This window comes from Lepidochelys kempii, chromosome 2, assembly GCF_965140285.1.
Source record: "Lepidochelys kempii isolate rLepKem1 chromosome 2, rLepKem1.hap1, whole genome shotgun sequence".
NCBI lineage: Eukaryota > Metazoa > Chordata > Testudines > Cheloniidae > Lepidochelys > Lepidochelys kempii.
The window spans coordinates 264,534,289-264,658,470 of record NC_136381.1 but is presented as its reverse complement, the minus strand read 5'-3'; the positions used below and the strand labels follow the sequence as shown (position 1 = coordinate 264,658,470).

At 46.1% G+C, this 124,182-nt stretch overlaps 3 protein-coding genes across 12 annotated transcripts; 2 read left to right on the top strand and 1 right to left on the bottom strand.

The window, feature by feature from the left end:
* The first annotated feature begins 3,976 nt into the window (after positions 1-3,976).
* Positions 3,977-67,063, top strand: ALS2CL (ALS2 C-terminal like). 5 transcript variants are annotated; one of them, XM_073334845.2, is made up of 26 exons: positions 3,977-4,056; positions 28,860-28,968; positions 30,186-30,378; positions 32,018-32,083; positions 34,552-34,717; positions 35,619-35,747; positions 37,067-37,186; positions 38,245-38,321; positions 40,091-40,160; positions 41,546-41,742; positions 44,534-44,599; positions 45,286-45,384; positions 47,603-47,761; positions 49,721-49,832; positions 51,280-51,357; positions 52,822-52,949; positions 54,539-54,712; positions 55,337-55,430; positions 56,726-56,883; positions 58,886-58,954; positions 59,556-59,729; positions 60,394-60,436; positions 61,508-61,569; positions 61,984-62,133; positions 64,873-64,969; positions 65,572-67,063. In XM_073334845.2, the coding sequence occupies exons 2-26, from the start codon at positions 28,863-28,865 to the stop codon at positions 65,644-65,646; spliced, it is 2,862 nt and encodes a 953-aa protein (XP_073190946.1). In that variant the 5' UTR covers positions 3,977-4,056; positions 28,860-28,862; the 3' UTR covers positions 65,647-67,063. The 5 variants fall into 5 exon arrangements, with proteins under 5 accessions (XP_073190946.1, XP_073190944.1, XP_073190943.1 ...); XM_073334843.2 differs by lacking the exon at positions 3,977-4,056 and adding an exon at positions 16,050-16,153 and having other exon boundaries at positions 40,094-40,160; XM_073334842.2 differs by lacking the exon at positions 3,977-4,056 and adding an exon at positions 16,055-16,153.
* A 3,465-nt stretch (positions 67,064-70,528) lies between these two features.
* On the bottom strand, positions 70,529-84,295 carry JMJD4 (jumonji domain containing 4). 4 transcript variants are annotated; one of them, XM_073334841.2, is made up of 8 exons: positions 84,239-84,295; positions 83,002-83,299; positions 82,606-82,730; positions 81,335-81,500; positions 78,981-79,106; positions 74,718-74,985; positions 72,725-72,871; positions 70,529-72,035 (listed from the first exon to the last, which is right to left on the bottom strand). In XM_073334841.2, exons 2-8 carry the CDS (start codon positions 83,079-83,081, stop codon positions 71,724-71,726), a joined length of 1,224 nt encoding a protein of 407 aa, XP_073190942.1. In that variant the 5' UTR covers positions 83,082-83,299; positions 84,239-84,295; the 3' UTR covers positions 70,529-71,723. The 4 variants fall into 4 exon arrangements, with proteins under 4 accessions (XP_073190942.1, XP_073190940.1, XP_073190941.1 ...); XM_073334839.2 differs by having other exon boundaries at positions 84,228-84,274; XM_073334840.2 differs by lacking the exon at positions 84,239-84,295 and adding an exon at positions 83,714-84,198.
* Positions 84,296-84,384: 89 nt separating this feature from the next.
* Positions 84,385-119,726, top strand: SNAP47 (synaptosome associated protein 47). 3 transcript variants are annotated; one of them, XM_073334837.1, is made up of 5 exons: positions 84,385-84,545; positions 92,174-92,720; positions 101,797-102,281; positions 107,464-107,588; positions 116,734-119,726. In XM_073334837.1, the coding sequence occupies exons 2-5, from the start codon at positions 92,221-92,223 to the stop codon at positions 116,878-116,880; spliced, it is 1,257 nt and encodes a 418-aa protein (XP_073190938.1). In that variant the 5' UTR covers positions 84,385-84,545; positions 92,174-92,220; the 3' UTR covers positions 116,881-119,726. The 3 variants fall into 3 exon arrangements, with proteins under 3 accessions (XP_073190938.1, XP_073190937.1, XP_073190936.1); XM_073334836.1 differs by having other exon boundaries at positions 92,171-92,720; XM_073334835.2 differs by lacking the exon at positions 84,385-84,545 and adding an exon at positions 84,880-86,736 and having other exon boundaries at positions 92,171-92,720.
* Positions 119,727-124,182: the final 4,456 nt, after the last annotated feature.

Here is a 124,182-nt window from a genome sequence, read left to right as displayed (position 1 = left end):
AAACTAAACAGCTAGCAATTTTGCTAGTACCACGCAGGGAACTGTATGCTGGGTAGGGTGATCAGATGTCCCGATTTTATAGGGACAGTCTTGATTTTTGGGCTTCTTTCTTATATAGGTTCCTATTACTCCCCACCCCTGCCCTGTCCCGATTTTTCACACTTGCTGTCTGGTCACCCTAATGCTGGGAGTGTACGAGTGCAAGAATGGGGGTAGGAAATCCTCTGCTGGTATATTTTCCTACCTTACCCAGAGAAGACGTAAGGTGGCAATGGTGAGGCAGGAAATAATACAGAAGCTGTGGCCAAAGGCTCAGTCTCTTCGCTTGGTCCATTTTCCAGATTCCAAATGGTGTTTATGAACCCTTGGGGTAGAAGGAGACTAAACTAGTCTTAATTGTCTCTTTAAAAAAAAAACCTACTCCTCTCAGCTAGACTCCTAATCTGCTAGAATAACAATAAAATGGACCTACTGTATCTTTATCGTAGAATCATAGAATATCAGGGTTGGAAGGGACCTCGGGAGGTCATCTAGTCCAACCCCCTGCTCAAAGCAGGACCCATCCCCAACTAAATCATCCCAGCCAGGGCTTTGTCAAGCCTGACCTTAAAAACTCCTAAGGAAGGAGATTCCACCACCTCCCTAGGTAACGCATTCCAGTGTTTCATCACCCTCGTAGCGAAAAAGTTTTTCCTAATATCCAACCTAAACCTCCCCCACTGCAACTTGAGACCATTACTCCTCGTTCTGTCATCTGCTACCACTAAGAACAGTCTAGATCCATCCATCAAACTGAACATGTTCTACTACACCCAGGTAAGATGCAATAGACACATACTAGTGTCTTGTTTATGGCACGAAGAGCTGCTATTTTCAGCACAGTTCATATTTTTTTCCAGCAATGGGCTCACAAAATAATTAAAAAACCCAAAAACCCAATTTCCAAATTGAACGGAGTGTGGGATTGATTTGCTGGGGTCTCAGGGAGTCATCCCTTCCTTGGGTACTGTTAAATTAGCCCTGCCACCAGAGAACATATCCTCAGGACCCCTAAAAATACTTCTGGAAAAGCAACTTCAAGTGTGCTAGGTGCTGTACAAACTTTGTAAGAGATGGCTTACTCCTGAAAAGTTTGATGAATGGCAGCTATCTTCAAATTTCCTGGGGCGCATACTCCGTAGTTGAGATCTTACCCACCACAACTACAGCTGTGGTGGGTATCAGTACACTGGTATAGTTTTCAGGGCCCAAACTACAGACCTTTGCAGCAAATGCACTTGGACGCTTGTTTACCAAGGGATGCTTTTGGCTGTGGTTATTGAAAAGAGGTATTGCCATTTCCAAGTATTCCAAAATAACAAGCTAGGGCCCCCCAAATGAGAGTTAAAAAAAAAAAGTTTGAGTTCTCTTTTTTGCCTTTTGACTTCCGAGTCTTTAGAGGGTTCATGATTCTCAAGCTTTTCTATACCGCCATGAGGGCTAGAAACTCCTTGCCTCACTGAGAGCTGATTCTCATGGCATCCCCTGACTCCAGGAGCTGAGGCTTTGGGGAATATTGCAGGACTTGTGAGTTCATAGGTGCTGGAACTAGGGGTGCTGGAGGTGCTGCAGCACCTCCTGGCTTTAAGTGGTTTCCATTATATACAGGGTTTAGTTTCGTTAAGTGGCCCTCAGCACCCCCACTATACAAATTGTTCCAGCACCCCTGTGTGAGTTTGGAGAAAGTGACTTTATGTAAATAAGGCAAACAAAGGTATAGATCTCCCACTCATTCAGCCCTCTTTGACTGGGATTTATCACAGGCCAATGGGAACTCTTCTGGGAGCCCTCATTAAGATGGGCAGCATGTTGTTTTTGTGAAACCACAGGGGCTACTCCACTTGCTCTTGTATCTTGAATTTTTGGGAACCCCTTGAAAAAATAAAGAACATGTCCTTCATCTTGCCAAACAAATATATTGCCTGGGCACTGTGCAGAGAAAGGGGATGATCAGAATCTTCTGTGAGAGAGATTTCCAAAGTTGGGTTGGGGGAGGGATAGCTCAGTGGTTTGAGCATTGGCCTGCTAAACCCAGGGTTGTGAGTTCAATCCTTGGGGGGGGCCATTTAGGGATCTGGAGCAAAAATTGGGGATTGATCCTGGTTTGAGCAGGGGGTTGGACTTGGTGACCTCCTGAGGTCCCTTCCAATTCTATGAATGTGGTTCTGAATAAAACCCAGATCTTGAAATTTGCCATGAAAGGGACTGGAGCCTCAGCTCTGGGGTAGTTCACCTGGTGGGCTCCCACAGAGCTGTGGATGCTGGGAATCAGGGCTGCCATGGGGTCTGAGCACCCAGGCTCCAGCCTGCTGATCTGATGGGGACGAGGAGGGGCTCTGGGGGGGTGAAAGCTTGGCAGTGCACAGGCGAGTAGAGGAGGAGCCTGGGAGGAGAACCCAGAAGTCCTGTCAGCCTCCCAAGTGGACTGCTGAGGAGCTGGGCATGTGAGCTAGCCAAGTTGGCAGACTGTGTGTGATGTTTTGTTTTCTGACACTTTTATTCTCTGATGGAAAAAATGTTTGTTTCTTTGGCGATCTTCCAACCAGCTCTACCTGAAAAAATATATCCACTGAAGAGGATAGAAATGTAATGATCAGCAAAGTAAGAAAAATGCTGCGGGGGACTTATTAGTTTGATGTAAGAATATTTACTTGGTATATTTTGACATGCGATGACGACATTGTGTTGTAACGGCTAGAAAGCTTTAACTTTGAATGTCAGCATCTACTGTCATGAGTTATTGTCTGACCCCCTCGTAATTAGGGGTCTATTTAAATCTCCGCGAAATCACACATTTTTCGCGGGTTGGTCAGGGCATCGATAGCAGATTTCGCGGCCGTGTCCGTACGGTTGTATATTCCAGGCCTCCCTCACTTCTGCGCTGCTGCTGGCAGCAACGCTGCCTTCAGAGCTCGGCACCCGGCCAGTGGCCACCGCTCTCTTGCAACCCGGCGCGGAAGGCAGCGCGGAAGTAAGGTTGGCAATACCACGATGCCTCCCTCACAATAGGCTTGCAACCCCCTTTTGGGTCAAGACTCCCAGTTTGAAAAACGCTGTGTATTTTTACCCTATTGTATAGGGTAAAAGTACACAAAAGACCAGCTGTCGTGGTCCATTACTTGTGTTTCACAGCTGCAAATGTGGTAAACCCCCTACTCATCATATCTTGCAACTGTGAAATTTTAAATTGATAGATTATTTTAAGCATTTTCTTCAAACATTGATATTTAATTGAAATAATAAACACGTTTTGCCAAGCCTAGCTAAATGTGCGACCTAGGGCAAGTCACTTAGCCTGTTTGTGCCTCAGTTTCCCATCTGAGTAGTGGGGATAATAGCATTGCTTTGTCTCACGGGTGCCGTGAGAATAAAGGCAGAGGAGCTCAGGTACTGGGGTGGCGGCAGAAAAGTATGCTATCTAGACCGACAGAAATAAATGGCAATTACAACATTTAAAATGCATCAGGAAGAGTAGTGGCAAATGAAGGCAGGATGTGCCTGAGTGATGGATTCAACCTGAAATGTGCCTGCTGGAGGAGCACTATAGCAATTGTACATAGCATTGCTAGTCTTCCTTAGGCAAATTATGAGCCTGCTAAGCTCTATATACTTTACCACAGCGACCATTTCCTTCTCTGACTATCCACAGAAGTATGATAACATCTGTGTCAGTACAGAATCACTTCCCTGTCTATTTATACAGCAATCCCAAATACTCTGTGTCCCATAAATACACTTTCCTTTTAAATTCCCTAAAAGCAACTCGAGTGTCAAATTACTTGTTTAAACATTAATGTGGAGTCCTGCCAAGCTCAGGCTGCCTGCCAGCGGTTTCCATGTTGACAAAGAATGTTTTGCAGTGCACCTTGGGATAAGACCGTTATTACGTGGTTATTTTTTTTTTTTAAAAAAAGCTAGTAAATCAAGTAGCTGAAAAGTCAAAGCAGGCCGCTCCTGTCAATAGCTTCTCTCTCCGCGCCATGGAGCTGCGTGGTCAGGTTGATAACACGCACCCTGGTAAGGAATGCGTCTCGCTCCATTTCGGCTAGCCTGGCTCTTATTTAGGACAAAATCTAGCTAGCCGGCTAGTCAAGTGATATTTTGGGAAACTGAGTGGATTGTCCCAGGAGGGAGCTACGTTTTTCGAAAGGGTTGGGTCGCTCCTGTGGCCAAATCTCTCCTTACAGCTGTGTGGGAGAGGGGTGCTGAAAGGTATTCTAAGTTCAGCGCTCTGTCTTGCAAGGCAGGTGAAGGAGGGATCCTGCATAAGGCACAAGACAAGGAGTCAGGGATAGAACCTGCTCTGTCAGCCAGGCTGCGGCCTTGAGGAAACTCTCATCTCTCTACCTTTATTTGCCAAATGTAAAATGAGTGCCCTGCTAATTTCATGGGGGTGTGGAGGTGAAATCCACTCATGTTCCAAAAGCCTTCAGAATCCTAGGAGGGCAATAACATAATTTATAATAATCTTGTCAAATAACACAATTTTTCTCTTGCATTGCCTCTCTGTGTACTTGTAAAAATTCAGCACCTCCCAGTCACTAATGCCTTCTATCCTCACAGTTCCCTGGGAGATAGGGGAGTGCTATGCCCATTTTACAGATGGTGGGTGTGTGTGTAAGGGGAAACTGAGTCACAGTGACCCAGTTCACCCAGGAAGACCGTGGCCAAGCCAGGAACAGACCACACCTCTCCTAAGCCCCAGTCTAGTCTTTTATCCACTAGTCCATCCAGCCCATCCTCCCAATAAATACCAGTAACTAACCCTCTCCTTCTGCACAAGTCGGTGACCTATTGATTTCTGCCTGACGAAAGGTATAGGAACCAGCAGTAGGAGAGAAGCAGGGAGATGCATGTAACATTGACTTGTGCCAGGGGGAGATGTGGACCAGGCTTTGTGCCTTCTGCGAGTCCTGACCCACCTCCCTTCTGCCTCTGCGGCCCACCAGTTACCTAGTCCCTCATATTCCATGCTTTCTCCCATGCTGCCAGTATGTGTGTGTACGTGAACTCCTTAAATGGACCCCTCTAATCTCTCAAGACTCTCACCTCTGCTGAGATGCCTGCAAACCTGGCTAACTACCCAGGTGAGATTCCTGCTTACTGTCCAAAGCTTGTGTGTATCACTGATCTCATACCTCTCCCGTTTGCCTCAGACATCTAGATTGTAATGTCTATGGGGCAGAGACCGTCTTGGTCCTGCATGTGTGTGCAATGCGGCCCTGGGCTCCCATGGGAGCCACTAGGCAGAAAACGGTGAACGGCATTCCGTGGCCCGAAGGTTCTGTCCTCCCTGCCACAGCACCCCCTAGTGGCAGCAACAGACTCCTGGCAGTATACCCAAGGACCTTGTTGATTTTTTTTCAAAGGATTAATGTTAATTCAGTTTAGAAAACCCTTTCCTCATAGGTCAGGTTAAAGGGGGGGGGGGGACCTGGGCATGTCTTCTTTTTTCAAGACTAAAAGGTGGGGTGACCTGATACATTTTTCAAATATGTTAAGCGCTTGTATAAAGAGGACGGGGATCAATTGTTCTCCGTGTCCACTGAAGGGTAGGACAAGAAGTAATTAATGTTAGTTAGAATATTTCCTAATATCTATAAGGGCAGGTAAGCTCTGGAACAGGCTTCCAAGGGAGATTGTGGAATCCCCATCATTAGGGGGTTCTAAGAACAGGTTGTACAAACACCTGTCAGGGATGGTCTAGGTTTACTTGGTCCTGCCTCGGTGTCGGTGTGTGGGGTGGGGGTGGACTTGACGACGTCTCAAGGTCCCTTCCAGCCAGACACTTCTAGGATTCTATGATAATTCCCTTAGATCGAGGGGATAAACAGTCTTTATCCAAAAGCCAGAATTTGCAGCTGCCAGGAGAAAACACGGGATATTTCTGGATTCCTTGCTCTGTCTGTATCTATTACAACCACAACAAACACTAGCAAAGTGCTGTGCATCCCTCACACCTTTAGTGGCTGGTCCACTAGAGGATAAATACTTACTACTGCTGTTGACTAAAGAAGCTGCTCCTTTTAACTTCACTAGTATCGTCCTGGCCAGAAGATCTAATAATCTAGTGCAGTAGCACCTAGAGGTCATGATGATTCTGAGAGTCTAGGCTTTGAATGGTGTAGACTATTTATGCAAGAGGTCATTGTTGCTTGATAGTTTGACATACTTGATCTCTGGAGCTGGCTGGGAAACTGTTTCCCTGTCCCATTAAGAATTTTTACAGTCTCTTCTCTTCTTCCCCCCACCCCCCCCACAAAAGAACCACCCTGTCCCAAACTGGGATGGAAAGTCAAAATCTCAAACTTTTCATTAACTGAAAAAACACTTGTCTCAGGACAACTGAAACCTCTTGTTGAGATTTTAACTTTTTTGTTACTATAAACTACCTTAAATATCCAAGTAGAAGTTGATTTTACACAGAAAATGGAACTGCTAGTTTTGAAACCGTCAATGGGAAGTTTTGACGACTTGTCAGAACCAGCCCTTTCTGCGAACAGTTTTGGCTTTGACAAATTGGCATCTCTGGCATGGAAAATGTCTTGTCCAAAAAATCCAAACCAAACCTCTTGATGAGCTCCCTGGATCTCTACCCCTATCAGTCAGTCTGGCCAGATACCCTAGGGAAAGTTTCTTGACAGCATTATAGGGATCATCATATGGGGCTGATCTACAGAGGGCTTCAAGTGACTGCCCAGAGCTAGGAAAATCACTGCTTTGTACGCATTGTTCTTTTGTACTCCCCTACCCCCTCTTCTAACTGGTCTTGCATCATACGCCAATTGGATCTTTCAGAGAGAGAGCCTCTATTATACTTGTAAGAGGGTTGGGAAGGGCTGGATTGCGAAGTAGGCCTAAACGTTGCTTTTGTCTATGCTAGTGGGGTAACCACTATTTATAGAATTATACCTAGCTCCCTGTCTCGTGCACAACTGTCTGACTTGCTCACACAAATACTGAGTTCCTGGACTCAACAGGTGCATGGGCAAAACATGTCCAACTCTGACTTGGGCCCCTCAGGGCAGCTGAATGGGTGAGAACAGTCCAGCTTGCTGCCCCATCTTGGTGGCACACTAGCGCCAGATCCTCAGCTGGTGTGAACAAGCATCGCTCCGTTGAGGTCAACGCAGCTGAGGCTCACACCCGCTGAGATCTGTCCCTCTGTACCAAGGAGACTTCTCAGGAAGCCCTGGAGCACCAATTGAGTTGCTGGCCATGCTGTGTCCATCATGCTGACTACCTATAAAGTGGCAGATTGGCTCGATGCGTGGAATACCCTTAAGGGTTGGCCCTGGTGATGTTTCAAGCTGTGTAGTGACTGGTGTTGGTCCCCTAACTACCTGCTGTGTAAGGTTTCCACCATCGCATCTGAAGTCCCCATACAATTACACTGCCACAGCAGCAGGCTGAAGAGTGTTGAAGTCATGTCCCCTGAGCGCAATCTCATTCTGTTCCCATTTGATTTCTGAAAGCTGCTTTCAAGGTTTCAAGGATCAGAAAACCTGCCTTCTTATGCTTATGCTTTTTATGCTTAAGCTTATGCTCAAATAAATTTTAGTCTCTAAGGTGCCACAAGTACTCCTTTTCTTTTTGAGCTCCTTGAGTCCATCACTAGAAGGCAATCTACTCAGTTTAACAAAGAGGAGGTTAAGGGGTGACTTGATTAGTCTATAAGTATCTACATGGCGAACAACTATTTAATAATGGGCTCTTCAGTCTAGCAGAGAAAGGTTTAACGTGATCCAGTGGCTGGAAATTGAAGCTAGACAAATTCAGACTAGATATAAGGTGTAGTTTTTAACAGTGAGCGTAATTAACCATTGGAACAATTTACCAAAGGTTGTCGAAGTAGATTCCCCATCACTGACCATTTTTAAATCAAGACTGGATGTTTTTCTAAATGATGGGCTCTAGGAACTGTTTGGGGGAAGTTCTCTGTCCAGCATTATACAGGGGGTCAGACTAGATGATCACAATGGTCCTTCTGGTCTTGGGATCTATAGATCTGTTGTTGATTTAATTTACCTATGCTTTAGATTATATTTCACCAGGCTAGCAATTCCAGCCCTGCAAAACTCTGCTGTTTCAGTTCACTGGAGTCCGTCCTACCTTCTCACCCCAAATCTCATGAAAGCTGCATTTGAATGAATTGAAAATAATCCTCTAAACCTAATGAAAACTACCAAATTTTGCTGCCTCATTAGGACCAAACTCATCAAATTCTGTCAAGATCCTAGAATGTGACTTGACTTGTGCAAATGCAACCCCCAGTTGACTGACGTTTTGATGAGCTTTTCAGCATTCTTGGCTCATGACCAGTTCCACACTTAAGCTTTGCTTGGCTTCAGGTTGTGTTAGGAAGTTTCACAGCACATCCCTTTATAGAATCATAGAACTAGAAGGGATCTCGAGAGGTTATCTAGTCCAGTCCCCTGCACTCAAGGAAGTATTATCTAGATTATCCCTGACAGGTGTTTGTCCAACCTGCTCTTAAAAATCCCCAAAGATGGAGATTCTACAACCTCCCTAGGCAATTTATTCCAGTGCTTAACCACTCTGACAGTTAGGAAGTTTTTCCTAATGTCCAACCTAAGCCGCCCTTGCTGCAATTTAAGCCCATAACCTTGAAGCATAGGACAAGAAGTAAAGAAGAGCAATTTTTCTCCCTCTTCCTTGTAACAACCTTTTATGTCCTTGAAAACTGTTATCATGTCCCCCCTCAGTCTTCTCTTCTCCAGACTAGACAAAACCAATGTTTTTCAATGTTCCCTCATAGGTCATGTTTTCTAGACCTTTAATCATTTTGTTGCTCTTCTCTGGGCTTTCTCCAATTTGTCCACATCTTTCCTGAAATGTGGTGCCCAGAACTGGACACTATATGCCTGTTGAGGCCTAATCAGCGTGGAGTAGAGCGGAAGAATTACTTCTTTGTCAAGGGCTGGACAGAGAGGTTTGCATAAAACAGGAATCAAGTAAAGAACTTTGGGGCTTTGATAATTCCCCTTTCCTTTGCATACATTTCTGAGATCTCATTCTATTTGTGAAGGAGGAGGTCTGGCTTGGGATCTCAAGTCCCGTGAGAACTGGTGTCTTCAAAGCCACATCATTCTGGGGCTGCTTTGAATGAGATATGAACCAGAATGCATTGGCTGATAAAAACCAAAGGGAAGCACTGGGACTTAGCCTAACCCCCTGAGATACATTTCAGCAATTTTAGGAGGTAGCTCATTTGGAAAAAAGATTTGGACCAAGATGTGGGTTAGTTTTCCTTGAATGAGATCACCCTTGTCGTCTTAGGTAGAGCATTTTTGAAATGTGGTGTACACTAGGGCTCTGCTAATGTAACAATGCACCTGCCAGGTCCTCTCTGGGAACTGAATGTGGGACACCTGGATCTAAAAGCAAGCTCCATTCGCTTGGAAGCAGTAGCATAAGAATAACCAGATTGGATCAGACCAATGGTCCATCTAGCCCAGTATCCTGTCTTCAACAGTAGCCGGTGCCAGGTGCTTCAGAGGGAATGAACAGAACATGGCAATTATCGAGTGATCTGTCCCCTGTCATCCAGTCCCAGCATCTGGCAGTCAGAGGCTTAGGGACACCCAGGGTATGGGGTTGCATCTCTGACCATCTCGGCTAACAGCTATTCATAGATCTATCCTTCATGAACTTACCTAGGTTTTTTGAACCCACTATACGTTTGGCCTTCACAACATTCCCTGGCAAGGAGTTGCACAGGTTGACTGTGCAGTGTGTAAACTAGTACTGCCTTTTGTTTGTTTTAAACCTGCTGCCTATTCATTTAATTGGGTGACCCCTGGTCCTTGTATTTTGAGAAGGGTAAATAACACTTTTTCCACACCAGTCATGATTTTATGAGATGGGGACTGCATGCAATATTCGAAGTGTGGGCATACCATGGATTTATACAGTGGCGATATGATATTTACTGTCTTTATCTGTCCCTTTCCTAATGGTTCCTAACATTGTTTGTTTGCTTTTTTTTGACTGCTGCTGCACATTGAGCCGATATTTTCAGAGAAACTATCCACACTGACTCCAAGATCTTTCTTGAGTGGTAACAGCTCATTTAGACCCCATCATTCTGTATGTATAGTTGGGACTGTTTTTTCCAATGTGCATTACTTTGCACAAGCCTCTGATCTAGCTGTTGCAGGGGACAAAAAGAGCCCCACACACTCTTGGCGTGGGTTATAACACTAACCGTGCAGCGCTCATAATCTGACATGGGAATGACATCTCTCTTCTCTTCCCCACCCCTACCCCCGCATTCTTCAGAAGCCTTCTGGCAGGAAGGGTGGACGATGCAATGCTACTTATAGTGAGATGAGGCAAGGCTTCTCAATTTTGTGTCCTGAGCAGGGCTGAGGCTTTGTGACTGCGCTGAATTAATTCCAAGTGTGAGCTGCTGGGGATGGTTCTGTCCAGCTCCAGGCTTCAGTGGTGCCTTCAGCTGAAGCAGTGATTCATTGTCTCAAGGTAAAGTTATTCCTGGAAGCCTATAAATCACCCTGAACTAAAACTTAAATAACCAATAGTTCCTGTAAGCTGAGCTGGTACTGTCCCTGGATTGTCTGCAAACCACGCCCTCCGGTGCTTACTCAGCACAGCATCACCAGCCATCCTGACACCTCTTTTCCCCCCTCCCCCTGCCTCCGGGGCAGGGAAGAATGTGTTTCTACACTCAAACAGAAGAGAGGAACTTGAGCTATAAACCAACTTCCTTAAAGCCCCAACTGGGGGTGTGTGTGGGGGGGAAATCTCCGTTCTTACCGAAAACCCTCTTCGGGGACGTAGGGCCACATCCTGAGCTGATGCAAATCGTGAACGTGTGGCAGTAGGATGAGATTTTTCCATTACCTGCTGTCAGCACTCAGACCATCCCATGCTTCTAGACCTGTAAATGCTTTTGTGACTCAGGGACCTCCTTGATGCCAGCTGGCGGGGGGCATATGGGTTACAGGGATCCAAAGGGGGCAGGGGGTTGTTTTAGCTCACCAAAGAGTGTCACATAGGTTTTTAGCACACCGGTCAGCATAAACTTTGCAAAATGTATGTATGGAGAATGCCAAAGATGTGGGTGGGAAATGTATATGCTGAAGGCCTTGTAGTTAAAGATACCATGACTTGAGACCGACTTCTCCAGACCGGAGGTGGGAGACCCCCATCTCCCTGGCGGAATGTTGTGTATTGTGTGTCCTACAATAGAAGTCTCTTCGCATAGGAAGTCAAATGCTAATTTACAGCTTGTGGGGATTTCAGAAGGAAAACTAAGGTAAACAGCTGGAGGGCCAAAGGGAGGAGAGCAAAGCTCTCCGCTGATACCTCTGAGGGTGCAGAAAGATACCTGGGCAATGGGCCTCTGTCAGGAAGAAGCAAGCTGCCGGTGGGCTTGGCCTCAGGAAAGCAGGGTCTTAGCCATCCTGGGTGAAAGACGCTGTGAAGAAGGACTTCGGGGTAAGCAGTGCCTTATTAGACAGCCGTGCGTCTTGTTAGCGGAGTTTGGGCTCTAGCCCGTGTTGTGATTAGGTTCTTACAAACCCGTCCTTTGTTCTGAGTATTTGTTTGCGATCATATGAATCTGTTCTTTGTTGAATAAGCAAGAGGAAGTTTTCTCTATAAACAGCTCGAAGCGCTATGCGCGGAGCTGTGTGCTCAGGGGTGGGCAAACTTTTTGGCCTGAGGGCTGCATTGGGTTTCCGAAATTGCATGAAGGGCCAGTTAGGGGAGGCTGTGCCTCCTGAGACAGCCAGTCGCCTGGCCCCTGCCCCCATCCGACCCCCCACCTTCTCCCCGCTTCTCACCCCCTGACTGCCCCTAGACCCCCCAACCCTGACTGCCCACCCCTGCGGCCCCATCCAATGCCTCCTCTCATTCCTGACTGCCCCCCCCGGACCCTTGCTCCATCCAACTACCCCTTCTCCCTGAACGCCCTGGGAACCCCCACCCCTCACTGCCCCCATTCAATCCCCCTGTCCCCCTGCCCTCTACCCAACCCCCCCGCATGCTGCCTGGAGCACTGGTGGCTGGCGACGCTACAGCCGTACTGCCCAGAGCACCAGCAGAGGCGGCCACGCCACCGTGCAGCACAGAGCACCGGATCGGAGCACAGAGCGCCAGATCGGGCCGGACTCTGCAGCTGCACTGCCTGGCAAGACCTCCCCGCCCTGCCGCCCAGAGCCTTGCACCCACGGCGCAGTGAGCGCGGGAGGGGGAACAGCAGGGGAGGGGCCAGGGGCGAGCCTCCTGGGCCAGGAGCTCAGGGGCCGGGCAGGAGGGTCCCGCGGGCTGGATGTGGTCTGCGGGCCGTAGTTTGCCCACCTCTGGTGGAGGCTGTGGTGCCCTGTTCCTTGAGGAACCGCAAGCCTGATAATTCTGTGCCCAGTGGCTAAGGGGCTGGACGCTGCAGGGGGATGCTTGGAGGATGCTGGCACGCTCCAACTCCTGTCTGTGGCCTTCCTGGGGGACAGCGGAGTCTGCTAGACTGAGTGAGGGGGTGCTCGTGCCTCAGGAGGCTGAGAGAACCAGGGAGCTGAGCCCTGGCAGGTACGGGCAACCCTTCCCTGTGCTAAAGGCAGGTGCAAGCCAGGTGCCTTAAAGGCTGGGTACCCCAGGGTGCCCTTTGATAGACCGGGGATGCTCCATGCAAATGTGCTTCTCCAAAGAGCTTGATAGAAAAGGATTCGGAACTAGGCAGCTTTTCAATACGGATGTCGGATCTCCCTGTTCTCCTGCACTCCCATCCGGCTGGGCGAGGCGAGGAGGTTGGTAGTTACTTGTATTACCACTTGAGACTGCAGGGCTCCTTTGTGCTCGGAAATGAATGTACGTAGAGCAGGAGACACTGAAGAGAATCTAGCTAGAAAAGATGGGAGGGGAAACCGAGGCAGAGAGATTAAGGGACTTTGTCAAGGTGACACAGCAGGCTAGTGGCAGAACGAGAGTAGGCCACAGGCCAGGGCCTTATCCACTTATGTACAGGCTCGGAGTGTGTACATAATTAAATCCATCATCCCGGAATCTTTAAATCCAAGAATGGCTGAAGACCTTGGAGGATGGGTGGGTGCAATGGTTGTGTAATCCTGGCATGGTGTTAGGTGGGGAGTGAGTGGTAGAGGAGTGAAGCCAGGCCTGAGGAAGAAGGAGGTGGACAGTGGGAGTAAAGGAACCACTGAGAACTAGTGGGAGGGTACTAGGAATTAGTGTTGTGTCGTGGTGGTGACTGTCTGCCACGGCCAGTCATACAAGGTGGATGGTCGGTCTCATGGCTGAAGGACAGGACAAGGTCAAATCAGAAGGCCTGGGGTCTATTTTTGGCTGTGCCATCAACTTCCTGCATGAGCTGGTCAGGAATGATGAACATCTGTATGTTGCTGAACATGTGTTTTCTTGTCTTCCATTTGGAACATCAAAATGAAGCATTCATTTTGGATGCAGTGTTGTAGCCGTGCTGGTCCCGGATCAAGAGTGGCAGAGCCTTTCCAAAAGTGTGTGTGGGGGGGGCAAGGGCCCCCTCCTCATCCCTCGGAGGCCCCCATCCCCTGCCCTAGGTGGGAGGGGTGTGTGTGCATGCGTGCAAGAGCAGCCCCCATCTGTGTCTCTGCCCCCCCCCCAGGCCCACTGACCAAGGCAGGTGGAGGGACCCAGGCTCCTCACAGCTGCCCACATGGCTCTTACCCCGACCCAGCTCCGGCCAGAGGGTGGTGCCTCAGAGCTGTAGCCTGGCCACAGTAAGAGCCAAGCGGGCAGCTATGGAGAGCGACGACGCAGACCCTCCATGCGCCCTGGGTGGCGGGGCCACGGGCCGGGAGCTGCTCTCAGGCCCCCCACGCTATGGGCAGGTGGAGGGTCCGCATGGCTCCCATAACTGCCCGGGCTCCCTGGCCCGGCTCCACCAGCTGCTGGCCTGGCTGGGGAGGGGGTGGGGGGAAGAAGAGGGGAAGGGAGCGGGGTCCACCATGGTGAAAAATAGATGGGCCTTTCAAAAAGGGGGAGGGCCATGGCTCCCTGACCCTCCCGTTCCGGCACCACTGTCCCAGATGTTAGAGACCAGCTGGGTGAGGGAATATCTTTTATTGGACCAACTTCTGTTGCTGTGAGAGATGCTCACACAGGTCTTCTTCAGGCCTGAGAAAATGTACTCTGCAGAGTAGACATACCCTCGACTAGTCACCCATGGGTGGCCTGTGCCAGCTGGCTTGGGATAGGGGGCTGTTTAATTGTGGTGTTGACGTTCAGGCTCGGGCAGGAGTTTGGGCTCTAGTATCCTGCGAGGTGAGAGAGTCACAGAGCTCAGGCTACTACCCCAGCCCAAATGTCTTTGTCTACACTGCAATTAAACCGCCCCTTAGCCTGAGTCAGCTGGCACTGGGGTGACCAGATAGCAAGTGTGAAAAATCGGGACAGAGTGGGGGTGGGTGAGTAATAGGCACCTATATTAGAAAAAGCCCTGAATATCGGGACTGTCCCTATAAAACCAGGACATCTGGTCACCCTAGCTGGCTCCAGCCAGCGGCAGGTGCCTAATTGCAGTGTAGACCTACTCAGAGCATCACAGCTCAATACAAGGTGGAACAGATTCTTTAGCATAAGTAGTTAACCCATTTCAAGGGGAAGTGGCCCGTTAATACCCTTTCCAGTGATAAGGGTAGGAGGGGAAGGCAGCTTGGTGGGGAGGGGCTGTTAGTGGGTTTTAGATTGTTTGTAATAAGCCATAAATCAGTAACTCTATTCAGTCCATGATTTTTAGTGTCTAGCAGAGTTATGAATTTAAGCTCCAAGGCTCTTCTTTTGAAGGTGTTGTGCAGGTTCCCTTTGAAAATGAGAACTGGTTGTTTTTGGAAGTGTGCACCAGACAAGTGCATAGTGATTGTCTGGTTGCGCCCATGTGTTTACTGAGGCACTTAGTGCACTGGATGATTCCTACACTCCAAACCCCTCGACCCCAGCCCAGAGCCCACACTCCCTCCTGCCCCTCAACCCCCTGCCCCAGCCCAGTGAAAATGAGTGAGGGTGGAGGAGAGTGAGTGAAGGGGTCTGGAGTGAGAAGAGGCGGGGCCTCAGAAGGGGCGGGGCCTTGGGGAAGGGAGCTGGGCAAGGGTGTTCGGGTTTGTGCCATTAGACATTAGTGGTGGGGCTTTGAGATTCTCTGATTAAAAGTACCAGCTGGCTCTGCTATTAGAAGTTCAGATTGGTTTCTGTTGGGTTCAGATCCCCGCCCAGCCCTGCCTGAGAGAAATGTGTTCATACATGGAGCCTGGAACGCAACAGCCCTGTAAATAAAGCAACCCCTTGCGCTGTGCTCCAGAAAGATGACTTCTGCTTGGAGGTGTACCACCAGGGAAAGTGACGTCTCTTCAAGCCGCGGACCAAGCATGTCAACTGGATCTTTCAAAAGCAGCTCCTAAGAGTTAGTCCAAGGCAAATATAGCTCCCTACACTCCACCCTTGGACTTCCTAAGAGGGCAAAAAGAGGAAGCAAGTTTTCCTTTAAGAAGGGCCATGCTGCTTGTGATACCCTGCCGTCTCATTGCACCGCAGAGCAAAATCTCTTCACACACCTTTTAGTTAGGAGTATTCTCTCCATTTTACAGAGGGGGAAAACTGAGGCACAGATGTAAGCTTGGTCAAGTCACTTAACAGGAAACATATGGCAGAGCCAAGCATAAGACCTAGATTTCTTGGTTTGGAGCCCTGCATTTAACCACAAACCCCTTCATCTTGCCATAAGTTTTTATGGATCGAATCTGAGTCTGACATTAAGGACCTAACAGGCTGGAAAAGAAGAGGGACCGATCTTGCGGTATAGGATTGTTCCCTGCTGTGTGTATATACCTGCATGCCTTATATGGACTGGCTTGCTGCACAGCTGAGCTGGGCAAGTCACCCTTGCTGAAGTGGACAGTGAATTATGGTGCATGTCCCATGCTGAAAAGGGCCGTGGAGTTCCGGGGGAGCAGGGAGGAAGTCCACCGTGATAAAACAATCACTCTCAACAAAGGCTCACCCAGCCTGGACACCTCTCCACTCTCCTTTGTGCAGTGGGCATCCTCTGAGTGATGGACTGATGAGCCCCAGACTGTCTGTGTTAGTAAGTTCCTGCGGCGTGTAAAGCTCCTTGAAATCATCCAGCTGGGGAGGAAAGCCAGTAAATTGTAGCGTCAGAGCATCTGGGGAATCGGAGAATGGGGCTTTGTTCCTGCTCTCCAGCGTTCCCTGAAGCAGGCTGGGACAGTGCGGGGCTTTGTTTAGCGGCTCTCATGTGGTATGCTTGCTGCCTGGTGAAGGATTGCAGGGATTTGTCAATTATGGCTGGATTAGAAAAGCTGAAGGGCTTTTGGGCAGAGGGCTCTGGTAGGTTGAAGGGCAACTGGAGGTGGGTGGGGAGGGGTAAGGAGGTGTGGTTAAAAAAGATCTTCCCTTGCTGGTGACAGTATGAAGGTGTAGTGGTTTGTGTGCTGCCGTGGGGAATGCACGGTGCACACGTCTCATGCAGTCTGTTGCAGACTAAACCTGCTACGTGCCCAGTGCACTTTGAATAGTGATGGCTCTCCTTTTCCCCAGTGCTTTGATCGGACTCTCATGCTGTTCTTAACAGCAGAAGCCAAGCAAGGGTGAAAATTGCCGAGCAAGGTAAATGATGCAAGGAACCCAGCTGGGGAAGGCTCATGGAACCCACCGAAATACAGAAAAGGAGGGGGCAATACATTGCCTGGGGCTGGGGAGATATTGGGCGTGGTGATCCAGGGGATGTAACCTAGTGGAGAGGAATTCATTCCATGACTTTCCCTTTAAATCATACGTCTATTTTACATGCCTCTAACATACATATAACAGTAATTGACACATCGGATTGAAGCGACAGGGGTTTTTGTTTCTAAGCAACTGGAGAACAAAGGTAACGAGCAGCCAATGCCTAGTTTCCCTTTACCAGGGTTCGGTAATTCTATCTCAGGGCCCTGTGTGTGTCTCTCGCCCAGTACACAGGCCTGGATCTGTGTTTCAGCAAAGTAGGCAACTTGCTGTGGGAGGGAGGAAGGGAGCTGTGGGTGTGGTGATCGGAGACTCTGGTAGTTCAGCGCTCAGAAGCCCAGAGGAACTGAAGCTGCAGGGGCCCAAGGAAAACATGATTGTTCGTCTTATGTAAAGTAAGTTATTTTAGCCACCAGGGTGCACGTTAAAGCTGGCTTCGCTTGATCTTAAATGGCCAAATTGCATGAGGGAGCGTTTAAGGTTACTCTCCCCAGATTAAATAGACAAGGTAAAATGCAGTTGAAATCTTTTTGAACACGGAGAGCCCTTTAATTGGGCCAGTGGTGGTAGAATTCAGTGCATTCCCTGGGAGTGTCTGCCACAGGCAGGGTCTATTGGCATTCTGCTTTCTTACCAAGGGCAGGGAGGGTTCAAGGTGCCTTAATTGTGTGTGGGGGGGAATGGGGTGGATATTGGTGTTACTGGTGAATGTAAGATACAGAAGCACTGGGAGAGAATTGAGTCCTTAGCAGTGTCACCAGGTTAAAATAGGAGTCTTGAGATCTTTTACGAGAAACGCAAGATGACCCTGGCAAAAGGAGGGGGGAGAATCTAGTTGGAGCCACCTTTCCTAAGCAGACCGATTGGAGCCTGTTTGTGTGGGAAATTGTTCCTGTATCGGATGAGACAGACCTGGACGAGGCAGAAAGCACCAATTTTACCTGGGATCAGTAGCTTGGTGAAGCCAGATTCAGAACCCTGTGTTCAGCTCAGGATTGGAGCCTCCCTGGCTGAGCAAAAACAAATACCAAGCTTATTAGTCACGGTGGAAGAGCGTGCCCGGGTGCTCTGCAAATGGCACAATTGCTGTCATTCTCCCAACAAGTTTACTGCAAAGTTTTAGACTAGCCTGGTGTGATTTTTCGGAATGCAGGTGAACTTTGGTATCTTAAAAGCCTCTCCAAACACTGACTGCAGGTAAACGCTGGTATGTCCTGCCAGGTTGCATTGACTTTATTTGTAGTCTAGTAGCTCCGAGGTCTCCTCAAAACCCCAAAGTGGCTTGTTGCTGTAGGTGCTGTACAGACACCCGGTGAGCTCTCGTTCCAAATGGAGGGTCGTCTAATCCTTCTCTGGACAAGAAAGGGATCAGTGTTAATAGTCCTGCACTACGTGGCCCATTTCTGGGCTGATGAGTTTAGAGATCTGACACGTTGCAGAAAGTGGATGGTCCAGTGGTTGAGACACTAGCCTAGGACTTGGATTCAGGTTCATGCCACAGGCTTCCTCCAGGACCTTGGGCAGACTGCTTATTCTTGGGGCCCGTCTGTAAAATGGGCACTGCCCTGTCTTAAAGGGGCGTTGTGAGGATAAATACGTGAACGGTAAGAAGCACCTGGATGCAATGGTGATGGGTGCCATATAAGTGTCTTAGGTAGCACAGTTCTGTTTCATGGACTCTTTCGTGCCAGCTCCCACGATGCTCTGGGCGTATAGCATAGTGATGGCCAAACGTACTGACCCACCGAGACACACATGACAATCTTCAGAAGTTCGAGAGAGCCAGGGTGCACCTGCCGGGGCTTGGGGCTTCAGCCCCACTCCTGCTGAAGCCCCAGGCCCTGGAACGTGTGCCCCGCTGGGCAGAAGCCCCTACCCCACCACCCCACTGCAAGGCAGAGGTCCTGAGCTACCCCCCCCGCCCCACATTTTGGTAGGCGGAGAATAGGGGAGTGTGTGTGGCGGGGAGTGGCACTTACTGTAAAAGAGCCACATGTGGAACTAACAGCTGAGAGATGAGATTGAGCTGCAGGAAGAAGGCAGTTTGGGGTAGGGGAGTTTGAGGGTGGATTAGCAGCCCCCCCAGTGGGTTGCTGGTGGGGTTTAATGGGCATCAGAGAGCACTGCCTCACAGATTGCTGGCACCTGACTGCCACTTGCTGCTGCTAAGGTTGGCGCTCATATTACCTGCCTTCCTTTTAAGGACAGGAGGGAACTCAAGGTGCAGCGTGAGGAGCAGGAGAGAAGTGGCCCTGTTGTAATAATGCCTAACTGCTCTGAATTGTTTTCCCTGACACTGAGGGGAAGTTCTCGCCCATCTGCAATTCACAGGCTTCATTCTTTGGAGAGAAGTCACTTAGGGCCTGATCCAAAGCACGTTGTTTATGGAAAGACTTTCACCCACTTCCGCGGGCTCTGGCTCTGGCCCGGACGCTCTGCCTTTCTCCAGTCTTTGAGAACAGATGTGGCTTTCAAAGGCTACGCCGAGATCCTAGCGCTCTCAGCAAGAGCCGCGCAGGCAAACTTCGTGTGGGGAGCGGGCCTGGCTCGAGGGGGGTTGGAATCCTCTCCTTCCACTGTCCAGCACAAAGTCTGGATCCTGGTATTCGGGTAGGTGGGCTGCAGGCTATAGGGTTGTCAACAGTCCTGTATTACCAGCGATGTTGCTTATTTAAATGGAAAATTGCCTGTCCTGTACTAAATCCTTACCGGACGCCTTTTATCCTGTATTTCAACATATTAAAACTATTCTCCTGATGTAAGGTCAGTTTCATTATGACATTAGCTTCCAAGGATATAAAGTTTGTACAATTAGACAGTGTAGTAATGCAGAATCGGTCCCATGAACCAATGTACCTATAGGACAGAGGTTCCCAAACTATGGGGCACCCCCCCCCCGGGGGGGTCGTGTAGTAAGGTTATTGCGGGGGGCATGAAGGGCCATGATGGGCCATGCTGAAAGGTTGGAGTCAGGAGCGGGCTCTGTCCGGCAGGGGAAATGGACAGGGCTCTGTGCTGGTGGTCTCGGCTGTCAGGACTAGGCTCCCTGCCCTGCCCACCATGTTCCCTGACTGCTACAGCAGCTACCAGCCAGCAGTTATGCTCCTCTACTGGGGATGTTGGTGGGCACTCTGCCAGTGGGGAACAGAAGGCAACACCCCAGGAGTATTGACCTCTTCCCCCACCCATGCCAGACAGCCCCTTCCTGAGCGCAGCTCCAGGGCACAAAGCCCCATCCACTGACTCTGCCAGACAGAGCTGGTGCAGGGAAAGCAGAACGGGCCATGCTCAAGGGCTATAGTCAGGAGGGGGCCCTGTCCAGCAGGGGGTCAGTACTCACGGGTGCATCTTTCCACTCCCCTCCCGACCCTGGGCCCTGTTCACCTCCCCTGCACAGGTGGGGAGCCAGATGGGCAGGGAGGTGGGTCCCGGCAGCCAAGACTGCCTGACTGCTGCGGGGAGTGGCAGGTTTCCTCAATTTCCATATGGCTAGTACTCCCCACGCCCTGTGGTACTGGGCACTCCACCCCAGCACTATTAGGTAGGTACAGGGTACTCCTCTCCCATAAGGGTGCTAAGAAAAAAGACCTGTATTTTTGAAATAAAATGTTGACAACCCCAGATGTAGTCAATTAGCAATTATGGCAGTTGCTATGATCCCCTCCTGCTCCTCTGACCTGCCCACAACTTCCCGGCTCCTGGGGAGTGTCAGAGTTTTGTGGTCCATGCAGTGAACCCGTAGGAGTTGTGTACTGGGGTTCAGTGCAGCCTGGGAAGATTTCACCCAATAACGCCATAATTAGAAACTTCAGGCTTCTGTTGTCACCTTGCGTCGCTTAGCACTGTGCAAAGCGAGAGAGGCTGCCAACTCGGACTGGTTGTACTTCCCCCACACACTCTGTATGTGTCAATGACACATGTGCAGGGCACTGGGGGGTTTAAACCTCTGACTAAGCACCATATAGTCCTGCTGACTTACCGCTCTTGACCCTCTTCCTCCTGCCCCCAGGATCTATAACTTCCTCATTAGACTCCTAGGGCCCAGGATTCTGCCCTTTTAAGACCATAGGAGTTTTGTCAGTGGGCCCAGGATTCCTTTCCTATATTAAAGGGGACAGAAGTAGTTCAGTCATCATAATGTTGCCCCCCCAAGGTTATTTTTGAAGGAAGCCCGTGCAAATAGTACAAATGCTCCCGCAGAAAACATTTGGGTTTTTCAAAACTTTTTTTTTTTTGTCAGATCAAAATAAACACATGGTCTTTGTGGCTTCCCTCTTTCTCCCCCGCTTCTGGTGGCGTTGGGGAGGACAAATCTGAAAATGGAACATCTCTCCGGGATTTGATGCATCGCACTTAAAAAAAAAAAGTGCTTTTGACACTGCAGAAAATACTGCCTGCTCTTGGGACCAGCTCTAGGCAATGCTAACATCTCTCTAGATCCTAGATTTACCAAACTTGATAGGTCAATAGGGTGACCAGATGGCAAGTGTGAAAAATCAGGACGGGAGTGGGGGGTAATAGGCACCTATTTAAGACAAAGCCCCGAATATCAGGACTGTCCCTATAAAATTGGAACATCTGGTCACCCTATAGGTCAAGATCATGAAAACTGTTGGCAACCTGACCTTTAATTCTCCTTAATTAATGCTAGGTCCATAGTAGTACTTACTTGATCCTCCTGAGTTCATATTACTTCAGCACTTTTATCTTCTCACTTTTAGATTAACCTAAAGCCCTAGCAGCCTTAGTCACAGAGCAGGACCCCACTGTGCTAGGCACTGTGAAAACATAGATCAAAAAGACAGTCCCTGCCCCAAAGAGTTTATAATCTAAAATGAGACAACACACAGATACGGACAAATGGGGGAGCACAAGGAAACAGTGGGACAATGTGGGTCAGCAGAACTGTTGTCATGCTTTTTGTAGGCCTTTCTTTCCCTACGACCTCCCCCTCTATTAGAACAAACTCCAAGAGCAGACCTTCAACTGGCTTTCAGTCTCCTATTGGAGTCTCCTTTTATAATACAATAAAAACCGATTCAGATAGATGACAGAGCAAAATCTTTTGCAAGTTCCCTTCTTGTAGATCAAGATTGGCTTGGGTTTTCTTTCATTTTCTCTTTCCTCTCTTTATTTTCAATGTTCACCTTTACGGTGTTCCCATCTGCTTCTCTGGCATTAAATCCGTTGTACACGAACACACTATGCTGTGTGAAAGTCTGGTGTGAAGAGCTTGCTTCAGAGTGTCTATTGGCCAAAATATGGCTTGGACCTATTTTTTTTCCTCATGAAATGAAAGATCTCTGTTGTGACACTGATCTGAATGTAGAAACCGCAGCATAATACAGCGGTGGAATGTGGCTTATCAAAGTTGCATGGACTAGAAACTTGGCTTAATGTTTAAGGAAGAAAGAACAATGGGCTGGTTTAGATCAAATCAGAGCCTTTCCCCGGACTCCTAGAATTGGCTCTCTGGACCTGTCTTAAATACATCTGTGGAAGAACTCAGAAGATGCGGTGACTAGAAGAGACCATCTCAGAACTCATTATTGGAAAGTTCTATTATGGTGCAGATGTGGTCGCCCCATCTCAAAAAAGATACATTGGTATTAGAAAAGGTTCAGAAAAGGGCAACAAAAATTATTAGGAGTAAGAAACAGCTTCCATATGAGGAGAGATGAATAAGACGGGGATTTTTCAGCTTGGAAAAGAGACAACTAAGGGGGGGGGGTATAATAGAGGTCGATAAAATGATGACTGGTGTGGAGAAAATAAATAAAGAAGTGTTGTTTACTCCTTCTCATAACACAAGAACTAGGGGTCACCAAATGAAATTAATAGGCAGCAGATTTAAAACAAAAAAAGGAAGTGTTTTTTCACACAATGCGCAGTCAGTTTGTGGAACTCTTTGCCAGAGGATGTTGTGAAGGCCAAGGCTATAACAGAGTTCAAAAAAGAACTAGATATGTTCATGGAGGTTAGGTCCATCAATGGCTATTAGCCAGGATGGGTAGGAATGGCGTCCCTAGTCTGTTTGCTAGAAGCTGGGAATGAGTGACAGGGGATGGATCGCTTGATGATGACCTGTTCTGTTCATTCCCTCTGGGGCACTTGGCATTGGCCACTGTTGGAAGACAGGATACTGGGCTAGATGGACCTTTGGTCTGACCCAGTCTGGCTCTTCTTATGGTTCAAACTTGTATCCATCCAATCACCAGTGGTACTTGTAGGGCTGCTTTAAGTCGCTTAATAACCAGACTTTTCTGAAATGCTGATCTTGAGATTTTTATGCCACTCATCGCTGTGTTACCCAAGATACTGCATCGTGGCATTCAGCTTGCTAGAAATGCTGTACTAGCCAGAGCAGCCTGAAGATTGCCCTTGAAATGCCTTGATTCCACAGCACCACAAGTGCAAAAGCAACTTGCTTTTCCAAAGTGCACCACTGTGTTTGAGAACGTTTTATAGGGTTGCCAACATTATATTTAAAAAAATAAGGGACTGTTTTCTTAGAGTCCCTGCACCTCCCCTTCTCCCAATAGTATTATGAATAATAAAAAGTGGGACTCACCTACGTTCACCAGGGGTATTTCTTGCTGCTTTTTGCAGCACTCAGCAACTCCCGATTGTGTTGTACAGAGATGCGGGGCCGGGGAAAGGGATGTCACTGTTAATAAGAGACTGTTGGCAACCCTATGTGATACTAAACTGAGCTCCTGTCTCTCCTGCCTGGATGCTAAAGACTTCATGGACCTGAAAATTAAGGTCAGTCCCAATGCTCTTGTCAAAACTCTTCTGTCTCCCTTGACTTTTGATGGCATATTTGCAGCTGCCTCTGGAGAGGAGCGTGCTAGAGATGAAATGATGGAGCCCCATGATAAATCATTGGGATGAAAGGCACCAAAAGTATTTGGAAGAGGAATTGGTCTGCAGCCCAACCCTTAGCTCTATGAGGCAACTTGTTTGTACAACTTTACATATAGACACACAGTTGCCCAACTGGGAAGAACTAAGGCATGAACAAAACCATGTCAAGTATGTTGTGACCCTGTTTGGGGTAGGGAGCATCTTCTTTGTGTCTGCAAAGTGTCTAGCTCAATGGGAAACTGATCGTTGAGTGAGGCTCCCCTAAGAAAAAGAACCTCTTGGTTTGGTTGCAGTAGTGCCTGACGTGCTGTAGGTACATCCCAAACACAGAAGGGCTCCGTTCCTGCCCTGGAAAGTGCAGAATCTAAAAAGGCAAAGGCAGCGTGGGGGGAAGGCATTCCTAAGTTCAGAAATTTTAGGCATGTGCTTACCAATATCCTTATTAGGGGTGTCTTCACTGCAAAGTTAGCTTGGGTTAGACTAGCCTGGGTCTGAGTAGCCCCACTGGAAAGCCCTCCCTGAACTATCATTTCCTCACTGATGCTGTGCTCCCTTGTGTGTTGCTAGGACTTCTGGGGGCACCTCTTTTGTCCAGCAGTAAGCTGAATGGCTCTCGTATTCTTTCTTTCCCAGTGAATTCTGGGAGAACTTGTTGGTCCTTCTAGGCCCACAGGGGAATTGTGGGAAGGCACTGGGGGACTGTCAGCACTTGAGTGACTTAGCCTGCATCCTCACTGCAGAGTGGGTGGGTTACTAAGCTGAGTGAAAGAAAAAACTAGGCTCTAAGCCAGCATCTCCTGCTGGGAATTAATAGTCATGTTAAAGGTTCCATTACCTTCTCATTTGCAATGGATTTCGAAAACTGTCCATGATCTAACCCACTCTTCTGTAGGAAGTGGTGAGTCATGCCTAATCTCTAAGGACCTCTTCCATCAATGGTCATTCTGATGAAATAAAAGTGAGTGTAAGGTATAAGACTGCAAGTTCAAATTGGGTTTTGCTCCCACTTGGGTTGGACATTTGACCAGTCCAAAAATAAGTGGACAAATTATTTTAAAGCACTAACTTACAAGAAGAGTAACCAAAAATGAATAAGACTGTATGGCCTCCAAAAGGCTTAGCCTTAGATACTTATGTGCAACTACAAAATAAAAACCCCAAGTTCCTTAACTGAGTGAACGGAGGAAAAATATGAAACAGTGACCTTCTAGAAAATGAAAGAATGGCACCATGAGGTCATCAGAAAGATAGGCTTCCACCTATTTCAGACCATTCTTGCTTAAATATTAGACCGTATTTGATTGTGGGCACACTGAATTTTATTTGACCAGACAATTGGCTGGCTTGCCAAGCTGAATTCCCAGCTCTGCCACTGGACAGGTCAACTAACCCGTGTGTGTGTGTGTGTTCCTATCCCCCAATGGGTATAATGCTTTCTCATTTCTTAAAGACGTGCCTAGGGCCATGCATTTTGTGGAGTGCTTATTTGGCAGCTCTATTATGCCTTGGAAAGCTTATGCTCAAATAAATTGGTTAGTCTCTAAGATGCCACAAGTACTCCTTTTCTTTTTGCGAATACAGACTAACACGGCTGTTACTCTGAAACCTGGATAGGCCTTGTTACCACAGATAACCCATCCACTCAGCTGGGATTAAAGATGGCTCTCATCTAATGGATGTTTGGCTCTTGTGAGATGAGTTCGGAGCGAGGAGATCTTGGATCTGGCTTCCACATTTCACTTATCACCAGGCTTTGGGCTGCTTGGTGGAGGGTCGGATCTTGGTGGGGCCCCGGAGACAATTACTCCGTTACCCTAAAGCAGTGTTTCTCAATCTTTTTGATACCAGGGACTGGCTTGCCACTTTCCTGAACTGTCTCAGGGAGATCTTGGGGACTGCCCAAGAGGACATTCCACTACCTCTGAAACTGGATGTGAAGCATGCTGGAAGGGCAGCATGTGGGAAGCTTGTCCTATTGCTGTCCTCTAGATCAGCAGAGCACTTCATTCCCCAAGGCAGCCTGTTTGACTCCTCTCGCACCCGGTGCTAAATCCACACAGCTTTTAAAGCCAGAGCTTATGGTTACATGCAAATTAACAAGTTAACTTGTACATAATGTCAGATCTCCACAGAACTTGGCAGCTCTGATTTTTAAAGTGTCTTGATCCAGGGGTGCCAAAGATCAGTGTGTGCATAGGGTCAGTATTAAGAGTGGGAGCAGACTTCTCCAGAGTGGGTAGATCGTACCTGTGTTGTTTTTATGGATCCTACAAACTTACATGGAAAAAACAACGAAGTCTTGTGAAACGGCTGTCTGGGGGGCCATGTGACTACTGGTAAAGTTCAGTCCACCCACACTACTGCTGTACTGCAGTTTTCATTCAGTTCCTCACATGAGCGTGCCCAGTGACCTGTGCTTGCCCTTGCCTGTTGGTTATTTAAAGTCTGCAGCCCTGAATCAGCATCAACCTTGTTCAATAGGCGATGGATTTTACCTCTCCTTAGCGCCAACAGACTCTGGGCGTATATATACACACGCTATTCAAATAACTGTCTGGGTAAAGGGCTTGAGTCCAAAGAGCAGGGAAAATTGAGTTGGAAATTCTGCCTTTGCCCCATTATGCCTCCTTAGAGCATGTGCTTTAGCAAACTCATATGTCATGGATGTTGTATCAAATGCTATTTTAAAAGTGTGAGTGCGTGATTACTTAATAAGTGACATCAACCCATGGCTGCAATTTTGAGAACTAGAGCTAGTAGGCAGCCTTCCAGTGAAAGCAAAGACAGACTGCAAAAGCTTTTAGCAATGTGGTGTTTCTTTGGATCTCCTTTCTCAATGCAGTGTGCGGTGTAGGGGTTGAGAGAGAGAGAACTGGATTAGAGAAGTCCTTCATCCTGTCTCTAGTGGCCTATTCGTGATGGTTCAGAAGAAGGCATTCCTAATGCAAACTGCATGGATCAGAAGTGAGTAGGTGATTAGGAATGCGGGAAGGAGCCCGGGGTGGGAATCCGTGAAGAGCAAAGAGTAGTAAAACTGGCTGAAAGCGTGACATTTCAGCAAACTCCCCCCGCCCCCAAAATGAAAATTTCCATCAATTTCAAAATGTCAGATTTCAGCCTGATCTAACTCTGTGTTCTCTGTGGATCTAGTAGGTCTGACTGCTTTCTTCAGCCATACCAAATTACAAGGCAAAGCTAGCTGTCATGCTCCAGCTAGCTTTCACACTAACCCTGATGAAGCAAAACACTTCTTCCTAAAGCTAGGGAACATGCTTACGTGCTAATGATTCAGTGATTAGGTTGCAAGGTTGGGATTTTGGAGCTCTCGGGTTCAATTCCATGCTCTGCCAAAGACTTCTTGTGACCTTGGCCAAGTCCGTTTAGATCATAGAATCATAGAATCATAGAATATCAGGGTTGGAAGGGACCCCAGAAGGTCATCTAGTCCAACCCCCTGCTCAAAGCAGGACCAATTCCCAGTTAAATAATCCCAGCCAGGGCTTTGTCAAGCCTGACCTTAAAAACCTCTAAGGAAGGAGATTCTACCACCTCCCTAGGTAACTCATTCCAGTGTTTCACCACCCTCTTAGTGAAAAAGTTTTTCCTAATATCCAATCTAAACCTCCCCCACTGCAACTTGATGCCTAATACCTTTGAAAATCTAGTCTTAAGATAATGGTGGATGCCTACTGGGATTTTTCAGTTGCACTTAGCTGGGAATTAAACTCATTTAGGTGCTTTTGAAAATGTCCCTAGGTGCCTATAGCATCGTTAGGTTCCTAATACCTTTGGATCTATGGCTCTCAGTTTCTCTGTGCCTCATTTGCCAATCTGTAAGATAGGGATGATATTTCCATAGTTCATGGAGGTGTTGTATTTATCCTCGCATTAAATTGTAAGGTGTTCATATCCCAGTATTAGGGGCCATGTCAGAGCGTAAGAGATCTATGTGAGGAGAAATTTCATCTTCATGTCTACAGGCAGTAGAAAAAATGCACCTAAAACCAAAACTGTTTAGATGACTACTGTCTTTTTGACTCTTTTTTCACTTCTGCTTTCTGGTTCATTAGTCCCCCGCACTCGTGCAGTCTGGAACTCGGAAGGTGAGTGAGGTTAAGACGCCTGTCTTGTCTCGATTTTATTATCATGTACAGGCATTTTCTGTCCCAGTCGAACCACCAGTGTTCTTGTAAAAACCAGCTTTTTAAGTCCTGTGCACTGTTCCAACGATACGGAATTTCATAACCCTGTAATTTGGGGAAGTTAAGTGCCCAGGGCTATCTCAGAGAGCCTCAAAAAAAAAAAAAGTCTTGTTTTGTAATCTTAGTTACAGTGGCACGTTTTCTATTAGCGGTATCTCCAAACCGCATTCATCCTGCCCTTGATTTTCTTCACTGGTTGGGTTCTTTCCATTGTGGCTCTCCATGACGTTTGCTAGCACCACTTGGGTTAGTATTTTTCTCTTTTTAAAGAGGAAGCAATAGGAATTTGTTGGTTGGCCCATGGACACAAACAGTGTTACTCAAGCACTTCCGTTGTATACAGCAGTGAGGACAGATGTAACTGGACAGCCAGGGCACTCAGACTTTCTGCTCCCTTGGGGTGGATGTGGTCAGAGCAGCTGTTGTGGTGGATAGCTTGGTGGCAGCATACAACACATTTTGCTGCCAATGGAGGTGAGTTGAGGCTCAGTGGCACACAGCTAATGACGGGGGAAGTTTGAACTAACCCTGTCCTTGCCGTACGTGCTTTGGGCATAAACGGGTTTCCCTCAGGAGAGCAAGTCCAGCTCTTGGGGGATTAATTCCGTGGTAGAAAAGCTCAAGGCCTTCTTTTGAAAGCTCTGATGCTTGTTGAAGTCTTGCAAGGAGGCAGCTTGGCCCATTGACAAGGGCAGTGGTCTGAGAATTTGTGTTTGGGGGAGGGAAACTGGGCTTTGTTCCCAGCTCTGCCACTGACCTTGCTGTGTGACCTTGGGCAAGTCACTTCACCTCTCTGTGCCTCTAGTTGCCCTCCCAACTTTCTCTCTTTAGATTGCTCTTTTGGGCTGGAAGCGTCTCTCTCTGTGTGTGCAGTGCCAAGCACCAGGAGGGCCCAATTTGGGGGCCCGGAGCCCTGCTGTGAGACGAGTTGTAGGGTTCTTTATAGTGAACGGCTTTAACTCTGTTTGCAACTAGAACATGTGCACCACTGAAGCGGCGGAGACGCTCCTACGAACAGAAGAAACCTTCTCTGCATGTCTAGCGCGTATCAACACCATCGTTCTCAAGCCCTTGCTCCAGGCAGGTAAGCCCACAGAGGAGAATGTAGCCATCTGCTCATGAAGCTCTGCTTCCCGGCATCTGATCGATGCAGTCCTTAGGCTTCAGTGGTAACCGGTGTCATCTGGCACAGAGCTGACTGAGGCAGGTGTATTGGAAGGTGTTCTAACCTGGGGAAATGGAATCTAAACCCAGTTCAGCTTAATCAGAGCTCTAAGGCTACGTCTACACTACACAGTACCAGAAGTGGTGTGTAGCGATGTGTAGCCACGCGCTGCAGTGAAAAACAAGCTGCGTCCACACTGTGATATGTAGATACATGTGTCAGTGAAAAGCTCCGGTGAGGGAGGCAGCAGGGAAAGGCACCTTTCCTCGCAGAGGGGGAAGGGCACCAGCAGCTGGGAGATGGCAGAACACTACATGGCAAAAATAGCAATGTAAACGGGGAAGGCAAGGCTTGGGTGAGTAGGGAGTCGTGTAGGGTCTGTATTCAGGGGCATAACCACACCCTTCAGGTGTGTCTATGCTTTACTTGCCTAAGCTATGCCTTGTGGTCTACACTGCTACTTAAACCCATGCAAAGGGTGCTGCCCTAGTACATACTCCACAAGGTTGCATGTGACCTCTGGTCCAAGACACAGGCTTGGATCGTTGAGGGCTGTTTCCTTGCTCTTACTGGAGTAAATCCAGATTCCCACTCGTGTGAGAATAGAGTCACACCCATAGTAGATCTAAACTGGTGATACTTTCCATTCAGGTCCTTGGTGTTGAAAACCACACCCCCAATCTTGCATCCACTTGCAAGTTTGTTTCAGCACAGAGGAGTGAAGTTCTAACTGTTCTCACTTCCTTGCTTAGTCCCCTAAACCGCTGTGCCCCTTCTGCCTTATCATCTTGATAGGGATGACCACCTAGCTCTGCGCAAATAGTACGTATACAGCCAGATCCTCAGCTGGGGTATATTAGTGTCACTTCAAACACCAGTACACGCAAGCTGAGGATGTGATCCACACAACTTCTTAAGGTAGAGGGTGCCGACACATGCTAGCCATCAGCTCTTCTCTCTGGAGAATCTCAGCTGCCCTGTTCGTGTGTCTCCCAGGAGATGACTTGGGCCTCATCACCAAGTCCTGCCTTGAGTGCAGGAGACTGGACTAGAAGACCTCTCAAGGTCCCTGCCGGTCCAATGCGTCTATCGTTCTATGACTTCGTAGTATCCTCTCTTCTTGGTCTCTTTCAAAGAGCCTTCTGAGCAAAAAGGAAAGGATAATTTGAAATTATTGCTGCTTTTGAACGACCGCTTCCACGCTCTCTGGGACCTGACAGAGGAAAACCACCGGACGCTGAAACAGAAGTTCAGCATCTCCGAGTCGCTCTGCCTCCAAGACCTCTACATCCTGTGGAAGGGAGACCTGTTTCTCAGTATCTACATCCAGTAAGTACAAAGACACTATTATGTCAATTACTGAAGCAAACCTATAGACTAGAGGATCAGGATGAAATCTTTGTCTATCTCAACAGTTCTCAAGCTGTGGGTCGGGACCCCCAAGTGGGTCATGAGCCCATTTGAATGAGGTCGCCAGGGCTGACTTAGACTTGCTCGGGCTTGGGGCTGAAGCCAAAGCCCGAGGGCTTCAGCCCTGGGTAGTGGAGCTCAGGTTACAGGCCCCCTGCCTGGGGCTGAAGCTCTTAGGCTTCAGTTTTGGCCCCCTCGCCTGGAGCATTGGGGCTTGGGCTTTGGCCTCTCCACCTGGGACAGTGGGGCTCGGGTAGGCTCAAGCTTCAGTCCCCCCTTCTGGGGGCATATAGTAATTTGTGTTGTCAAAGGGGGGTCATGGTGCAATGAAGTTTGAGAACCCCTGGTATTTAGTTGGTATCCTTTCTCTAGCTGTGGCTGTGATTTTCCTCTAAAGAGGTTTAAGATGAACACTTGCCTTCTGGTGCACACTGATATTTAGAAGCTTTAAAAGGGTGGAGGGTGGGGATATATGACATGACTGAGTTATATGCAAACAGAGTTCGTGTTGTGATCAGGATGAGAGGACTTGTGTCTAGATCGGGGTGGGGTGCAGGGCTGCAAGCAGACCTCACTGGGACACGGAGTGGAAAAAGTAACATGTCACAGTCATTAGAATCTATTAAAGCCCAACCGCCGAGGAGACTGCTCCTATTCATAAGTGTTTTCAGGATTGGGCTCTGGTGTGCTATAAATGCCATTAAAATCTGGGTTGACCGGCAGATTATCATTGCACCGCCGTTCGTTAGAAACGCAATCATCCCAAACTCAGGATTCTGGATATCATGCCATGCTCCCTGTATAGGCTGGGCTCCGCGTGGGTGTCGGGGGCCCGTGCTAGCAGATCGGATTGCTTATGCATCCTGCTTATGCATCCAATCCTGCAATGTCCCATGCTTAGCATGCAGGGTGATCTGATTCTGCGGGCACACGCTGGTGCGTTAATGGTGGGAGAGAGCTTCGGTAAGAATGTATCTGTCTCCCTCTCATGCTTCTGGGGAGCAGCACCATGTGGGTGGTGAGGCAGGGGGATAGATTTTACAGATGCTAGAACAGCCCGCCTGCAGCAGAACACCTGGTGGTTTTAAGTAATTAGACAAAATGGAGCTGAACACATGCTGACAGTGTGGCTGTCTGCTTCTAGTGGCGAGACCATGTATACTGGGTTTAGTCTAGCAGACCTGGTTCTGTGCCTCAATAGAAGCCCATAGGTTTCGATCACAGGCCTTGGATTCAGTCCCTGCAGACTAACTCTCCAGGGTGGTTGTTGCCTGAGTAAAGTCGATCTTAAGGTACTTTCCTGGTAATCAGTCTAGTGGAGAATGTTCCCCATTAATAATCCCCCAAGGGAAGTTTATACAGGGCATTGGAGAGCATACTGTAGGGGACATATATGGAGGGAATAGTCTGTGGGCTTAGTCTCCATCTCTGACGCCCTGGGCAAAAAGGCAACAGACACGATGGGCTTCCAAACGAGCCACAAGATTCTCCCAGTGCCTCTTCAACCTGGTAGCTACTACTTGACCCAAGCTCGGCCTCTCTTTCTCTTTCCCTACAGGTACTTTGTCACCTTTGCAAACTGTGTTGTAGTCCAGGGCTTTGACCAGGCGGCAAAGAATAAAAGGTTAGTGGCTTCAGACCCTCCAGCCTCCTGTTCAGCCTGAGGGAATAATCCTGCCTGCATGAGGGAAAGCTAAAAGAGTGAGACTTCAAGCAGGTCCTAGAGTCCCCTGGCTTATGGGCGCTGGCCCTGCTACAATGATATACTGGCTAGAAAATGGCTCATTGCTACAGTAATCCAGCCAGTGTGTTAATGGGACGACACTGAGTAATCTCTTCTTCATGGCTATGGCCTCCACCTACAATGCAGACTGCTCCCAGCTTCAGTGGAGGCCACGATGCCAGGTTGCACCCTAACCACTAGGCTAAACGTTATATGGGGAGGTACCACCACCACCTCCACGGACGTTGAATTTGGCCCTTTAAAAAGGCCAGGAAACACCTGCGTTGGGTCAAACCACTTGGTCAAACCACTTTTTAAATAAGTGGTTTGACGCAAAGCATGTGTTTCCTGGCCTTTTTAAAGGGCCAGATTCAAACGCTTTGGGTCAAACCACTTATTTAAATCAAGCATGTGTGTTGGGTGGAACTGCTGCTGAAATGTCTCAACTTTTGAATTTGAACCGAAAAATCCGTGATTTGCTCAGCCCTGTTAGCGACAGAACGGAGTGTTTAGATCCTCAGCAGGAAGGAGAGCAAAAAGCCTGCGCTGCTTAATGGGTCACAGCATGTAAACCGAAGAGGGCAGCTGCTTTTTAAGGTAGGTCCACACTGAAGTCAGGAGGGGTGATGGCAGCATGTGTAAACCTAGCTGACCTAGCTCGAGTCCTAATGGCCATGAAGCTGCAGTTGTATGCACTGTGTGTGGGCTGTACAAGTCTTCCTGGAACCTTGGAACTGCCCCCAGGGCTAAGCTGTGGCAGTACACTTCAGCACAGCTTCGCTGCTCCAGTACCCAAGCTATCTGAGCTGCAATTGCACACTGACTTCGGGCTAGGTAGTCTCCTAGAGCCAGAGCTGCTGCTCCTCTCTTTCACTGTCTTGATGGATTCTGAGATGGTCCTTAGCTCAAAATCAGGAGGGATCCCCTGTGATTTGCTCTCCCAGCTCCTTCCAGCAGATCTTGCTGGGAAACAATGAGGGGAGAGAGCCTCTGAGGTAAAGAGAGGCAAGCAATGAAAAGGTCAAAGACCTCGGTATCCAGCAGAAGCTCCATTTCGGGTCCACTGAATCACATCTTGTGCAATTTTTCAGGTGCGTCGTGGACACCGACCATGCAAACTGCCATTTGAATAAAAAATTCAAAAGCCTGCTCATAATTAGGCACGAGTAACTGCGGCAGAATTGCAAAATCGCTCAGGTAGAGAGCAGATAAAATCAGAACTGCTGGAGGATTTGTCCTGTTAGAAGTGTTCAGAGACTTATTTAACTTCCAGTCAGAACTGGGAGGCCTGGAAATTTGCACATACTATAAACAATGTTTTCTCTGCTATTTGAAAGATTTTTGTAGACTTGCCAAGGACAATAGCAGAGCTGCTGGCTGTGCTGTCAACTTGCTCCTTCCAGATCAGTGGCTTTCAACCTGTGGTCTGCGGACCCTGGGGGTCTGCAGACTGCCTAAGATTTCCAAAGGGATCCACACCTCCATTTAAAATTTTTAGGGGTTCTCAAATGAAAAGGGTTGAAAACCACTGGCCTAGATGCTGCAAAAGTAACTTCCCCCTTCCCTTAATTCCTGATCAGTTTCACTCGGTGAGTTATGACGTGTAACAGATCTATAGTCAAATGACTGCATTTCAACGCTGTACGGTTTTGGTTGGCAGCCAGCATATAATGGTGCTAATCAAAAATATAAAGATAGAGTTGGGGGTGAGGGCTGTGTGCATTAGCGGTAGGGGAACCTTACATGGTTAAGGTAAATATTCAAACTTTGCGGTTTTCATTCAAATTTTGGGTCTGTTAAACTGAGCCAGGAACTTCATTACAGTAGCTTTTCTTGCACTATGTTTATTGCCGGTCCGTACCGTAATGAGTCCTGTGGAAAAGGATATTGAACAGACAAGCGAGCTGCACTTCAGTAGTTTGGGGCTTTTATCTGAATCAGTCCACTAGTGTATTTGTGCCTAGTGTGGAGCACCGTCAGCGTGACTATAACTCCATACTCCTTGTATGTACTTTACAAAAAGAGTAAGTGATTTTTGCCCAAGGTCACATAGCAGGCCAGCGGCAGGTGTGGAATAGAGCTCTGGCATACAGTCTCCCAGTCCAGTGACTGCCATACTAGGCTACACTTCTGCATGCTTGCTGTGTGCGCTACATTGGCCATAGTTACCGACATCCCTGCTTGGGAGTCACCTGTGCCCTGTCAGCAGAGTTGCTGGGTAGCATGGGTGTGACTGAATGTTTGTTTGGCTGAGCAGGTGGGTGGTAGTGAAAGGCTGCCTCATTAAGAGAAGCAGGTTAGACACGACTAAGTGTGGGGGACGCATGCCTGGTAATGAACTGGTGTCTTGTTGACTGGAAACTTTGCAGTGAATTCTGGAAGACGCACAAGACAGCGCTGAAGCAATTCCTTGCAGACTTCACCTCTGAGACATCCATACCAGTGGCCCTGCATACAGTACTCCATAAACCTCTCCGGGATCATGTGCAGCAATATGCCCTCATCCTTACCAGGCTCAGCGAGGCCATTGGCAAGGTAAGCGACTATCCATACTGGTATTCGACAACCAGTCTCAGTATTTCATACACAGAGCTCTGGAGTATTGGGATACTGTAACCACCATATGCTGTAAGGAAAATGTATTTAACAGGATGGTAGGGAGCTGTGTTGGTGAAGATTCCTTCATCTAAGGTCCTAAAACACTTTACTGTACAATCATTAGGCATTGCCTAAACTTTCTCCCAGCTCTAGTTACAAATAGTTTGCAAAAAAAGTGCTTTTGGTCTACCTGAAAGTGTTGAGTTTGCCAAATAGTTTAAACTGAACCAAAAAAATTAAAACGTTTTGGAAATGTCCAAATGAAATACTTGTTTTGACCTGACTCGAAGTTATTTTGACTTTCCGATGCACCAAAAATCTCAATTTGATTTTTGGTTTGACCTGACGTGAAACTTACGTTTTTTGTTTGTTTTTTTTGGAATTGCCAATGTATAGAAAAATCCACTATTTGCCCAACTTAAATAGCAACATAACGCAGGCCACTCATAATACAGCCAGGCATACAGAAGTAACTGGCCCAAGTTCACCCAGTAAGCAGAGGTGGCAGAACTGGGAATAGATCCCAGAGGCTTGATGCTGTAATTTGCTTTAACCAGTAGACAATACTGCCTGCCAATAGAATGACCGATTCGAAGGTCAAAAGGGATGGTAGTGATCACCTAGTCTGACCTCTTGTATAACACAGGCCAGAGAACTCCCCCAAAATAATTTCTAGAGTAGAGCTTTTAATAATCAGCAGTTCACAAGCTAGTAATAAGGGTCAGCTCAATGAATTCAGAGGTGCCAAGGCTGTCCTACAGCTGTAATGTAGTAAGAGATGGAGATCTAGTACAGTTCTAGCTGAAACGTTCCTAACGGCGCATTCTCTTGTTGACAGAGCCGTGACAGAGAACTCGTCACCAGTGCGGCCAAGCAATATGCCAAGCTGCAGTCTTTCATCAGCCAGGTCCTGGATGAAGCCTGCCTGACCAAAGCCCTGTGGAAGTCCTTGGGGCACAAACTCACAGTGAGTCAGAAACAGCATCTCAGTGGCCCTCCAGTCTGTGGTCCTTCATGGTCATGCTGATGGTTCGGGACAAGAGATTCCAGAGCATGCATTGAACTGGGAACTAGACAGGCCCTCATGAAGGGAGTCCTTTATTGCACCCGCTTTACCAAAGGGGTGGCCATTCTAATACCTTCCCCGTGGTTCTGGAGAGCCATACGGTAGGCCCTAGGTCTTGTATTCTCAGGTTAGGTTCCATAATGGGTTCATTCACGGAGGCTGTTCAACATCCCCTTCACCAAAGAAGGGTGACCCCCAAAATATTCAGCTGTCAGTTTGGCTTAATTGACTAGCAAAATCTCCAAACCCGCCTCAAATGGTACAAAACCCCCATTCCTGCCTCAGACCTCCACACAACTGCCCCGATCAGATCCCCAAATGCTCCCTTTTCAGTCTGTACAAATCCCCACCGCCCTTCCGTCCCAGGAGGCCTGTGTTCTGCCTATCTGGGGGTGGCACTCCAACCTCTGAGCAGGAGCCCTGCTGCCTGCTATTCCTTCAGCATCCTTTCTCCTTAAAAGGTGCAAGTAATAGCGGCCAAGCTCCTGCTGGTGTCTTGAAGCCTACAAAATATACATGGCCTCCCTAATCCTCTACTTGGGGGTGACCAACCGTCCTGCTCCCCTACCCTGGGACTTGCAGGGGTCTGTCTCATGTTCCTTTACCTGGGAGCAGCAGCAGGCTCTGGCTGTAACTCCTCTTCCATGGCACTTCCAGCAAGTGCTTGTCCCCACCAGAAGTGAGAGAACGTTTATCCAAAGACCTCAACTGCAGTGTCTTCAGTTTTTTGTTCCAAAACTAGGCAAGAGTTCAGGAGGCTTCCTATGTTATCTGCTTCCTTCCACCCCTCTCTTCCTGGGGAGGCAAAGTTAGTATTGCTCCCACGTTTTAGTCTTCTCTAGGGCTGTGTGACTGGTTCAGACGTGACTATAAGCTTGCTTGAACCAGGCCCCGTTCAAGCGTATGGAACCCAAATGTTCTTGGGGACAAAGACTGATGTAGACTCAATGAAGACTTATCTAGGTCTCCTGCTTCCAGGGTGCACCCTTGGAGGTTTCCAAGGGTTCTCCATCACTGGAAACCTTGCATGGTTGAAGCTCTAGTTTGAGGAAACTCTTCTGTTTGGCTGTTTCTGCCCCCATAGCTCTCTAACATTGGCAGTCAGCAAGTCTCTCTGAGGTGATCAGAGTGAGATACCCTGTACCTAGTCCTATAGATGCTTCTCTTTGCGAGTCCATGAGCTCTTTCTCCATCACATACTTTCTTGGTTCCCTTGGCAGGACTTGCTCTGTGTTCCTGAGCGCAGGCTGCTGGAAGACAGCAAAAACCTTCCTGTCTTTGCCAGCGTGGGCCGAACCGACCGGGTTCTGCTCTTTGATGACATCCTAGTGCTGATTCAGGTGAGTCGGCCCTGGGAGAAGGATAAAGAGCTAACATAGTCATCGTGAAAGGCTCAATGCTGCTAAAAGTGACACCACTTCAGTTCAGATACCATAGCGGAGTCTGGCTGTAGTTTGAAATGCTCCAGCTCAGATCCATGTATGTTTTGATTCTCAATGGAGATCAAGAAAGCTGGGTGGGGTGGGAGAAGAACACCACTAGCATAATTTTCTTGTGCCATCATAACAAACTCATGCTACTTAATGTCCATGTTTGGAAGTGTACTTGGCTCTTTTTTTCCATGAGAAAGACTTGAACTGAAGAGATTAGTCTATAAAGCCTCAATCTGCCAATACTTACGCACGTTGTTACATGCTTGCAGGGCTGAATAGACTCGGGATGGGAAGAAGGGGTTCAAAATAAAAGCAAAGTCTTTAGAAAATTTTAAGTAATAAAGCATAGAACAACTTTTGAGCCAGAATTATTGCACCTTTCAAATGTGTTTCATTTCTCTGCTTCCCCTGCTGCTACCCTCTACCCCACATCAGTGCAGGGAGCTTGGAATCGTATTGGGATGGGCCGCATGCACTGCTGACAGATGCTACTAGAGTTGTGTGAATACCTGTGTTTTTGGAGTTGCTGGCAATTCTGGGGTGGGGGAAATATTGGGCTGAGTGAAACATTTTGTTTGACTTTTGAGCAATTTAAGGGATTTTGAATTTTTAAAATTGGAAGGAAACGTTAAAACGGTCCATTTAAAACTGGAAAATCAAAACGCTTGGTTTAGAAAGTGCCAACCCCCCCCCCCATTTTTAGACCTCTTTTTTGAATCTTTTGTTATGACACAAATAACTTGGTGACACTGACGCACGTTCTCAAAGTTATGGCATTACTGAATCTGCCTTGCTTTCTTCTCTCTTCTCTCCCTCTCCCCGCACCCCACCCCCAAATTCAGCCAAAATATTCATCCGGCTCTACACACGAAAGTCTGTCCCCTGGATCACCAGACCAGTGCTAATATCTGGGTATGCAGTATCCGCTCTTTTCAAATGGCTCATCTTTCTCTCTGCTTCTTTAGGGGAACAACTGCCAGAGTTTTGATCTGAAGCTGGTGTGGGTCGATGGATCCGGCAGTGAAAAGCCAGGCTCAGAGAAGTAAGTGAAATACTTTTGCTTTGAAAACTGGTTCAACGCCACGTATTTCAAACCATTCGCTTTGGGACCAGTCTCCTTCCCCATGCTGGTGGCTGCATGAGCAGGAATTGGCTATGGGCTATGCATGGTCCTATCTTAGACCCTCTCTCAGGAAGTTTAAATGTGCACTGCTGATTTTACTGATAGTTTGAGAATCATCAATAATAAAATGTCTTCATGACAGATTTAAGGAGTTCAATCTCATTAGCTTCTCAAAAGCCAAAACTCAGATATAGGGTGTAAATACCATCCTGGGGAGAAAATACCAGACATTAAAGGGCTCTCCAGTGTAATGGAGAGAGGTATAGTAGGAACTTATGGATGGAAACTGAAGCCAGACAAATTCACATTTAAAAACAAGGAACAGACTTCTAATGTGAGGGTGATTTAACCACTGGAACACGCTACCCAGAGAAGTGATGGATTCTCCATCTCTTGATGTCCTTGGACCAAGACTGGTGGCTTTTTTTGGAAAAGATGTTTGAGCCAAATCCAGTGGTGAGATGGAGCCAGTTCGCACCGGTTCGCATGAACTGGTTGTTAAATTTTGAAGTCGGTTTAGAACCAGTTGTTAAAGGGGTGGGGAAGCTCAGGCGGGACGGGCAGGATGTGGCCCACGGAACCGTCCTGTCCGTCATGCCTGAGCTCTCGGCTGGGGAGGTTCCCATGTGAATTTTTACTGACCTGGTGGCATTCCAAGCCTTCGGTGGCACTTCGGCAGTGGGTCCTTCACTCGCTCCGGGTCTTCGGCGGCATTTCAGCGGCGAGTCCTTCAGTGCCGCCGAAGACCCAGAGGGACTGAAGGACATGCCGCCGAAGTGCTGCCGAAGACCCGGAGTGAGAGAAGGAACCGGTTCTTGAGCTTCTGGCAGCTCATCACTGGCCAAATCTAAGTTATTGGGTTCAATCCAGGGGTAAGTGGCTGGAGTTCTCTGGCCTATGTTGTTCAGGAGGTCAGGCTAGATGGTCATAACGGTCCCTTCTGGTCTTAAAAATCTTTGAATCCAAGTGGCAATTACTTGGCTGCTGGGTCAGTCTCTGGAATATGTTCATAGAGTTGAAGGCCAGAAGGGCCTATCAGATCTTCATCTGACCTCCTGTCTGTCACAGACCACCACACCAATGCCTTCCAGCATCCCCACACCAAACCCAACAACCCAAGTATTGTAGGCTACGGGAGACTGGACATGTACCACCAGCAGAGAATAGGAAGGACTGAGGTGCACCAGTGCCCGACGCCCAGATAATCCTGGCAAGTGACTTGCACCCCCACGCTCCGAGAGAGGCAACACTCCCCCCCTCCCCCACCAAGGTCACTGCCAATCTGACCTGGGGGACCATTCATTCATTCCCACCCCACGTATGGTGTTCAGTTACTCCCTGAGGATGTGAGCAAGAACCAACCAGCCAAGCACCAGAGAAAGAACGCTCCGAGAACGCCAGAGCCCTGGCCCACCTGCCCAGTGTCCCATCTCCAATTGTGGCTACCCTGATCCTTCTGGGCGGTTTTATCTCCTTCCTCTGAATATATCGAGGGGAGGAAGAGAGGGAAATCCCTTTCTGACCCTTGCAGGTGGTTAGCAGATGCCCTAAAGTATGAGGTTTTTAGGCACATAAACCAGAAGTTGAGTACAAAGTAGTCAGAAAAGGGCAGTAAAGTCTTGCTGTGGACTGCCTGTAGAGAGAGCTCTTGCCTTTCCCCACCTCCCTAATATTGCCTTTCTGCTTAGCAGGCATACGGTTCATATTGTCACACCAGAAGAAGGGTTCTTCCTCTCTACCAAAGAGCCACGGATAAAGGTGAGTTGAAGGGACAGAAGTGTGCTGTAGATTCACTGTGTGCAATACCAGGGCCGTCCTGGCTGTTTGAATAAGGAGAAGACATCAAAGCTTGAAATGCTTACCATGGGTATAAGTTTCAGAGTAGCAGCCGTGTTAGTCTGTATTCGCAAAAAGAAAAGGAGTACTTGTGGCACCTTAGAGACTAACCAATTTATTTGAGCATGAGCTTTCGTGAGCTACAGCTCACTTCATCGGATGCATTCAGTGGAAAATACAATGGGAGATTTATATACACAGAGAACATGAAACAATGGGTGTTACCATACACACTGTAAGGAGAGTGATCACTTATTATGAGCTATTACCAGAAGGAGAGCGGGGGGGTGGGGGTGGGGGTGGGGGTGGGGGAGGTATTCAACAGAACAGTATACACGCCTTCTCCAACTTGGCTGTTTTCCCCAAACAATATATGTTGTCAGAAGTTGCAGCAGCTGCCTGTTCTCTTGAACAACATCCAATTGATCTGAATATTTAGGCGGTGACGTGGTCATCCTGGTTAACCAGGCCTGTAGGCGTACAGGCTCAACACAGGCCAACTGGGCCAAGAAATCACATAGTTGCAACAGACTGGGGTTAAGGCTCTTCTCAGTCAACTGGAAGAGTTTGGTGAAGAATTTCAGAACACTGTTACAGAATTTAGCGGAGAGATTTTCATTGGCTGTTGCCATTGTGATCGAGACCAGTTCTCCACTCTCTGAGAAGAATTCCTCCATGGCTTTCTGGGCCTGGCTGCTCTCCAGCTCCTTCTCCAGATCCTGCAAACACTCCTCCAAAATAGACTCATCTAGGCCACTATCAGGGTCTGAGTGATTAGCAAGTATGTTATAACATCCTTTGATTAACTTCTCATAAACATCAGCCAGGAATTCATCAGACTCCGCAGGGCCCAGGATCCTTTCTAGGGAGTTGCTGCTGATCTCTGCCACACTCTCCATACTGGTCTCCAACAGAAGGGGCAACAGGGTACGAATAAGTGCAGTTTTTAGCTTTTGTTCGTAGGCTGATTCTTGGGATGTCCAGTCCTTGCTCATGTCCTGATTAGAAGTATAAGGTGGCCGCGTATCTGCCTAAATCCAGAGTGGGATGCTCCAGTGTGGTTATTGGATGTTCTGTCTTCAACTTGAAAACTGAGCTCCCAGATGAGTAACTGGCAGGAATTTCCTAGTGTGGGAGCAGTGATCCAACATGATTACGTGGCGGTGGGTAGATAAATGAGTAATATTGGACCTGGCTGGGGGCCGCGTGCCTGGTTCCCTGGAATGTAGCTTGTCAGGAGCCATTTGTTCTTTAATTCTCCCATTCCCACCTCCAACCTGAATCCTCTGGTCTCTTTGTTCCCCCAGGCAGTCTGGCAGTGGAAGCTGAATCAAGCCGTGCGCCAGGCGCTGAATGGGAAGAGGGATTTCCCCTTGTGGGGCGAGGCCGGGGAGGGAAATGAGCCTCCCGTCCATCGCTTCTTCACGTACGCGTTCCGAGCAGAGGGCAGATTCAAGAACGCCGTGTATGAAGGTGAATGGTCCTGGGGCAAACCACATGGCAAGTAAGGACCTCCGCTTGTGTTTCCAATTCTGTATGTAAACTTTGAGGCCACCTATCGCTCTCATGGAGTGAGACTGGCTGGGACCAGGCCGGCAATATGTCTGCTTCCCTCCATCTGGCTTTGCCAGTCTGTCCTGCCGTGTGACCCTTCCTTGGCCTCTTCACTAGGTACTACTTAGTAGTACTGGCTTGTGCTGTAAACTGCCGGGTACTGAGCTAGGGACGTGGCTCAGGGCTGTTGAAAGCGTCATATGGAGTCGCACTTAAACGTGGTCATGGTTCTAAAGACACATGTCTGACCGAGCCTTGAGAGCTCACCAGACCCGAACTCTACCAGCAAATAAGTCATCTGGGTAACAAGAAAATATTCTACATGCTGGCCAGACCTGACCCACCCTGGCCAAGTGGGTGAGTAGAATCGCCCACGGCTAGTAATGTCCTCTCCACTTTCAGGCCCTTTTTGTTACAAGCCCCAACCACTGCCACGGTTTTGTGTCTACACATAGGAGGGACATAGGCGCCGACTCCATGGGTGCTCCGGGACTGGAGCACCCATGGGGAAAAATTGGTGGGTGCTCTGCACCCACCGGCAGCTTCCCCGCCCCAGCTCGCCTCTGCTCCGCCTCTTTCCCTGAGCACGCCGCTGGGTCCTGCTTCTTCCCCCCCCCTCCCTCCCAGGCTTGCAGCATAAAACAGGTGTTTCACGCGGCAAGCCTGGGAGGGAAGGGGGAGGAGTGGGAAAGCAGCGAGATTGGGGGAGGAGGCGGGGCTGGGGCGGGGATTTGGGGAGGGATCCAATGGGGCAGGGAGGGGCGGAATTGGGGCAGGGGGTCGCGAGCACCCACCGGCGCTGACAAAAGTTGGCACCTGGGAGGAGGGATGACCCTTCTAGCAATTCATAGAGTCCCAGGCTAGAAGGGACTGCATGATGACACAAGCCGTGAAACTTGCACTGGAAAACGGGGACTGTACTGCCAATGATCATAGAATGGGGTGGACTAAGTGAGGTGCTGGGAGATTCTTTGTTAAAACGGCCACCTGGATATTACTGAATCATCCCTGCTGGAGAACTTATCCCTGGGTCCGTGAGTCACCTTTGGAAGAGCAAATGGTTTTCTCTTGGATTGCACCAAATGGGAGATTTGTGTTAGTTGCACCCTCTGCTCCTAAATGAGATCAGACCCCAGTGTACTACTTACACATGGTAAAACTCTGGTCCCTTTCTCCCACCCTATGTCTCATCTGGCTAGATGGAAAGCCCTGTGGGGAAGGAAGTATTATCCTGGTGTTACCCAGGAGTCACTTTGGCATGGACGCTGAGGGTGAGTTTACATTGCAATTTGAAAGCCCATGCCAGCTGACTGGGGCAAAGGGGCTATTTAATTGCAGTGTAGGCGTCTGGGCTTGGGATGGAGTCCGGGCTCTAGGACCCTCCCACCTAGCAAGGGGCTGGAGCCCAGAATCCCTGTCTCCATCTGTTATCACTTGTCTTTATACTTGGATTGCCAGCTTTTTGGGACAGGGGCTGTCTTTGTTCTGTGTTTGTACGGCACCCAACGCACTGGGGTCCTGGTTCATGACTGGGACCCTAAGAGCTGTACAGCCTCAAAGCACTTTACAAAGGAGGTCAGTACCATTACCCCCATTTTACAGATGGGGAAACTGAGGCACGTGGCAGTGAAGTGACTTGCCCAAGGTCAATCTACAGACCAGTAGCAGAGCCAGGAATAGAACCCAGCTCTCCTGAGTACTATTGAGCCCAGGACTGGGAATCTACTGTGGGCAGTTAATTTATAGGGAAGAAAAATCTTAAAGGGCTTTGGGTATGCTTTGTGAGTCTGTTATGTGTCTGGCCAGCATACCCAACCCCAAGTCTTGTGAACCACTTGTAAGGGGAATGTGCCCTCCTGGGAGTCATGGAGTGAATCTGGTTTCATGGCCAGTACTTGGAGCTGGTTGAAACACTTGTCCAAATTTTGATGCAAAAGATTTTGCAAAATAACTTTTTTTTTCAATATTTTGCAATGTTGGGTGGTTTTTTCATCAAATTCGAGTGGACAAGTTTTTCTGAAAAAAAATCTATCTTTATAAATACGTGGCCAAAACCATTCTTTTCTACCCAATGCTAGTTATACCTTGGGAACAAAAAGTTGAAATAACAGAATACCTGCTTTGTCATAACTGCCTCATTCTGAGGGTCAGATTTGCACCAGTCAGAAGACACAATTGCTTAATTTTATTTGACCATCTCCATGATCTGTGTGTCTCTGCTTGGAATAGAACTATAAGAATTGCCAAAGGAGAATGAACCAATGCCTCAATTCATGTAAATCCCTCGTTAATTCCCTAACTCTGCTCCAGAGTGCACAAACTTGGCGTATGTATTCACGGCGCAAAAAAAGCATGGTCTTAACTTGTGTTAAAATAGTGAAGACACGGCAACTCTGCTTTTAACTTGGGTTAGCAGCTCAAGTTAGTCTATAGGGCAGCCAGGGTTGACCTCCACTGCTAACCAGAGCTAAAAACACGCTTTTGTGTGTGTGTGTGCACTGAAGACATACCTGGTATTGTTATCCAAGCTCATGAGCACAATCACTCACCTCTGGGGTCTAGGACAATCCCTCCATACAATTATACTATGGAGCAGGAGTGAGGGACTTCCTGACCTTAGTTGAGGAGTGGACTTTGCCTAGAAGCATGGGTATTAAAAGGTCTTAATGCTCTAGCATACTTAAAGAAACTGCAACTGTTCTTGATCCGCTTCTTATAATGATACTTGCTTTGAATTGCAGGGGGACGCTGAAGTGGCCTGATGGCCGGAACCATGTTGGGGATTTCAAAGAGGGCCTGGAACATGGGTAAGCCTTTATAAATCTGGCTTCCCTTGCTTATAAACACAAGTATGGGTGGGGGACTGGCTGTTAAAGGATAGTGGAACCCTAAAGCATGAGTTTTCTTGCCCAGTCTCTAGAGCAACATGGAGTTAGGACCACAGTCCACAGGGCAAAGTGGAACAATTTTCATGCCTTGAATCCAAATCTCTGTGCAGCTGTTTTACTCCCTAGTCCCAGAAGTGGCCAGCATGTCTGGCAGTGTCTCCTGGGGGTGGGGTGGGGTGGGGTGGGGCAGGTTGCTCCGCTGTGCACTGCCCTCACCTGCGGGTACCACCCCCGAAGCTCCTCTTGGCCGTGGTTTCCCATTCCAGGCCAATGGGAGCTGTAGGGGGCAGTGCCTGCAGGTGAGGGCAGAACATGGAGCCCTCTGTCCCCCTCCCCCTCCCCCAGGGGCCGTGGGGATGTGGTGCCGGCCGCTTCTAGGAGCGCCGTAGGGCCAGGGCAGGCAGGGAGCCTGCCTTAGCCCTGCTGCGCCACGGGGCTGGCAGTCCCGTGAGCTGGATATATAGCGGATCCAGCCCATGGGCTGCAGTTTGCCCTCCCCTGGTGTAGATGGTTTCGGAGTGACACCTCTTTAAAACTCTTCTGCTGTATCTGCTCTGCCCCCTCTCGCCCTACCCTTATGCTGAAGTCTCCTATCTGCGCTCTAGGTTTGGAATCTGCCTTATCCCGCTCGTCTCCGAAGACCGGTACAACTGCTACAAATGCCACTGGTGTGAAGGCAAAATGCGAGGCTATGGAATCTGTGAGTAAGTAACGCTCCGAGCACGGCCTCTGGGGAGCACAAATTCCTAGCCGCTTGGCGGGTGGCTGCTCACCTCTTGGGCACAGAAGAGCGAACCAGAGGGCAGGGCAGGCCACAGAAGAAATCTACTGTTCCTGCTGCCCCAAAGCCTGGCTCCATGCTGCCTTGTTTTGCAGCGGCATGGGGCTGGAGGGGCAGGCTGGAGGGGCTGATTGATTCCCGGGCCTAAAATCTCCTGGGTCTAAGAGTGTCGCAGGGCCCTGGTCTGGTTTCCTGGCCTGTGGGCCTTAATATAGGTAGCAGCAGCCACGGGATACTGCAGCCTCTCTGCACCATGGTAGGACTAGCATTTTGGGGTCTGTCAGATACTTTCTAGAACAATCTTGGTGTCTTGTCCTCTGTTTAGCCTGCGCCATGCTGCCTAACCTAGGCTGTGTGTGCATCACTGAGATCTTAATGATGCAAACAGTTTTCTCCTGTCTTTTTTTTGTCTGGTGTGCTGTGTGGGCTAAATATGCACCTGCACCTTCAGAGGGCAGGGCTGTAATTGTTCTCCTAGACCATGAAAGCAAACAGGGCGGTTGGCACAGCAGCGTGCTCTTGGATCTGGTTTCTGGGAGGACTCCTGGACCTGGAGTCAGGTCACGTTAAACACTGGAATAGAGGGTAACATAAGTTCTGACTGGGTTTCTAATAACTATTTCCCACTGAGAGGCATTAGGTTCATGCCGCCCTTTTCCTGTTCCACTACGTGGTTTGCTGTCCCTAAATTATTGGGGAGCTGGGTGAAACCCAGACCGAAAAGAGCAATGTAAGGGAAACACCCATATTCTGCATCGTAATGCCCAGTCATCCTTGTTCAGCAAACACAGGACTCCAAAACAGAGGCCTTCTCAGAGGATTATGTACAAACACAGCCAGTTCACTTCCAGCCCCGGTTGACTGAAGGGGATGGGGGCCTTCCTCTCTTGTTTGTACAGCACCTCACACAGTGGAACCCTGATCCTTGCTGTGGACCTGTTGGTGCTTCTGTAATTCCAGTCCTGATATAGTGAACTTTATAAATACCCACCAATGGCTCTGCCTTCTCAGTTCTAGCCAACCTTGCTCTGACCCTCTCAAATTGGTGGCAGTCAAGAATACAACTTAGGTCTCTGGAGTGGGAGTCAGACCTATCGTGTGACTCTGCTGTGTTTCCTGTGATGACTTCTAGTTACGCAGGCTGAATTGGGCTATCAAATCTTGCTTTAGAATGCAAGATGTTTCCAGGAGTCAGCAAGGAGCTTCTCCATGTGGAACGCTGCTCAGCTGGCCAAATGCATTCTGGGTTTGCCAGCATCTAAAGCAGCACGTACTTGCCCCTTCTGGGGAAAGGGTAGTTGATGGAGTGAGTGAATGTGGCCAATACTAAGGTAGGATCTTTTAATGCTGGCTTGTAATGTTTAGGTTCATAATATTCTGCAGAATATACCTGCATTATGGACTGGACTGAGGCAAATAGCAATAGTTCTCTAGCTACGTTCAAAGGTTAATAGTTTTAGATTACAAATAGTTCCATATAAGGGGAACTCAGCTATACCACTTGCGTCGTGTGTCTCATGTTCAGAGCATAACATCATCTAACCTTCACAATAGCCCTGTAACTCTCCGCATTGCTTCCTTTCTAGAGGCAGAGGGAGATGCATTGGTATGTATAAGAATTAGGACTGGGGGCTGGCTTATTCCCAGGCCTATGCTCCCTGAAGCCTGGGTGGCTAGTGGGTTTAGAAATGAAACTTAAGAGGCTCTATACTAGTTCCAATCCAGCTGTGGACAGGAGTGACCCAGTTGTTACTATCTGCCTAGTTGGCTGAGAGCTTGAGTGAAACAAGGTGGGTTTCAATCCCAGTTCCTAGCGAACAGGTGTTGGTATTACACACTCTCTGGTACTTTTGTTGGCAGCCTCCATTGAGAGGTTAAGGACTGAACTACCCCCGTGCTTAGAGGAGCAGCCAAGTTCAGTGCTTAGATTTGGAGTTCCTGTTCTCTAGGCTCACCTACTCTTGTCCCTGTAAGTGGTGTCTCGTAGGGCAGGCTTGACGCATGCTGTTAGGGAAGCTTGCGCCATGGTTACTCTGCTGCCAGGAAACTGAAGTCCTCTAGCACTAAGCAAGGGCAACAGCAAGAGAAATAGGTAGTGTCTGCTGTCCTTAAAGATGTTGCTGTCCATTCTCTCTCTCCAGGTATGGAAATGAGATGGTTTACAAAGGATACTTTAATGATAATCTGCGTCAAGGATTTGGCATCCTGGAAAACCCTTCAGCAGAGCAGCCGTTTAAGTACACAGGGCAGTGGGATAATGACAAGAAGAATGGATATGGAGTCTTGGATGACAAGGACAGGTAATGCTGTGGAAGGGAGCTCAGCAAATGTTCACAACACCAGTTTTCAGCATTCCTTGGTCTGAAGCATATTCGACTTGAACTTGAGACGGGAAAAGTTTGAGCTGTACTGAGGGTTGGAAATTTTGTTTCACAGAGGATTTTAAAATTGGGTTCCATTCCAATTGGGAACAAACCCCCAACACTCTGAATTTCTCCATGCAAGAAACATTTTAGAAAACCCTAATTTTGGATCGATTGAGACACTTCATTTTGATTTCAACCTTATTTCTGTTTTGAAAACTAAAGTTTTCCAAACCAATTTTTTTTAAAGCAAAAAATTGAAACCCTTCATTTGAAAATCCTGAAGCAGGATATGGAGATGGTTGGAACTCTTTCTAGTTGTGTCAATTTTCATTTTGGAGAACAAGTTTGCAAGGTGACCAGATTTTGATGGAACTGCACTTCCAACAGATAAAGGGTTCCATCAAAGTTCAGCCTCTAGCGGGAACACCTGAGATGACCTGATATTGATGTGGGTATGCTGACCTATATGATTGCCTTGGAACAATGTAATGATGCCAGAATATCAAGTTTAGAACCATGAGTGCCCCTTGCAGCAAAATCTCTGTTGCAGTGCATTGCAATAGCAGTGTCTGAGTTGCAATGACTTCAGGACCAGCTAATGTTCTGCAAGTTGTGTGCAGGATGGCTGTAGAAAGAGTGGGATGAGCGGGGGCCCCTTGTGTGCATCACTCTTCCGGCAAATGGAAATGTATATCTGCGTTTGTGGCTGGGTGGCTGTTAAGTACGTTACTGATATAGGGTCAAAGAACACTGAAAAGCAACATAGTTAAATCAACAGTATGTGGACTGAATTTCAAACTTTGATCAACAAAATATCTCCCTGGCTTTCCAAAGGCTTCTTGCACAATCAACTGACCTGCTCACAAGGGTTTGTGTAGGAAATCTTTAGCATGTCGCCAAGATGGGAGGACTTGCGATGTGTGTGTACAGCTCTAGCTTGCTGGACTATGTCCTGTCCCTCAGTCAACCATGGGCTTGTAAGCAGGTGTCCCCTGGTTCCAGTTGCAAAGGAGACACTCAGATCTAGTCTCTGGGGGAGGTGTTCAGAGGGGTTTGACTATGCTACGATCATGGTCCAATCAACACTTCCTCCAGGTTAAGGTTGGTCCCTGCTGCCTTCCTACCAACGCATAAGACTTAGAGCTGCCTCATTCAGAGCAGATCATCCTCTCTGGGTACCAGAGCTCTCTGGAGGATTCTACCTTGTCTCTGGGCTGGGTGCAGTTAACCGGGAGGAGATCTCAAAATAATCACCAATGCCTTTGATCCATAGATAACCCTTCCTTTTGCCAAAGTCTGCACTGAACCATGTGACAGCTAGGGAGAAGCCTGGAAGACAAACAACTACATTGGCTGCATCGCAGGAAATGTATACCCTAGTGGATGCTCAGGCCTTATCTATGCTAGAATTTTAGCCTTGCTTTTCTGCTGTCAAGTAAAGGCTTGAAACGGGGGAAAGCACTAGCAGAGTAAATAATGGCTTCCATTGTATATACTGTAGGGAGGAGGCTTTCACCCATGCAGCTACACTGATGGGTGACATCTGGGCTAACATCAAAAGGGGGTGGGGGGAGTCTGACATCCATGGCTATATGAGATGCAGAGACCTGACTGGTGGCACCACTCCAGATAGCAGAACCACCCAGCCTGCCTTTCTCAACTTACTAATTCTGTCTCTAATTCACATACTTAAAGACCTGCCCAAAGTGGATGTTCAAACAATCCCTGATGTCTTTCAGAAGCTGTCCACAGTATAAGGATCAAACTCACACCAGGTGTAAGCAAGCATCTTCTTTCACCTGGTGTGAAGCTGGCTCATTGTCTTAGTTCTCAGTGGTCTTGTGTAAAGCTCTCCAATGGTGGTGTATGAAGGCCTCCTATCTTGTGTTCCAGAGGGGAGAGGTACATTGGGATATGGCAAGATGACCACAGGCATGGACACGGCATTGTGGTGACCCAGTCAGGCCTGTGCTACCAAAGAACATTTCATGCGGATAAAATGGTGGTGAGTAAATAACTTTCCTCTGGGTACTTTAGTCAATAGACCATGGAATCCCTTATCTAGGGGAGGAGAAAAAGATGAGAACACTCTCCTTATTAAAGTAAGAATCTTTCAGGTGTGTAGGAGGCAGTATGACTTAAGCACTGGTTTCTTACCACAAGATCATCCCTTAACTTGAGGGGAAGCCGAGAACATTTTATGTGATGGGACTACCCCATAACTACCAGCAGCCCCAGGCTCTGCGTTTTTCACCACCTCCCTAAGGTGCACCCACATCTGAACTGGTACATATGGGGTGTCACTAGAACCAGAGGACACTACGTGAAATTGAAAGGAAACAAACATACTGTATTAGGGCAGTCCCTAGGAGACCCAACTATGAAAGGGGCCCCGTTATTCTAAGTGCCATACAGGCTTGTAACATCTAACCTGTGAACTCTTCAGGGTGCAGGCAAAGTAACAATTAACACGTGGAAGTTGTTGCCACAAAGTTGTCCATGGGGACCAAGCATTTAGTAATATTAATAAAAGGATTATCCACTTGTATGGATAATGAGAACCCAATTTCACCAGCAAATGACTAGAGATGGACAGAAAACGGAAATCTCTTAACACATAGCAATTTAATCCTGAATCAGGACAAAGTCAAAAACACGACCCTTTTTCCTGAGAACTGAAAGGGAATCTGTTCCTGGCTGCTGACCTGGAAGACGCTAGAAAGTGAAATTGACAAGAGTCTATTAGGTGGGCAGCCAGGGAGCTGTCACCTCACTTTTCCCTCAGAAATATTTAATTTTGCAAACGGAGCATTTTCCATGGGAAAATCATTCTGCTGGCAGGTTCCCAACCAGCTCTAAAAATGACATGTTGTGTGCACGTCCGTCCGTCCGTCCTTTCGGTTTTAGGGCCTAAACAAACAGTGACCGAAGTCCTGAAGCAACTTCCCCATGGGCACAGTATTCTATGTTTGGCCACTGCAGAGTTTCTTGTTGTTTCCTCTGGAGCATGCACTGCTGTAACCTTTGGATTTCGTAGATGCTGACACCAGTCGTTACTGGGATATGTAGTGGAGTCATACTTATTACTTTACTGGCCACAGTCAGAGAAGGGATACTGAACTAGGACCGACCACTGGCTTGATCTGTGTGGTAATTCCTTGGTTCTTATTGTACCACTGGCCACTTAAGTCAGGAAATCCATCTCTAACCAATATGCCTGTATGAAACACTCTTATTACACCCCTTCCTACAAGAAAACTCCTTTCCCACCTAGTACCTGATAGCTTAGAGTAATACACCATCTCCCTCCCCACTATAACTTGCCATACACACTGCACCCCACAAATGGCATGTGTCAGTGTGCCCATGTTTGTTGGACAAAATGCAATGACTTAATAGAAACCAACGTGTCTCATTCACCACTCTGCACTCAATGGCTGTTTTATCACTAGGGTTCTGGGATTCTCCTCTTAGAAGATGACTCCGTTTATGAAGGCAACTTCACAAGAGATCTGACATTTGTTGGAAAGGTGAGCTGCTTGCCTATGCTCAACCCTGCTGTGTTACTGCTAACTTTCAAGAAAGCTGGCAATCCTGTCCCTCAATGTTCATACTGTTTTTTTCCTATTAGTTACAGCTCCTTTTATCACACTAGAAATTTTACATCAAAGGGTTAGCATGGCCCCATGTCTTCTGTGATTCTACAGCTGCAGAATCCGATGCAACCTTTGTTTTTTGAGTTTCTAGCCCTCATGGTGGCTTACAGAACCCCACAAATTGGAACAGTGCAAACACAATGCTTTGGTACCAGAGTCTGAACTAGCCTGAAACAATAGCTCAGAGGTGTGAGCAGCCCCATTTGTTCCAGTGGCTTCACTTTGAAACGTGAAGATGACAATTTAAATCAACACGTTAAAGCGTTTCACGGTTGATCGTGAACAAATATACAGCTAACGCGCTTCGCTTGCAAAACCTCCAGCTTGTTACAAAAGTCCACGCCAGGTCAAACAAGGAACGTGAGGGTAGTATCACAATGATTTTAATATAGTGACTTACAATTCATACAGTGGTGCTCAATAACACATGCTAAGCATGGATCTTTGTCTCCTTCTAGTGGCTAGTCCACAAGAGGTTGATGGGTCTGCCACATCTTACAGCTAGGGTACTAGGGGTGAGTTTTCCTAAGTCCAACTAAAGCACTTAGACACAACAACCACTGAAATCAATGTTGGGTTTGAAAAGGTCTGTATTTGGGATCAAGCCTTGATCCCTGGTTCACATCCTAAGAAGGGCTGGCTCTGCTGAATTACTTCATTTCTGAGCTCATTAAACCTTCTAGCCTGAATCAAGCTACCACAGAACTTCCCATCTGCCACCCAGAGTGCTGCAAAATCCAGAGACCTTGTCTCACAGAATAGGGCTTGCCTTGGTAGTAAAAGGCACTCAAAAGGGATCCATTCTTGCAAGCTTTCCAGGTGCACATGTAGTATGCATTTCCCTCTGCTCATCTCACTGCCAATGATGCCAAACCCGCTGGTGCCTTAAGGAACAGGGGAGAAACTAAACAAGAATTAGACTTCCAGATTGTACATTCACTGTAGCTTGGAGGTTTATCCATCTCTCTAGATTTAGGCCAGGAACTTCAGAGCATAGAAGCAATGATTAACACCTAGTCCTACTTGCCACATTGGACCCTTGCTTTGCATTTCTAGCTGGATTTCCACATCCGGAGTCCTATCAGTATGAGCAATCTCATTCGACTCAAATAGACTTCTGTCTCTTGGCTCCTGGGATCTCCTGTCTTTGTGTCCTGTCTATTCTCTGGCATTGGGAGTGCTTTCAATGTATAGCCCTTCTAGTGGAAATAACCTTCTTAGGCTTCCTTTTAGGGATCGTTCCTGCTTGTGGGCTTCACAAGAGGGGGATTGGAACCTTATCCAACCTCCTGCCAAGTGAGAGCTCGATAGAATAACCCCTTTATTTTTTTGTTTCAGGGAAAGCTGACCTTTTCCAATAGCTTCATGCTGGAGGGCACCTTTAGTAACAAATCAGGCCAAGGGCTTCAGACGCAAGGAATCCTGAACACTTCCAGAGACCAGCAAGCTGCCTCAATAACCAAAGTGTGAGTGGCCGTAAATAACTCCGCGGGCCGTGATTTGTATTCCATTCGCACCAACTGAGTCACCACTGCGCAAGACGCTGTACATCTAAGTCAGACAGCTCCTACCCTAGAGAGCAGAGTCTAAATAAGCAAGGATGGCCAAAGGAGAGAAAGAACCCTCCCCCACTTTACAGATGAGGTTCTGATGTGCAGATGAATTGACTTTCCCAAAGCCACCTACAGAACCTGAGGAAAAGCCAGGATTTGAGTCCAATCCAGTGCCTTAAGCACAAGAGCATCCTTCTCTCAAAGTCTTGAGGGTTTTTTGGAGGCGCAGTTTCTAGCCAGAAATCCCATTCGGAAAAGCTTGCTACCTAGAAGGGTTGTTAAGCACTGGAGCAGGTTGCCTAGGGAGACTGGAATCTCTGTCACTGAATGTTTTTAAGAACATGTTAAACACCTGACAGAGATGGCCTACGTATACTTGGTCTTGGAGTAGATGAGGTCTTGAGGGTCCCTTCCCCCCTCCCCCTACATTTCTATGATTCACAAGAAAGGGGGAGGGGGTCCAGTATTTGATCCACTCCCTGCCCCCTTCTTGATGCTCATGCTTGCAGTGTACTGACCGATGTGGTAGGGAGTTAGAAGTGACAGTGATCCAAGGACATGTGAATTGTTTAGCAGAGCATGGCTAGCTCGAATTAGGAAGCACAGTGGGTAAGTTGAAATATCTTTCTGGGTGGTCAGAGCTCTAGTTTCTTATGCAGCAGTCACTCCCTGACAGGTGACAACATGAAAGCAGGCGACAGTAATTCTGACTTGACCCCAATGGCCAGATTCCTACAGCACAGAACCTGTTGCAAGGCCCCCAGCAGCAGAGTCCTCTGGAGTGAGGTGTAAGATGCCCACAACCTCCCTCTCCACTGGGGAGACCCATATTTAGCCATTGCAACCCAACTGGGAGTGGCCGAGGCAGCCGGGTGATGCACATTGCAGCAGGGAAGTTCTGGATCAGTCTCCACCACACGGTTCCCAAGTTGACCTCTCTTGATACAACTCATGAATTAAGACAGCAATTGGGATGCCACCAGCCTTCCCCTGGGATGAATTCCTGGACATGCACCCCAGCTACATCATTTCCTTCTCCCCAGGATGCTTCCTCTCTGCTGGTGGCTGGTGCCTCTACTCTGCGAGAGCCAGTCCTGTTTCCTCTGCTTGTGTAGCAGCAGCTACCAGCAGAGGTAGCTGGCCTGGCTCTGTTACCAGCTGCTTCCTGAGGCTCTTAAGCGAAGAGCCTCTATAGCTGCAGAAGCAGGTGTAAGCAGGGAGAGCAGCACATAACACATATCTAGTCTACCTTAGGCCACCAATAGTCCATGTGCCATGCTTTGGGGCCCCCTGGCCAAATGCATCTCATTGGCAGCAGAATAAATCTAAGCTGACCTCTGCTGAACTTTGCTCCTTGTTATATCCTCTAGGATGCTCCTAAATCTCTCTGCCGCAGTGGTGGTTGGGGCGAAAATGCGTTCATGAGATGATTAGAAGGGGTGGTCAGTGGCAATGTAGGAGTGGGGATGGAAGCAAGGCGTAACTTCATCTTTGTTGTGCAGTCAGCTGGGTCTTGATGAGTTCCCGGTGGAGAAGAGATGGCAGGGAATCTACGACCAGTTTCTGAAATTCCTCCACTCTGGCTGCAAAGAAGAAATGGAGGAGTCCTTCACGGGGTTCCATATACAGACAAGCAAGGAGCTGCGCAAGTCTCAGGAGTACCTCTTCTGCCAAAGGTGACAACTGGCTTGTGCAGAGGGGCGCAGCGGTGCATTGGGCTAGTGCGTTCAATTTTGGGGTTCAAGTCTTGACCTCAGGCTCGCAGGAGTGATTGGACAACCCCTGGGTGGCATGGCCTCGCTGGGGCAGGTGTGTTCCAGGAGGCTAGAACCAGACACTTCCTCATGATTACTGTGCAGCTAATACTGTTCGATGCCGGTGTTCACCAAACACAACGGTGCTTCTGGGGGGAGAGAATTAGGGAGATTCAGCTGCTCAAGCTTGACTTATACCCTGCTTGATATGCAATTGGGAGGGATCCCGGTGCCTCATTGGCTGGTTTAAGCCCCCTAAGAATGGCTTAGCCATTAAACTATGCTTCAGAGGGAGTGGGAAAGGTGGAAAAATAACTCCATATAAATGAAGTAACCTGGGGAGAGAGTCATTGAGATAGACCATGAACATAAGGGGTGGGGAGCTGACTCTCCTCTGCCTTGCGAATCTGTTCATACTGTGCCAAGGGCTACCGACTCAGAAGGGTAACACATGATTACACAGAATGCAAGGTAGGCAGCAGTTTAGGCCCAAGGGGTGAACCACAACTCCTCCATCACCGTTATACTCGTTTTCCTCCCTCGCAGGGGGCCCGAGGATGTCTCTGGGAAGATAGAAGATGTCCTTGAAGAACTAGTGCAGCATCAAGAGCTGGAGTCGCTCCAGTGTTACTTACAAAAGGTACCACTCAAAATGCACTGTGTGCCGAGGCTCTGGAGCACCCAGAAATGTGAGGAGCCCGCCACAAAAAAGGAACGCGGTCCCTGTCCTGTAGAACACCTGAATTAGGGCTCCAGTCCTGCAAACTGTCCGTGCAGGCAGAGCACCGCTGGATCGGCACTGAGCTGGGCCTGACCTAGCGTAACGTAAGCGAGGGCCCTCAGCAGGAAAAGTGGGGTGGGGATGGGACATGAAGGACGAGGGGAAAATTCCATCCTGTGGCTGCTCTGTCAGGTACAGACACGTTCCAGAGGCTTATGGTCACTTGGTTGCTTTTCCTCCCCTTCAAGTGAAATTCAGCTTGCTGGCTGCCGAGTCCCTGCAATGTGAGAGCAGAGTGTGAGGACATAAACACAGCCATGCCTTACATAGTAACTAGAGACCCCCTGACCGGGAAGTCCCCATCTTATGTAGCCCCCCCTGAAACAACCACTCTTTTTTTCCGGTGACTCTAGTTTCTCCAGGAACTCTAACCAATCCGCAGCCAGTAACACCCGGAGTTTTCTCTTCTGAGCGCTATGCGAGCTTTAGTGCTGGTGAAGAAAAGGGTTAGCTGGACTGCCTTGGAGAAGAAAGCTTCATGTCTAGTCTCTCAGCACAGGTTCTGGCAGTACAAGTCTACTGTTGTGTTGGAAGGACCAGCCCCAATGGGCAGTTCAGTCTCCGCCATCCCTTGACCTCTGCTGAGAGAGCCTGACCTTGCTTCCCACGGAAGGTCAATGGCAAAATGCTATTTGTAGCGCCATGGTGCCTAGAGGCACCCATTGCTGTCCTTCAGTGCAAGCAGGATTGGGTCAAGAGAATAGCAGCGTTTTCCAATAGGATATGGACCTAAACAGTATCCTGCCAGGCAATGTTCCCTCTAATTTTTGACAGGCCGTGTGTGCAAACAATTTCTTCTGTGCAAATCTTTGTGCTTCTGTGCAAATTTTTGTGCGTGCGGTGTTTCGCTGTGTGCACGAGGTTTAGGATCTGTGTGCACGCACACAGCTTAGAGGGAACAGTGCTGCCAGGTCACCTTAAGGCCCTAGCTAGAGATTGAGCTGGGTGGCTCTCCATCCTTAAGGAGGCTACATCCCTTTGGGATTTGCCCGGATATGGACCAAGGCCATCAGCTCATCTTCCCTAGACTGAACTGTCTCACTGGCTAATCAACGCCTTGGTTTTGATGGCCCTCTCCTGCCAGTCTGAAGGGAGGACTCACCCTTGCAATCCATCCCTTAACAAATGCAGAACTTTCCTCCACTGTCTTGCAGGCTTTTAAGTCTTCCCTGCACCCACTAGGAAAACTGCTGAAGGCCCTGACGTTCGCTTTTCAGGCTACATACTCTGGGATCGGGGCAAACAAGCACCTACTGAACATGGCCCAAGAGGAGGTCAAGTACTATGCCAAGAAAATATGGGAGTTTTACCGGTAAGTCCAGTGTGTAATTGGCTTCCATGCAATCGTATGCTAGTGAGGAACACTTGTTAGGTAGGCAATCTAATTCATTCCTTGGGGGGGCTAGGCCCTGGATTAGTGCATCTAGTACTTCTGTGCAATCTGGTTGCTTACACATCTGAAGGAAGTTTTCTGATGGAATCTCTTTAGGTGTTCATGCATATGACCCTCATCACTGTAGTACCTAGGTAAACTTACTCCCTTTTACTCCATATACAGTCTTAGCAACATAGGACTTGCCAGCCTGGATCAGATGCATGGTCCTTCAAGATAATTTCTTATCTCTGGCAGTGACCAGCAACAGATACTTCAGAGGAAGGGGTGAGAAATGCCATAATGGGCAGATGTGAGGTAATCTGCCCCCACGAAGTCTCATGAACTATACTTGAAGGAAGTACTATTGTGAAAAATGGCTATGGGGAAAAAATAGCTCTGTCTTAATCAACTGATCTGTTTTGTGTATTCAAGGGTGTATCTTTTCACCCTAATGCCTTCAGAAAAGCAGTTTTGTCTTTTACTCCTCTGCAATTGGCAGAGCCAACCCAACTTGCAGAATGGGTTGGATTCTGTTCCTCCTTGGGCATCAGCAGGCTGGCTTACTAACAGCCAGTCTGTTAGGGCTGTGTGGACCCACTGAACAGAAAATGGCTGCATGGCCTAACTTCATCTTCAGAACCTTTCTTACTGGTGATACGTGAGGAGGAAGAACCCAGCTTGGCTGGCTGTGTCCAGGGCTGGCCACTCAAAAACCCTCCAATTGTAAATGGAACAGATTTGGCTTAGAAATTATTGACAGGAGTCCCATGATGCCATTTTTAGTTGCCTTTCAGAGTAGAGCTGCACTTTAAATCTGTCTATTTTGCAGTTGACCCATTAGGCTCACAGGTGAACTGAGGAATTGTCCAGAACAAGAAGCTTTTGGGCATTTTATTCCTTGAGCCCATATGCTGTCTAGGGACAGCATTAAAGTGCCTTGGAAAAACGTTAAAGTGGAATTGGAAAAGGTATGGGGAAGGGCAACTAACATGGTTAGGGGGTATGGAACAGCTTCCATACGAGGAGAGATTAATAAGACTGGGACTTTTGAGCTCGGAAATGGGCTACTAAGGGGATTATGACAGAGGTCTATAAAATCTTGATGGGTGTGGAGAAAGTGAATAAGGGAAATGTTGTTTACTCCTTCTCCTAACAAGAGGTAGAGGTCACCCAATGAAATTAATAGGCAGCAGGCTGAAAACAAATGTAAGGCACTACTTCACACAAGGCACAGTCAACTTGTGCAACTTTTTGCCAGGGGACAATGTGAAGGCCAAAAGTATTGTGGGCTCAAAAAACTAGGTAAGTTCAGGGAGGATAGGTCAATCACTGGCTATTAGTCAAGATGGGCAGGGATACACCATGCTCTGAGTGTCCTAGCTTCTGTTTGCCAGAAGCTGGGAGTGGACGACAGGGGATGGATCACTCAATGGTTGCTCTGTTCTGTCTGTTCCCTCGGAAGCACCTGGCACTGGCCGCCGTCAGAGGACAGGATACTGGGCTAGATGGACCTTTGGTCTGACCCAGTATGGCTGTTCTTACATTTTGTTGTCTCTTCTAGAGATTTAATCCTTTCCCAGCTGGATTCCTTATGGATGCTGGTGATATGCAAACTCATTCTAGCAATGTATTACATTCATCTGTTAGCTGACACTTAAGCCTACAGAGTATCTTCAAATATTAAACCCCTTCCCAGCAGGGGAAGTATGGCTGCCCCCAGTCCAGAGAGCTAAAATAATTCTGCAGAACAAGTCATTCCATCTTCAACAAAGTATCCACTCCTTTTGAATGCACTAAGTAAGCTGTTTGCCTCCCCTGTACCATTACTGTTACAGCTGCCAAATTTGTGGGGGCAGGGGAGAGGATCTGACTATGCTAATTAGTAAATGACTGAGTTGCCCTTGAAACGGAGACACTAAATCATCTTCTTGCCTTTCAGGGGTTTACTGCATCTGGCACTGGAGCAGAAAGGCCAAGCGCTCGCAGAGACGGAAGACAGAGGGAAAAGGTGGCTGGGGTTAAGGGTCACTTGGTTTTAAATCCATGTCCGTTCTACCTCGTCCAAAGAAACATCGGGCACGGAGGCCATCCTATTTCCCAGCCTTTGGTTGTGGGAATAATTCCAAATAGCTGGGGCAACCACACTTCGGTGGGAAACTGTTCTAACAAATTTTCACTCGTTCCCACCTTAGGGACTGGACACCATGTTGGTTCTGATGTTGGATGTGAGCTCAGAAACCACTGAAAGAGAGGCCTCTCTGAAATGTCAGAGGAAATAAAACCTCAACTAAATGAGTCACCTGGTTGAGCACTGCTTTATGTGGGGCAAAAGGGATGAACGATTCCTTCCTGACCTCTGTAGACAGTGTCCTGCAGTCTGAGATCTGATTACTCTGATCTTAACGACTACAAATGTTCTAACCTATGTTGGTCACAAAATTCTCCAGTCACAGCACTGGACTCTAGGAAGATGGGAGTGGGGAGAAAGATGGACACATCTTTAAGGTGTTATATATTGAGCCTTAACTTGTGCCTTGTGTGGATGCAACCTTTAACAGACTGATACCAACAATCAGTCGGGCTCATCTTTGGTTTCCTCTCTAACTCAGTGACCTGAATGCATACAGAGTGATTCTGCCTCTGATCCTGCCCTGTTTCTATCCGGAGCTCTTCATGCTGTACATGCTCTATCATGAGAAGGAAGATGACCTCTACTGCCAAGGGATTGTGGACCTGAGTTTATTTCCTGACATTAAGCTGCTAGAGTTCCTGGACGTACAGAAGTGAGTAACACCGCACTGAACGAATCTCCCAAACAGCTGGGAGAACAGTCTCTGCAGGGAAGAGTTCTGATGGGGATGGGAAGCAAGAACTCGCCAATGGACCCTACGGTTCCAGGTCCCATTATTAGTCCTAGTGCTTAAACTCTTCCTGAGCAGCAATGTCAGTTCCTTGATGGGGTTCCTGTAACATACAGTGCTTTCCTACAGGTCAGCGGTACTCTTAACTGGCCAGGGCTTTAATTTCCCATGCTCATCTTGTTCCCTTCCTTTCTGGATGTCTCTTTTGAGCAAGTGTCTTTCCAGTTGCTTTACCACGTGAATGGTTTACTTCAAGTTAGAAGGGTCCCACAGCATTATGGAGAATGGCAATTCAGAATTGAAAGGAGCAAGATGCTGTGGCATAAGCCTGATTCTCCACTCTGTTACGACTGGTTCTTAAAGTGGGGTCATTCCTTTCGGTTCAGTTAATCTAACTGTTACTGGTTCCAGGCCAGTGCTAGAGTGGAGAATCAGAACGCATATGTCTCTGTCCACAGTGGTGATTCCACAAACCCTTGCTCTTGGTCAGGGCGAATGGGTGAGTGAGAATTTAGACTCTAACATGGGGATGGGGTAGAGAATAGATTTGCACGTCATAACTGCCCTGTCTCCCATCTCATTTCAGACACCTGTGGCCCCTCAAAGATCTCACCCTAACAACCAATCAGGTAAGTAGCAGTGCTGGGATAGATCCTCAGAGTAAACTGGGGTAGCTCCAGCAACTACGGTGAAAGTGGTTAAACTAATGGGGCCGTGCCGAATTATACCAGGTGAGGACCTGGGCCTTTGTATTTAGATATGCTTCAAATAACACATCAGTAGCAGATCATGGACACCAGAGCATTGGACACAATAGATGCAGGATACAGAAAAGATATGGACAATAGACTTCCAGTATTATCAATAAAACGTCTATCTTATAAGTAGAGGGCATTTCCACACTTGCAGGAGTTTATCTGTATTATGACAGTTCATAGAGACCCCAGTGCTAAGTACTAATTTCCTTCCTGTCCTAAATGGTTGCACAGGGTTGCTGCAAGATGCTAAATATCTGCATTCCACTCTAAAGGTTTGCTCGGTCCAAATTTTAAAATCCAGCCTGGCTCCAAACCTGAGCCAAGCACAGCTGACCTGAGAGTTGTCTTCAGAAGCAATGTGACCTAAACCTGTTAGTGCCACCGCTTCATCCTTGGGGCTTCGCTTGGTGGGGGCTCCCTGTGCCCACAGTCATTCTCCTGCTGCCTTCTACCCGTGGGGTCAGGCTGGTGGCCCTAACCCTAACCCACTCCTGCCATTCGTTGCCATCTGGTCCTGTGCGCATGCTGACAAGTCACTGTGCCTCTCACCCCGCAGCACCCTGGTCAGCGCACACAGGGTCAGGTCCTGCTAGGTTCAGGTCATGTTGCAATGTCTGCTCCATGGGTGGCTGCATTTCATTAGTGAATAGATTGCAGTCCTCTGGGAGGAAAGGCATCAGCAGCAATCTATAGAAATTATTCTGTAATATGTGCTTTACTGAATCATGGGATTTCAAAGACCTCCTAAGCTTCCCAAATGACTGTACCAGCACAGACAAAACGCACAGACAGCTCTATGTGGCTCGAAAGCTTGTCTCTCTCACCAACAGACGCTGATCCAACAAAAAATATTACCTCCCTCCACCTTGTGTTGCTAGTATCCTGGGACCGACATGGCTACAACTACGTGTGTACTAATGCAAACCCTTCTCTACCTTTCAGAGACGTTCTCTTGTCAAAGACAAGTGCTTCCTTTCTGCTACGGAATGTCTGCAAAAGTTGATGTAAGTGGCCTTCTGTGATTTCTTACTCATGACTAAGCAGGGTTGGATGACATGGTGGTTAAGATACCTGAGTTCTCAGTCTATGCTAGCCCTAGGGGAGAGCCTGCCTGAAAAATATTAGCATAGACTCGGGGCGAGTGACTAATGCTGAGAGCTTGAAAAGACATAAGCTCTATTCGTGTAACGCCACAGTGGGGAGATACCTTCCTGACTTCATCCTGGTGATCCCTTTATATCATGAAGCTTGAGGATTGACAGCCCTTGTAAGGCATGTCTTAGTTAAGGCAACTGGCCTTATCCATTCAGAAGACTCAGATGCTCTTATGCTGCTCTGAGGTGTCTCAATAATGCCACTTCTCGCCTCTTAGCTGGGTAGCACTGGGCTTCTTTCTCAGTGTTTTTTTTTTTTGGCAGCACTACTGTGGACCCCCGGGAAAAGCTGGAGATCCTTCAGAAGACCTATGAGGAGATAGAGAGCACTGTGTCACGAGTAGTGGAGAGGGATTATAAACTCCCAATGGATGACCTCTTGCCTCTGTTGATGTATGTTGTATCACGGGCCAGGTAAGAGAGAGAGCTTCATGTTTATCACTGCTAATATAAAGCAGAGTATCTCTTGCCAATGTGTAACCCACACACCTTCTGGGTGTGGTGTTCTGTCCCATGTAGCAGCACCGAGACCACTTAAAGAGAGAGATAAAATGAGTCTGTTCTACAGCCTTAGCTAACAGCCAGTTGGCTTTTAGCTCAGGCCGTAGAGGCTCATGCACTAAGCTACAGAAGTCACGGTTTGATCTCGCCTGCTGATGACCAGGGTCTGTCGGCGTGACATATGCTCCATGAGGACTAGGGCTGGCTGAAACTGTTTTAATGGGAAATTTGGGGGTTTGATTAAATGGAGTATTTTGTGAAGTCTGTTTTTACACTGGGAAAAAAACCCCCAAATTTTCCCATGGAAAATGAAGTATTTTGGCCAAAACCTTGAAACTTAGATTTGGAGATTCAGTGCCTCATGGGAGTTGTAGTTCAGTTACCTCATGTCCCTCCTAAGCTTCCCAAATGACTGTACCAGCACAGACAAAACGCACAGACAGCTCTATGTGGCTCGAAAGCTTGTCTCTCTCCCCAACAGACGCTGATCCTACAAAAAATATTACCAGGGCTGGGCTTCCTGGCTGGACTGCATTTTGCATGATGGACAACCTGCCTCTTCAAGAGGGAACACCATGGTGCATCATGGCAGATGTAGTCTGATCAAGGAGCCCGACCTATAGAGGAGAATGGGAGCATGAAACATGTGAACTACAACTCCCATGAGGCACTGGCAGTATTTCCAAACAGAAAAATTCAATTGTGGGTGGAAAACTTTAACAAATGAAAGACTTTGACCAACTGTAATTATGAAGTGTCTCTGTATGCTGTTAGGATATAGATATTCAGGCCTGTCTGTAAAGGCCTATACTCTAAGAATTTAGGTGTATTCTTATCACTTAGCTAGTTCTAGAGGTATAAAAGAATCAAAATCACTGTCTGCTGGTGTAAGGGCCTTTTCTCACTGTGACAGTCTGAGGCCCTGTGCTTAGGCTAAGGCCTTTGGCTAAGCAGCAGAGGCAGCCATAAGCTGGGAAGCGAACGGTCACCTCCTCACATTCCAAACTAGTCGCATTGAAATCAGGTGCTATTGGGCTGTTTGGCATTATCAGGACAGGATTGTATTCCTATCACCTCCAGAGAAAGGGAAGTGCCTAGAAAATGTAAAAGGAAACTTAGTTGGATAGCATCCTATCTGGCAAGAACTCACTTATCCATAGCTGGGATGTGAAATCCTCATTTCTGTGTTGTTCTATCCTTGTAGTCCCCATTTCCCTATTGTTTGTCTGTATAATCTCTGTCTGGTTCTGGGATTGATTCTGTCTGCTGTATAATTAATTTTGCTGGGTGTAAACTAATTAAGGTGATGGGATATAATTGGTTACATAATCATGTTACAATATGTTAGGATTGGTTAGTTAAATTTCAGTAAAATGATTGGTTATGGTAAGCAGAACTCAAGTTTTACTATACAGTCTGCAGTCAATCAGGAAGTGGGGGGGGGATGGGAACAGGGAATGGGGGTGGGGAATTGGAATCATGTTTTGCTAAGGGGGGGAATGGGAACAGGGACACGGGTAAGGCTCTGTGGTGTCAGAGCTGGGAAGGGGGATACATTAAGGAAGGAAACTGGAATCATGCTTGCTGGAAGTTCACCCCAGTAAACATCGAATTGTTTGCACCTTTGGACTTTGGGTATTGTTGCTCTTTCTTCATGCGAGAAGGACCAGGGAAGTAAGCAGGTGAAGGAATAAGCCCCCTAACATATGCCACTGAAAACCTGTACTGCACCAGAGATGGAAACAGAAGCCTCTGCTCACCCTCACAGCCTATGCCTTCAGTAGCCGCAGTCACTGATACGAAAGAGCCCAAAGAAGACTGCTGTAGTTAACGGCACCAGACTAGGGATGAGGAGAACTGAGTTGAGTTCCTGTGCGACTTCGGGCAGTCCAACTCTTTGTGGGACTCCGTTCCAATCTGTAAAATGGATCTACTTCCCACTTTACTAGGGTATTGTGGTCTAATTCATGGCTGTGAGGGATTCTGAGTCTCTGGAAGGTGTCACTGAAATGCCTAGAAATTAAGCTTTACCGGTATAGAAATAGGTCTTAAATTACTAGTCTTCTGTAAAGAGACACTTATTGCCTACATTGTCTTCATTCGCGCTGAATGAACCAGTTCCAATTCAGTAAGAATGGAGCTTCACTTTTCTGTGAGGTTTGCAAGTGAACTCTCTCTCCACTCCTTGCACACCTCTGTGCTTCCTGGTTACACTCCAGGTCCCTATTTTGCTGTGTATCACACAAGCAAAAGCAAGAAGCTTTGGGAATCTCAGATTCTGGTCCTGAGACCTAGAGATGGAAAAAACAGGATCATACATTTTATAAGGCTGCCCCCACCTGAAATGGATACGATGAGCATTGTCCCCCAAGTGCAGCTGGGGAAACTTAGGCACAGAAGTTAAGGGCTTTAATTTTCCTAGGTTCTGAACATCCAAAAGATCAGGTGCTTTGCGCCTCAAAAAATCAGACTCCACTAGCTCCAGGTCAGAGGAAATTGGTTCTGTGAATTAGAACTGGGTTCTTATCCCAGTTCTCGCACCAGATCCTGATTATTGGATCATCACCGCCCTGCAGGGAAGGTGCATGCTAAATCCCAGGTATTCATGTCTGAGGATCCATTTGAAGTATGGCCACTATTTTTGTTCTCTAGAATACAGCATCTAGGAGCTGAGATACATCTGATCAGAGATTTGATGGACCCTACCAATGAAGGAGGGATGTATGACTTTCTGTTAACAGCACTGGAGGTAAGAAAGAGGTTTGTAACAATGAAGTTAGATTGCAGCAGGCAAGGTTTGCTTAAATAGTAAGAAACTATTAAGTAATGGCCCTGTCAACCAAAGTTGTGGGAGTAGTTTTATTGTGGATAGCGGACTGGCAGCTGTCTTATCAGATTAAGGTGGTTCCTGCCCACATGCCTGGGGCTTAATTGGGTCCCCATCCCCCCTCAAAACTGGAGTCTGAAAGAACTTCCTCATGCACTGGCAGGAATCCTGTGGGGGAGGTCTGCTCCTGGAGCATTGACAGATCAGCCTTCAGGGTTCGTTGGATAGATCATAGGAGTAGTTGGCTATTATTGCAGCAGGAGGAGCGTTGGTGGACCATCATCTGTATGTTAATTTGGTATGTAGATGTTGGTAGTTAAACAGTTTTCCCTCTTTGCTCTGTTGACCAGCTCCAGAGTGAACATGTTTAATGGGCTTCTTTGTAGCTTCCAGTTCTAGTCTCTTTGCTTTACAGAGATGTTCTGGCCTCAATGTACACTCATAAGACCATAATTTTGTCCAAAAGATCTCTATCAAATGAACACACACACTTCCCCTTACTGATTCTGCTCTTTCTTCTCCAGTCGTGTTATGAGCACATTCAAAAGGGTATGAGGCTGCATCAAAGGGAGAACTGGCATGTGTCTCGTGATCCTTGACCTTCACAATCCAGAGGACATCTTGTTCATGCACTCGGATGACCGCACACTATTAGGAGGTGAAAAGGGAATTGAGTCACTGCTGTTCTAGTTCACTTTCCAGTGGGACGAACGTTTGTTCTAGACCCAGGCTCTTTTCAAGTACAAACCTGCTAGTGTCTAGACTTGCGGTGATGCTTGCAATCTACAAGGAGCAAGATCCTTCAACCTCTAACATCTTTTGCCCTTGATGAAACTTGGCCCTGCACTGCTCTGCCTGATGTGAATAACACAAAATCTAGTTTATATTATACCATCCATAAAATTACAGTCCAACTATAATCCACACCATTGGATATTGACCTTAAATCTTCAGTTTCAGCTAGTGTTCTGTGCAAACCCCTGGCCTTCCATTTTTCAGAAGAAACCATTTTGTGGCCTTTGCCAAAAACTTCTCACCCTACAGATTAATCCTGTTTTTCTGCATTTTACACGTCTGCCTCTGCTCCATGACCTCATTTTACTTCCTCCTGTTTTGTGGTTTGCATTTGTTTTGCCAGGCCAAAATATCCAGGGTTATTAAAAAAAACAAAAACAAAAAAAACCCTTAAAACCAAAATGTAACTGATCTGCTTTGCCTGTGTGGTCCTGTCTGATAGAATCAGCTGCACAGAGATAGGCAATCCTTTTCTCTTCCCCCCCAGTATCCTCTTCCCAGAGAAGTGAAGATACGTGTTGTATAGTGGAGTGAAGGATCTTGCCCCATTGTCCTTGCTAGACAAGCCAAATCCCCTCTGCGCCATCACTGTCGCATTTTAAAGCTGCTATTGTCTAACTTGATTTTTATAGTCCAACTGTAAATGATCAATATTTTTATACCCTGCTGAGTCCTTTAATCTCAGGGACGTTACTCTGTAAGCTTCCATACCTTGTTGCAGATAGGGGCCACTCAGTTCACCTGGCGTACGTGGCATAAGGGGAACTAGAACTGCCCTGCAGTGAAAGACCTCCGAAATGCTGCAAGGCAATTTAAAAAACAAGTGTGGTCCTGCAGAAAAGCCGTGATCTACTTAAAATGATGTCTTTGGGTGCTGAGATGTTACCCTACTGACTCAATGGGGTGTAAATAGGACAGAATCTGATCCCATTATTTCAGTGGTGATTTTTTTTTTATTAAAAAGGCAAACTGAATCTAAATGTTGCACTCAAATTGAAATACACTAAATATGAATTTAGGATGCATAGGAGAACAAAAGCTATATATTTTAGAATAATTAAACGGTGGGTTTTAACTTGATTTTTTTTTTTAAGATGTGGGATGGTCTGATATTGTAACTACATAAAACTATAGACTGCACCTAATTATCACAAGTATGTTTTAAAGAGTACACTGGATATAATTGTTAATATATTGATTTGGGGCTGTGTTTTTTACAGTAACTTTGTATTTAAATAAACCTGTTACCTTTTTGAAAGGAAAGCCTCCCAAAATTATTTAAAGGATTTCTCGGCCCTTCTGTGTTCTGTTTCAATACGGCTGCTGGTTTTTTTTTGTTTTTTTTTTCTGATCAGAATCAAATTTCTATTTTGGAAAACCAATCAATCCTCTGCCTTCATTCTCATGTTGGAGCAAAAGTATGGAGGGACTCTGCAGATTAAAGGTTTCTAGAGGGCAGCTTTAAAAGAGTCTTCCTTGCAGCCATCATCACCACCTCTCCATAATTAATAGATAAGGAGAAAATTGATCCAACTCAGTACCAGTGTAATCAATATAAGGCAGTAGAAAGGCTAATTTGATCCCCCCCAAGATGTCAATACTTTATGCAACATGGTAAGTATTAGCCACATGTTTAAAGCTGGAGAAACATGGGTACAAAAGAGATTGTCACCGGTCACAGTGAGCCAGTGACAATTGGAGCCAGTTCCCCTGGGTCCTGTGCTCTAACCACCAGACTGCCTTGCCTTTATTTTCCTCTATATCCATCCAGGAAGATACAAATAGAGGTGAATTCGAGTGGTCGCCGTTTAGCTCACACTAGAGAAATGGGGCATATTCGTAAGAAAAATCCCCCTACTCATTATATTGCGTGGGCACCACATTCACAACAAATGGGGACAGAGTTTCCCTGTCATCTAATAATAGACCCTGAGCGCCGCTGGCTATGTCAGTCTGCTGTGAACAGGACTAGCGTGGGTTGGAAACCACAACTTCCAACCTGCAGGAAATTCTGACATTTAAAATCTTCACACTGAATTGGAACAAGGTCAGGTTCCAGCAGAAGAAAAATGCTGAAAATATTTAGATAGGGGACCATTAAATCATTGACAATGCTGAAATATCACTTATTGGCTGTCAAAACATTCTGACCTTACCGAAATGATTCACTTTGATTCTTTCACGTCAAATTTTGTTGAAAGTGACAAGTTCCAGTAGCCATTTGAATGAAATTGGATTTTCTGATTAAGGGTTCAGTTGAGATTTTCAGCCCTCTCTAACTGACCATTTGAAGTACTGGGTTCTCCTTTTACATGCTAGAAGGAGTGCACAAGTTTGCAGGGAGTGTGAACAGCAACACTGTGCATCTCAACCCTAAAGATAAGGTACCATTGACAACATGGGAGGAAACAGTGTAGTATTTAATAACTCTAATAAATAACATAAGTACACTTCAGATTGACTTTGTAAATATTGTAGAGGAGGTATTTACACTCCGCATCAAGAGTATCAGGCGCAACATAGGTCAGCGCCAATGGAAGGAAGCTTCTTGAGGTATATGTACGTTGGCCATTGTGTGCACAGAATATTCTCACAAAAGATGAGCTTGCATCTTAAGTGCTCCAGCATGCATCAACTTAAAAACCTGGTGGTTGGTGTGTAACTGACACTGTCAAGCTAAAGTTATCAACCTGTAGCTACTGGCTTAACAAATCTTACTCCTGCAAAGCTACCGTGACTTCAGACATGGAGTTGCTTCAGCTGTGTTTCACCCATCGTGCTGTCAATTGCAGAATCTCTCTGTTGGATGGGAGACTGTGATCCTAAGAACACCTCAATACCACCAGGTTCGCTATGCTGTAATAGCAACTCCCTAACAGGCCTGACAAACTCACCACACCTAGACACTGCTTTCATGGTAGTTAGCCATAAAGAATGTCATGAGAAGTTTCCAATAAAAGCCAGCACTACACTTGTCATTAATGTGATTGTGAAATATATGTACAAATACCATGCATGAGATACTGCACCTATGTTCCTAAAAGTTTGAAGCAGGGCAAAATTGACAGGTTTCTGGCAGCAAAGGACATAATTGCCATGTGAACTGTGGCAAACAGGTGAACTAAGCATTGTGAGCCCAAACAATAGAAGCCTTGTTTGCATATAAAAGTCAACAGGAAGCGGTGAAGTCAGCACATCAGGAAATAAACCATAGGGTGCCATCTTGACTATGGGAACAAACTGGCATTGGGGAACATAAGGGGAAAGACACAAACACCTCTTTATCCTGCACATCAGAAAGTGCAATTATATTTCTGGGTTAAAGACATTGCAAGAAGCAACTGCGTTTCAGCAGATGGTTAGTGTGTTTAGTCTCTAGAAAGCATGTGTTGATTTAGTTTAGTAACCTTTCTGTTTCCATTATCCTTACCGTCAACTCAGCACCTTTGATAAATGTGTTTGCACTGTAAACAGCTCAGTACTGGTGTGTTTATACAGCTGATCCTCAGTTCAATCAAACAAGTTAGCGTACAGGCTGGCTCCTTGGGTGCAGCAAATCTGGTATTTCTGTGAGCAGCTGGTGACAGGGCATGCTTCAGGGGGACTGGGCTGAACCTATTAAGCTGCAAAGCAAACTGAGGGCTGGCATAAGCCTTGGCATTGTTTGCATGCCTCACAAACTGGTGGTGTCACACCACTAACACCCAATAAAGCACCAACAGAGCTTCCTTTGAGGCTAACAAGATGACTCACCAGCCTGGCCATGCTGAGAAAACATCACAGTAGCCAAGCAGAAATCTCAGTGAATTTGTGGTTTTGGTGGTTAGAACAACCCTGTGTGCTTAGCTGACAAGTCCTATTGTGAACAGTCTTCCCTGGAATGCTTAATCCCCACAAGCATGGTAAAGAAACTCCACATTGTAAACACACACCTAAGCCATAGCAAATGAATCTAGCTAGGTTTCGTCATGTTGCTTATTGCATACTACTGTGAGTGTGGTATAAGAACTTCTACAGAACAGAACAACGTAGCCAAAGGTAAAGACGGTAGGAGCGAGGATCAGTACTCATGATGAAGCATTACTTTCCAAGGTACTTGGCAACTATATGCCTTGGAGCATGGAGGTAGTGGATGCTCAGCTCCCACTGCACTCACTGGGAGCTGGAAATGCTGGGTAGCTATGGTAGTAATTGGTATGTTGCAGGATTGAGTGCCTACTGGACCAAAATTGGCTCTCAGGCTAGTGTAAATCAGGCATGACTTCTCTGAAGCCAAGGGAATTCCACCACTGTAATGGAGATCCCATTCAGGCCCACTGAACCCTCAGCCCACAGAAGGAGGGATGGAAGGCAGAAACAGTTGCCCTTGGCTGTCTGACAAAGGAAACCTTGTTCAGTGCCAGCCGTGAATTGTTCTAGTTTCACAGTTGCTCAAAAGTGGCAATTTTCCAGTCCAAAGAGAGGCTCCCAGAGCCCCTTCTTGAGCCTGTGCAATTTCCAGTCATCGTTCATAGCCAAGAAAGAAAAGTCAGATCCTTCCCCAGGTTTCAGAGCTCTGCATGGAAGATAGTATAGTTTCCCAGTGCCAGTCCAGAACATCTATTACTAAATAGCACAGGCAAGACATGTTTAACATACTAATTCAGAAGAGTAGTAGTTTAACCTTTGAAAGAATGAGATCTGCCCTGACATTTTTAAATATTTTAATGTGCAATATTAAAAACAGCAACTTTAAGTAGTCACCTGTACTGGTCACCTCATAGGTCAACAACTGATTAAGTTTCAGCTCCGTGCTTGAAAACCTTCAACTAGAATCTTAATGGAAGCACTATTGGCTAGAATTAAACTTTTCACACCCCTGTTGAGAATGAGACTTACTGCAACCCCCTAACAGCAATGGGAGTGTTTTTTACAGTTTAACTAAAAATGCTTGTGAGGCCACTTCCCTTACAATCATTTTCAATGTGTATTAATTACCCTTAAGTTCATAGGTTGTGCTATGTAACCACACAGCACTGCTCTTAGCCCTGGTCTACAGTGAGGGGGGTGTGGGGGGGGGGGGTTCAACCTAAGATATGCAACTTCAGCTACGCGAATAGCGTACCTGAAGTTGGAGTATCTTAGGTCGACTTACCTGGCCGTGAGGATGGCGGCGAGTCGACCGCTGCCGCTCCCCCGTCAACTCTGCTTCCGCCTCTCGCAAGCTGGAGTTCCGGAGTCGAGGGGGAGTGCATTCGGGGAATCGATTTATCGTGTCTAGATGAGACGTGATAAATTGACCCCCGATAGATCGATCGCTACCCGCTGATCCGGCGAGTAGTGAAGACCTGCCCTTAGAGTGTTAATACACTTCCTTTCATTAACACATAGTCTAAGGCTACATATGGACTTCCATGTTTTTGCCTTTCTAAAACTCTTCTTGTTCAGTCTCTAGGTGATCTCAGTACAGAGAGGTGAACTTGTTGAAATATAGATGCTTTGGTGTGCAGAATTGAGAGGATACATCTCAAAAGTTCATCCTTTTGGTTTTAGACAACTCCAATGGCTGAATTTCCTACATGGCTGATTCTCAGGACCATAACTTCTTCCTGCTATGGTCAGTTTAGCTGCTTGCATTCTACTACATGGCATGAATCTAATCTCTGACTCTGCTGGAGACTTCCTCCCTTTTTACGGTGGTTTCAATATAAATGGGAAATTTAATGTCGTGTAGTCAGTTTCCTAACATGCTTTTTCTCTTGATTCTGTATCCACGTCCTCCCTATCCACATTAAGGCTCATTGTGCTTAAACTCTAACGGGGGGAAAAGATGAAGACTTCTCATAAGTTGTCTACATGCAGCTAGGTTGCAAGAGGTGCAAATACTTGAATAAATATAGAACTATAACAGTGCTGTGTCTATTGCTGCTTTCAAGTGGTGCAGGAATGCCTCTGGAGGTGGGGTCAGTGATTTAGGGTTCAGTTTCTTGAAATCCTCATTAGCATTTAAGGATGTTAACACTTGCACAGTCCTTTTTAAATCAAACACCGCATGGAGCATGCCCAGAGCAGAGGTGGCAGCTCTGTGAGGGTTCTTTGCTGAAGCTTCTTCATCTAGAACATGGTTTAAGACAGAAATCCTGTTCTCTGCAATTACCTTAAGGAAGTTGTAGAACTCCTTATAGTTTATGCCTGTGCAAGATTTCATGATTACCTAAGGGAGAAAAAAAAACACATTAAACCTTGACTCCATATTAACTGCACTAGTAAGATAGCTAAAGGCAGCTGCCTTATCAAGACACTAAGTAGTTAAACTCTTTTCAGTGTGTGACTCCTGTTTGTGATTTTCTGATGCCTAATTACAGTAAAATACATTAATTGACAGGAAATCTCACTGGTCCCAACAAAACACTTCCCAGTATCCCCAGAGTTTCCAGTAAACTTTTATCTGACCAGTTCTACTGGCTGGAGTTTCCCCAGCTCGATAAGACAGGAGTTTACTATTTCCGCTAGAGAGAGATCTCATGCAGGGAAATACTATACGCAGCATCTCCTATGAAACAAAGCAAACCTAGCAGTAATTGAAAGGTGTAAAAATTGAATTAATGAGTGCAGATTAACAAACCAAACTTTCTTCAGTCACATTCTACACCTGCCTGAAGCAGCAAATAAGTACAAGCAGTAGCATATACACTGAGTGTTGCATCAATGAGATAGTGAGAGACTTAAGGGATAATCTATCATCTAACAAACTGGACAGTTTGTTTCCCAGCTTGGAACAAAGCATGACCTCTCAATACAGATCAGTTTGGTGTCCAGTATCATTGAAATGCACTATGTATAGGGGCTACAATAGTCTAAGAAAAGTAGGGCTCACATCACTGAACTGACTGGGTGTCATACCTGGCATTGTAGGTGCCAGTCCTCCATAGTGTCTCTCCATTCGCTGATTTCCTGTTGTACGGCTGCTAATTCATCCTGCAGGAAGCTCCACATGATAGCCACGTTGCAGCCATTCACCCAGTTGTGGTTGATGGAAATGGTATCCTCCTGGAAGAAACCACAGAGTCTAATTGGTTATTAATGTGAGGGCCTGTGGGGTGAGGTCTCTGACCTCATTACTGATTTCCACAAAGTTGGTGCCAACAAGAGTTAATCTCTCATCCTCAATGAATGGAAAGGCCTCTCTGGGCCTCAACTATCTTCAATGTCTACCTCTTTTTAACTCCCTTGCTAATCAAACCCTGCTTCCTAAGCTTCCCCCATCCTCAGTCCTTCTCACTGCCATTTGGCAATTGTGCCCACATCTACAACCAGTACTGTGCCGTACTGTGACCCACACTTTTAATGTAGAGGCTTTAATTAGCTGAAGTGTTGATACTGAAGGACACACTGTATGTGACAGTGTGAGTCGGATGTCTGAGATCCCCCATGTCATCCACTCCTTTCCCAGCCAATGCAGGATATAGACGAGAATTATCTATTTTGCTTAGTGTTCTAAATGATCAAGTGGTAAGAAGCATCTTTTGCTATGTATAAGAATGGGACAGGGTTACTCCCTGCTGTTACTTCAATATAGTTACCGCAGAGACTGATCATTTGGGACATTTTATGGTTGCACTGAGCAAGATAAAACAAACAAACAGTGCCTATAGCACAGAGGTGATTGAACTAACTCTAACCCCAAAGGCATCTGCCTATAGATTTTGATGTGCACCCAAGCCTCCAGCTATGAAATGTATTTAAAACCAAACATCGCACAGATACACTGTTACTTTCCCCCACTATAAAAAAAAAAAATCCCAAACCCCTCCCAATTTATGTCAGGATCCCATTCAAAACTGTCCTCCAGGGCCTCTCTCCTGCAAGTGGATCCTCAAGGGCACAAGGGATCTGAGTGAATGATTGGGGTCTTGGTTTCTTAAAGCCCTATCTAAGCTTGTTCTTATGAACTTTGATCCCGATCCTCAAAGATATTTAAGCTCCTAACTTCCATTGAAATCAATACCTGTGAAGATCCAGGCCTTTGTCTCTCTCTGCTGCCACCAAACATTTAGCCTGGCTTTCCCTCATCACGCCTTATATTTTGCAGGTTTTGCCTCAGCAAAAGCTATAATTTCTAAAGATGGGCCAAAACCAGAATTACATTTTCAGGAGAACTGCTGAAGTTTTAGTGATGTGGATTAAACACAAGAGGGATCTAAAATACCCCATATGCCTTGATTTTGCAAAACCCAAAGGCTGAGATTTTGCAAAACCCAAACTAGGCCTCCTGGGTCCAACTTCGGAGTTTCTTCCCAGCAGCAACCAGGCTGAGAAATCCAACCCGTGACAGGACAGTATGGGAACTCAGTGATAAAGCGTAAACTGGTTTCTTTCTTCCTTTAGAATTAGCTAAAGACTCAGAAGAATTTTACTGCTTACTCAAAACCTTTTGATTTGCTAATGAATCACAGAAATGTGTTAGTCATCTGACCACTGCTAATTCTTTTGGTGAAAACTGAAACAAAAATGGCATTTAAACACTTTGGCCATTGCTGCATTTTCTGTGGTCTTTCCCTCCTCATTCAGTAATGGGCCCACCCCGTCCTTGGTCTTCCTCTTGCTTCTAGTGTGCAAGTATATTGATGATCTTGTGGCTACATCTAGAAATTGGTCTGTTTAAGTTAGAATCCCTTGCTGTTAGTGTTACACAAGTCACTTTTCCGCAGACTGGCTGTTTTGGGTATAAGGCTAACCCTGTAACTCTTGGGGTCATACACTGCTGTTCTGAGCGTGTATTTCCCGTGGAATGCAATTGTCACTTCCAAAGAGGTAGCTTTGGCTAGTTAGGGCAACTCTTCAGATGGTTTTCAGGAAGTTAATGGATATAAACCTAAGTTGTCAATTGTCTTACCAGGTTGTACACCTGATGGTACCAGCCACTAGGGATGAAGACTACCTCCCCTGCTTCCTGGATGATTTCAACAGGGGGGCAGCTTTGGGCATAGCGTGGGTAAATGCTGCTGTCCTGAAGACCAGGCGCGGTGACATCGAAGGGCAAGTTACCATGGCGATCTCTAAGGTACTCCTCCTGCCTGGGGGGATAGAGCAGCCATTTCTTTTTCCCGCAGATATTGGCAGACCAGCTGTAGGAGCGGAAGACGTCGGCGTGAAAAGGAGTCCTGTGGGTCAAGTCAAAGGTTTAAGCACGTGTGATGCAAAAGGCAAATACAATGCAAACAAAGCACAAATCAAGTAAAGTTAAGACTATGGGCATATTCTGGCTTTGGATATTTCCACACAAATCAATCTGAGCTGTGCAGGCATAGCTGAAGCGAGAATGTGGCCCTGTCAGACTATTTTCAATTGTCATGTGTTAAGGAGCAAGAAGGCACCCTATTAATAAACTGGGGGCAGGGGGGTCAGCAACACCCCCTCGCCCCACTTTTTGGTGTTGAAATATTAGGTTTCAATTTGAACCTCACACTTCAAAGGCAGCAGATTCTGCAGTTTGGGCTGAAGCTAAGACTGAAAGGGCTGGTTTATCGCCAACGAATGGCAACACTTTAGACTCAAGCCCAGACCCACAAAGGTATTTAGACTTTCACTGATTTCAATGGAAGTTAGGAGCCTAAAAAACTTTGTGGCTCTGGGTCATAGTGATTTCCAGCTGAGAAGTGCTCACTTAACTAGTCAGCACCCTCGTGAGGCTGCAGCTGGCACTGCAGGTTTGAAGAATTCCTTCAGTTAACCTATCCAACTATACTCTTAGCCCAGCAGAAGCAGCTGTCCTATCTCGGGGTCTCTCCTTCTGCCCCTCCACCCCCACGAACATGATACAGTTCTGTGATGACCTAGAATCTTATTTTCGACGTCTCCGACTAAAGGAATATTTCCAACACACCTCTGAACAACATACTAATCCACAGAGACCTCCCTACCAACACTACAAAAAGAAGGATTCTAGGTGGACTCCTCCTGAAGGTTGAGACAGCAGACTGGACTTCTACATAAAGTGCTTCCGCCGACGTGCACGGGCTGAAATTGTGGAAAAGCAGCATCACTTGCCCCACAACCTCAGCTGTGCAGAACACAATACCATCCACAGCCTCAGAAACAACTCTGACATCATAATCAAAAAGGCTGACACAGGAGGTGCGGTCGTCATCATGAATAGGTCGGAATATGAACAAGAGGCTGCTCGGCAGCTCTCCAACACCACTTTCTACAAGCCATTACCCTCTGATCCCACTGAGAGTTACCAAAAGAAACTACAGCATTTGCTCAAGAAACTCCCTGAAAAAGCACAAGATCAAATCCGCACAGACACATCCCTAGAACCTCGACCTGGGATATTCTATCTACCACCCAAGATCCATAAACCTGGAAATCCTGGGAGCCCCATCATCTCAGGCATTGGCACCCTGACAGCAGGATTGTCTGGCTATGTAGACTCCCTCTTCAGGCCCTACGTTACCAGCACTCCCAGCTACCTTCGAGACACCACTGACTTCCTGAGGAAACTACAATCCATCGGTGATCTTCCTGATAACACCATCCTGGCCACTATGGATGTAGAAGCCCTCGACACCAACATTCCACACAAAGATGGACTACAAGCCATCAAGAACATTATCCCCGATAATGTCACGGCTAACCTGGTGGCTGAACTTTGTGACTTTGTCCTTACCCATAACTATTTCACATTTGGGGACAATGTATACCTTCAGATCAGCGGCACTGCTATGGGTACCCGCATGGCCCCACAGTATGCCAACATTTTTACGACTGACTTAGAACAACGCTTCCTCAGCTCTCGTCCCCTAATGCCCCTACTCTACTAGCGCTACATTGATGACATCTTCATCATCTGGACCCATGGAAAAGAAGCCCTTGAGGAATTCCACCATGATTTCAACAATTTCCATCCCACCATCAACCTCAGCCTGGTCCAGTCCACACAAGAGATCCACTTCCTGGACACTACAGTGCTAATAAACGATGGTCACATAAACATCACCCTATACCAGAAACCTACTGACTGCTATTCCTACCTACATGCCTCCAGCTTTCACCCTGACCACACCACACGATCCATTGTCTACAGCCAAGCTCTGCAATACAACCGCATTTGCTCCAACCCCTCAGACAGAGACAAACACCTACAAGATCTCTATCAAGCATTCTTACAACTACAAATCCCACCTGCAGAAGTGAAGAAACAGACTGATAGAGCCAGAAGAGTTCCCAGAAGTCACCTACTACAGGACAGGCCTAACAAAGAAAATAACAGAACGCCACTAGCTGTCACCTTCAGCCCCCAACTAAAACCCCTCCAACACATTATTAAGGATCTACAACCTATCCTGAAGGATGACCCAACACACTCACAAATCTTGGGAGACAGGCCAGTCCTTGCCTACAGACAGCCCCCCAACCTGAAGCAAATACTCACCAGCAACCACACACCACACAACAGAACCACTAACCCAGGAACCTATCCTTGCAACAAAGCCCGTTGCCAACTGTGCCCACATATCTATTCAGCAGACATCACCACAGGGCCTTATAACATCAGCCACACTATCAGAGGCTCGTTCACCTGCACATCCACCAATGTGATATGTGCCAGCAATGCCCCTCTGCCATGTACATTGGTCAAACTGGACAGTCTCTACGTAAAAGAATAAATGGACACAAATCAGATGTCAAGAATTACAACATTCATAAACCAGTCGGAGAACACTTCAATCTCTCTGATCACACGATTACAGACATGAAAGTTGTGATATTACAACAGAAAAACTTCAAAAGCAGACTCCAGCGAGAAACTGTTGAATTGGAATTCATTTGCAAATTGGATACAATTAACTTAGGCTTGAATAGAGACTGGGAGTGGCTAAGTCATTATGGAAGGTAACCTATTTCCCCTTGTTTTTTCCTACTACCCCCCCCCGCCCTCCCCCCCCAGACGTTCTTGTTAAACCCTGGATTTGTGCTGGAAATGGCCCACCTTGATTATCATACACATTGTAAGGAGAGTGATCACTTTAGATAAGCTATTACCAACAGGAGAGTGGGGTGGGGGGAGAGAAAACCTTTTGTAGTGGTAAACACCCATTTTTTTCATGGTTTGTGTGTATAAAAAGATCTTCTGTACTTTCCACAGTACGCATCCGATGAAGTGAGCTGTAGCTCACGAAAGCTTATGCTCAAATAAATTGGTTAGTCTCTAAGGTGCCACAAGTCCTCCTTTTCCTTCAGTACCGTACTCTAAATCGGGGGTTCTCAAACTGTCAGCCTCCACCCCAAACCCCACTTCACCTCCAGCATTTATAATAGTGTTAAATATGAAAAAATGTGTTTTTAATTTATAAGGGCAGGGTCACGCTCAGAGACTTGCTACGCGAAAGGGGTCACTAATACAAAAGTTTGAGAACCACTGCTCTAAATAAAGGAGCTCCAGGGATGCTTATACACTATGCTGTCATTGAACAACTGAGTTCAATGATTATTAATTATTTGTATTACTGTAGTGCCTAGAACCCCCAGTCATGGAACAGCACCCCCTTGTGCTAGGTGCTATACAAAGAGTTAGAATCTAAGTGATACCCCCAAGTTCTCTCTCCTGTTTTCATCTCCCTGGATACACTGAGCCAGAGAACCTAATGCGAGTGACTAGTTCTAACCTCCGTGTATCCCTTACTAGCCTTGGTTGCAACCTTTAGGTCAGATTCTGCAGCCCACACGCAGGCAAATCTCCCCAGATTCTTCCTATTAAGGATGCAGGATGGGGACCTGTATTGGACAGGCTGCTCCCCTTTCCCAGCTCACTCCGTGGGTTTTATGGCTAGAGTCATTGCAAGAGATGTTGGGCAGAACAGTGCCATCAAGCAATGTTATCTCACCACATTTACTGTACACTTAGCCAATACATGCAGCCTTAGTGTTCCTTCTCTCTCTCACAAACCCTGTTGTGATCTATACCTGTCGGTCACATGTTGTCCCTATTTAGACTGCATGTTCCTTGGGGGAAAAGAGCTGCCTTATGTTACACTTGTGTGGCACCCGGCACAATAGGGACCTGGTCCTGATTGACAGCTCGGAGTACTACTGCAATGCTAATAATTGTTTAAAACGGTGCATCGACATTTAAAAAAAATCAAAGTTACTTTACCATGAACCCTTAGGTCCCATGTAGACAAATCGATAATCATCCAGGCCTATGGCATCCCAGTATTCATTCAGCCAGTCAGAAGTGAAATAGATGGGGGTTGTATAAACATCTTGCTCTGGGAAAGCCCTTAAAAAGACAAAAGTATTGCAAAAAAAGGTTTCAGGGAAAAGAAATATTCATTCATCATCTCAGTTTCCCAAAGCTCAGAAGCAGATACTGGTCAGGTGACGAGCAGTGTCTCATTGAGGCCATTACTGCCTTGCTATGTCATCTGCTACAAGCAACATAACCCTCCTAGAGCTAGATTCACAAGGCTTTGCAACACACCTGACTTTTAGGCAGCCTGCTGCCAGGTGGAATTCACAACCCTGCATCAGGTTCCCAGGAGCCCTATACAATGCCTGGGAAGAGTCAGGCATCCAAACAAGGGGATTCTCAAAGTCAGCATGCTGAGCAGGGAGCCACATTAGCTAGTCTGTCAAGGTTCCTTCCCCACTCTGAACTCTAGGGTATAGATGTGGGGACCTGCATGAAAACCCCCTAAGCTTATTTTTACCAGCTTAGGTTAAAACTTCCCCAAGGTACAAACTATTTTTCCTTTTGACCCCGGACTTTATTGCTGCCGCCACCAAGCGTCTAACAAATATATAACAGGGAGAGAGCCCACTTGGAAAAGTCTTTCCCCCCAAAATCCCCCCAAGCCCTACACCCCCTTTCCTGGGGAAGGCTTGATAAAAATCCTCACCAATTTGTACAGGTGAACACAGACCCAAACCCTTGGATCTTAAGAACAATGAAAAAGCAATCAGGTTCTTAAAAGAAGAATTTTAATAGAAGTAAAAGGATCACCTCTGTAAAATCAGGATGGTAAATACCTGACAGGGTAATCCGATTCAAAACATAGAGAATCCCTCTCGGCAAAACCTTAAGTTACAAAAAGACAAAGAAAACCAGGAATATACATTCCATTCAGCACAGGTTATTTTATCAGCCATTTAAACAAAAGAGAATCTAACGCATATCTAACTAGATTGCTTATTGACCCTTTACAGGAGTTCTGACCTGCATTCCTGCTCTGGTCCCGGCAAAAGCAACACACGGAGAGAGAGAACCCTTTGTCGTCCCCCCCAGAGCTTTGAAAGTATCTTGTCTCCTCATTGGTCATTGTGGTCAGGTGCCAGCGAGGTTATCTTTAGCTTCTTAACCCTTTACAAGCGAAAGGGTTTTTCCTCTGGCCAGGAGGGATTTAAAGGTGGTTACCCTTCCCTTTATATTTATGACATAGCCAGTAGGAAATGCTGAGTAGGGTGGGACCTCAGGAACCCTAGGTGCCTATGGATTACAGGGTTAGGTGACAGCTCAGCAGTGATTTTGTGAATGCCAACTGCATCTACATTTTGGACATAGGAATCTATATGGGCAGTTATGCTTAATTCCCCTTGTGAATCTAGCCCTGGGCGCTGCAAATGGGCGCAACTGTGTTTTCCTACCTCACAGGAGAGTTGTGAGAGTTAATTAAATTCCTCTTAGTAAACACGTCTGTTCCAGTAAGACATCTGCACGACTAGTCAGTCGTCCCACTTGGTTAACAGATTCAAAAAAGCCAAAGCTGGATCGTAGGCTTTCAATGGTGTTTGGCAGTGGTTCTCCCAGTGTGGTCTGTGGCCGATGTTATGATGCCGCCTCATTTCCAGCTGCTTCTACAGGCATCCAGGCGCTCCATTGCAAAGTAATATCCAGATGTCTGTATAAACAGACATATGCAAAGACGGCCCTGCCTAGATGCCTCTGTGAAGTCACAGCCACGCAAATGGAGAATCAGAACTCACTCGTAGCAAACTCAAATCAGCAGCAGAGCTGCCAGCCACGAGCAGCAGCCATTCAAGGAAGACAGGACACAAGAGCAGAGGGAGAGGAGTACTAGACGGCTAGGCAGGACAAGAAGGGGAGGATGCATCCAGGCAGCATGAACAGGGACAGAGAAGGAGCAGGGAAACTTGTGCATGGGGAGACAGGAACAGAGCAGATGGGAGGGGAAGATTAAATGAAGAGCAAAAAGTCCTCATGATTCACTTTGATTTAAAAAAGGAAAGAGTGCTTATTGCATTAAACACAATTAAAAATGATAAGGTTTTTACCTTACTAGCCAAAGGCCAAAGCAAGAGCCAACACTATGCAAATGTTTAAGAACTCTTTGGTGTGTGGCATGTTTAGATCAGTACAGTGTAAGAAAAGTATTTCAGTGGATAGCTGCCTTCAGTCAAACCATCAGCTAACAAAAGATCAGTGTCACGGTTTAGCAGCAGTTCACCGCTGTATCACGGCATGCTGAGGATTCCAAAGTGCTCTCTTACCTGTACAAGTGCCAGTCTTTGAGGTAGAGGCACCCCCGGGGTGAATGGTAGTTTTTTTTAATGTACTCTTTCCAATAACTTATGTACTCCTTGAGAGGGATCTGTTCCTTTGGATTAGAATTGTATTCCTTGACATCGCAGTTGGCAACAGGTACTACAGCCTTCCCTGAAATATAAACGTTTTGAGCCAGTTGGGGAGCAGAATAACTGGCGCCAAAACTGTAATCCTTCCATATTTATATTACGTTAGCATCTAGTATCTGGGCCCCAGTGTGCTAGGTGCTGTACAAACATTTATGAAGACATGGTCTTCTCACTTTCCGGATACCTCCACGAAACCTTAGATCAGCGTTATTCATAGCATGATTTATGGACGTGTCAACGGAATGAGGCATGCAGCAATGGTACCACTGCAAACGGAATCACAGCAAAGTGCGTTGGGAACGGGACACGGGCTGCAGCCAAAACTCCGAATCTCTCACAGCATAAAGAGAGACTTAGATTTCCAGAATAGCCAAAGCCTGTTCCTCCCCCATCCACCCAATATAGATCCTACAAACACTTGAGCATGCGCCTGGGATTATTCACATGTATGAAGTTAAGGAGCGTAAATTTGCATGATAAGGCCCTAAATGAGTTCAAATTTATTTTTAGACTAAATTAAAGCTTGGAGTAGGGCAAAGGGGAAAAAATACAAACGAGGGTAGAAAATTGTGAATAAGGAAGTGTTATTTACGCCTTCACATGACACAAGAACCAGGGGTCATCCAATGAAATTAATAGGCAGCAAGTTTAAAACAAACATAAGGGAGTACTTCTTTACATAACACAGCCAACCTGTGGAACTCATTCCCAGGTGATGCTGTGAAAGCCAACAGTATAACTGGACTCAAAAAGGAATTAGATAAATTCATGGAGTATAGGTCCATCACTGGCTGTTAGCCAAGATAGTCAGTGATGCAGCCCCATACTCTGGATGTCCCTAAACCTCTGACTTCCAGAAGCAAGGACTGGATGACAGGGGATGGACCACTCGATAACGGTCTTGTTCTGTTCATTCCCTCTGAAGCATCTGGCACTGGCCACTCTCAGAAAATGGGATACTGGGCTAAATGGACCATTTTTATATATTCTTATAAATTAATATATTAACTGAGAGACTGATCCTTTTAGGCTCAGAGGATATTTGTCATTGGCCAGAGGCCGTTATTAAAAACTCTTTGACTTTTATCATTCATATTAAATTACATATTAAAAGCTTAATCACTTACCAAAATGCTGCAGTAGATAATCAAAGTTAGGCTTCCCATCCCGAGTCACCCAATTCCTCCTGCTGCCCCAGCCCTCAGTGAATTTAGCTGAGAAAACACATGGGTGGTTGGGAATCAGATAGTCCCTGAAAAAATCGGAGTAACTGAACGATTCTACTTTTTCAATATAGTCAACATGTCCCTGGGGCAGGCAGACTGCACCATGAGATGCGCTGCTGTAATCATGAAAGAACACAGTGGAACAGGCAAACGCTGCTCTGTCCATTCAGACTATATAACTTTCCTGGTACTTAGTTGAGAAGGTGCTGATCAGAAAATATTTAGTTAGGCTAAAATAAACAGCTGCACAGTACATTAATCTGAGTGGATCTTTCAAATCTATGAAAATTAACTCACAAGTAAAAAAATGTCCAGTTCCAAAATATAGATAAAATCTTGCAGGAAAAGCCTTGTTCTTCCCATTTGTGTTTCACCATACAGGGCTAGAAATATCCTTCAATGCTCTTCAATGTTTATGGCCACCTTGATCGAATGGCTACATTACAAACAAACCACAGTAACCAAAGCCTATATTCCCTGTAGATCTTTCATGTCAATGGTAGATAGTCTAGTTACACGTTCATATTAAATTATTCCCATGCTTTTGCTTGGCATTCTCAATGGGTCGCAGAAGAGAACGGCCACTTGCCCGTTTCTAGAAATAAACAGCAGACATGTTCATTTCAGTGGGGTTCTCGCCCCAAATCTGTGAATACAAAGAGAAGCTTCTTGTGCAAGCAAAAAAATAAAATGCGTCCAATTCTAAGATTATCAGACTGTAAAGAAGACACTACGCAGAGCAGTTTTATAAGGTTAGATAGACCCTGCAGGAATCAAGCTGGTCTCCTGCATTTATTCCATACTCCCTGCACCGTTCTGCCTGCTGCGGACACACAGATAGCTCCCAATCATTAAAAAATAATGAGGGAGTTGAGAGATAACAGGGCACGATAGCAGCGATGCCTGGGGGAAATGAGGCAGATGATGGGGCAGAGAAGGGACCTCCCCATATCCCTAAACTCCCCTTAATCCCAGCATCTAAAGGGAAACCCAAGAGCCTGAAACTCACCCCTAGAGAGAGACCCCAGCAGACAGGAAGTGAGGGTCCCCAGGAGAGAATCGGGGTCCAGGCCTCTGCTATCAGGGGCAAGGAGTGAGGGGCCTCTGGAGAGGAGAGGTCGCACTTTTGGGAGAGTTGGAGGGGCTCCGGTTCCCCACTATGGAGTATGAGGGGCCCCCGGGGGGGGGGGTGCGGCATCCCAGCTATGTCGGGGGGTGAGAGGCCTGGGATGGGGGAGGGTTGAGGTTCCCCGCTATGGGGTATGAGGGGCCCGGGGGGGGGTCCGGGTTCCCAGCTATGTAGGGGGGTGAGAGGCCCAGGATGGGGGGGGTCCAGGTTCCCCGTTATGGGGGATGAGGGGCCCCGGGAGGGGGGGCGGGTTTCCAGCTATGTGGTGGGGTGAGAGACCTGGGATGAGGGAGGGTCCGGATTCCCCACTCTGGGGGATGAGGGGCGCTGGGGGGAGGGGTCCGGGTTCCCTGCTATGGGGGGGGGTGGGTAAGGGGACCGACCCGACACGCACCCTGGGCTCACCGCTACCCGGACGCATTATGGCGACGCACGCACCCCGTGACCCGGCTCGCTAGGTGCGGACGCGCTGAAGGCGAGGGGGAGGGGGGAGGAAGGAAGGCTCGGGCGGGGGGGCCGGGCTGCGCCTGCGCCTGGCGAGCGGGCCTCGGGAAGGCCGGAACCTGGAGCGCGGGGCCGCACGTTCGCAGAGGGAGAGAAGTCGGAGAGGACCGGGGCGGAGGCGGCTCGGCCAATGGAAGTTCGCGGCGGGCGCAGGCGCGGAGGGCAGAAGCGGCGGTAGCTAACGGCTGAGCGGCTCCTTTGGGGGGCGGTGAGTCGGTCCTGCCCGGAGTGGAGTGGGGGGAAGGGGCCCGTGCCCGGCTCCCCACGGCCGCTTCGTCAGAGGGGGAGGGGGAAGCGCACAGATCCCTGCTGGGGCCACTGGTGGTGGGGGGGACCCTCGTGAGGGGGGGCAGTGGGGTGTGTGTGGGGCCCCCGAGGGGTGGGGGTCGCTGCGGGGGGGGGCAGTGGAGAGTGGAGGGCCCCCTGGGGTGGGGGCAGTAGGGGGTGGGGCCCCCTAAGGGTGGGGGGTCGCTGCGGGTGGGGGCAGTGGGGTGGGGGGTCCCCTAAGAGTGGGGGGCGGGGGCGCTGCTGCACGTGGGGGGTGACGGTGTAAAGCGTTTCACAAAAGCCCGTCCATAATATTAACCTGGGCAGAAGCTTCAAACATCAGTGAAGTGAGAAGCACAATAGCGTTAGGAAGAGAGGTCTGAAATATGAGCCGGCAACTGCAGATTAGTCATCTTGGAAAATGCAGCTAATTCTTTGTGGGGGGAAAACTCCTGAGAAAGACATTCAGTGGGAGAAGGAAGTGTGGGATGCTCTAATGCTGGGGATGGTGGGGGAAGGCACGTTGAAAGTGGATGCTAAACTGTGCAGGAATTAATAGTGTGATGTAACAGCATATGTAGAAGCATGATGTCACAGACTGGAAAAAACTAGTAATACTTGTCACTTACATAATGCTTTTCAGGTGGTGATCTCATTGCATTTTACAAAAGAGGGAGAATCACCTCATTCTCATCATCTCAACAGAAACTGAGTCAGAGAGTGGTTAAGGGACCTGCCTAAGGCTACACAGTAATATTGGTGGCAGAGCCAGAAATAGAATCCAGGTCTCTTGGCTCCCAGTCCGGTATCCTACCCCCTGGATATCACACAGGTCTTGTGCAACTGCATCTGGAATATCGCATTCAGTTCTGGGTGCTACAATACTAGAACAATATTGACACATTGGTAGGAGTTCAGAGAAGAACAACAAAACTAATTGCGGGGTCAGGAAAGATTGAAAAGGTGAAAGATGTGACTTGGTTAAGTGGTGATTAAAGGATTGGGGAGAGACATGATGATATACAGATATTTAAAGGGTTGAAACATGAGGGTGGAGTCAAATTTCACACGATACCAGGGATATAACTAGGGGTAATGAAATTAAAAGAGGCGGGGGGAAGAGGGGAACATATTTTGAATCCAAGCACAGGTTCCTAACAGTGGGATGTGTCAGGCCGTGGCTGGGCTCCATTTTCCTCAGTCTCTATTTTGGGTGCTTCTGGTCCTATCAGGTGGAGTATCTGGCTGGCTCTTAGCAGTTCAGGAGAAGTAATCGCAGCTCACCACTGGCATAGCCACTGTAAACAGTTTATGGCTGGAACAGTATGTTTAAATATATTTAATTCCTTCCCCTCCAGCTTTCCATCCCCTGCTCTCTTTTTTGGAGGGATGGGGGGCAGGGTTGGGAGGGGACGCAGGTCTGTCCCCCTTTGCTAATCAGGCTTCTTGAAGTCTTGGCTTCAACTGTTATATAATATTGTGTGCTATTAAACAGTTGCCACATTCTGTGTGGTTGGTGGCTTCATTGTTGAATGAAATGATTCCTGACTGATTAGTTTATATACCATTTAAATTTCTAAAGCACATTGGGATCCTCTGAGACAAAAAAGCCTGCCATATAACTAAGATGATTATTAAGCATATCATGGGGAAAATGCATATGCAATAGCTATGGAAAATAACAGTTTCCGACGTCACAATTAGTAATAGATCCTTGCCTGTGCATTCTGTCCTCAGACACAGAGAGAAACTGACTAGCAAGATAAAGAATGTATAGCCCTCAGTGAGTCAAAAGTCATGTGACCCAAGAGTACATAGCATATGTAAATCCCCAGCAGCTGATTGTTTTCTTCTACTGGAGAGAGAGGAGTTTCATCAGGTATCTGCCTTATGTCAAGAGTTAAAGAGTACAGATACTAGTAAAAATTTATCATTAGACTTTTTTTCTTTTTGGTATCAGGTGTACTAGGATTTTGCCCTTTCCACAGTTCGTTTGTTTTTTGCTTGGGCTTTAAGAAATAGAAAGAGCAAACAAACAAACAAAAACTAACCTACTGTCTTGAATACAAAGGACAAACTTACAAAGATGGCAACCCCGAGGCTGCCTGAGAATCCTGAATCTGCAGACAGAGGTAAATAATTTGATATATAATATTTATTATTCCAGTTATGGTGGCACAGTTGAAAGACCATAGTTAAGCTTGCATCAGAGATTTTAGTTTAATTATGTATTGGATCTGGGAGAAAATGTTTGAATGGGAAGCTATTTGATCTTTAAAGAGACAGGAAGGATGGTCTTATGGACTTCTTCCCAACCCCTACAAGTGGTTCATATCCAATCTGAGATCTGGCAAAAGTTTAGAGTCAGTTGTTTTATTCAAAACTGTCCTTATGTTCCTATAGTCAAAATGCGAAGAATGGCCATACTAAACAGTAGGAGAATGCATTATTACCAACCGGGCCCGACAACTAAGAAACAGCTTGTTCCAGTGGGTAGGGCACAGGGCTGGGAGTTGGAAAACCTTGGTTATTTTTCAGGCTCTGCCACGAACTTCCTATGTGATCTTGGGCAAGTCTCTTAATGGCTCTGTGCCTCAGTTTCCTCATCTGTAAAATGGGACTGATATCCCCTTACTTAACGGAGGAGTTGTGAGAAGTGTATTAATATTTGTGGTAGACGAGGTGGCTGAGGTGGTAATATATTTTATTAATATTGTTATATCTTCAAGACTTTGGTCCACTAAAAGGTATTACTTCACTTGCCTTGTGTCTCTGATATGATCGTTAATATTTCTTGAGGCAGAAGCTAAGTAATGTGTAACTATTTTCTTTGTTTTAATTTTTTAAAATAAGTACTTACAGGTGAATACCAGAATGGTAAATAGTCTGTCATTTAAATAAATAGTAACAGAGAGGGTGAAAACACTTATTGGTCTCTAAATTGTTGTTCAAACTGTAATTAAGGGTATACAGTCAATTTGAATCTAGTCAATTTCAAAAAGTTAGGCCTGGTTTACACTTAAACCTTATACCAGTCAGTTAGGGGTGGGTTATTGTTTTTGTTTTTGTTTAACTAACTTAAGGGAACCAACATAGGTCATACTGGTATAAGCCCTAGTGTGGACATAATTACAATGTTATAACTGTGCTTATACTAGCATACCTTATGTCTGTTCCCCAAACCAATTTAATCTATATCAGTATAAATACTTCTATACTGGTATAACTGCTTCCACGTTAGGAGGGTTTTGCTGGTTTAACTGTACTGGCAAAAACCCTTAGCTGCACCTGCTCTGGAGTATCCCTGCTAATTTTTGTGGTTTTACAGTCACACTTCACTGTTCTTTAAAAATATTTTTCTCATCCATCTTTCTGTGTGAAAGACTCACACAAACAAAAGAAAATGACTGCCTATATGTAGGAAACAATAAAATTGACTAAGCACAAAGTGTTGTCATGCGCAGAGTAAACAAACTAGAAAAACAGATAAATATATTGGTGTTTTTTTCTCTTCAAACCTTTCAGGTATAAATCTAATGTATTAGATATAACAATAGTAAGTAAAATATTTCTTGAGATAATTCTTTCTAAGCCTCACAGAACTCTTGTGAAGTAGAGAAATATCACCAATTTATAGGTGGAGAAACGGAGGCTAAATGTTTTAGCAACTTGTTCAAGTCACACAGCAAATCGATGGCATAGAACTCATTGCTCTTAGTTCTCAGCCGTGTGATTGGTCTGTTGGCTAACACTGCCTATATTTACTGGATTTCCTTGTTTATTTTGTCCTCAGCCCCAAAAGTAGGTGACTTGAAGTTGTTGTAAAGGAGATACTATGATGTGTGTGTCAGATTATAATCCTGCTAGGACAAACAGTTACAATTCCAAACATACATCTTGCAAACATCTGCTATGGGCTGGATTCTGGTGCCCTTACTCACATTGTTTTCAGTGCGGCTACCTGTGGAGTAAGGTACTAAACTTGAGTGTGTCAGAATCTGGCCCCGTGTGAGTAGTCCTTATGCAAATAGGCCCGTTGATATAAATGTGGTTAATAGTGTGAGTAACCAAGGTTAGATCGACAGGTAGGAATGTCCGTGCCAGGGGGTGTGTATGAATGTATGTGCTTAGATATACAAGATCTGGCGACTAGTTGTATCATGCGGGCCATAAGAGAATCAGACTGATGACATTCAAAGCAAGAAGATTGTTAACTTTTTGTCTTGTATTAGAATTCCTGAAAATTCTCACAAGGGGAAGCAGATCACAGTTGAAATCAAACTAGTCTTTAGTGTCACAGCATAAATTGCTGTCTAGATTAATCTGATTTTGGAGGCTATACAGTGTAAATAATCTAACTTTTCATTGCTTACAGGAAATAAAGTACCATAGTACCTTATGCCTGTGTTTCAACACTGAGGATCTGTAATTTTTGTTATAGTACATCAAAACTTCAATAAGATAATTAATACATGAGCATTTAAATCACTGGTTTCAGAGTAACAGCCGTGTTAGTCTGTATTCGCAAAAAGAAAAGGAGTACTTGTGGCACCTTAGAGACTCTAATAAATTGGTTAGTCTCTAAGGTGCCACAAGTACTCCTTTTCTATTTAAATCACTATTATTCAGTGTCTGCTCACAAGATGTAATATAAGTAAGGAACACAATGTGGCTGTTATATAACTTGTGGAATGTACTAATTTTTACAATTTGAGTATTAAAATTCTGGGGGAATGAAAGAAATTTAAAGAGGAACAAGGTGGGTCACAGGACAAAAGAAAGAAGCAGAGGACTACCAGAGTGGGAGATGGTCCAAATGTATTTTTGGAAGCTGTGTGCTTGTCTCCCTCTCTCCTTTTGCACCAAAGTCATGTGCACTAAAGTTATGATTCCATCTTTGAGTTTTTGACATGAACAAACCATTCTTCAGGGATACAATTTATTCAGAGTCCCTTGCTGGACTTACAGATAGCTCCATAAAATTGTTGATTATTCTTGCTATCGTGACATCATAAGTTGCCAGTGAAGTTTGGGTAGGCACTGGACCCATAGGTCAAGTGATATTACCGTAACCCAAAATTCAGCAGTTAAAACATTCTGTGCTACTCCTCACATATTGGAACATTGTTGGGTCTCCCAGTGTCTCCTCCTCCTCCTCCCAGTGTCTCCCTCACCTCTGCCCTTTAGCGTTGCCTGCCTTTAGTCAGATGTGTGTTCAGAAGGCAAAGCTGCTACAGCAACTACGTTCTGTCACAATTTGTTTGACAGCTTTGCCCATCGGTCCTGAGCTCTTTGAGGACCAGAGTGGCATCCTTTCAACTCTGTTGTGTGCTTGGCTGTTGTATTCCAGCAGGATAAATTTAAGCGTGGAGGATGATGATGATGATTATTGCATAGAATAAATTGTAGGCATCATAATGATGGTTGTATTCATCTCTTGGTCATCTCTGGTTTCATGGAAAACATAAAAGCGCTGAAAAAAATCACTTTCTGCCAGTTATTTACCGACCAGATTCAGAGAAAGGCCTGACAGGTGTAGATGTGATCAAGGACAAGTAATTCCTTTTATGCCCATGACAAGCATGCGTGTTGTGTAGTGGGTGTCAGGTTCTAGAACCTTGCGCAAAGATGTGGAGCTATTTAGATGACTCATCCTGGCAGTCAGACCAGGTGGATCCTGTTCACTCTAACTCAATTTATAAAAGGTTTAGGTTAAATATCCCTCTGAGGCTAAGGCGGGGTGGGCAAACTTTTTGGCGCGAGGGCCACATCTGGGTATGGAAATTGTATGGCGGGCCATGAATGCTCATGAAATTGGGGTTGGAGTGCAGGAGGGGGTGAGGGCTCTGGACCAGTAATGACGAGTTCAGGGTGTGGGAGGGGGTTGAGGTGTGGGAGGGGGTGTGAGGGCTCCAGCTGGAGGTGCAGGATCTGGGTTGGGGCTGGGGATAAGGGATTTGGGGTGTAAGAGGGTGCTCCAGGCTAGGACCGAGGGGATCAGGGCTGGAGCAGGGGGTTGAGGATGGGTGGGTGAGGGCTCTGGGGTGGTGCCAGAAATGAGGAGCTCAGGGTGCGGGAGAGGGCTGCAGGCTGGGGCAGGGGGTTGGGGTGTTGGGGGAGGTGAGAGCTCAGTCTGAGGGTGCAGGCTCTGGGGTGGGGCTGGGGATGAGGGGTTTGGGGTGCAGGAGGGTGCTCTGGGCTGGGATCCAGGGTTTTGGAGGGTGGGAGGAGAATCAGCCATCTCTGGGGCAGGGAGTTGGGGCACTGGAGAGGTTCAGGGGTGCAGGCTCTGGGCGCCGCTTACATCAAGCAGCCCCCAGAAGCAGCGGTTTCCAGCCAATGGTAGCTGCGGGGGTGGCACGCGGAGCTCCCTGGCTGCCCCTAAACGTAGGAGGCAGGGGTAGGGGAGGGGGTCATGCCGCTGCTGCTTCCGGGAGCTGTGCGGAGCTGCGGCACGTGTGCGCGGAGCAGCCCCGAACCCGCTTCCAAGTGGGAGCTCAAAGGCCAGATTAAATTAGCTGGCGGGCCGGATGTGACCCACTAGCCATAGTTTGCTCACTCCTGGGCTAAGGGAACTAGGGACATAGGGGTCGCCATAGGAACAGTTGAGCTTGGGATGTTTAAGTCAACAATAAAGGAAACTCCAGGGCTGGCATGAGTTTGGATCCTATGCAGCACATGTGTATTGTGGTAGGAGCAGGCTGTTAGGGCCACTTGCTTATGTTTGCCCGAAGAAGTTTTTTAAAGAGCTATACAATGTTTATGCTAAACAGTGAAGAATTCTACAATGCTTATGGGACTGCACTGGTATCTTTTGGTAAATCAAACGAGTTGTCTTTTGTGCTTAGAATAATAGGAATCGTTTCTGCTTCTCTTAACCTTTGAATGCTCTGGGCAGCACTTTGAGACATGGCGAATAGGCAGCTAATGCCTTATGTGTTGTTTACAATAATATATTCATTGATGTGTATGAAAAGGGACATACAAATGAAAGCCTGGGCCATTTTTACAAAGATGGAGTTTTTCACTAACTATACTTTATTTTGGTGTATTTTTTTAAAAAAATATGCTGAATAAAGCATGCATATAAAAGTATCTTATTTATAAAGCACCACCCCAGCCATGGCACCCACAGCACTACAGATTATTAAAATACAACCATATACTAATGATTCAAATATCATAAATACACAATATAAAAGTATTTCAGTGATACCTGATCATTTGGGAATGGGGAGGAGAGGTTGGGGAAGGCTGGAGTTGCTTTCAGAGGAAACAGTAGTAAAATACCTTTTTTTGAAAAGAGGAGTCTTTTCAAGGTGAAATTGGAGATGGATCAGAAGAGGTGGCAAATTCCACCCCCTAAAGCTCACAGCAGCCAAACCTTGGTTACCTGCATACCTCAGATGACCTAGTGGCAACATTGAAAGATGGCTTGCGCCTGGGGTCGGTTACCCACCAGTATGGTGCCTATGGGGTCATCCTTGATCTGTGTACCCTAACTTACAAGAATCACCTCAGGTGTATTTTTCTGCCTTGTTTACGTGTTTTCTTCTTTCCACTTAGAAGGTGACAGCTCTGTCGTCACTGTAGAAGAGGATCCTAACAGCGAGCTAATGAATGCGGACATATGTATCCATGCGTGGCCCTGTTCCTATTATGTAGACACTGAGAAACGATGGGTCTCTGGCAGACTCTCACTGACTCCTGTTGTGGTCAGATTTACAGCTGACAAGACCAGAGAGCTTCTGGTCAGCTTCCATCTTTCCAGCATCAGTGAGATCAAGAAGGAGTCCTCCAGTTTAATATTCAGCTCCCTCACAATTCTGGAGAAGGAGAACACCAAGCACTGGTTCAGTTCCCTCCAGCCCAATAGAAATGTGGTCTTCAACATCCTTGAGCACTTCTGGAGGGAGCAGCTGCTGTTATGTCCAGGGGCTGGAGCTCAGGCAGATTCTCTGCAGATGACGAAAGGGAAAGAACTGACTGGTTTACTGTCTGCATCCCAGAAACGTATGGAGGATACAACAAAGGTGCTCCACTATCAGGGTGAACAGTTTGATAACATCATGAAAGGACTGAACAAGATTGACTCTGAAATGGATGTAGCAGACAGGTACAGTAGCATAACTGGAGCTGAACAGTAATTGATAGTTTATATTGAATTTGTCTGAAACCTTATTGTAAGATTTTCACATTCAGTACTCACGTGACTCCCTTCCATGCACCTTTTTTCAAGTTGCAATGCTTTATTCTTCCAGTTTTGTGTTAATTAGGGAGTGCTGAGTATGTCAGATGGCCTGGTGATTTTGTGATGTCAATAATCCTCTCCTAGGGCTAGGATGAGAACACACCAAACTAATTTTCACATGGGGTAAATTTTACCTCCTCCTCCGTGCATGTGAAGAGCCCCTGCTATGATTTTACTCTGTAAGGGAGGGGTCTGTTCAGCAGCTGCGTAACCACGGCACTGAGCTCAGCTCTCCTCTTTGTGCTTTAGTGTGTACGATAGGGGTGGGCAAACTTTTTGGCCCGAGGGCCACATCGGGGTTGAGAAACTGTATGGAGGGCCTGGTAGGGAAGGCTGTGCCTCCCCAAACAGCCTGGTCCCTGTCCCCTATCTGCCCCCTCCCACTTCCCGCCCCCCCTCAGAACCCCTGACCCATCCAACCCTCCCCCCGCCCTCCTTGTCCCCTGACCGCCCCGATCCATACCCCTGCCCTGACAGGCCCCCTGGCACTCTCACGCCTATCCAACCATCCCTGTTCCCCAGAACCTCTGCCCCATCCAGCTCCCCCGTCCCCTGACTGCCCCCCGGGACCTTCTGCCCCTTACCATGCAGCTCAGAGCAACAGGAGCTCGCAGCCCCGCCGCCTGGCCGGAGCCAGCCACACCACCACGATTCTGCAGGAGCGGCGGGCCAGAGCGCTGGCAGCAGGGCAAGCTGAGGCTGTGGGGGAGAGAGGGGGGCAGCAGGGGAGGAGCTGGGAGCTAGCCTCCCTAGCCAGGAGCTCAGGGGCCAGGCAGGACGGGTCTCGCGCGGGCCATAGTTTGCCCGCCTCTGGTATATGGGGCAGAGCTGGAAAATCCACTGCTAGATGGATCTTTTCACTGCAGAGGGGACATGTGAGAGCTCTGCATGTCTTTCCCCCTCCATGTACACGTATTGAGCACGCAGCCTTCAATTTTGGATGGGGGAATTTTGGCCTTAGTGCAGCTGTAGTTGGGAAAATGACTGTAGAAATGGCACCTCCGTGTTCTACATGTGTTTTCAAATTGTGCAACCACTTGCTTTTCACTACATATGCTCACTACTGTTAGATGCCAGAAGAATCAATACAGCTGTGGAAGAAGGAGCTGCTGGGTTCTGTTTTGTCTTGCGCCACGTTGATCAAAATGTCAGCTAAATTGTATCTGCAGAAAGTACTTTTCTTATAAGGAACAGAAAACCTATGTTGGTTCTTTTTTCTTTTGTTTTCAGATCCCAAACTGCATGTGCTTCCTCTTAGAACATTTAAGACAAACCTTTCATATGAGTTACACACTTAAAGCCATATTTAGGACCCTAAAATAAGTGGCCTGTTTTTCAGAGATGCTGAATTTCCACATCTCACATTGAAGTCAGTGAGAGTAGCGGTTGCTCAGCACCTAAATTTGAACATTTTGTCTTTTATAAGGCTTTTAACAATTACTGAGATGGAAGGCAAATGTAATCTGTTTGTAAGAGGTTGGATGCTGCAAGTAGAATCCAGCAGTGGCATGAAGTAGACTTGTAGAGCTAAGTATATTGTAATGTGTTAAAGATCTGCAGCTGAAAGCTGCAGGGTCACCTTTCCTTCTGGAATCTGGGACAGTTGCATAAAGACACAGATATAATGAAGTTCAGACTAATTTCTTTTGGAAGAAGTTTCTATTTTCCAGTGGGTATAACATCTATGAGCAAGTGTTTGTTGATTTCACAATGATTCTGATTATATTTTCTACATCCTTTAATGAAAAGCCAAGGAAATTGAAAACTTCAGTAGCAGCTTTTAAAGTTCTCTGTCAATAAACAATGATTCAGAAAGTCAATATTCATTGTTTTTTAGGAAGAGACATTTGTTTTAGATTAAGATACATGGGAACATATTGTTTGTCTTCATGAAACTGAAGAAAGTTAGATGCTTTGATTTACAGATGCGTAGAATAAAGGAAGACATTGAACAAATGCTAATTGAGTTTCTATTTATCTACTGCATCTAGGGGTTAGCTGACATGCAAACAGCCTAAAACTGTACCTAGAAATCATTAGCTTTCTGAGGTGTTTTGACTTTGCACTTTTCTTGTTTGGGTTTTTAATTTATTTTTCAAACAGCTGATGGTGACAGCTTTCTCCTCTTAAGCTGAAGTCACATATGTTGTACAGGGGGGAAAAAAACCAAATTCATAGCACTTGAACACCGATCAATTTACTTTATTGTAACTATTGTGCCAAAGTCGTACGTTAATTAGCATAGATCAGGGAAATAGTCACATTAAACTCTTCACCCAGTGTCGTCTTTTGCAACTTTCTATAGTGTGTGTGTGTAAAAAGTATCTATGTCTGTAATCTTCTTTCCCATGATATTTTTCAGTGTTGTGCAGGAGTCCTTAATGTGTGGTTTTCATTAACCCCTTAATTATTTTTTAGCCAACTTGATTAATAGGCTGCATGAGCAGCATCAGCTTTGTGGTGGTGCCCTTGTGCAAGAGCAGTAATTGATGTCTAATGCCATAATTAATGTCCAACACAGACCACTTTGGAGACTGGTCAACATGGCAAGTGGCTCACCTGAGTTTCCTACAGGTGGAGTTGACCACCTGCACCAGTGTCTCCTTCTGGGAAGAAGAGCCAGCCAATAGCTCAACTTCTCATGCACTGAAATTATTATGTGCATAGGGTGAAATTCACCTCTGTGCAGAGGGCCAGCACACAAGTCCTTTGCACTACTAATATCCTACATGAGCCTTTAAGTTAGTTCCCAATTTTGTGGGACTTAAGTGGTACCTAGATCTTGTGCTGGCCTCCTATGCAGAGGGCAGAATTTAATCCTAGTGACTTCATTGCATTAAAAAAAGGAAAGAAAGACAGCAAATGATGCTCCATTAAATACCACAATAATAGATGCCTTATTAAAACCTGAAATCAATAGAATGGCAATAGAATAAATTACCCCTGAATAGAAAATAATTCCTTTTAACTGCGCATGAAGCATTTGGCTTCCAGCAGTATAATACAGTCTTGGGTCTATTTTTATACTTGAGTTATTTTACATTTCTAGCTGGTTGATATTTGTGTAGTATGATTTCTTTTCAATAAAGGCTTGGGAAGCATGGCTTTATAGAACCTTGTTAATTACCTGCCAAATGCTATTTTGTATATTTTTGTCATGATCTTACAATTAGATATCCCAGAGGACCACAAAGTATTATACCAGCATTTACTCACTGCACTAGTTTGCAGTACCAAATGTTTTATAGTTAAGGCTGAGGCAAAATTTCTCTTCTAAGCCTGGGTAGAATTCCCAAATTAACATTCTGAAGTTTGGCAGAGTTTTGCTGCTGAATCAGACGCAGAATTATTAGAATAATTAGAATGAGAACCTCGGTGTGCACAGGAGAGACACTCTCACACTTAGGAAAGGCCCCTTAACCTTGTAATGTTTTTATTAGCACAATTAGCAAAATCACAGATTCTCCAACCTAGCAAAGTAGGTAGAGGTAATACAGGACAGTCAAGATATCCAGTATCTAAGTAGCCGTATACTCTCACCATCCATTGTGGAGACCTAGAACAGGTGAGACAGGTGATCCATGAGTGGTCCTATATCTGGCTTGCCAAGAAGATTGCGATGGCGTAGGCCATGTGGTTAGCCCTGTTATAGGGTTTTATGGCCTCCATGAATATTCATAAGGATGTCCAGCCTTCTCTGTCCAAAACCTAACTTCCTCGTGCTAATAGTGTTGGGGTGCTTTCTTCCCATGGGTTATTATTTCATTTACCTCAAGCTTATTACAATCTGTGCCAGTTGGTTATCATGCCATTCTTGCAGTGGAACATCTGCTGACGCTCTCATCCTAAAATATCCAAAGCTAGCAATAACAGGCAACAACAGAATACCAATCAGCAATTTCACCATACTTGTCTGTTACAGCTTTCTGTCTTGTGATACCTTGTGATCTAAAGTTACTTGCAGGGATGGTCGTAACCAGTTCCTGTAGCACCGGGGCTCAAGGCTGCATAGAGCCAGCTCCTGTCCTGTGATCATCTCCCTTGGGGAGGGGGATGTTCCACCTTGTAACAGGAAGGCCTTCCCAGCTGCTGACTGCCAGAAAGTTGCAGGTCAGCAGGGGACAGGTCCTGCCCTAGGGTGCACGGAGACCTGTATCTCAGAGATGGAAGTTGGGGTCCTGACGACCGCTGTGGTGGTAGCTGGAAACAAGCCCAACCTGAGTGAAGCGGGGGAATTGATTTTGCTGGCCAGTGAAGGGTCTGTTATAGTTGGTAGTTGTGAACCCACAACTGGATCAGGGTCACCTTTCCTTTTGCGGGACACAGGAGAGTGTCTGCCCCAGAGAGGAGCCCAGAGAAGGAAGGCCAGACGGAAGGTGAGGGGGAACAGGAGGGTTTGCCCACCTTTTTAGGGAGGCTTTTCCGCCGGAGGAGGGTGAAGGATCTGCATCTGAAATGCAAGACCCCTCACCTGTGGATCAGATTTTAAGGGAAAACTGGGGGACAGATCTCCTGGAGGGGAGAGTCCTCCCAGCTGATCTTTTGGGAACAGAAAGTGGGTTGTCCGAGGGGATTTTACCAATTCAAAGCACTCCATTGAAAGATGTTGTTCCTGCTATGCTTGTAAAAGATAAAATTCTCTCTTCCAGGCAGGAGAAAGAAAAACTTTGCATTTGGGAAGCTTCACAAGTGGGTGGGGCCCAACACAAAGAAATCCCAGAGGGAGGGGCCGAGGGCAGGCATGGTTACAGTGCACCCTTGCCTTGCCAAAACCTCAAACACTTGCCTAAATTGAGAGCCTTCTCCCGAGAGGCAGGAGAATCTGTGTCTGAGCCCCTACTATGGTACACAAAGAGATTGGAAAATACAATGGAGACTGGGCAAGCCAGGCTGTGTGAACGGAGTCTGTCCGTCATAAATTGGCTGTTAATCTTGTGTCTTGCTACTTCATCTATGGGTCAAGACAAAGGAGTTGAGACTAATAACAAACCCTTTAAAGGTGTGTAACATACCTGATTTGCGGAAAAAAACTTTTGTACATGCTAGGGATGGTAGAAGTACACTGTGAAATCAGTCAAGAGATCAGTGTGTTAATCTATTTTCCCTTTTTTTTAGGAAACAAATGTAAATATTACATACAAAAAGTGTAACCTTTATATTACGCTAACAACTTTAAATGCTCAAAACTCAGCATAACCTTATTTTGTGGAGTGCTTTGGATTATTACCATATATACTCAATCATAAGCTGGTTTGTTTATAAGCTGACCCCCACCCCCAAGATGGATAAGTAAAAATGGAAAATTTTTATGACCCATTCATAAGCCAACCCGGTAATTCAGGGGTCAGCAAACTTTGGCTCTCGGGCCATCAGGATAAGCCGCTGGCGGGCCGAGATGGTTTGTTTACCTCGAGCGTGTGCAGGCACGGAGGTAAACAAAGTGTCCCGGCGCGCCAGCTGCTTACCCTGACAGGCCGGAGCAGCAACTGGTGGGGAAATTTTTTGCGGGGGAGAAGCTGGGGGTCAGGAGAGTAACCCCTGTGACCACCCCCCACATGACCCCACCCCTAGCCCGGGACCCTCACACTCCCCCCATCCCATCCCTTCCCACCTTATCTGGGGAGGGCCAGGGGAGGATGTCTCTGGCCTGGCTGGAGCTGCTTTGGCAGGCTGGGCAGCGTGGCCACAGCCTGCTCCGGCGGGCCACGCCAGGCTGCACGGCCGCAGCATGTTCCAGCGGGCCGGGCGGCGCTGCCATAGCCTGCTCTGGGGGGGCGGGGCCGAATGGCGCAGCTGCAGCCTGCCAGCCCCGGAGCTGCAGCCCTCAATATGTGCCAATTGGTTATCATGCCAGCCCCGGAGCTGCAGGGAGAGCAGCATGGCCAGAAGCAGAGAGACTCTGGCCCCGCCTCTTCCCTTCTGGCTCTGCTGGCTGTGCTGACTCTCCTTGCCCCCACTGTTGGGGGAGGGAAGGGGGGGCTGTGTCTCACCTCTCCCCCTCTCTATACCCGTTCATAAGCCTACCCCCTTCTCTGGTGCTTCCCTTTTTTACTAAAAAAAATTTGGCTTATGAACGAGTATATACGGTATGTTAAATGTACTGTGTATTTTAATATACAAAAAGAAAAGGAATACTTGTGGCACCTTAGACTAACACGGCTGTTACTCTGCAACCTTTTAATATACAGTGTGCCAAATCCTACCCGCATGTGCACCTCCAGTTGCCTTCAACTGGAATTGCATGGATATGTCAATGAGCAAAATTGAGTCTGGTGTGACTGAATCTTCAAAGACAAAAACAGACTTATCCAGTTTTATAAATCTGTTGATATAATGTCATTGGTGTGCAAGACGCTTTAGAGACACATGACACAAGTTCCCTGCCCTTGGGGGTTTACAACCAAAGACCCTGAACGTGCAATTTGATGTACATCCTGTGAGCTCCATGGAAGTCAAGGACAGTTGGCAAGATCATTCAGAGGGTCTGTGCAATTGCAAAATCTTGTCATCAATCAGACTGATAACACAACCAAAATATCACGGTCTCATGGTGGGTAAGGAAGTGGAGAGAAGGATAAACCTCAGTTAAAAACAAAATGGAGAATACTATCATAGTGTGTTTCGTATAGAAACCGGACCCTGTGGCTTCGGAGCCACATGGGGCTCTTCAGAAGTTCATATGCGGCACCGACTCTGGGGCTGGAGCTACAGGTGTCAACTTGCCAGTGTGCCGGGGAGTGCTCACTGCTCAACCCATGGCTCTGCCACAGGCCCTGCCCCCACTGCACCCCTTCCCGCCCCATCCCCCTGAGCCTGCCATGCCCTCGCTCCTCCCCCTCCCCCCCAGAGCGTGCTGCATGCCAGCGAACAGCTGATCAAGAGGAGCGGGGAGGGCTGATCGGGTGAGTGGGAGGTGCTGGGGGCAGGGGAGCTGATGGGGGGGCTGCTGACGTGTTACTGTGGCTCTTTGGCAATGTACGTTGGTAAATTCTGGCTCCTTCTCAGGCTCAGGTTGGCCACTCCTGCTTTTAATGCTTTAAAAGATTGTTTTAAACTGACTCCAGGGCCGTGGTTCTCAACCTATTTACTATTGTGGACCGCATACAATACAACCTCTATGGCCCTGAAGATGTCACGTGGGCCGCAGCTTTGTGCTGACTGGGCCGCACGTTGAGAGCCACTGCTTCAGGGTGTTGATGCCCTATGGTGCTGCTTTGGCCTGGGAAGATGGTGCACGCTTCCAGGGTGTGGTTTTCAGAGTTTCTCTGTGCATGAAACTGCAGTTGAACTTCATGGCTACAGAATGGGACCCTAAAGCAGCACTAGTGTGACCCTTTAGAATTCTGCTTTAAAAGTTTCCGCTCCATCACTCTCAACCTCTCGCTTTTCGGAGTAATACAGGATCTCCGTAGTCTGCTCCAGAGTCATTACTCCTCTTGCCTGCTGTTGACATAAATATTTTATATTCATATTGTAGTTGGGAGTAGGCTCTTGAAGCAGTTTATTCGGCTTTCCTCTTTTATTATAAATGCACTGGCTTGTTCCCAGTTTGATTTCTTTTTGGCCTGTCTTAATTTTATTTTTCAAAGCAGATGGATTTCTTTTAGCAGGCCTGTTTGAACCTTGTACAGAACTTTGATGGCTTGTGAACAAAGTGTATTTGGTTATAGCTTCCTTTTGAGATTAAATTCTGTGTTTGCAGCCAAACTAAACAGGATCTTGACGTCTCAAAATCTCATGTAGAACAGCTTTAATATTCATATAATTACTTATTTGCAAGATAGTGCCAACATGATGCATCATTGCATTGGATAGTACCTTTCTAGGACATGGAAAATACAAACATGATTAAGCCAAACACACTTCCAACAAATGCCAATAAACCAGCAAAACTCGTATTAGGGGCCTTATTGTGCCAAGATGTCTCAATGAGCTTTTACAGAAGTAAAATCCTGGCATTTATTGTGTGAGGCTGTTTGTTTTAAGTTGTCTTATCTTTATCTTCTAAAGCCATTTCTAAGGAAGCTAGAAAGTGAAAATCGCATTACTAACTAAGCGTCTACTACTAGGTAACAGCCAAAGTAAAACAGTTCTAATGTAAAGATGCCCATTCTGCTTTTGGTTGACCTGCAGACTTTTCAGTTTGGTCTGGGGGGTGGGGGCGGGGAGATGGATGCACCGGGCCCCTCATTAGAGAGGGCGCCAGACCAAGTGGCATCACAGTCTGGTTCACAGGGTCGCAGCACCACTCAGATTTGACCTGGCGACCCTGAGTCATGCTGTGACCCCATGAACCAGATTGCAACACCCAGAGCAGGAAGCTGGGCTAGCCCCAGCAGAGTGAATGCGGGATCAGCTTGCTCTCCAACCTTCCCCCACCCACTTTGGGCCTCCCCTTAGTGGTCATTTTTTGGGAAGGGTGTGGGGGGGCCTCAGTTCATATTTTGCTCCTAGCCCCCCAAATCCTCTGTGTCGCATTGCTTCTAACACTGACAGAAAACACCCAAGGGACATCAGCCCTCATATTCCCTCCACCAGTAAGTCCCAGATTTGTGCACACAGCACAGTGTGTCCTCAGTGCCTAGGTAACAAATAATTAACTTGAACATCTGGCACATATTCATGGTGAAAATAGGGGACTTGATTCCCAGTTTTGGTTCCCAGCTCTGACCTAGACTTGTTTGAATGAGCCACTTATTTCCCTTGTTTTAACAGTGGTGTGCTGTGGTTTCTCCCTCCTATTTCTAAAGTGCTTTGAGATCTCTGGATGCAATATGCTTTAGAAATGCAAAGTGGGGTTTTTTTTAAATGATTATAGGAATGAAGAGTTCATTTTCAAGTGTTTGTTCTTATTCAAGAAAGATAATTTGTTCAGAGGTAGGAGGATGGTGGGGATTTCCTGCTGGATTTCACTCTTTTTATATCCTCTCTTCCCCATTAGGTTGTTGACAGAACTTGAATCACCTTCTTGGTGGCCATTCCGTGGCAAACTCTGGAAGGGGCCATTGGAAGCAAAGCCAAAGGAAGAAGCCACGATTTCAGGGTCGAAGAACCAGGAAGGAGTCATAATCAGAATTCCAGTTATCATCACCAACAGAACAAATTCTAATGTCATGCCAGGAAAATTCACAATTCTGGTTTCTGGCCTGGAAATCAGTGACTCCAATTCTCAGGTCATTCACCGGTTTGAATTGAAAGATGTAGATGATGTCAAAGTTCATACACCATATGAGATCAGCATCCGTCAGAGGTTTATTGGGAAGCCAGACACCTCTTATCGGCTGTTATCAGCAAAGATGCCAGAAGTAATCCCAGTCTTGGAGATGCAGTTTAGCAAGAAAATACAGTTTTTGGAAGATGCATTGGGATTTGTCGGTGCAAGGAAATCTCCTCAGGCAGATCTGGGCAATTCCATTTGGCAAGCAGGTAAATGACAGAAATGAAGCGATCAGTCACGAAGCTGGTTCATTAGTAGCAACTGTTCTTCAACAGTTCACAAAATTTGGAAGAAAACTGCAGATTTTACAGTGCAAATCCTCTTCCTTGCCTTAATAATCTAATGGTGATGAGACCACGCAAATGATTAAAGGAAACCTTTGACAGTAAGAGAGCAATATTAGCTATCATCACTAGTGACAGGTACCTATATATGAGAGCCAGGGTGGGGATGGAGAGATGGGATGAGCATTTACCTACCAGCTTGAATATAATTTTGCCAGGGTTTGGCTGTACATCACAAGGCCTACTTTTTCAAGAGCAATCAGTAACTATGGGTACTTTGATTCTCTCCCTCTTCCCCCTCCCACAAGAGCCCAACTTGAGACATCTTAAAGGGGCCTGATTTTCAGATAGTGCTGAGCACTCTTTCAAGTTGGGCACTCAGAAGCTGAGTTACCCAAACATACTAATTGCTTTTTAAAACAATTAGTTTAGATTTGAGTTTCCTTCGGATTCCTGTCTCCATTTTAAATACCTTTTTGCTCTCTTGCCCCCTGTTGGATTTTTGTGCCTGTCTTTTGACAGGTTTCAGAGTAGCAGCCGTGTTAGTCTGTATTCACAAAAATAAAAGGAGGACTTGTGGCACCTTAGAGACTAACCAATGTATTTGAGCATAAGCTTTCGTGAGCTATAGCTCACTTCATCGGATGCACTTCATCTGATGAAGTGAGCTGTAGCTCACGAAAGCTTATGCTCAAATAAATTGGTTAGTCTCTAAGGTGCCACAAGTCCTCCTTTTATTTTTGTCTTTTGACAGTGGTCTTTTGAGATCCACACCCTTTCTCTCCCCATCCCCCCACAGGCTTGAGTCCTGTGTCACAGCTCTTTTCCTTTTGGCTGATGACAGCTGGAGGTAGCTCTGCACTGAACCTGGCATTGGGTTAATCACAGCCTGTTCAAAACTGCTAAACTTTCATCCCAGCATGATTTAAAATGACCAAGCTGTTAAACACCAACTTCAGTAGATATGCTATGAATAATAATTAAAATTATAGCAGACCAAAAAGCAGCAGAGACCTATTACTCCTAGCTCCCATACAGGTAATTTTGTTTTTAAAACCATATTATTTGTGCACAAGAACCCACTTGTTCTAGAGGAGAGTAGATGAATCCATAGTATGGCCATTTTAAGGATAAACTGCAAGATTAAAAACCTTTCCATCACAACCAGAATGAAATTCACTATCACTGTTCTCCTCCCCTCACCCCCTCTGAACAGAAGTATTCTGCAAGCGCCATTTTCTATGACCCCTAATGCAGTGGGGGCCAACCTGGGGCTCCGGAGCCACACACGGCTCTTCAGACGTTAATATGCGGCTCCTTGTCTAGGCACCGACTCCGGGGCTGGAGCTACAGGCGCCAACTTTCCCATGTGCCGGGGGGCGCTCACTGCTCAACCCCTTGCTCTTTCACAGGCCCTGCCCCCACTGCACCCCTTCCCACCCCCTCCCCTGAGCCTGCCTTGTTTCTCACCCCAGAGCCTCCTGCACACCACAAAACAGCTGATTAGAAGGTGCAGGGAGAAAGGGGGAGGTGCTGATCAGTTGGGCTGCCAGTGGGTGGGAAGCACTGGGAGTGGGGAGCTGATGTGGGGGCTGCTGATGTATTACTGTGGCTCTTTGGCAATGTACATTGATAAATTCTGGCTCCTTCTCAGAGTCAGGTTGGCCACCCCTGCCCTAACGGGAGAAGAGCTAGTGTTTCCTTGAAGTAAGGGCATGTTTACCCTTATCTCTGGAGCCATCGATCCAGCTGGGGTCGATTTATCGCATCTAGTGAAGACACGATAAATCAACCGCCAAGCGCTCTCCTGTCGACTCCAGTACTCCACCGGAGTGAGAAGCATACGCGGAGTCGATGGGGGAGCATCAGCAGTTAACCTACCGCAGTGAAGACACAGTGGTAAGTAGCTCTAAGTACATCAACTTCAGCTATGCTATTTTCGTAGCTGAAGTTCCGTAACTTAGACCGGCTTAGCTCATGCCCCCTCCCCACCCAGTGTACACCAGGCCTAGGGATTTCACTACTTTTCCATTCTAACCTTGAAGGCACTCAGATATCATGGCGAGAGGTGGCCGGACAACGCTGGTACTGAGATATGGATGGATTTGGGGAGGGGGGGTGGGCAGTTGACAGAGGAGCAAACCCGTTAAAAAGATACATTCCCAGTGCATTTAAAAATTTGAATAGCAATAGAAAGATGACATGGCAAAAGAATAGGTGAAACCAACATACTTTCTATGCACTGAACTAAAATTGGATTTCAGAAGGGACAAAATGTTCTCTTGTTGACCAGTCTTCAAGGACTGGGGCTTGGAAAAGCTTGTTAATTTTTAAGGAAATAACTCTTAGGCACTTGGCACTAAAATGTAAGCACAACAACACAGAGGAAAAACAACCTGCTGATTTCCAAGCACTGAGTTATCCAGGCAAATTGGTGTTCAGTTCCTGATAGACTTAATGCTTGTTACATAAAATAATTGGTTATAAAGCCTTATTTTGCTTCATTTCTCACTACTCTTCTCTGTTTGCATCTGAGTCAGTGAGTCGAGGATGTTGCTATCCTATCCCCACCTGCATTTTTACTGTTTAAGTTGGAAACACAAGTAGAAGAAACTGGAGGTTGTGGAAATCATGACGTCTGTGACTCCACCAAAACTTCTTTCCCTTGTTTGTTCCGTCTGTGGATCCAGTATCCGTGACATATTGTTGCCACAAGATGGCAGTCGCTGACTGCATTTTAACCTGTGGGTTTTTTCCATAACCTCTGGTGGAAACATGGGATTTTTCTAAAGGAAAAAAATAATTTTTTTCAGATGCTGAATTTTGATTCATGAACTAAAAGACACAGATAATCTTTTGTACAGTTGTCTTCACAATTGAGACTTTCTGTAACAGCAAATGCTAACCCAATGCATTCCCATGATTTTGACAGAACACTGCCATTTTAATATATCACCTGAATATAATTCCCTAATGAAAGAGTCATAAACTATGCATGCTTCACATTCATTCATACATATTTATGTATATTTTCATCATTGTTTTGACTTGGGTTCAAGTAAAATCCTCATTGAAGCATTCTGTTTCTTCTAGTTTGCTTGAAACCAGTTTTCTGATTGCCTTGGATTTGCTTACTAGCTTTAGCCTACTGGACAAGCCCATCCAGGGTGTCCAACAACCTACAATTATCTAGTTCTTGTGCCTTAGTGTAGGATAGGTTTTGCCAGACTGGATCAGAGCCATAGACCACCTGGCCAGTAATAGCTACTTCAGAGAAATGTACAAAAAAATCCAACAGTGCACAGTTATGGGGTAGCCTGCCCCCAAGGAAACTGTCCTCCTGACCCCCAATAGTTAGAGGTTGGCTTATGTCCTGCAGCATGAGAGTTTTACATCCCTTCCAAAACTCCTGAATTTTTAATCCTTACTATTATAACTAGGGTTTCTTGTTATCCATATAAACGTCCAGCACTTTTTTGAGGCAGCTAAGCTCTTGACCTCAATGATACCTAGTGGCAATGAGTTCCCTGGGCCAATTGTGGTTTGGGTGAAGAGAACATATTTCCATTTATCACCTTTAAACGTTTCTGCCTTTCAGTTTAATTTAATCTCCCTTTTATTACGTAAATAAAATATACCCAGTCTCCTCCTGTATGCCATTCATTATTTCCTGTACCTTTTATCATGTCCTTTCCTATGTCTCTTTTCATCAAGATAAACAGGGCAGAGTATATTTCCCAGTGAATTAACTAGTGAAGGAAGACTGAATATGAATATTCTAATGAATTAACTAGTTTTAAATGGCACTCAATTGGTAAGAGAGACAAAGAATCTTGTCTAACCATAGGCGAAGTTTTTTCCATGTTCCTTTAAACAAGATTGCAGTAGTTGTTTACTACAAACAGTATTTTTAAAAAAAGCAGTGTTTGATACTTAGTGGCTCAGAGGATACAAGAGGAAGTTGGACATAGTTGTATTAGCACAGTGAATTACTTGCTTGTTTTAAAGCTTTACTGTCTGAGTTCAATAACGGGCAGACTGATAACCAAATAATTCCAGGGGATTATGAGTTTGCAGTAATGACATGTGAGGGATTTAGGTTTTTGTATTTGCAGTTTAGCTTTTGTCTCCTTTTTCATTAAGAAGTAACGCTATCCAAAGTAGTGGCGTATGTGCTGTCAGGCGCCCAGCCAGCTTGGCACCAGTTCTTTGGATCCAGAGCGAACTCCAGCTTCCGACTTATTTACTTTCTGTCCTGATGTCTCCAGCAGCTGTTGTCGCTGTGCCGTGTTAAGTCAGGCTGTGCGATAGCAGGCAGTGGCAGCTTCCTTCCACGTTCAGTGCCCCTTTAAGTGGGTCCACTTCTGGGATGGTTGGAGTGTCTTGACACGTAAATATGGTTGGTGCTAAACACCCGAGACAATCTGCATTACAAATAATGGCCTTTAATCGTAGCACTTCTCTGGGACAAGAGGTATCAGATATTGCAATAGGAGCCGATGCTTTAAATAAAGGACAGGTGGCACGCTGCTTCAGAAGTCAAATCCGTGCTGCTGCACTGATTAGCTCTGTGTGCTAAGTTATCGTCAGTATTGCCCTTTTGTTCCGAGGCTAGCTGACATGATTCACAGGTGTTCTCCAGGGCAAGCTGTGATTTGAAAATTGAATTGACTAACGTGTGAAGGGGAAGCAGAAAGAGCCTAGGTTTTTCCTGTAGGGAACAAACATCTTGCCTCCAAAGTGTCATCTGCTTCAAACGTCTGCTTGAAGTCCAAAATTAACCTTTTAGCAATTGGCCCCCTGGTACTAAGTAGCTTGTCTGGGGCACGGCAGACCTTCCAGTTGCTACATTCTGCAGACTAGCCTGAGAAGTTGTTTGTGTAGTTACGACTAACTCATGATCTCTGATGTGTTACGTAGATAATGGATTTTATTTCGCAGGAAGAGTGTATCATTAAATGTGATGATTCTCATTTGAGTTCCTGTTGCACCCCAACAGAAGCCTCCACCGTGCAAAGCATAAAGCACTTAAGTTGATCTTACCTCCTGCATTCCCCACCTGTTCCAGCAGATGTCACTGAATGACTGTCTGAATTTCTCTTTACAGCCACCGGACACATAGTAAGCGTGGCGCAACCTGGATCCTCATCAGGAGGAGGCGGAGGCGGACAGGCTCAGCTGCAAAAGCAAAAACAAATCGTGTCTGAGTCAGAAACTCAAGAACTTAAACAGGTACTATCAAGATGAGCCCAGGTTAAAGCAGCATATACCAAAGCCCTTTCGTTGTGCCCTCCCCCAAAACATAAACACTGTGAAGAGGAGCAGGGTCTTATACACAGAACTCTTCATTTACTATAGCCAAGGTTGTCTTATCTCCCCTTTCTCTGGAACACTGGATGGACATAAAAAATAATCCAACCAATGAGAACCCCTCAGTGTGCTTATCCACCCACCTTTTGTTGGTTTTGGGGGGTGTTTTTGCCTTGTTTTATTTTGCTGAGAAATCGGGGATTTGTCATCACGGTGAAAATAACTCTGGGATTTTGATACATTGAAAAGTTGCACACTCGTGCCACCTCCATTCTACACAGAAAATTAAATGTTTCAATACTGATTTTCCAGGTCACATTATGCCCATTTGTACTTTCTCGTTCCCTGATTTAGAGCTCTTTAAATAGACACCATCAACTTGAATTTTTTTGAACGATCATTTATTTGTATTGCAGTAACATCTGGGGGAGCCATTGTGCTGTGTGTGGTAAAGACATATAGTAGAAAGAGTCCCTACCCCCAAGAGCTTGCAGTCTAGTTTAGATACAAGATCCAACAGGTGGATTGGACAGATGAATGTGTGGGCAGGGACAAGGTTGCAGTAAAAAGGCTAACTTATAAAAAATTCTGGTCATCTACAGCTTCCTTAAAATATTAGGTCCTGAATTTCTTTTAAATTCCTTAAAAAACAAACAAACATAAAACATTTTTCTCCTGTCATGATTGTTGAAGCCTTTTCAGCAGCAGAGACTGAGCATACACAGAGTGCTGTCAAGTACGCAAAGTAAACAAGCTGGAAAAGCAAAGGAACATATTTTCACTAACTTAAGTGTTACTTGTTTCTGTAATGAACACAACATTTTTAGACAGGTGTGACTTTCAAACCGATTGTGCCCCTTCAAAGTATTTCTTAAAGAATATCTTGGGGGTGTTCCTGGCATTGTCCTTTTCCTGTCTCTCACTTGAATGATGCTTTTGTGGTTTCTTGATCACATTGTGTAAAATAGCCACTTATTCTGCTTCAGCCTGTCGTTTGTTCTCCCTCTCTCACGTAATTCCAGACACAACCCCCCTTTTTAATTAAATTGGATCTGAGTTTGCAAGTACACAGCAGTAATTTTAAGGATGACTAAAAATGAAAACCTTGCAAAAAAACATTATAGTTAACAAAAATCACTACTAGAAACCCACGGATGTCAGAAGTAAGGTTAGACTTAACAGAAACCCAGACATTTGAAAGGTGGTCTTTGCAGGGAAACAGACTAGAGATTTTAAATAAAACAAAACAAAAACCTAAGGAAGTCCCACTAATCATTTCAAAGTTCACCAGAGCCCCTTTGGCCCCAAGGGGCCATTCTGATATTCCTAATACACCCAGCCAAGATTTTCCAAAGTGTCTGATTTTGGAGACCTCATTTTCAAGTACCCAAATTGAGAGACCTGGAAGTGGCCTGATTTTTCAGAAAATACTGAGCACCTACTTTCCGAAAATCTGGTCCCTGTAAGTTGCCTCAGGTTGTGCCCCCAATAATTGAGGTACCCAGAATAACACTTGAAAAATCATTGCACCCCACTTCCTTCCCTCACCCAAGGATAAATTCCATAATATGCCTCTTTGGACAAAAAATGGGTCTTGTAAACTAGATTTCACAACGACCTTGTGCGTTAAACTCAATTGAAGTTTCTAGGATGGTCTGCTTTTGAGAGAAGGTGAGGGAAAAGGGGGAAATGTAAATTATGACCATGCAGTATTGTCCCCCTGGGATAGGGCGTGCTATACTAGCCCAGCAAGAGCTGGATTGGGCCAGGTGGGCCCAATCAGCTAATTAGGCTGCAAGCAGGGGAGCTTTAGGCTGGAGGCAACTAATTAGAAACAGGCTCACCTGTGCTGGAATAGGCAGGCCTTGTATAAAGCCAGGTAGCTGGCTGCAGTCTGGGGCTGGTTCTGCTGGGAAAGGCTGCAGTCACTCCTTGAGTGGAGGGAGTTGGAGTCTGGCAAACCCAGAGAAGAGGAAAGCCAGATATGTAGGAAGAAGCCCAGGAAAACAGTAGCAAGAGGTAGGACTGTAAGGGACTGTGGCTGCTTGTTATAGGGTTTCTGGGCTGGAACCCAGTGTACAGGGTGGGCCTGGGTTCCCCTACTAGCCCCTGAGGAGTGGCCAGGGCGTTGGAGGCACTAGCCAGACAGCAGGTCTTGAAAAACTATGAATTCCCCAGCAGGGGAGGATTTCAGTGACTTGGCCAGAGGGATAAGCCACAGCAAGGAAGCTGCAGAGCCAAGTCAGCGAGGCAGTAGAATGAGACCAGATGGGAGAAGACAACACTGGAGGGAGAGCACAAGCTGGCCTTGCTAATCTCCAGGACGGATAGCAAGAGGCACCGTTCACAATGAGTGGATGCCGTGACACCCCCCAAAATCAGTATGCAAATCATTTAACTTTCTGACAAAACGTGCAGTAACTGAAGTGGAGTTGACCTTTTTTGAGGACTTTAAGGGCTTACGAAAAGCAAAGTCTGAAATTTATAAGTGCAGCTATTGCCTCTCTACAATTCAACCTAGCATGCAGTTGTGCAACTCTTATGCATTCAGCTGGGTTCCTTGTTTATCTCTTAACCTGTCAGCGATACAACTTCCGAACTAGACTTTGCAGTTGTAACCGAAAGAGCATAAAAGCCAAAATGTTAAAGGAAGGGCTGTTGACCATGAGCTGTGAGGGCTATTGAAGATGCCTACATATTTTGCAGTACCTCTTAGAAGGGGCTGTTGAGGAATTCCTTATTCCAGGGCCAGTTCATGACAAATACACAGCCTACTTCAGTGCCTGGAAACTATTATGGCACTCTGCAGTTATGAGTGGTGAGTTTAGGCTGTTCCTTACTAAGTCGTGATCCTGACTGCTCCTGCCCCCAGCAGCTCATGCTGAAGAGGAGCCACATGCATTTGTCTTGTCTGCATTGAGGACCTCACCTTCAGTGCTGCTGCTCCCAGAAGTTCTCCATGCACCATATCTGCTGTCTACTCCAGAGCTTTGGAACAGAGTCTGACAGCTTGACTGAGAATCTATGCAAACCTCATCCTTCTTCCCTGTTGAGAAGGAACGTGGTGGGATAGATTAGAAGGGAAGGAGGCTTGAGGATGTGGAAAAAGAGAACCTTGGAGTACTTGAAGGGGCAGACGCCTACTACTAAAGGCAGGTATACAAGGTATATCTATTTCTGTGAGGTGAACTTTATACTAGGGTCCAAGAGCAGCACCTTCATGGAGATCCAATACAAACCCTTCCAACTATTGTTGAGAGTGGTTGGTGTTTCAGAGTGCTGCTCCTGGACCTTGCAGTCATGGAGCAGGCAATCAGAGCATCGTATATCTGCTTCTGGCATGTAGGTATCTGGCAAACTTCTCAATGCCCTGAATATTTCCATTAGATTTGCCCTATACTCCAGTTTATTATTGGGAGACAGCAATGACTAGTCAATAGGATGTAGGACTGGGAGTCGGGAGACTTTGAGCAAGTGACTTCACTCATTGTGGCTCTGCTTCCCCCTCTGTAAAATGAGAAGAATGACAGTTGATCCTTTGTCAAGCATGTCGAGAATTAAGGGTGAAACAAGCACGACGTGCAAAACGTTACTGTGTATAGGGTAGTATTGTAACTGTGGTGGCCACCATTTTGAAAATTACTTTATGGTATTCTGACCCTCGTGTGCTGAGTAACCATATTTTCTGAACAGTTTCCCTCTTGAAAATTGATTATGCTCATTATTTTTGGAATATCCTTAGTTCTGGACTGGAACTGGTAGGGACTGTGGAGGGCTTTGTAGAGCTCTTTGTGGAATGGGTAAGACCAACAGACCATCTTAGGGTCGGAGAGATGTGAGGGGAATAGATAATTAACAGACAGGGAAATATCTGAGCTAAAGGGTAGGCCTGGGGAGAAACATTCGTAGCTGAAGTTCTTTCACAAAGCTACTCGCATTTGTAGCAGCAGCTCAACAAACTGAATATTAAGTACCTTTCATTAGAGCCGGAAGCCCTCAATAGTCTGGAATTGTGATTGGGTACTTGCGTGAAAGAACTTGCCAGGACTTCACCATTGAGGTGTTTGTGTTTAAAACACAGCATTTTGTGGTTGTGTGGGCAGCGTTCCATTAGCTGGGCTATAGATTTGCAGAAAGAAGTCTACTGAGTTCCTGTGGTCTGTGGCTGAGTCGCTGTCTACCGGCTGACCATGGCTGACATCATGTCATTGGGTGTGGGAAGGGATATGATAACATTAACTTAAGGGTTGTGGTTGAGGAGGGGGAGTAGGATTTTGTTCACTAGATTTGGCTTGGCAAAATAAATTCAGTGCTTTCTAATTTCCGCTCTGTTAAACCTTTCCTGCCAACGAGCTATTACCCTTATGTTTACTACATCTGCAGTTTGCATATCCGATATAGCAGATGATACTATCTGAAGAAATTAATTTCCATAGCAATTGTGAAAAATCCATGGATTTCATTGTGTATCTTTCCAGTGGCTTCTCAGTGCCTCTTTGGTCATATGATTGTTCTAGTTTAGTTTAGTCATTTCACTCTGATACTTTTCTCTGCATTTATTTACCTTTGTCTTGCATTCACACTTCATCTTGGGAAAACCTAACAGTTATGAGGTCAAAGAAGTAGTGCTTAGTTGTGGGACCATTCATCAACAGCATCAGAGTGCTGGAATAGCTCTATTTGTAACTTATCCATGCCTTAAAGCTTGATGAAACAATTAACCAGTACAGCGAATCCTGTAAAACTGATCTCTTGATTGCTGTCACAGTTCCAGACAGAATGCACCTGCTGTGCTATCGAATATACCTGTTCTAGCAATCATTTGTTTAATTTCTGTCCTGTGCTCAGAAGTTTTGTGCCATAGGATGCACCCCACTGACACCCTGGAGGCCGCAGAAGAGGATTTGTGAGGTCTGAACCACTGGCTGTATGTGTACACTGCTTGAGTGCACGTGTGACTTGTGCCCGATGATGTACGTACTGTGTGCAGCTACACGCACGTGTCAGGGGCCCCATTCCACTTCTGCCCCAAATGGGTGCACATGATCCCCATAACAGCAGCCTTATGAACCTCTGTATTATGGCAAGCCACATACTATAGCCTTTCTCTTCCCAGAGATGTAGTTTAGACATGCCAGGATTCAGATTTATCTGAGCAGGAACTGAATGTAGGGGCCATTGCTGGATCAGGGGCACATGCATTTACACAAAACAGATCCTTCCCTTGATGTCAGGCCTCACCCCTCTTTGGCACAGAGCCTGTGGAGTGGACTCCTTGAGGAATTCAGGGAAGCCAAAATCAGAGCAGCCAGCTTTTGTCTTACACACTTGCCGCTTTCTGCGTTTTGCTCATTTTTACTGGTGGATACCTGTATGCAGTGTTTGACCAAATTTGTCTCATGCCTTTCTTCACATCAGGTTACCAAAACTGTGGTGATGATATTTGAATTACAAATACAGGGCCTGAACCAAGATCAGGGTCCTGTTGTAAGCAATTTGGGACAGGAACACTCTTTATGTTTGTATAGTGCCTGCCACAATAGGGCTCGGGCTGCATGTGCTGCCATAATACAAATGAATAATATAGTTATGCTAGGTGCTATACAGAGCCACAGAATGGGACAGTTCTGTCATGAAAACTTTACAGTATAAATAAATAAAAGTTGGGGAAAGTGAAGTCCTTATTATCCTCACTTTACAATTGGGGAACTAAGGTGCAGATAGATTAAGTGACTTTCCCAAAGTCCCCAACAGGAAATCTGTAACTGGGTTGGGAGTTGAACCAGTTTTTCTGAGTTGTAGCCATTGGCTTCCTCTTACTGCTGGAGCTGGAAAGGCAGGAGACTGCTTGTGAGGCCACTGATCTTATTGATCAGTTCTGAATGCAAGTGGCCAGGAAAGACGTCTTATAACTTCAGTCCTTAGTATTGCCTCTGATGTGTAGTGGCATGTTGTAAATAGAAAGGAGGGATTTCATCTCTTGATTCACTGCCCAAATTAGGGTTTGGCACAGAAGGCATCAGATCTTTTCGTGGTTGGCAGAATTTGTGCATTGATGACTAGACATCTTGTCATTGTTTTGCTCTACAAAAATAGCAACCATTTTTAAGGTTTGGCCAGACTACTGACTCTAGTAATCTTTCCAACCGTCTTTATGTGGGCAGTATTAGCTACAGCATTTTAACTATGTCCGACCACCTTTCGAAGAAAACGACACCCACACACAACTTGAATGTGCAGTGCGGCTACCAGGCAAAGGGTTAAGCAAATTGTTACCAGACTCGCAGTACGCCGACAAAGAAAATTAGTGGATGAAAATGAGCCACTTGCAAGTTTTTTTGTTTGTTTGTTTGTTTGTTTGTACCAGGAACCACATCAGCACCTTATCTTCAAATCAGACCCTGATGGGCAAGTAAAATGAACAGAGTACTGTAGCTGTCTGAATGTCCATTTTAGTTGCATTCATATTTTAAAAGCCTTCTGTTTGAAACTATTATTCTTTCTTGGGTATTTTAAATTTTAAGCACATTTGAATTAATCTAGAGCACATCAAAATTAATCGGGTTCAAAACTAATAATAGGTCAGATGTTATAATAGACCTGTTTGCTTTTGCACAATTCTATTTTGTAAATTTTACTGGTGTCTCTGTTTGGGGAGTGGAAAGTGCCTCTTTCCTTTCTGGCGTCTCTTGTGCCACCTCCTGTTAATCTGTAAATGTGTTTGAGCCTCTACTTGGCATACCGGCAGCCCTATTGCCTTTAGCTTGTGAAATCCATTGAGATCACAGCACAACTGGGTCAGGCCAGGCCAATACTTGAGCTCACTGATGCGTAGCAAATTAATAAGAATCTTTGTTTGAATGCCTGGTTGCTGCAGAAAGTGGTGGTGAGTCAATAGAGGAATTCCCCCACCTGATTTTGCAGTAAACCAGTGCCCCAACATGGAGTTGGGAGGCACTGTGCTGCTGGAGAGGCCATCTTTCCAATCAGATATAAAACTAAGTTTCTGCCTACTTGTGATTTACGAAGAGTGATCTATAAAACCCCAGTGCCCTAGCTGATCTCCAATTTGAGTCATTAAATTATGTCTATAAATTTCTTCTCCAGTTCCAACTGGATATGGTAATCCTCATTTCCTGTTCCAAACTGATGTGTAGTGTAGCTGCACACTGCTAGACAGCTGCTGCATTTGATCCAAGATGTGGGTGAAGTGACCTCCATGTCCTTTACCTACAATATCTCCCTGAAGATGTTGAGAGGGTTAAATGAATTAATATTTGTAAAGAGCTATGAGATCCCTAGATAAAAGTGATGCAAGGTATTAGAAGAGAAAATAGAACAACTGTCATCCTCTTCACTATTCTTGTTCCTACAGAACCACGTGGGCATGTTTTATCCTTTAGTAATTAACACTGTGTCAAACAAGGATCAACAGCAGAATCATAAACAGGAATGTCTTGTCTAGGTGCTCACCATGTCATGGCGATAAGCAGAGTAAAAGGACCTAAATAGAAGAGAATGGTCTTTCCACAGATTCCGTTATGATGGAGTGAATAAACCACCTGTTATAGCCAAGGAGGGTAGTGATGTTCTGTTGTTACACACAGTATCAGGATGTGTATGGCCATCATGGCAGCAGAAGGAACCACTGTCTAGTAGAGGGGAACTGAGAAGCGCAGTTCTCCATCCCCGTGATATGAAGCAGGTTTTCCAAATCCCGCCCTTTATACATCTGTTAGGAAAGGTAGCTGAGTCTTGTCAGAAAATCAGCCGGGCTGGACAGGTGGCTTTGGTTCATACTAATGAGTTGATGAAGGAGGCTTGTAAAGGGAGCATCCAGGGGAGTGAACAAGAGGCACAGATTTAATTCTCATCTGAGCATACTGCAACAGAAGATCCAGGATAGTACACCAAGGGATTGCAAGGAAGTTTAGTTTTCTTTTTCACCATTTGGATTTCAGCCATACGTGATCACAGAAATTAGAGCTGGTAAAGGCCTACTGGGTCATTGTAGATGATCTTAATGGACCTTCCTGGCCTTAAATTTGTGTTGATTTGTTTTTTTCACACTCACCTCAGTGGCTTTTCCAAACACTACATAGAACAGGATCACTGGGAGTTACCTTGCAGTCTCTCTGGGTGTTTGCTTATGGTTACATGTGGGAGTGGTAATTTGCTAAGTTTAGTGTTAACTTAACTGGTTTATTTGTAATATAACGCTTGTGTGGGCCTCTTGCTTGTAGTCTGAAATAGTGTAGCAGTCAGTGTATCTGTTGTTTCCCATCTTGATGACCCCAAAGTAGTCTCTTTTACATCCCTGACACCCCCATTCTTCCCTTCCCATCTGTCTAATATGATCCTGCTCCACTGCTTCTGACCATGTTACCCTCCTTCCCCTTCAGATCCCTGCATGTCCCCCTTCTTCACCACATCATGCATAAATAACTGGTCCCTTTACCTTCTAAGACCTATTCAACTCTACTCTTGCCCAAGTATTCAATGCAGTCTTTCATTGTGTGATCCCTCTCTCACTCCTCTGACTATTCCCATTTCAGTGCCCTCTTTGTCCGCTTCTCATGCAGCCGCCTTAGGACCTTCTGCACAAGTGGAATGTCTTCTCACTGCTGATCTGTCAAGCCACTACCAATCTTCATTCAAATTGTTCCTGCAGACTCTCTACTTTCGTAGTGCTCACAAGTAGTGAGTCAGTTATAACTGAGGCAGCAAGAAGCACAAATTCCTAAACTGAGAAACCGGGTAACCTTATTGCTCTAACCCTCACTCTTACTCGCTCCGTCCTTTCTTTTGTTCTAGCCACACTTGCATCATGTCTAAAATTAGATTATCAGGACCGATTATCTCTGCTTGCCCCATAAGTCACTTAGCCTGCTTTGGGGCACTGTAATATTAAATGATGGAAATCTTAGCCCTATCATTTTGCTGGACATATGGAGGTAGGACCTGATTATTTAAAACTGACATATTACAATTGCTCTTCACATCTGAAGATAACTGAAAAGTCTGTCCAGATCATTCACCAAAAGTTCTTGATCTCTTCTTCTGACAGATACTGAAGAAGCTTAAGAGCCTCGCCTTAGAAACAGACGCAGAACTGGAGAGACAGGACGAAGTTCTTGACGTCATCACCACCTCTGTAGACCGGACGACTTTGAATATTGACAAGCAGAACCGCAGAATGAAGAAGCTAACGTAGCACCCATATGAGCCAGCGAGGATGGTAACGGGAGAGATTGTGCAATTGTTTCTTTAACAGACTATTTATAGACTTTCTGATTGTACAGGAGCCATCTCTAATATTGTCTTGAATGTCGCTGTGGAACTTTGGCAGGGAGTAGGAGAGAAGGAATGTGAAAACATTTTCAGACTGGGATAACTTTTAAAGGCATTTTAAATGCCTAAACTGTTAATTGTAGAGAAACAATGACTGTGAAATCCCTGCTACAGAAGATCCTTAAACATAAAATACTGTGACTTCATCTGAGTTGATGTCCATGCCACATGCTAAGTTACTGCTTTTGAAAAGTAACGTTTTTGTAATAAATAAGTGAAGATGAGGGGGCAGTGAATTATGTGTCTTTATACCGATAATTACACTCCAAAGTTCTTGCAAGTTCTTTCCAAAAATAGAGATAGAGTAGAAGTTGACCAATTCACACTAAGCACCAGGCTGAATTTTACGAATTAGTGATTGAGTGAACAAACCTAATTGTCAACAATAGAAGAACTTTGTTCACTTTATTGTACAAATGTAGTTTTAAGATTCCTAGCACAGTGTACTAGTAAAGGTTTTATGTAATGAAGGCTTAGTAATACAAGAGCTTGCCACAGCTTTTAGTTATGAAATCTTTGGCAAGCAAGTGGAGACAGAGGACGTGTCTGTGAATTAGTGATTTGCACTTGGTGAGGAGTGCAGTTGAGTGTTGCCACAGGCTGTCTCCTGCTACTTAAGTAGCTTACTGAAAATAAGTGTCGAAGCAAAGCGGAGACTTTCATTTTCCAAAAGGGAATTCTTGGTCCTTTGATGTTCAATTGCAGCTGCTTTGTCTTTTATACGGAATGACCAGTGGTAGAAATAAAAGTACAGACTTAATTGATTGATTGTTCACTATACTATCAATGAGATGATTTGGTAGGATTGCCTGAAGCACACAAGTCTGTTCTGAAAGCACATGGAGTACCTTGTGTACATAAAGACCCTCGCTTATGTATAAAGGCATTTTTGGAATAAGATGCTTTCTGGTTGGCTGAAGTCCTTATAAGGTTTTAGCTCTTCAGAAATCTGATGATGGCTTGGCACAGATTCTCCATGGTATGACAGATATCATTTCTATAACCCTTCTTGGATGCTGGGAGGCTCAGGTCCATAAATTGCTTAGCATTTCTTCATTTTCCAAGGAATACACTTGTGATTGGTGTTCCCTTCGCACTGATCAGATACGGACTTCATCAGAGCTGCATGGGGACCACATAAAGCCTGGTAGCTCTTCTGCAGACCTATGGATCGAATGTCTCCTGATCAGTGCTTTAAATATTTTGTGTGCCTCTTGGTATGAATGGAAACTAACATGGTGGACAGCCTTCCCCCTTTCATGATTTTTCTTTTAAATAACTGGGATGTGTGCGGACAAGACTTCTTGTCAAAGCCAGTGTTACATGGATACTTCATTGTCTTTCAAAAATAAAAAGGGAGTGGCTGTAAAAAATGTATCTAAACTATATTATTATTGTTTTGTTATCATTGATTTTAGGCATAGTTCACAATCTAGATGTAATTTATCTCAGTTAAACATGATTTAGTGTATACTTTTCTCTCCTACCATAAAGGTCATTGCCTAGAATAGGTTCCAGATAGCCTGTATGTAGCTGTAGCAGAGAACTTGAAGGAGATTCATTTCTGCTTACCACTATCCTTTTCATTTTCTCCACTACAGCCCTCTAGTTAGTTTGCTTTAAGGAAAACTGTTGTAACCTTGTCATTTCAAAGTGTTTTATAATAAGCTGATAGTGAATTGTCAGCATGTAACTTTACAGATAAAATCTTTTTCAGTGCTGAAGTTTTGAACCGGGGACCGCACTGATAATTGCCGTGGGATTGTCCCATTTCAGAGTAATACGGCCTACAATTGAAGGAGTATATGGGAAATGACCTAGAGATAATAGTCTTGAAAACAATATAGTGCACATCTCTCCAATGTAATAGCTGGTTAATTTTTGAGTGACTTGTATTTTTGCACGGCAAGTCCCTTATTCACTATCTGAGTTGTTACTGGCATGCATTGGTGTCTTGTTCAGTGTTTTTGAATGTAGTAATGTTTAGGCTGTAAGAAATATATACATAAAGTATGTACCTCACTGTAAATAAGCACATCCGATTTAGTTTTAAATATTCCAAGTAACAGTTGTCTTAATGTGATGAGAAAACATGTTTACAAGATGATTTATTTTATGAAACTTGTTTAGAAATACACTTTGCACAAAATGCACATTTTGGCGTGATGAAATTTGGACCTGGTCCTGATTTAGAATTGATTCCTAATGTTAATTAATCAAACTACGATTGCCAAAAACAAATAACATTTGCACTTAACTGGATTGAGTTTACCATTCTTTTTATCATAACTTATTGCTATGCTTTAGCTTTAGCTATGGCATTTAATTCACTACTGTTTTTGTATGCGTTGGTTTACCTTGGTCTAACATGTTAATGCCTAAAAAAACCCTGGTATTATAAGAGTAAAAAGTTTGAGATCTGTACGTTTTCTGTCTAGCTGAATTCCATCTGCCCGGAACTCACTTTGATTCTGTAACTTGTTCTTTACTTTTATTAAAATAATATCTTGAAATAGTGATTTTTTTCTTCTGTTGGTACCAGGATTTCTTGAGTGCTTTTTGGTCGTGCAGGCCACTATTTAAGTGTGTGTCTCAAGGAGGCCTGCCCACCCAGTTTATAATCCGTAACATCTCTGTGGCAACTACAGTGATTGCTTACATAGGAAAGTAACTGAGGTACATTTAGGTCTCGTTAGTGCAATAAACATGTCTCATTTGGAAAAAAAGTCAGTCACACTCTTCTCATGTTCTACATTTCAATTCCATCCTTCCATCTGTGCTGTATCTCTCTGCTGACCACCTGCAAGTGCTCTGTGTATCACAGCTATCTTTAGACCACAGTTTGGAAATCTCTAGTTCCTACCTTTTTTTAATAATGCCTAAAGCAACACTCCAGCTTGTTCAGATGCCCTCAGGATTTTACTTTACTGCAGGTCTCTTCCTTCCTACCCAAAGAACAGCAAAAATACCTGAGAATGAACCACAATCCATACAGAGTTCAGCCGTCACTTTCTGACCATTCAAAGGATTTGTGAGGGGAAATCTGCACTATATATATTCTAACAAATATTCTGTACCAGAAGCAGGCTCTGCCAGGATGTAATGCCCAGAACCTTCTTGAATTCTTAGACAATGGGCTAGAGAACTGCCTTGGTACTCAAATTTTCAATTATTTAAACAGTTACTTGACATGTTTTCGGGGTTTTTTTTAATTGATCAGTTTCTGGTACCGTAACAACAAAAAAGCCACTTGAGCTTCTATCATTGCCAGCACTGAGAGAGGTCTTTTATGTTGGACATAAATACTGTTTTTTTCAAAAATTAGTGTAAATCGAGAAGAATAAAGTCACAGAAGATACAGTGGCCAGTGCATATAAGAAATGTATTTTTTTTTATTCTTCAGTGAAATTTCCTTTGTACGTAGTCTAAAATGTTATTTCTAAAAAGTTGTGCCTTATATGTATAAATTGTAAGCTATTTGGGCCAGACACTCTTTTTTTTTTTTTTTTATTAAGTGTACAATGCCAAACACGATGGGGCCGAAATCCCTAATCTAAATAGAGAACAACAATCTAGCAATAAGGGTTCTAGTCTAAAAAAGAGTCTATTATTTCGGCCGGGTTTTTAAACCACTCATTGAACACTACACCCTTGCATGGTGCATAAATAGTCAGCTTTCAAGTTCCTGGGCATACTGAGTGATTTCTGGATATAGCCACAGCCTGTGGCTTTCATGTAGAAACTAATTTTACTTCTGTGGAATCAATGAAATGTTACAGTAATAAGCACAGCACTTTACACTTATAATCTGAGGATCACAAGGAGTTAATTAAAGCTTCACAACAGCTCACTGTGTCTCCAAGGCTACACGCTCTGAGAACACCAAGTTGTTCTCTGTAGAAGGAAATGGAGTAAGTCTGCCCACAGCTGTTAAGGCTGCATCTGGTAACGTTGGCTATGAGATACGCTGGCTGAAATCACTGTCCTGATTCATTTTTAATATAGAAAAACATGGCAGCAGCATCACTTGCTTTCCACTGTGTGGGGATTATGTCAAACCTCGGCCTGGTGGAGAAAAATAATTTTGTAATTTGGCCTAATCAGAAGTTCAACCACTCGTGTTTGTAAAGTACAAGCGCTTGGCTAGCCCAGCTCGCAAGGCCTGCAGAGTAGTGGGTCTGGACCTGGTGCATGGTTTCTCTGCTCTAGCAAGGTTGTTTCAGTGTTCCCTTAACAATGTGGACAGAAGCTGTCAATTCCACACAGATGATCTGCTGGGTTTCATCCATCAGACTGCTCTCTTGACCGCAGTAACGTTGCTCACAAGCCCAGCACAAACAAGGCTGGTAGGTGCTTTCTCAAAGCCCAGTTTGCCTTGTCAAGGTAACAGGAGTGTGAGAGCAACTGTGAGAGGTCAGGGTGCCGGAGACGGAAGGAGCGCCTGGGTTCAAACTGCAGCTAACTTGCCTCCTGTTTTAAGTGGAGCAGCGTTTGCTTAATGGTGTAACAGTCCAACCTGGTTTCTGTTGGGTGGCTTAATCTGAAGCCAGCTGCTTAGCCTCTACGCGGGCTGGTTTCCAAATGGCTGTGACACCTAAATACTAGACATGTATCCTCTCCTGATGGGGTGACTGCTCCATGTTGTGGTATCTGAGCGCCTACAAGAGGACATAGCTCTGCTGCTGGAACTGTCTCTTCCCCCTCCCCCCTGCAACCTTTCAGGTAACCGCTTATCTGCTGGCCACTGAACCACCAAGATGTTACCTTGGAGGTTTGAGTAATGAATGGAAAGGATGTAGGGGTATCCCCTGCGATGAGGGAGCATTTTCCATAGTGGGGAAGCAGGAGCTCAAGGAGGGAGTTGAGGCAGAAAGCAGTCTTGAGACATTGAGGGAAGGGGAGGAAGCACTGGAGTCTGATGGGAAAGTGGGGAAGGGCTTGGATTGCTTCAGAGAAGGTCAGCAGCTAGGAGTGGGGTGGAGTGAGGAAGCTTGACCTTGTGGTTAAGGTATTGGACTGGGGTCATGGGTGATCTGGATTTAATTCCTGAGTGAGTCACCTACTGCACGTGTGATCTTGGGTGAGTTGCTTATGACCAGTCACCGGTGCAGAAAATGGCCCTGTCTGCCCCCCCGCTCTCTCTCTCTCTCTCTCTCTCTCTTTCTGTGCCTCAGCTGCCCATCTGCAAAATGGAGTAATACTTTCTTTGTGTGTCTCATCTGTTCAGGCAGTCTCTGCTCAGAAGAACTCATGATCTCTTACTTTAGGACTGTGGAGTGCCCAGTACAATGGAGCCTCCAAAAAACTTGACAATGGTTGGGTTGGTGGTGTGCAGAGAACGCTGCTTATCATGCTGTTCAATATTGTCTCATTGTTTCCTTATTCTGCCCTGTCTGTCTATATCCATCTTTTGTCCCTTGTCTTATCCTTAGTCTGTAAGCTCCTTGGGGCTTTTTATTCTGTGTGTGTACAGCTCCTAGCACAATGGTCTTTGACCAAGGGTTCCTAGGAGCAGTGGTAATACAAATTAATAATCTCATTTGAGTAAATGCTACCATAACACAATTAAGGCAGGACCTTTCTTTGTACTTACATGAGCATTGTATCTGTGGGCCTTGAAACCATGAATGGGTATAATCCTCACCAACCACTCCGTGTGAGATAGGGAGCCAGTATCTCCACTTTACAGAAAGTCAAAGTGCGGCACGTAATAGTTCAAGTGACTTGGCAAAGATCAGGCTCAGTGAGGAATTGAACAGCAGCCCTTTGCAGCCTACTCTAATGCCCTGCCCACTAGACCATCTTTTCTACCTTTAATGCTGAAGTGTTAGAGAATATCCTTCAGTTCCTCAGTTGAGCATTCTGTCCTAAGCATGTCCAAAGGCGGCACCGGGGGTGGGGGGTGTTAGAAAATGAATGTTTATTGGAGAGGGACTGATCTAGAGCAGCGAAGAGTCTATCAGCTTCGTGTGTGAGCGTCTGTGAAGAATTAATTCTTTAGTCCTGTTGACTTACGGTTTTGAGGGGAGCAGGGGGGGAAGCCTACTCGGAAATGTTCTGATTTGTTCCATGTTGCATGTGTTTTTAATTTAATGCTTTATATGGTGGTGAACGTTGTTTACGGCCATGAAGTCACAGATAGAGACAGGGAAGGTAATTGCGGGTAGGTAGCGATGCCAAGGTCTCCCTTCCATTACGGCACCTCCGTTCAGCGCTTACAGCCTTGCCAACTCCCCATGTGCCAGAGGCAGAAAAAGGAACAGTGTTAAATAAAATAACTTTCAGGCCCTAATATTCCTTATGAAATGAATCCATTAGGCTGCTTTAGGAATGACCATCCCCTTCCCTGTAAGGTCTAGTTAAAAACCAAACCAAACCACAAACTTGTAATTTTTTTTTAATGTACAAATATACATTGTATTTCGTGTGTGTATGGTGCATAGCATAATGGGGCCCTGCTCCTTGACTGAGGCTTGTAGGTGCACTGCCATATGAATAATAGTTAATATAGCAACTTTCAGCTGCACATCTCAAAGCCCTTTTCAAAGGCGTGGTCTCCTTTCTACAGATGGTGTAACCCAGGCACAGAGAGATTGAGGGGAGTTAGGGTCTGTGGGAGGCCGGATGGAGGTGCTTTGTCTAGCCTGGTGGTCAGCATGGTGTTCAGGACCCAGAGGCCAATGGGCAGGTCAGGAGCCAGGGCGAGCAGGAAACGAGCTGAAGTCGAAGGTCAGTGCTGAGTCGGATGCCAAAGATCTGTAGGCTAGGGTTGGGGCAGTCAGAAACCAGGGTGGCCGGGTTGAGGGACTGGAGCTGGGCAGGGCTGAAGTCAATGACCAGGGATGAGACTGGGGATCAGATAACAGATGCCAGGGTCTGTAGCAGCAGTAAGGCAGTATCCACCTTGCTGCACAGACAACTTCCTGTGTCTCCTGGCTTAAATTACATACCCGGCCCAGTCAGAGACCCTGGAACTCCTCCAGTTAGGTCCCTTGGGGGTGGGGAGAGTAAGGCCTTAGGGCTCCCAACTCTCTGGTCACTAGTAGAGCCATTGGGTGGTGTTGGGGACGCAGCAGTGGCCCGCGGGCCCAGGTTCAAGTCCTGTGGATCCTCACAGGCAGTGCCTAAAGCTAGGGATCTAAATTCATAGTCAGGTGTCTGAATA

Coding starts and splice junctions, on each gene's coding strand:
- SNAP47 (XM_073334835.2), top strand. CDS start 86,691: ATGGCAACCCCGAGGCTGCCTGAGAATCCTGAATCTGCAGACAGAG. Junction 86,737..92,170: donor TCCTGAATCTGCAGACAGAG/GTAAATAATTTG, acceptor CTTTCCACTTAG/AAGGTGACAGCTCTGTCGTC. Junction 92,721..101,796: donor GAAATGGATGTAGCAGACAG/GTACAGTAGCAT, acceptor CTTCCCCATTAG/GTTGTTGACAGAACTTGAAT.
- JMJD4 (XM_073334838.2), bottom strand. CDS start 82,870: ATGGACAGAGCAGCGTTTGCCTGTTCCACTGTGTTCTTTCATGATTAC. Junction 74,986..78,980: donor ATGGGACCTAAGGGTTCATG/GTAAAGTAACTT, acceptor CTTGACCCACAG/GACTCCTTTTCACGCCGACG. Junction 72,036..72,724: donor ACTGGCACCTACAATGCCAG/GTATGACACCCA, acceptor TTTCTCCCTTAG/GTAATCATGAAATCTTGCAC.
- ALS2CL (XM_073334842.2), top strand. CDS start 16,130: ATGAGCCCCAGACTGTCTGTGTTA. Junction 55,431..56,725: donor TCCAGTGTTACTTACAAAAG/GTACCACTCAAA, acceptor ACTGTCTTGCAG/GCTTTTAAGTCTTCCCTGCA. Junction 62,134..64,872: donor TATGTTGTATCACGGGCCAG/GTAAGAGAGAGA, acceptor TTTGTTCTCTAG/AATACAGCATCTAGGAGCTG.